The 109000-nt window shown below is 37.8% G+C and overlaps 10 protein-coding genes and 1 pseudogene across 12 annotated transcripts in view; 5 read left to right on the plus strand and 6 right to left on the minus strand.

Moving 5' to 3' along the window:
- The window catches only part of LOC143621197 (lysine-specific demethylase JMJ28-like), a 6248-nt gene extending 962 nt beyond the window's left edge, over positions 1-5286 (minus strand). For 2 of the 3 annotated variants that reach the window (XM_077092707.1, XM_077092708.1), the window contains exons 1-11: positions 4615-5286; positions 3989-4125; positions 3785-3887; positions 3560-3698; positions 3419-3479; positions 1545-2502; positions 812-1261; positions 664-736; positions 496-581; positions 285-404; positions 9-199 (exon numbers count right to left, since the gene is read on the minus strand). In XM_077092707.1, the coding sequence (XP_076948822.1) occupies positions 9-199; positions 285-404; positions 496-581; positions 664-736; positions 812-1261; positions 1545-2502; positions 3419-3479; positions 3560-3698; positions 3785-3887; positions 3989-4125; positions 4615-5286 (2990 nt within the window). The remainder of the gene's footprint in view (positions 1-8; positions 200-284; positions 405-495; positions 582-663; positions 737-811; positions 1262-1544; positions 2503-3418; positions 3480-3559; positions 3699-3784; positions 3888-3988; positions 4126-4614) is intronic. The other variant, XM_077092709.1, reaches the window with a different exon arrangement.
- Positions 5287-18463: 13177 nt separating this feature from the next.
- On the plus strand, positions 18464-19664 carry LOC143621116 (receptor-like serine/threonine-protein kinase SD1-6). Its single transcript, XM_077092634.1, has 4 exons — positions 18464-18656; positions 18739-18976; positions 19062-19212; positions 19321-19664. The coding sequence occupies exons 1-4, from the start codon at positions 18623-18625 to the stop codon at positions 19627-19629; spliced, it is 732 nt and encodes a 243-aa protein (XP_076948749.1). The 5' UTR covers positions 18464-18622; the 3' UTR covers positions 19630-19664.
- Positions 19665-25267: 5603 nt separating this feature from the next.
- Positions 25268-26605, plus strand: LOC143621117 (U-box domain-containing protein 8 pseudogene; annotated as a pseudogene).
- Positions 26606-31719: 5114 nt separating this feature from the next.
- LOC143621118 (transcription factor bHLH123-like) lies at positions 31720-33768 on the minus strand. Its single transcript, XM_077092635.1, has 7 exons — positions 33564-33768; positions 33097-33376; positions 32903-33007; positions 32496-32561; positions 32355-32420; positions 32215-32265; positions 31720-32145 (listed from the first exon to the last, which is right to left on the minus strand). Exons 1-7 carry the CDS (start codon positions 33692-33694, stop codon positions 31993-31995), a joined length of 852 nt encoding a protein of 283 aa, XP_076948750.1. The 5' UTR covers positions 33695-33768; the 3' UTR covers positions 31720-31992.
- A 28920-nt stretch (positions 33769-62688) lies between these two features.
- Positions 62689-64102, plus strand: LOC143621199 (uncharacterized). The gene has a single exon (XM_077092711.1). It carries the CDS (start codon positions 62750-62752, stop codon positions 63860-63862), a length of 1113 nt encoding a protein of 370 aa, XP_076948826.1. The 5' UTR covers positions 62689-62749; the 3' UTR covers positions 63863-64102.
- Positions 64103-64105: 3 nt separating this feature from the next.
- Positions 64106-67989, minus strand: LOC143621198 (uncharacterized). The gene is made up of 3 exons (XM_077092710.1): positions 67876-67989; positions 66856-67024; positions 64106-66759 (listed from the first exon to the last, which is right to left on the minus strand). Exons 1-3 carry the CDS (start codon positions 67987-67989, stop codon positions 64193-64195), a joined length of 2850 nt encoding a protein of 949 aa, XP_076948825.1. The 3' UTR covers positions 64106-64192.
- A 12944-nt stretch (positions 67990-80933) lies between these two features.
- On the minus strand, positions 80934-85027 carry LOC143621200 (uncharacterized). Its single transcript, XM_077092712.1, has 6 exons — positions 84905-85027; positions 82542-83370; positions 82287-82453; positions 81919-81955; positions 81745-81809; positions 80934-81664 (listed from the first exon to the last, which is right to left on the minus strand). Exons 1-6 carry the CDS (start codon positions 84991-84993, stop codon positions 81211-81213), a joined length of 1641 nt encoding a protein of 546 aa, XP_076948827.1. The 5' UTR covers positions 84994-85027; the 3' UTR covers positions 80934-81210.
- Positions 85028-86869: 1842 nt separating this feature from the next.
- On the minus strand, positions 86870-89196 carry LOC143621119 (protein HEAT-STRESS-ASSOCIATED 32-like). Its single transcript, XM_077092636.1, has 4 exons — positions 89012-89196; positions 87480-87882; positions 87173-87396; positions 86870-87090 (listed from the first exon to the last, which is right to left on the minus strand). The coding sequence occupies exons 1-4, from the start codon at positions 89135-89137 to the stop codon at positions 86986-86988; spliced, it is 858 nt and encodes a 285-aa protein (XP_076948751.1). The 5' UTR covers positions 89138-89196; the 3' UTR covers positions 86870-86985.
- A 3966-nt stretch (positions 89197-93162) lies between these two features.
- Positions 93163-94072, plus strand: LOC143621120 (protein DESIGUAL 2-like). The gene is made up of 3 exons (XM_077092637.1): positions 93163-93423; positions 93504-93709; positions 93784-94072. Exons 1-3 carry the CDS (start codon positions 93292-93294, stop codon positions 94070-94072), a joined length of 627 nt encoding a protein of 208 aa, XP_076948752.1. The 5' UTR covers positions 93163-93291.
- A 1402-nt stretch (positions 94073-95474) lies between these two features.
- On the minus strand, positions 95475-96800 carry LOC143621122 (GLABROUS1 enhancer-binding protein-like). Its single transcript, XM_077092638.1, has one exon. It carries the CDS (start codon positions 96744-96746, stop codon positions 95724-95726), a length of 1023 nt encoding a protein of 340 aa, XP_076948753.1. The 5' UTR covers positions 96747-96800; the 3' UTR covers positions 95475-95723.
- Positions 96801-102143: 5343 nt separating this feature from the next.
- LOC143621123 (kinesin-like protein KIN-14D) lies at positions 102144-108480 on the plus strand. Its single transcript, XM_077092639.1, has 17 exons — positions 102144-102304; positions 104149-104400; positions 104474-104618; positions 104698-104807; positions 104896-105015; positions 105094-105297; positions 105721-105930; positions 106016-106090; positions 106178-106324; positions 106406-106541; positions 106621-106730; positions 106941-107102; positions 107196-107401; positions 107551-107632; positions 107714-107818; positions 107905-108009; positions 108210-108480. The coding sequence occupies exons 1-17, from the start codon at positions 102266-102268 to the stop codon at positions 108384-108386; spliced, it is 2385 nt and encodes a 794-aa protein (XP_076948754.1). The 5' UTR covers positions 102144-102265; the 3' UTR covers positions 108387-108480.
- Positions 108481-109000: the final 520 nt, after the last annotated feature.

Genomic DNA, 109000 nt, shown 5'->3' on the forward strand with positions numbered 1-109000 from the left:
ACTCTTACTCTGCTTGTGGATCTTTGTCCATTTCTTCAACCGCTTGTGTTACTTTGTCAACGTCTTCAGTTCCTTGTGAATCTTTGTCGGTTCCTTCAACTGCTTGTGTTACTTTGTCAATTTCTTCAACTCCTTGTGGTGGTACTTTGTTAAACTCTTCAACCGCAGCATTTACACTATGAATAATCATTTTCTTGACCTGAAAAATCATTCAGAAACTAATAACACACCCCGTCACGATATAAAATAATATAAAATTTAAACTAGAGTTTTGGAATATTTACATCTAGCATTTTTCCTTTTGCTTTATGATTTATAGGAAGTTGTCGAATTTCATCACTCAACTTGATGCTCGTGGATGCACTTTCGGGTGATACCGATTCAAGTACCACATTGATACATGACTGCACACATAATTATATTTGCATGTCAAGAACCACGTTATTAATATTATTATTAATTTTTTTAGTGAAAAAAAATAGGTAAAAATGATACCTTAATTTTCTTAACTTGATAAGGACATCCAGCTGGAATTATAACAGCCTCACCAATATGTTGCTCAAATGTCCATGGTTCCACATCTGATTATTAATGTCGATAAAAATAAGATAATGAAAATATAATTTTCAATAAATTTTAATACCCTTCTAGAAACTAACTTACCAAATTCTTCCTTTAGATATTTTTTATGGAAAGCATCCAAATAAAATATCTCATCAAGAATCGGATGAACAACCTGCGATACACGACATCACAACGTTAAGTAATAACTATCTCTAATTTTATATTTTTTGATTTAATGAAGTGATACCTTTTTGGGAGAACAATAAGACGAACTAAGCTCACTCGAATACTTTCTAAGAAACTCTGCAAGTTTTCCCACATCTTCTTTACGAAAAACGTCCCACCGGGCCCCACAAGTGTCAACGACTTTCCCTTCACTACCACTTGAACTTTCCAAATCTCCGTCATCTGAGTCACAATTGCTCGAATCATCAGAAAGCACACACCGGTCACCATCATTAGCTGTTGTTTGAGTGAGTTCTCCATTCGTGTTAATAATATCTGCTGATTCCGACTGCTGAGTTACTTCACTACTAAACGATGATTTCCCGCACGTGTTAACAACTTTGTCGTTACTATTATTCTTCTTCAAAGACTCGTTACGCTCTTGTGAACTGTATTTGTTCAACACAGTCTTTACTTTATTGAGCCTTTTTTCTGAAATCGGAAGCTCTGTAGCATGCACAAGAATATTAACCTGATACAAAAACAATTGAAAAAAATCAAAAAAATTAATATATAAAAAGACAAAAAAAAAATTGGAAAAAGGTGAGACATTATGTGATATATGAGTATAAAGTTGAATGCTCAGATAATCTCAAAAACATGTTTATTAAAAAGATGATTATATCAGCTTCAAGTTACAATAATCACTTTCAAAACGCAAATTTAAACATAAGTTATAAACTTGTAATGTTTATAGAACTATAGTATAAAATCAAAACAATGCAAAAACAAATTTAAAGGATTCAAATACATACCGTATCATATTCACGATAACATAACTTTGTTAAAAAATCACCCCCAATAAGATCTTCAGGTCCACCATATGAGATGTAAACAAAAGGGCCCAAGTCAACATTTTGACTTTCCGATGGCACGTTAGCCGCCAAATTCAAAACACCTGTTAACGGATTCGTATATTGTTGAAGTGGAAGAGCATTCATCACAGCAGCATAATGACTTGGAAAATGTTCTTGAAAGATTCCAGAAGACAACCAAACCTTAAACTTCAAATTCTCATTCCACACGTTCGCATGCGTTTTCCCGGCCATAAAAATCTGCTGGCGGCCCGTTTCCACCTCACACCAATCCGAGAAATTTTTCAACTTCACTTCTTTACAGTTTCTTGATTCCACACTTCTATCAAGATACATGAAGAACATGAAAAGTGGATCCCAACTCAACTCCAAATCATTCTTGATCACGTCTCGAATAATCAAAGGTTGACCTTTGACCCAATGTGTGGTGAAATGTCCAAGATTTTTATCCCCAAGATCTTCCTTAATTGAGAAATACAAACCCTTGTTGTTAATCTCGTTTTCACCCTCGTTTTTATCGCTTTCATAGCATAACCCGCAATATGAAGAATCAAATTCGAATAAAGTTGCAAACTTTGGATTGCAAACTATTTCTTTTGCATGTTTTTCAAGATCTTTAGTCCAATTAACGGGAGGATGACAAAATAAACCGAGAATACCGTCCCCACATCCACCTAAATTCTTGGGTGGACATTCTATACTTCCATCTTCATTAGTTTTCCAGTTAGAAAATATTGTGCATAAGGCTTTATGCTTATTTGTTGCGTTAAATTGAAGATCTTGAAGACCCCCGTGTAAATGTCCCTCACGAAATTCCAGACAACAAGACAAACACAAATTATAAGAGCAATTTCCACAGCTTCGGTGAACATCCACAATGCAAGCTTTACAAAAACCGCTGCAACATATAAAAAAGTAATAATGATTTGAATCAAATCAACACAACCCGTTTGACTTTTAATCAAATATTCAATAAACCCTTAAATAGTAATACTTTATAATGACAACCCACTAGTCAAAATTAGACTTGTGACCGAACAAACACGAACAGAGCATGTACTGTTCGTTCGTTTCACTTTAACCAAACAAATGCTTAAACATGAACAATCAAACTAACATGGTTTTCTTGTTTGTTTTGATTAAATCAAAAAATAAATGTGTTCATGTTCGTTCGCTAATAGCATAAACAAACAGTTAACAAAGTAAACAAACATAACTGAACATATACGAACGAAAATAAACGAACATAACCAAGAAAACATCAATTATAAGTACATGTGAACATCAATCTGTTTGGCAAAAACATTAATAAAACTAGACTAAAATGTAATGACCTAATAAGTTAAATGAATACATAAAAAATAATGAGTTTAAACAAACGTAAACTAATAAACACAAATGAATGTAAACGAATGAACATAAACGAATTTTAATGAATGTTCACCCACATAAATGAACGAACAAAACATGTGTTCATGTACGCTCATTTAACTAGATTGAACAAAGGTTTCGTTCATGCTCGTTTTTTTATTTTATAAACGAACTTCTGTTAAATGGTTCACGGACAGTTCACTGAGAGTTAGGTTCATTTGCGGGCCTAGTCAAACTGGACAAAAACAGTCAGTTAGTCAAAATGACAAACCGTTTTGACCAGCTAATCAACTTATCTGACCCGCCTATTTGGCAACCTATGAAAAATGATGTTCTAAAATTCTCAATCAAAGTCTAATGCCTTTAACATTATGCAGGGATAAAAAGGGCAAAACGGAATTTTGATTAAAATTTTATCAGGAAAGAGTAATTTGAAGACATACCAGCACTGCTGCTTTGGTGTGTCTAATGTGTCCTGTATTTGTAGCTCATTGTGATCTTTTCCTAAAGTATTCAAATAATAATTAACGTGGCTCTTCCTTTTAAACATTAGTTAAATAAATGAAAACAAGATTATCATCTACCTTCGATTTTAGCTTCAATATCCATCTCGGTATCCTTTTCTTGATTTATTTGTTCAAGCAGTGGAAGAAGCAAATGGATCATGTAAATAAGTTGTTCACTTTTGTCAAACTTTTCTTCACCGGTATAAACAACAAGATCCTAAAACAAAACATAATTAATGGATTTAGTACATGAACTTTCAAACCACTGATGTGGCATGAACGGGTCCCATCCACCATCCGTACCTTAGTTTTGAGTTCTTTAGATTTTCCCCTTAAACAAACTCTACATGTGCAAGTTTCATTGCAAATGGGACATTCTTTCTTAACTTCTGCCTTATCAAGAGACCTAATTCCATTCAAATAACCAAATTAATAAAAATCCAAAATCTCGATATACTATTTGACAAAAAAAACTATAATATATTAATATACGTATATGAAACAAACCTCTCGCGGACGCAATCTTCACAAAAGAAGTTTTTTTTACAAGTCAAACATTTGATAAGAACTCGATAACTACACATCCGACACCAATGGCACTTCTTAGTTGAGGCTTTTACATTAGCTTTTATACTTGGTAAAACCTACATTACAATAAGTCAAAAGAAACTAATAAGAAATCAAATCCAAGATAACAAAGATTAACAATAATAAACATTTAAACAATTATAAACATCCTACATTGTAACAATTCATAAAACAAACTACAAATTGGTGTTATAAACAACTTATGGATTACATTATAATAATAATAATTCAAAAGAAGATAACAAAGTTTAACAAAGATAAACATTCAAATAAATAATAATAATAATAATAATTCAAAAGAAATTAGTAAGAAAGCATCCTACATTGTAACAATTCATAAATATATATACACACACACAATTATACCAGATAAACTTCAACTTTAAAGTATGAATATATACATACATATATATATACATATATATAATATAACCATTTGATTTGAAGCATCCTACATTGTAACAATTCATAAAAATATATGCATACCGCATACATATATACACACACACAATTATAACAATGCAAATTAAGTTATGAAACACAACCTGCATTGTGGCAATAGGGACCCTATCGATATTTTTCGACCTGAAAAACCTCGTGGGCGCTGAACTAGACGCCACAGGCACCCCAACTTTAACCTTACTAACCGCCACGGGCGTAGTAACAGACACCGACTGCTGCGAAATTTCCAATCTCCCATACTTCAACTCCTTAACAATATCCTCTTTCGCCGGCTGCTTCCCTTTCTTCTTCTTCTCAATCTGCCGGTTCAAACACCCCCGAATCAAATCCAACTGCAAGTCACCCTTCTTCAAATTCATCTTCTTCAACGCATCATCAAGATCCTCCGATATATCCACCGACGACTTCGTTTTCTTCATTTTACCCCTTTTCACGTTCCGTTTTCGCCGTTTTCTCGAACTGTTCTCGCCCTGCATCCCACTTCTCTTCCTAAAATTCCCATCTCCCATAATTTGATTCCCACTCGAGTTTTCAACATGTTCTTGATTTTCTTGTTTTTCGGGTTTTCGAGTTTTCGATCTTTCGAGTTTTAGATTCTCGGGGACGGGTTCTTTATGTTGCCGGAGACGGCCTTGAAGGAAATGAGCTTCACACAAAGTTCTACCTTCAACCACCGGACGGCGGCACCGCCATTGCCGGCCGTCGTTGCGTTTGCAGCGTTGTTCGTCGGGTAAATCGGCACCGTTTCCCGCCATTCCAGTTGGGTTTTCGTGAAATTAAGACGAATTTAAGAAGACCCAAGAAGAAAAATTGAAGCTTTATCGGTTGATTATGGAAAATTTGAAGGTGAATGAAATTAGGGTTTTTGATGAATGAATGAATGAATGAATGAAACATAAAAGAGGAACGAAGAAAGAGGGTGGTAGTTGTTGGTGGTGATTTTGTAGTTAAATTAAACTTTAACTAGAAACCATAAAGTATTAAACACACAATACTGATTCCGATTAAATTCGTGTTGGTTCATCCTTATAATACGTGGGTCTGTTTATTTTAAATATGTTATTTGTTGTATTTGGATGTTCACGAATTAATTTATGGTTTAGTTCTTGAGCAGTAACCTGCTACTGATTGAATTCGCGTTAACTCGTAACCGCATCGCACGGGGTTAATCAACCAACCACGTGTTGTTTTAAATATGTTTTTTTTGTCATAAGTTACATGAGTGTCAACATTATTTTGTGCATCTATAATTTTTGGGTTTATTGTTTTTACCGTTACGAATCGATACTGATCGAATTCGCGTCGATGAATCACTGCAGCACGACATGTTTTGTTTCCTAGTTTTTGTATTAAGTAAATAAGATAAAATTGGAAAAAATGAAAGTAAAACCGATGACTATTAATGGTTGGCTTGTTTTGTTGTAAAGTCGGGTTTTCGGATTGAACCAAATGTTGTTTAAGACCTTGAGTAATTACTTCAATGTTTATAAAGGGACATTGTAACTTAGGCGTGTGTCTTACAACTAAAATGTTAGAAGTTGGAATTATGATGATTTGAGTTGAAATGATTGGTTAAATTTATAAGTCATTTTGGTTGCAGGTGGTTTGATTTTAAAAACGTAACAACATTTTGATTCTAGTATATTTATCTAAAAGTGATTTGTATCATGACATTTGTTTTATAAGAAAAGTAAGCTGGTTAAATTTGGTTTAAAAAAATATAATATGGTCAAATGTTGGTTGTGTGTTTGTTTTAGTAGTCAGTTATATATATGCATACTCAATTGTACAATGTCCTATATTTTTTGTGCACGTGTTTTTTGATTTCATTATACGTGTAGAGAGAAGAAGAATTTACATTTCATTTCTTATTCGATGATTTCTTAGATGAAAACAACGGCAATGGTTGACGGAATCTTCGACGTCATCATGGACCTCGATTTCTATCTCTTTGTTTCTTCCACCGATGATCGTTGCTATTGTCTACTGTTGATGGGTTCGATTTCGAACATAATCTAAGAGCTTAACTTTATTGTTTTGTGACTTGGAAATTTTTTATGTAGTTTATATAAAATATTAAAATGTAAAAAAGTTAAGTTTGGTGAATTAGCATTGGCCTACGTCAAATGTTGCTTCTATTTCCGGTCGTCCAAGTCCAATCGAAAGCATCTCCAAAAAAAATGTTCCACATAAAAGAAACAACACCAACAATTTTTCCTTAATGTGTTCCCTTCGTCCTGGAACCCCATTCATAATCCAATCCAACGTTTTATAAATTTTCACTAATAATATTAAATATATTATATTATGTATGATTTATGAAGTAATAACCTTTAGGTATTAAGGTCATGATCACATATCTCAGTTGGTTAAGGGGACGTAAGACTTGGAACAATAACCACACATAGTGATATAGTGGTAACACTGTGACATCTGCCCGACCCAGGTACCCGATCTCTCTTTTATTATTTAATATTTATACTTATATTTTACTTTTAATAATAATATATATTTTCCTTCCCGCCTCTTTCTCTCTCTTTCTTTCCGCCGTCCCGTCCCTCTTCCTTCTCTCTTTCCGCCTCCTTTTCCCTCTTGTCGCCGTCCCACCCTTACGCCTTGTTTCCCTCCTCTTTGCTTGTCCTTTGGTTCTTCCCGCCTAAGGATGTCTGCAGCTCCACGCGCCAGACTCCTTACATGGAAGCCTGCGTGAAGACATCTTGTTCCTGCGATGCGTGAAGAGAACTCTTCTCGCAGCGCGCTAAGAATGCATGTTCTTCCCGCAATGCGCTAAGAATGTATGTTCTTCCCGCGATGCGCTTAGAATTCTTGTTCTTCACACAGCACGCTAAGGATTTGTGATTCTTCCCGCAGTGCGCTAAGGATTGTTGTGCCAGCCTTCGCGCTCGCGCACTCAGCCTTCCCGCGCTTAACCCTTGTATCTTCTGTTTATTCCAGCCTGTATGCTGTGTTGTCTTATCTTTTGAGCTGTTGACCCAACCCATCTAATGTCTGAATAGTTACTTTCGGCGCAGCATGCGTACCAACCCCCATTGGTTGGTAGAAAAAGTGACTGACATTATCTTTTGAGATCTGCTTTTGCCATGCTTGACCAGTACCTTTATCTGAACCGCCCATGCCTGTTACTGTTCCCTGTCAGCTTTTCCTTTGCCCCCTGCAGCTGCCATATCTTTCCATATCTTTTGCTTTTGGATTCTTATGCTTTTTGATATCTTTTACTTTTTGAGATCTTTTCCCCTTTTTCTAGGGATTGTGTCTCCTAGGGTTTCTCTATAAATAATAGCATTATTTTTCCTAACACTACACACACAAAACACTTAATCTCTCCTGTTCTCTTGCTCCTTGCTCTCTCTGCCGTCTTCCTCTCTGCCTCCGTCTTCCTCCTTGTTCTTCCTGCTTTTCCGGTAATATATATTATAATTTACTTACTAATTATGCTAACTTATAATCAAGACTTAAAACCAATCGTTAAAACAATAATCTTTAATTATAGGTTAACTTTGCTTGTTTAAGAGTTGATTCTTGCTTATCTATCACCGCATCGTTTATCAAGTGAGTAATCTCGTACCCAATCCCTTTTTGCTTTTAATGTTTTGGGATGTTCATGTGTTCATACAAACTTAGAGTCTTAAACTTGTTTATGAGTTTTAGTCGCGCAGTATCCCATGTGTTGAGGACGTTTACTTGGCTGTTTATTTGTATGTGTGTATCATTAACCGCTTTGTTCGGCCTATTCCGCAGTTCCGTTGGTACCATTAGTTGAACACGGGAGACCTATCGTTTACGGTTTTCTTTGTTTACACTTGCACAGATGTTTTCTCGTTTTTATGCTCAATTGGGAGCATGGATTGAACTATGATCTATGAACTATCTTAGGCTTGATCACAATCTGATTACACCCTTGTTAAACTCTAGACATACACGTGTTGCGCGCAGATTTACTGTGATTATCTATGATTATCTATTAAACTTGATTTCTCACCAACACGCAAGTGTTTGACGTTTATTTTAACACATGTTCAGGTTTGCAGTAGCTGTTTTGGAGCTTGTGGACACGTAGGACGTTTTTACTTTTGGACCTAGAATTAAAATGTATCAAGACAAGTTAATGTTGTTTGAATGTTATAATTTATAATATATTGATTTATGTTTGATTTATGTATTTTATTTTTCCCGCTGCGCGTGCGCGATAAAATGTGTATTAATAAATATTGACACCAATAGTGTCGCGAGTAATGAAGCAATATGTGGCGCCCCGATGTATAATCCGCCTTTGGTCGGGGTGTTACAGATTGGTATCAGAGCTCGTTGACTTTAGGATAGGTGGTTAGACGTAACGGCCTAGAATACCTAAGAGTCCCTTCTCGCGCATGAGAGAAATCTCATGTTTGCGCGCTTATTGTTAATTACTCGTTATTTATGGATATGCTCGCACTTGCGCAGTATATGATTTTATGTTCTATTTCGCGATATTTCGATTTTTGTTGAATTTCGATTTTTATTGATTTTACTTACATATTCGTTTGTTGGGATTGAAAATCCGAAAAGTCATGGTGATACATGAATAGTTGATTTTCAATTTCCATTTACGATTATGTTCTGAGGTTGGAGACTTGAAAAGTCACGGTGATACATGAATTGTCAACCTCCAATACTCATTTTCTTGTATATTTTATATTGAAGATTGGAAAGTCATGGTGATACATGAATCGTCAAATCTCCAATACCCGTTTACTAGCTATTTTAAATTGAGAACTCGGAAAGTCACGGTGATACGTGAATTGTCGATTCTTGATTCGAATTTGTTACCTTTACTAAAGTCTGCATTTAGGATCATTTATTTTACTTTAACTTTTGATAGTATTTAACTCTGCGAAACCAAGCTTTATAAAGTTAAACTTTGCGATAAAAACCAAGATATTAACTAAAATTAAAACTTTTATAGAATGCCTCCGCTATCTCGCCGATTTCAGAGAAGAGAAGCCTCGCGCGTGCGTAGACAGCAACGTTCCCAGGAAATGGCCGCCGCAATAGCCCAAGCTTTGAGCCAAAACAATGCTAATACCTCCAGTTATAACATTAAGTCCTTTAATGCGGGTAACCCTCCGAAGTTCACAGGTCTTGAAGGAGCCACCGTGATGCTCCAATGGCTTGAGAAGATTGAAAACGCTTTCCTCCATACCCAATGCCCCTCGGAAAGACGAACCCTATATGCTTCCAGTGTCCTGGAATCCAGAGCGCTTACATGGTGGAATGGAGTAGCTCATGCGCGTGGCGCAGAGGCTGCTTCTAGCATGACATGGGAGGAATTCAAGGAAATTCTTACGCGGGAATTCTGCCCTCCCAACGAAGTTAAGCGCCTGGAGGAAGAATTCTGGAACTTGAAGCAATACAGCGGTGAAGCGCGCGAGTACGCGACGCGCTTCCACGAGCTAAGCTTACTGGTCCCTCACCTTGTTACCCCTTCCCGCCGAGCAATCGAGAAATTTCTTGGGGGTCTCCCCATGGAAATTCAAGATTCTGTATGGGCCAGAAACCCAGTTACCCTCTCTGACGCCATCGAATTGGCCGCTGTGCTCAGCGACAACCATGTCAGAACAGGAACCTTGTTCCTGCGGGGAACTGAGAAGACCAAACCCACCAAGACTGTCCCTGAACCAACAGAAACCAAACCAGAACCCTCAAACCATAACCAGAAACGTAGGCGCAGACAAGCCTATGCGCTTACCAACCCGCCCATTGTCCAGCAACCAATTTATCAACCAGTTTACGCGCCTAACCCACTGTCAACCTACCCAGCACCTTCTGTAGTCCACAACTATGCCTTAACCAACCCCGCACTCCCTGCCCCGCCAACTAAGAAACCTTACACAGGAAACCAACCCTTTTGCCCAACCTGTAGACTTCATCACCCACCTCAAGTCCCGTGTCGACAATGTAACCGATGTGGCCGCGTAGGTCACTCCGTTGAGTACTGTAGAACCCCTCCCTCCAATCCGATTGCGCCAACACCACCAGCCTACCCGCAGAACCCACAGCCAACTTACCAAAACCCACGACCCAGATCGTGCTTTAACTGCGGTGATCAAAGTCATTTCCGGAACGCGTGCCCAAGGCTACAAGTTCAGATTACACAAGCGAATCCGGTGAACCAGATTTCAAACCAAGTGACGCGTGGACGAGCTTTTAACATAACCGCGCACCAAGCGCAAGCGAATAACGACGTAGTTAATGGTACATTTTTGCTTAACGGATTTTATGCATCTATGCTTTTTGATACTGGCGCCGATCGAAGTTTTATCTCTCGCGCCTTTGAGCAGAAGCTTGCGCGACCGCGCGATGACTTAAAAGAAGATTTTTCAGTTGAATTGGCTAATGGCGAAACTGTTTTAATAAACTCGGTAATTAAAGATTGCACGCTTAACCTTAACGAAAACGATTTTCTAATCGACCTCATCCCTATGCCTCTTGGAAGCTTTGATGTTATCATTGGTATGGACTGGCTCTCGAAGAATCGCGCCGAAGTTATTTGCGCCAAGAAATTGATTCGCATACCTCGAGAAAATGGTGATCTTCATATCTACGGCGAAAAACCCTCCAGTGGTCTTAAACTTATGTCTTGCGCCGAAGCCCAAAGACTCATGCGGAAGAAGTGTATTACATTTCTAGCCCATGTGGTTAAACCCGATGAAGGAAAGAAGCTTCGCGATATCCCTGTTGTGCGTGATTTTCCTGAAGTTTTTCCTGATGATCTTCCTGGTATCCCTCCCGCTCGTGAAGTCGAGTTCCGTATTGATCTTGTCCCTGGTGCTTCCCCCGTGGCTAAATCTCCTTATCGTCTTGCACCCGCTGAGATGCAAGAATTGGCCAGCCAACTTCAAGAGTTGACTGCTAAAGGATTCATTCGCCCTAGCTCTTCGCCCTGGGGTGCTCCGGTGTTGTTCGTTAAAAAGAAAGATGGATCGTTTCGCATGTGTATTGATTACCGCGAGTTGAACAAACTCACCATTAAGAACCGGTATCCCTTACCGCGTATTGACGACCTCTTTGATCAACTCCAAGGTGCCTCTTGTTTCTCGAAGATTGATCTCCGCTCTGGTTATCATCAGTTGCGTATCCGCGATGAAGATGTTCCGAAGACTGCTTTTCGAACTCGTTATGGCCATTTTGAATTCTTGGTCATGTCCTTCGGTCTAACCAACGCACCCGCCGTTTTCATGGATCTTATGAATCGGGTGTGTAGGCCTTTCTTGGATAAATTCGTGATCGTGTTTATCGATGATGTTCTGGTGTATTCTAAGACCAAGACCGAGCATGAGCAACATCTCCGATTGGTATTGCAAAAGCTTAGAGCCGAGCAACTCTATGCTAAGCTTTCCAAGTGTGAATTTTGGTCTGATGAAGTACAGTTTCTTGGTCATGTTGTAAACAAGATGGGTATTCATGTCGACCCATCCAAGATTGAAGCAATCAAGAACTGGATTACGCCATCCTCTCCTTCTGCGATCCGTTCCTTTCTGGGCTTAGCTGGTTATTACCGGCGTTTCATTTCGAACTTCTCAAAGATCGCTTTGCCTTTAACAGCTCTTACGCACAAAGGTAAACCATATATTTGGGGCTCGAAGCAAGAAGAAGCCTTTCTAACGCTCAAGCGTTTGTTGTGTGAAGCTCCTGTTCTTGCGCTACCTGAGGGTAATGATGATTTTGTCGTGTATTGCGATGCATCCAACCAAGGTCTCGGTTGTGTTCTTATGCAACGAGGCAAGGTTATCGCTTACGCATCAAGGCAACTCAAGGTTCATGAAAGGAATTATACAACTCACGACCTCGAGCTTGGTGCAGTTGTTTTTGCCTTGAAGATCTGGAGACACTACCTTTATGGTACTAAGTGTATCCTCTACACTGACCATAAAAGCCTTCAGCATATCTTTGATCAAAAGGAACTTAACATGAGGCAACGCCGATGGAACGAACTCATCAGCGATTACGATTGTGAGATCCGGTATCATCCTGGTAAGGCTAATGTGGTAGCCGATGCGCTCAGCCGAAAACCCTGCCAACTTAACTGTATCTTGCCGCGCACCCAGCTTCACTTCGCGCCGATTCAAAGCAACCTTGAATCGCGTATTCGTGACGCGCAGCGCGCATCCATCAGTAACGGTAACCTTCGCGCCGAGTTAGCGTGTGGCGCGGAAGCACTCTTTGTGCCTAATCTGAGTGGAATTCTCTGCTATCTCAATCGCATCTGGATTCCCTTTGATGAGAATCTTCGCGCTGATATCCTGAGTGAAGCGCACAAATCTCGATATTCTATTCATCCTGGCGCTGATAAGATGTACAAGGATTTGCGCATTACTTATTGGTGGCCTGGCATGAAAAAGGATATTGCTGTGTTCGTAGCTAAGTGCCTGACTTGTTCTAAAGTTAAAGCTGAACACCAACGCCCATCTGGTTTGCTCGAACAACCAGAAATTCCTACGTGGAAATGGGAATGTGTAGCGATGGACTTTATTACCAAGTTACCTTTGACAGCAAGCAAACATGATAGCATTTGGGTAATAGTGGATCGATTGACTAAGTCTGCTCACTTCCTGCCCATTCGTGAAAACTACCGTGTTGAGCATCTCGCGCAGCTTTATGTCAAGGAAATCGTCTGCCGCCATGGTACTCCTTTGAGCATCATATCCGATCGCGATGGCCGTTTTATATCTCGCTTTTGGAAATCTCTCCAATCTGCGCTAGGAACTCGCTTGGACATGAGTACGGCATATCATCCTCAGACTGACGGTCAGTCTGAGCGAACTATTCAAACTCTTGAGGATATGCTCCGATCTTGTGTTCTTGATTTTGGAGGTAATTGGGATTCACACCTACCTTTGATCGAGTTCTCTTATAATAACAGCTATCATTCCAGTATCGGTATGGCCCCATTTGAAGCACTTTACGGTCGTAAATGCCGCTCCCCAATTTGTTGGAGCGAAGTGGGTGAAACTCAAATCACAGGACCCGAACTTGTTCAAGAGACAACCGATAAAATCGCCAAGATCCGTGATCATTTGCTGACTGCCAGAAGCCGACAGAAGAGTTACGCAGATCGTAGACGGAAGCCTCTCGAATTTCAAGTTGGTGATCTTGTTCTCCTCAAAGTGTCGCCTTGGAAAGGTGTTGTCCGCTTTGGGAAGAAGGGTAAGCTTGCTCCTCGTTATGTTGGTCCATTCAAGATTCTCGCGCGTGTGGGAAAAGTTGCCTACAGACTTGACCTGCCGCTCGCGCTCAGTAATGTGCATCCAACGTTCCATGTTTCCAATCTCAAGAAGTGTTTAGCTGACGAGAACCTTCACATTCCACTTGATGAAGTTCAAGTTGATGAATCCATGCATTTCATTGAGAAGCCTGTTGAGATTATGGATCGCGAGGTAAAGCAAACCAAGCGCAGTCGTATCCCTATCGTGAAAGTTCGCTGGGAGTCCAAGCGCGGAGCCGAGTTTACATGGGAAAGGGAAGATCAAATGAAGATCAAGTACCCGCACCTGTTCTCTGCGCAACCTACTTCGAGATAAATTTCGGGACGAAATTTCTTAAAGTAGGGGAGACTGTGACATCTGCCCGACCCAGGTACCCGATCTCTCTTTTATTATTTAATATTTATACTTATATTTTACTTTTAATAATAATATATATTTTCCTTCCCGCCTCTTTCTCTCTCTTTCTTTCCGCCGTCCCGTCCCTCTTCCTTCTCTCTTTCCGCCTCCTTTTCCCTCTTGTCGCCGTCCCACCCTTACGCCTTGTTTCCCTCCTCTTTGCTTGTCCTTTGGTTCTTCCCGCCTAAGGATGTCTGCAGCTCCACGCGCCAGACTCCTTACATGGAAGCCTGCGTGAAGACATCTTGTTCCTGCGATGCGTGAAGAGAACTCTTCTCGCAGCGCGCTAAGAATGCATGTTCTTCCCGCAATGCGCTAAGAATGTATGTTCTTCCCGCGATGCGCTTAGAATTCTTGTTCTTCACACAGCACGCTAAGGATTTGTGATTCTTCCCGCAGTGCGCTAAGGATTGTTGTGCCAGCCTTCGCGCTCGCGCACTCAGCCTTCCCGCGCTTAACCCTTGTATCTTCTGTTTATTCCAGCCTGTATGCTGTGTTGTCTTATCTTTTGAGCTGTTGACCCAACCCATCTAATGTCTGAATAGTTACTTTCGGCGCAGCATGCGTACCAACCCCCATTGGTTGGTAGAAAAAGTGACTGACATTATCTTTTGAGATCTGCTTTTGCCATGCTTGACCAGTACCTTTATCTGAACCGCCCATGCCTGTTACTGTTCCCTGTCAGCTTTTCCTTTGCCCCCTGCAGCTGCCATATCTTTCCATATCTTTTGCTTTTGGATTCTTATGCTTTTTGATATCTTTTACTTTTTGAGATCTTTTCCCCTTTTTCTAGGGATTGTGTCTCCTAGGGTTTCTCTATAAATAATAGCATTATTTTTCCTAACACTACACACACAAAACACTTAATCTCTCCTGTTCTCTTGCTCCTTGCTCTCTCTGCCGTCTTCCTCTCTGCCTCCGTCTTCCTCCTTGTTCTTCCTGCTTTTCCGGTAATATATATTATAATTTACTTATTAATTATGCTAACTTATAATCAAGACTTAAAACCAATCGTTAAAACAATAATCTTTAATTATAGGTTAACTTTGCTTGTTTAAGAGTTGATTCTTGCTTATCTATCACCGCATCGTTTATCAAGTGAGTAATCTCGTACCTAATCCCTTTTTGCTTTTAATGTTTTGGGATGTTCATGTGTTCATACAAACTTAGAGTCTTAAACTTGTTTATGAGTTTTAGTCGCGCAGTATCCCATGTGTTGAGGACGTTTACTTGGCTGTTTATTTGTATGTGTGTATCATTAACCGCTTTGTTCGGCCTATTCCGCAGTTCCGTTGGTACCATTAGTTGAACACGGGAGACCTATCGTTTACGGTTTTCTTTGTTTACACTTGCACAGATGTTTTCTCGTTTTTATGCTCAATTGGGAGCATGGATTGAACTATGATCTATGAACTATCTTAGGCTTGATCACAATCTGATTACACCCTTGTTAAACTCTAGACATACACGTGTTGCGCGCAGATTTACTGTGATTATCTATGATTATCTATTAAACTTGATTTCTCACCAACACGCAAGTGTTTGACGTTTATTTTAACACATGTTCAGGTTTGCAGTAGCTGTTTTGGAGCTTGTGGACACGTAGGACGTTTTTACTTTTGGACCTAGAATTAAAATGTATCAAGACAAGTTAATGTTGTTTGAATGTTATAATTTATAATATATTGATTTATGTTTGATTTATGTATTTTATTTTTCCCGCTGCGCGTGCGCGATAAAATGTGTATTAATAAATATTGACACCAATAGTGTCGCGAGTAATGAAGCAATATGTGGCGCCCCGATGTATAATCCGCCTTTGGTCGGGGTGTTACAAACACCATCTAACCTTGGCGTCATATGATGCGGCGAAACAAATGCATTGATGAACAAATCGTGATAATGTCACAATTACGATACCTTTTTGTGATCCACTGATCCCCAATTTAAGACATTAAATTGGAGGAATGTATTGTGTTAGCAAATTCAACACAATGAGACAACGACACGTGGAAAGCAAACTGGCAACAGCTGTCGACAGGACGCGTGCCGTAAAATTCGCGCCCACGCGCCTGAAAAAGCGTCTGGAATGACCATATACTGTCACGTCGCCATAACTTCCTGCACGTCCTGAAACTGTCAGAAGAAACCGTCGGACGACGCTAACGTCCCTTCAACAGTTTGGACTGTTTTTATCCTTTCACCAACTCTTCGAATTTCAAAAAGATTCAAAAAGATTCAAAGATTCAAAAATAAGAGGGAATATACCCCCTTACCTTGGTAACCAAGAAACCGTAAGACAAGTGCGGGTACAGTGTCAAGGCGAAACCCTTCACATACATAGCACCTGCAGGGAATTGAAGCCAAGAATACCTTGGAAACCAAGAAACCGTAAGACAAGTGCGGGTACAGTGTCAAGGCGAAACCCTTCACATACCTAGCACCTGCAGGGAATGGAAGCCAAGAATACCTTGGAAACCAAGAAAACGTAAGACAAGTGCGGGTATAGTGTCAAGGCGAAACCCTTCACATACTTAGCACCTGCAGGGAATTGAAGCCAAGAATACCTTGGTAACCAAGAAACCGTAAGACAAGTGCGGGTACAGTGTCAAGGCAAAACCCTTCACATACTTAGCACCTGCAGGGAATTGAAGCCAATAATACCTTGGAAGTCAAGTAACTATAAGACGAGTGCGGGTACAGTGTCAAGGCGAAACCCTTCACATACTTAGCACTTGCAGGGAATTAAAACCAAGAAGGATCTTCTGGGCCATGCTTGTGGAAAGGGAAATAACATCCCCGCATAGCGGGAACGTTGAGAACTAGATTGTTTGAAGCTCCAAGATGGAATTGGTTGTTTAACATAATTGATCACTATGTCTAAAACTACCAAAACCTCGTGGAGAATCTACACAAGTGAAACTCAACGCTCCTGACTTGCGAGGAGGTTACATACCTACCCGCATCATACTCAAAGATCAAGCAGAAAAGTCGGGAATTTCTGCACGTGACATTAGGAAACCCGCGGGAAGAATCCCCACGGGGAACCTTAAAACTAAAATCCATTTTCAAAACCCCTTGCTTAAGTCCAAAAGTTCACCTCACTTATTAACAATTCATGAGAAGAACATTGGATTGTGGGGACTTGAAGAGGTAGGTCCCAGCAGAGCCCAGTTGGACCCGCAAGACTCACCTTGAAGAGGGACGTCTGCGCAAAGACCAACTGGATCCGCAGGACCCACCATGCTCAGAGAGATGAAGACCTTACGCGCAGTACGCCAGCTGTTCCCGCAGGAAAAGCCTCCCAATGGTGAAGTAGCCCGCCTGTTCCCGCAGCCGCGGATACAAGCCATCAGGGAAGGCTACCCGCACTAATAGTAAGGCTACACGCACAAGGCACTAACTCTTAATAATTCAGTAATGTCACCTGAAGAAGGAATGGGCAAGGCGGGAATACTCCCGCCCAAATGAGCCAGTCTGTACGCTTTTGGAGGATCTTTTGTACCATACCTGTCAAGGTATGGACAAAATAGACAAGATCTGACCAAAGCAGCCCATCACAGGGTGACAGCTCACTGACAACAGTACGACGAGGAGCACGCTCTAGTACAAAATGTCACTATCAGCCGCTGCCTACTCACCAACCCTCATCGTGGCACGTACATAGCCTGCAGTTGGTGGAAAAGGAATAGTACACAGCCGGCCATGTCACTATCAGCCGCTGCCTACCAACCAACCACCAGCACGGCACGTGCGTAGCCCACAGTTGGTAGAAAAGGAATATTATACAGCTGGCTGTATCTGCTTGGAAACCTACATTCGGCTATAAATACTCCAACACCTTGGAACGGTATGATCATCTGGTATTATCACATATCATCTTATACCATCACATATCTTATCTGCTCTAGCTATTTCTCTTAATATACATTTATATTCAGAGCAATCTAGTCTGATTCTCACGTCGGAGGGTGGTCACAAGGAGGTACCCCCCCTTCTCAGTGACGAGCTCACGGTGTCTGTTTTGCAGGTCATCAGAAGAATAACCATCTTTGCCGGACCTAACCCTCGTGGGAAACATCTACCTGACCCTAAGATTATCCGTAATCTGCCGGGGTCACTTAGTGTTTCTTCACTCGGGCAAGGTGGATTCGGTTATGTTTACAAGGTAAATGTTGTACTATGTTTATAAATATTTGTAGCATGATACAAGGTTCAAAGGTGACAATGTGACATGTCTTGTTGATGATGTCAGGGTATTTTAACTGAAGGTTAAGTCATAGCTGTTAAAAGGCTTTCAAGAACATCAGGCCAAGGAATTGAAGAACTTAAAAACGAGGTCCGATTGATTGCGAAAATTCAACATAGAAACCTCGTTCGATTACTAGGTTGTTGCATCGAGGTTGAAGAAAAGTTGTTGGTTTACGAATTCATGGAACACAAAAGTCTCAATACGTTTCTTTTTGGTAAGTTTTTTTTAAGTGTTTTGTTTTTCGTACCATAATATTTTTTGTCAAAATTCTAACATATTTATTGACATATTTATAGATAAAGCGAAAAGCGCACAACTTAATTGGCAAAAACGATTTGACATTATATCTGGGATAGCACGAGGACTTCTTTATCTTCATCAAGATTCAAGATTGAGAATTATTCATCGGGATCTTAAAGCTAGTAATGTTTTGCTAGACGCGGAAATGAACCCGAAAATTTCAGATTTTGGTATGGCAAGGATTTTTGGAGGAGATCAAACTGAAGCCGAAACAAAGAAAGTGGTCGGGACACAGTAAGCGTTGTTATGTTTTTGTACCTTCACTCGCTTACGTTTTTTTTTATTATTTCTTTCTAACATTTTTAAAATCCTTTTCTAGTGGTTACATGTCACCAGAATATGCAATGGATGGTCTTTTCTCAGTAAAATCAGACGTTTTTAGTTTTGGAGTTTTAGTGCTCGAGATAGTGAGTGGTAAAAAGAATAGAGGATTCTACTCCGCAAGTAACCAACTTAACCTCCTTGGTCATGTAAGTACCAACTTTCACAAATTACATATTCTTAGTTATTTGCTTTTAGGTCCTTATACCTTTCCGCTTATTGTCATTTCGTAACAAAATAGTATTTTGTTTTTTCAGACATGGACCTTATGGACACAAGGCAAGGCTTTAGAATTACTTGATGAATCCGTAGGTGACAAATTCTCAAAGGATGAAGTGTTGAGATGTATACAAATAGGATTATTATGCGTTCAAGAACACGCGGAAGATAGACCAAATATTTCAAAAGTCTTGTTAATGTTGAGCAGTGAGGCCATAAACCTGCCACAACCGAAGTACCCTGGATTCTGCCTCGGAAAAAGACATCCCGAAATAGAGTCTACGAGTAAACAAGATGAATCCCTTACCGTTAATAAAATAACCGTCACAATACTAGACGGCAGGTAGCAAAAGCCAAGTTAGCCACCATTGAATAGCTTAATACCGAGTGTATATCATTTATGTTCCATTTTTTAAATATATACATATTTTCTAGCATTATTTGTTTTTTTAGCCCATTGAGGCATTGAATAGAAGTGAATATAGTTTCAAGATTTGTGTAGCATTTGAAATCATCCAAAATCACTCTCAATTCTCTATAATCATTTATTCAAATCATCCTTAAGTAACCCATTAATTTTGAGACAAAACTTAGCCCTAGAGGTTAAATGTCACCACTCCAACAAAGCTCACCCTTATTCGCCTCAAGATCATGTTTGATGTCTACTCGTGCTTAAAGAGGTACAAACTTCGCATTTGTGTTTAAATTACAATTGTATATTAAGACTTAAAACATTTTGATTTGTAGGTAGTTTCTAAAAATCTTTAAAATGCAATGACATACAATAAATGCATGTTCCATACAATATTTGAGACATAATTAAACCATAAAACTTCAAAATCAAAAGCAATGCAATTTCAAAAATTAAAACTACTTTCTATATGTAGAAAAGAACAAATATTAATTCACCAAAAGGCAAAGGGGGGCCTGGTGACCTTAAAACAATATACTTGATTCCTTTTCTTTTGCAAGACCATACTTTGCTCCATCCCTAGTAAACATCTTATATATATATATATATATATATATATATATATATATATATTTTGAATGTTAAAGCTTTTTCCTCATACTATTTACATTATACCCCCATTGCCAGGAATCGAACCCTGGACCTCTCACCCAAAGGCCAAAGCCTTTACCATCCCACCAAAGTGGAGATGGCAGTAAACATCTTATATGCAATCCCTTTGTCCTAAACAAAATAATTACAAAGTGAGTGAGGGTAGACACATCTAGGCAGGCCAAAATCATTATTATTTTTCCTTTAAAAAAATGCATACATATTTTTTTAGAATAACAACTTTCTTGTGTGTTAGATACCGCACTATTTAATTTAGAGAAGTCTGTTGCCCTACTTTTGCTAGACTATGATGTCTTAACCGGGCCCGTGTTGGCTTTAGAGTTTGGCTTGGGCGTTCCCCCGAAAAACCATACCGTCGGCTGTCACTTGACATTCGTTGTGTCACTACAACAGAATAACTCTCTGGCGTAACACACGGTGAGAGAAAAACCCGGATGATATCGGATTCGAACTAACAATCTCGCAAGGGCTAGCTCAAATTTTTCGTTGTTAATATCCACCCAAAATGACACAAGTACGGATCGAATTTGGGTCTCTTTTGGAAAACTCAAACCTCCTACCGTCTACACTAGGCCACAAGTATATTGTAAATTTGAAATAAATATTATTTGTAAGTATAATATGTATAATATTATTGTAAAGGTAGGTTCAAATCAAGTAAGGTGCAAATAAAGGTGGTTTATATTAAGAATACAAAGCATATGGTTTTAAATCTTGCATTCACTAATGTTGCAAGTAGATTAGAAGCATTGTCTTCATCACCTACATTGTAACAATCCGTGTCATCACCTACATGGTTTTAAAACTTATTAAACGATTAAACGGACCCAAATCATGATTACATTTTAATACATTGAAAACGTATTAATTACAAATTAACAAACCAAATTAATCAGTTCTTAGCCTATAATGAATAACTCCTCTAGTATGTATCCAATGTTATATGTCTTTTTTTTTAATGATCAACAAAGCCCGATCACAGGGTACATCCATTGGTAAGAGGTCATATGTGTCTGCAAGCGCATACAACACTCGTGACCCAAACCAGCTTCAATTTCAGGGGAAACCCACCGCCCAAAGACTTGTTATGGTAAAACTCATGGCTCGCGCATGACATTTTTGTCATGAACGAGACTCAAGTCGACGACTTTCCCTAAAAAATCACTCGGGTATCGCTAGAGCATTACTTATTTAATCTAATTAAACTGACAAAAAGAATACATTTTTGTAATTTAAAGTATTAAATTTGGCATATATAAATACTTTCGGAAAGTAAAAACTAAAAAAAAATTCCACTCGTGGCTTAGTGATAGGAGGCTTGGGTTCTCTAGTGGAGACCCAAGTTCGATACGCCACTTGTGTCATTTTTGGTGAATGATGACAATGAATGATTTGAGACAGGCCTTGCGATGTTAACAATTGGAATCCATAGCCCCCCCCAACCGTGTTTTCGTTCCATCGTGTGTTACGCTAAAGAGTTATGCTATTTGTGGTGGCACAACAACTGCCAAGTAGTAGTTGACGGTATGGCTTTTTAGATAAACATCAAAGCCAAACTCTAAAGCTAACGTATGTCCGATTAAGATAACATAGTTTGACTAAAGTGAAACTCTCCAAATTTAAAAATTGCAATGGTCTAACACATAAAAAAATTCGTCGTTCGAAAAGAAATAAATATAAAAAAACTAAAATATAGAATATATCCATTTATCTAGTGGTCTTGGATGCCTCCGGAATGGGCCCCACACGATACCTACCAAAGTCGTATCATTCCGTGACTCCTTTCAAGTTTTAACTGATTCAACTAAACAAAAATTAATCAATTGTACGAAACATCCCATCATGATATGAGTTTACCATGTTTAGTCCCCACATCTATTTTTAGTATGATGCAAATGTAGAAATGTATTACTTCTAACAAATATAACTAAAGTGGATATATGATTTGAGGTTTTATTACATGTTGTATTGGTTTCGAAATATGTTTTAGTTGTTATTCACATATTATTATCGTTACCTATAGCATCTGTGAATGAAGAGTTGTAAAACTTTTTAAGATGACGATAAGTAAATGAACATTCAGTATTTACTATTGAATTATGAGATGACATGATAATCCCATAGTCTCGTACCTCTTAAGTAAAAAGCTCTTACTCATTACCGCTTACCCTAATTTATAGTGGTACAAGAAATATATAGTGTCGGGGAAAAATAATATTTTTGTGGGGACCTTTTTCAACGGACTGACAGTGACCTCTCTCCTTTCATTGGTGAAAATTTCCTTTCATTCTCTTTTCCCCTGCCACGTCAGTCAGGTGGTCCTGCCTTGTAATGGTTTGCTTTTGAAAGGCTTCTTAGTGGAGTTCTATAAGAGGCTACCCATGATGAACTTTCATGCGTCTTCAGTTAACAATACCATCTTTAATATGCAATATTCTACTTTATGTATTGTTTGTATATATTAGAAATGATGTGATGCTTATGTTCTTTGATTTTACATGTCCGGAAACTATAGTCGCCAATAAGCCATGTGAGTCTCAAGTTTGACTAGAGACAATGTTAAATTCAAGTAAAATTTGATTTGACAAGCAGAAAACATTATTGACACAAACTTGACCTTGATATGAAAAGAAGTAAACTTTAGTTCAAACACTTGAATCAATCAAAACAACTACCTTAAATTAAGAACCTAGACAATTCAAAACAGTTATAACTTATAAGAATATTATGTTTGATAGACATGTTTATGTTCAATTATATATCACCCAAATACACATACACATGAAGTCTAAAATTAGTAAGTTTAGTGCAAACGGTTAAACTAAAGGACTATTTTAGATCACATGTGATTTCAAGGGGGGTTAGTGAAACATTTAATGGCTTTATAACTTTATTTTAATAAACGCATGCATGACTTTGAAAAAGTAAAAAACAGTCCCTCAGTTTCCGGCAAAGCAACCGACACTATACCTAACAAAACATGGTTAAAGTTAACCCACGTGAAAAATGCCATGATCATACTTTCTGATTTTCCCGGGTTAACCCACATGATAGTCTAAGTTTTTATTTTGGGCAAATATTACATAAAAACACACATTATTTTGCTTTATTTCTCGCAAAATTCCCTTAGTAACTTTTTATCTAAAAACCAGCATACCTTTTTTATTTTTCTCGTTAAAGTTTCTCTCAATCAATCAATCATATCCAGTGAGGTCCCATCATTAGCACAACTATAAGTAGGGTCTGGGAAAAATGAGATATATGCACACCGTACCTCTATCCCAAAGGATAGAGATGTGGCTTCTAAAAAGACCCTTAGCTCTAAGAAGCATACATACAAAAACAATATTTGTACATATAAAAAAAACTTACCATTTGTTTTTATCATAAACGATTTATATGTGTTTTAAAGAAAAACATAAATTATCGAGTTCTTTATTTGCAAAATATTGTCAATAACTTTTATGAGAAAAAACACTAGTGCAAAATATTGTTAATAAACTTTTACAAGAAAGTAAGCTGGTGGTTTGGTATTTATTTTTATAGTTTATATAATAGTTGGATAATGATATCAATTTGTGTAAATGTTTTAGGCATTTTAACAACCCTTAAGTTCCATATTTTTTAATTCTCACATCCATATACATGCCTAAGAAATAAATTATTCATTCAATCGTATAAACTGTTGGTCATACTTATATAAGAAATCAAAAATTTCAGAAGGTTTAATGTTTGTTATTTCAAAAACAAATTCCTAGTATATATTGAGAAATTATTAACTATTAAAGTTCTCCCCTTTAAATAGAAGAAGGTCCAAATATATTCATATGTACCAAATATAAGATTCTTCTAAAGAAACTATGTTCTAAAGTTTATACCATAAATAACCTATTGGCTATTATACGTAAATCACAAAAACTAACATATATACTTTTAAGACATTCTTTAATCTTTATAAGTTTTCTTATTTTTATTTTTGTTTACAACACATATCTTTTAGTGTGATATAAACTTTTATGTAACAATTTTTTTATGACTATGAGATAACTCATTATCCGTTATGACAAATTAAAGTTAATATTTGGATTATTACCTAATTTGCACTCATAAGTCGAGTCCATTTTAGGTTGATTTAACTAATAACATATTCATATACATATTTCACTCATGTATAGGATTGACAATTCATGTCATAACAAGTTTAACATGTTAGAAATGATGTGTTTAACATAAATATTAAACATGAATACGACTCGTTTAACTACTTTATATGTTCAGACTATTAGACAGTTGTAAGCTTCATGTACCAATAAAGAAAAATGATGAAATCTAGTCTGCTATTTTCAATTACTAAAAAAAAATTACATACCACACTTTTTATTATTAACAAGTCTTATCGCATCTTAAACATGCACCGAATTGTAGCCCTACTCATGTTCAATAAAAAGTACTTGTTAGACCCGTTGCCCCACTCTTACCAGACTATGTTGTTTTAACATAGCCCAAGCTACTTGAACATTCATTCAGTAAACCACACAACCAGTTACCACCTGACAGTCATTGTACAACAGAATTCCCTGACATAACACACCGTAAGACAAAAACCCGAAAATTTATACCTCTTGTTTATTAAATTATTATATGGTAATGTCACTTATGTGTACTTAATAGTAAAGCTTGATTAAAAAAGACAAACTCACAAATAAAATAATATTATATTATTTTATTTTAAAACAAACAAACAAACTTATAGGTCCACCACCTCACACAAACTACTAGATGAACCTAAACCTCCAAACCTCTTTCCCCCATGGAATGGATTGACACAGACAAAATCTAACACATCATTTCTAGAGAGAGAAACAGACAAACCCACTTTAATCCAAACCCAAACCCAAACCCAAACCCAAACCCATGTCTAAACCACCCACCGCCAACAATACTTTTCCCGACGACTTCAAGTGCCCCATATCCCTCGAAATCATGACGGAACCCGTCATCCTTTCTTCCGGCCACACCTTTGACCGCTCTTCCATCCAACGCTGGCTTGACGCCGGCCACCGTACTTGCCCAATTACCAAACTACCCTTTTCCGATTCACCTTCTTTAATCCCTAATCACGCTCTTCGAAGCTTGATTTCAAGCTACACTGCTTTAATTTCCCCCAAATTAACCCCAATTCAAGAACACCCAGAAACCCTAATTTCTAAATTGACCGCTAATTCGTTCTCAACGGAGGTCAAACTTGATGCAATTGATCAGCTTTGTGGGTTATCGAAACGAGATTTTGAGCTTCGTAAACGATTGACGGAGTCTGGTGCTGTAACGGCGGTGTTGAAATGTGTAAAGATTGGTGCTTTGCAGGAAAAAGCTTTGAAATTGCTGTTGAATTTGAGTTTGGATGATGATAATAAAGTTGGGTTAGTGGCGGAAGGTGCGATTTGTAATGTTATTGATGTTTTGTGTGGTGGGCAGTCTGCGGATAGCTGGGCGACTGCGGCGACGGTTTTGACGAGTCTTGCGGTTGTGGAAGTGAATAAGGCGACGATCGGGGCGTACCCGTTTGCGATTCGGGGGTTAATTATGCTTTTGAGGGAAGGGGGGTTGAGGGAAAGGAAGGAGGCGGCGACTGCGCTTTACGCGCTTTGTTCGTTTCCAGATAACCGTAGGCGGGCGGTGGACGCGGGTGCGGTGGAGATTTTGTTGGGGTTGTTGAATTCGGGGCTGGAACGGGCGGTGGAAGTGTTGGGGTTGTTGGCGAAGTGTAAACGAGGGCGAGATGAGATGACGAGGATTGACGGGTGTGTGAGGGTTTTGGTTCGGGTTTTGAGTAATGGGAGTTCGAGAGGGGTTCAATACGCGCTTTTGTGTTTGAATTCTCTTTGTTTGAGTAGTGAAGCGGTTTGTATGGAGGCGTTGAAGGAAGGCGTGTTCGAGTTGTGTTTGAGGTTTATTGAGGATGATAATGAGAAGGTTAGGAGGAACGCGTCGAGTTTGATCAAGGTGTTCGGTGGTGCGGGTTGCAGCTGATGATGATGATCAGGAGGTCAGGTCAGGTTGGGTTTAAGTTTTATGTTTTGAGAAAAGAAAGAAAGGTTTAGGTTTTGGTTGGAATGATGTTGTCAATTGATATATCTTGTACATTTGCAATAAGTTTGGCCAAAGATAGTAAGTACCATGTTGTAACATGTCAATAGAAAGTTCAAATTTTGTTCATTTTTGCATCTTTTTAATTCATTTTTGCACATCATAAGCATTAAAATGGACTCAATAAGTAGTATTTCTATTAGTGTTTAAATAAATTTTCAATCTTGATGTAATCAAGAACTCTGAATGTAGATAAAAATGGAAACTTTTTAAGTTTCTTGATCTTTATGTAAACAAAGAATCCTAAATTGTATCTTCTGTATTGGTTTTAAAAAGTGGGAGGCGAACAAAAGCGACGAGGGCTAAAACCGAAGCGCAAGGCGCAAAAGCAAACGCCTTTCGTACACGAGGCGCAAGTTTTATATATATATATATATATATATATATATATATTTCATATATATCATAGGTTTTTAGCATCCCGGCTTTAAATTAACTATCAATAAGTATTATATTTGATTAAATATATAAATTACCTACGTATAAACCTTAAAAACATGTTGCACAATATTTTCGATGCATAAACCACCTGTGTACGAAAGGCGCTCACCACAGCTTCGGCTTATGCTTTTTCCCTAAAGCGCACCTCACTCTCGCCTTTTAAACATTGGTCGCCTTGAGTAGGCAAAGGCGATGAGGGTTTCGCCTTAGGTCGCCTCAACTCGCCTTAGGTGCGCTTTTTTAAACCAAGAATTGTTGTACTGTATTTGATTCATGGAATACAAAAATTTGATGCAGGTAAAGATGATCAACTTCTGAAAATTCAACTGTTTGACTTGTTTAGTGAGCTTTTAGTTCTGTTTGCATCTTTTAATTCATTTTTGCACATAATAAGCATTAAAACAGACTCTAAAATTAGTATTTATATTAGTGTTTAAATAAATTTGCAATCTTTATATAATCAAGAACCTTGAATGTAGTTAAAAATGCAAACTTTTTAGTTTATTGATCTTTATATAATCAAGAACCTTAAAATTGTACCTTCTGTATTGCTTGTTGTACTGTATTTGATTCATGGAGTACAAGATTTGATGCAGTAAACATGATCAACTTCTGAAAGTCAACTGTTTTGATTCTTTAAGTTTAGTTCATCTGTCTGCTTCAAATCAGTTTTAATACTCATTGCAGATAAAATCTGTTCAACAACTTTGTATTCTGTTTTGTTGGATCATGCAAAGCATGAAGATGGTCAAATGCTCTTAAAGTCAAACATTCGAGGTGTGTTTTTTTGTGTGAAGATTTTACTGCTATTAAGTCAATAGAAAGATCCTTTATTGATTTGGTGGATTTGGATGAACCAATTGAGCCTATGCCTGCTGGCTCTTAGGAAAGTGACAATTTTTACTAATATAATTACATGATTAATGTGACTTAGTTAGCATCTAATAATAGACGATTTCGTCAATGCGAATTTTTAACCTGTTTTTATATGTTAGAAGTTAAAACTATTAGATAGATTAAGTAGGTTTATTGTTGTATAACTACAATAGCTAACATATATTCTCTTCAATAGTTTATTGTTAACTCTGATATTATTGTATTATTGTTCAATTATATACGGGAGTAAAAAAAGATGTTTACAAAGGAACGTTAATCATATCGTATATTTAACAATGATAATGATAATTATATATTAAGAAAATGTTAAGTGATGTATTCTCTCTAATAAGAACCGTACCGGACTTTCAAAGACAAACAAGGCTAATCCTCGGCTATTATTAAGCGGACTATGGCTATAGATGGAAAGATGGGTAAGTTAAGCGGGTTGGTATCTGGTCAAAATGTGTTTAGGTATTTTTATGTACATGTATGGGATAAATGTATAATTTGTCTACATCTCACTTTATTCAGATCGTGTCAATAGCTTTGTTATACCTATGATTTTATTGGGTATCGTCGTTTATGATTACAATAACAATATAAAATTATAATTTTGTCACAAATCATAGTTTAGGCCCACAACTTTTGATACTAAGTGAGACTAGCCCAAATAACCAGCTTCAAGCCCATGACAAGGTTGTTATGGCCCAGTCCAATATCAGTAAAACATGGCAAATTGAGATAGCCCATTTTTGTTTTCATTAAGGTTACATTATATCATTTGTGATTTAAAATTCGACATTGTTATTAATTTAGTTGAATTCATTTCCATCATAAAATTAAGCTTTCACACAAACATGTGCTTATGACCATCTTATAGGGTGTGGTCCTGTGGAACTCACAAATTGTCTCTTAGTTGATTTGAAAGTGTAGTGGTCATTATTCGATATCAAAATTGTATTTTATTATTGGTTTTTTTTAATTTAAGTAATAATCAAATTACATTTAGTTGTCTGTATATAATAAAAGTTGAATATTATTATTTTTAGAGCATTCACATCGCGTTCTCCATCTCAATTAAATTATCTAGAGAAAAAATGTCACAAAACCCATTGTGTTCTATAGAATTTGAATGAAATTTATGAACTAACTTTTAATCTATCACAAACATATTGTTCATCTGAGATTCAGTTCCGTTTTTTCTATACTTAATGAGAAGAAAAGGTGACAATTAGGGGTGTCAAACGTGTCGGGTTGGCAGGTTGACGGGTTAACGGGTTGCGGGTTGGCAGGTTGACGGGTTGAAATGTGTAACCCTAACCCAACCCATATTATTATTCGTGTCAAATATGTCAACCCTAACCCGCACACACATAAATTCGGGTCGACCTGAACACGACCCGTTTAACCCATATTTTTTAAACAAGTTAATTTATATAATCAGACATACAAATTATAATAAAATCAAAACCATATATTGCAATATTCAAATGAAATTTAAGCATGAGTCGATTTAGATATAGATGGATTTGACGATATGTTCATGCATATTGGTGAATGGACAGAAGAAATGCATTTTGGGTAATGGAATTTTGGTTGAGAATTTAAAAGTGTCATTCACGAAAAATAGAATTTTAGAGGAGACCTAAAAAGGTAATATGGAGAATGAAAAATTATTAAATTCTTCAACAAATTTTAAAACTAAAGAGGGAATATAAAATTAATTTTAAAATATCTATAATTAAACGGGTTAACGGGTCAACCCGAACCCGACATGTTTAGAAAACAGGTCAGCCCGAACCTGGCCCATTTTTTAAACGGGTCATGTTAGCCGACCCAAAACTTGTTTTTTTCGTGTCAGGTTCGGGTTAGGTTTTGGATCGTGTCAAGAATTGACACCCCTAGTAACAATAAACAAAGAATAAAAAGGTATCATTTAATTGAATAAAGATATGAATGTAGATTAAAATACATAAGCTTTTTAAAATAAAAAAAAATCAATTAAAGATAGACGAAAATCATTTTTTTTAAATTGTAGAGCATAACTTTCATGTACACAATTAATATGTACGCATACATAAGTTGCAAAAACATGTAAATGCAAAACACATACATTTATACATATACCCGTAAATACCTACACATATATTATATCATAAATGGACTAACCGAACCCAATACAAAACCGGTTTTGTTTTATGTGTTCTCAAAAATCGATTTTCTGGTTCAGTTTCGGTTGCATATACTCATCTCGAAAAAACATATCAAAACACGTAATAAATGTTAAGGCCAAAAAACTTTAGGCTCAAGTGTGTAGTAACATCACTAACTAACAAAAAAGAAATGCAGACAAGTTTCAGGCCAAAATTTATTATTTTGAAGCACTCTTTTTCAGCCCAAATGTCAAAACAAATATCCGAAACCGAATCAAACGTATTGTGAAAATCGAAAACCAAAAAACCAAAGCCAAACAATTTTAAAACACCTAAATCTGAATTTTTGATTTTCAGTCTGGTTCGAGTCTAACCCGACTCAAACTAATTCATGCTCGCTACGGATGACCTAGATACTTAGAGAATGATATATCATATATTGAACATGTTAAAACATAGGTAAACTGTCGTTTTGTTTTTGGCTTTATTATAAACTTGTTGGAAATTTGATGGTCCCTTGTTATTACCTACGGATGTTTTCATGTTTTGTTTGTAAATCCTCGAGAGAAGACCGGTTTTTAAGTACGTACTGAAACATATAAAGACAAATTAGTATCATTATAACAAATATTATCGTTGTACTTCCAAAAGAAAATCACATGAACAATACTATTTGTATTATAACATTAATTCTTTTGTACTTTGAATTTTTGATTATTGTTTATTTCATGTACCTCCTTTTTACAAGGCTCCAACTTAATCTAGTGAGATAATTACTTATCCATTTGAGCATTAGATTTGTTGCATGTCTTCATTGACAAATACTTCCAAATGATGTCTTAAATTTTAAAGTCGTTAAAACATTTTCATTTGTGATTATAGTGTCAGATTTTATTTTGTTTATTTTTTTTTTCACATGGCGCATAACACCAAGTCTAAAAATTTAAGACACCATATATGTTGTTGTTGTTGTTGTTATTATTATTATTATTATTATTATTTTGAACTTGTAAGATAAAAACACTTTTTACATGGTAAATTCTAGGTATATTTATCCAAATGATGGTTGTTTTTATCATAATTTGTATAGGTTTTCAGTTTGTGACTCATGCATATGAAAATAGTGTCAGATTTTACTTATTTGTTAATTTTCACATTGTGTCAACATACATATGTCTAAAAATTTAAGGCACCATTTTGTTAATGTTTCTTTTACACGTATAAGACAAAAACACTTTTTACACAAATGATGGTAAATTCGAGATTTCTAGGCATGTTTATCCAAAAGATTGTTGTTTTAATCATAGTATATATAGGATTTGAGTTGTGACTCATGCATATAGATATTGCCATGAGTCATGACCATGGTTCTAAAAATCGTTCCCATGCGTTAATTACACACAACGAGTAATCTTCAAGTACTCCCCGATTAAGAACAAGCCCTCACAACTCACAGTTGACCGAGTTAACACCGTCTAGCGACTTTCACAACTATACTCATAAGCATAGAAAAATTTCACAACATTGACTGAAAATTAACATCTAAAAGTTGCAATAAGCAAAGTAACACAAACTAACTTTCTAGTAAAATACTATAGATACAAATAAACACAATATATATATATATATATATATATATATATATATTCTCTGTCTAAATAGAACATTAATGATTTGCTTGCCCTACATCAAACTGGCATTGGGTGTCCTTCCTTCAAGGGTCACTTTGTAGCTTTATTTTTTCTCATATCCTCCCTTTTCTCTTTCCTTTTCCAACTTTTCTTCATTGTACTTCTACTACACTACTCCAATATGTGGCCTATATTCCTCATTAAGTTTCTAGTTTTTTTTTTTCAATAACTTTTTTCATTATTTTGAATAATTAATCTTAATCAAAATAACAAAAAAACTTAATAAACAACTGGAGATATGATCTTTTGAGAAAAACAACCAATGGAGCCATTAGCTTATGTTAAGTTTATGAAAGTTTTGAGCCTTGAACTTTATTAATTAAAGGTGCCATGGAATCCGGATGTCCAATAATCGGGTGTGGTCTCAATAGCGACAGGGAAAGTACTAGATACCGGCACAAGGCAAAGACCTCGGCTCCTTAAGTCTTGTTTAGCTCCTTTGTTGTCGTCTTCCGCTTTGTTGTTTATCTAAAGATAGGTTGATTTATATGTTAATAATTATACGTAATGACATGAATTGAAGTATAATAATCTCACCTGTTGCACTTGCATATTAGCTTCATTTTTCATATAGGGGCTACTTAGAACCTGCAGAAAACATAAGAAAATTAAGGACTAATAAACTTGATGTATATTAAAGTATATTGTGGAAAAATGTATGAATATATTGAACATACATTGACTTGATCTTGAAGGAGCTTGATGTATTCAATGGCTTCATGGAGAACCGATGCCGTATCAGTCTGTAATTTAACTTATTTTTATGAACTTTACATAGCATAATCCAACTTTCAAGAACATAAGATCAAGAATCATACCTTTCCGAAAGGTGAAACTAATTGTTGGAGCGCGGTGACTCGATCTCCTAGTTTTTCTTTTCGAACCTGTAAAATCAATGTAACTCCATTAGGGGTTGTATTTACTCGGTTTTGTTAACGGATTATTAATATTATTATTTGATTTATCATTTCACTTAAAGCTTGTTTCTTAGTAATTATCTTCTCCCAGATTTAATACTACAATAGTTATAAATGTTTTAGTATGATTTAGTTAGTACTAATTTTTCATTATGTACTTTTACTGTAATATATAAATGATCTAAGTTTTCATTCTTAAATACAAAGAAAATATTATTCACCAATAAAAATTTTATTTTTTTAAAAAGTTATTTCATGTTTTATAGAGAAGATTGAGCAAAGAGTTTAGAAAAATAAGCAATGTATACCTTAAACGTTGGCAATGGCGATGGTGTTTCTAGACGAGGTCGCTTAAACGTAGATTCAGTGTAACTTTTCTTCGATCCCAGGTCCCGAATTTCTTCATTTCGCGACTGAATTAAATATTTAAAACAAAATTCTTAAGGAAACCCTAATCTCTATGAACATTAGCATATAAAAAAAAATTAATCATTTTTGCTACCTTAATATTATTAGGGCATTTGGGCTTCTCTCCATATGCTGATGAGTTCCATAAAAACGTTTTGTTGGTATTAAAACCTTCGTTAAACTCGTTTAAATTCGCTTGAAAATGATCATAAAGCAGTTGTTGTTGTTGTTGCTGCTGTGGTGGTGTTGACGTACCGTCGAATAAAGTTTGTAGCAAACTTGAAGGGTTATAACCATATGAAGTATCCATACCAAAATCTGATGAGTTCTGGCCGCAGTCCGGTAAGTTGTTCAAGTTTTCCGGTAGGGTTTGACTATATAAATAACACAATTTCCAAATAAGTGATCATCAGATTCTTTATTGTATGGTTCATATATTTATAAAACAAAACTAATCTTTGAACCAATATATGCTAGCTAACAAACTATAGTGGAACTAAAAGTTGTTTCAATAATTGTGAAAACAAAGTTAAAACAAATAAAGTTATTTTAAACACTTACCCTAATAAAGCTTGATACCAACTAGTGGTTGATGATGGTGATGAACTTATTATTTGACAAGTAGAATCCGGTGAGATAGCGGTGGCATAACCACCGGACGACTCGTCGGTTGACTTTGATTTCATGTTCATATAATCATTTTGCCAGCAACCTCCATAGTTGGTTCTTGGTGAATTCCACCAGCTTGATCCGCCGCCGTAGATCCCCGCCGGAAAGATTTCTTCTGCCATGGAATAAATTGATCAATATTTCTCTAGCTCTTTGATGTTTTCTTGTTGTGTACAATTAAAGACTAGGAAGAAAATGAGGTGAGTTATATATACATATATTCATGTGTTATTTACTAAGAAATTATGTGAAAGGGAGAATAATAAATTTAATTTTGGAATTTAGTTGACATTTGAAAGTTATAATTAGGTCAAAGCTAAATTGTTATTTTATGTAAAGTTTCAAAGATTGGTATCTTAGTAAGTAGTAATATTTAAGGGACCATGTGTTACAACATGACTATATAGTGTTAGAACTAAAACAGAATGAATCATGATCATATTTTTTAATTTTAAAAAAGTTATAAAAGAAGTGTAAATATAATATTTATTATTGTTTCTTGTCTTTTTTAAAATTCAAAAGAACTAAATATATAAACTTTATGTATACAACTTGCGTATGTGTAATTATATTACCTATAAATGTATAGATAGTATAATAAAAAGAACATAAAAACAAATTATAAGTTTGATAGTTGTTTATATATATATACATATATGTACACACGTACATATTTGTATGCGTAATTAACAAGGGTACTCGAGGCGTCATGATGATCGAGGTAGTAATTTCAATTTGGTCATGTAGCTTGGTAACTATAGAGGTAGGGTACCAAAAAGACCCAAATACCATCACCCGCGGGTCACAGAGGAACCTCTAATAGGTCAACCGCGGGGCATACGGATCACCTGCATATCACGGTAGAGGAAGAAGGTTCTCATACCACGCGCGGAAGCATCCTTGCACTCTCAGAAGTCGTCCGCAGGACAGGACATCAGTCCGCCCAAACGACCAGGAGGAAATGCCAGCGAGACAGCTGTCACCAATCAACTACCATCTAGAAGAATTTCCACGATTGTTACTTGAGGAATACGTGACCTACCAGCCAATGAACAAAGGACACCTGGCCAAGTTGTTATAATCGTGCACATGGCCAGGGTGCGATCCTTCCTATCATTGGGCGACACGTGTCCAGGTTGTTATACCCATGCACATGGGACGTATAGCTCAACCTATTATAAAAGGACACGCGTCCAGGTGGTTATGGAAGATCTTATAGAAGAGGACATGTGGCCCAATTACTTTCCTACATCCTTCGGCTATAAATACCTTGTCAAACGGTATGAGGTATCCATTCACTAACTTGCATTCTGACTACACTTAGTCTGTTTACTTCAGTACTTTCTCCATTTGCGAAGGTTACTGATTCTCACGCCGGAGGGTGGTTACAGGAAGATCCCCCCTCTTGTACTTCCTGTAACGAGACTCACGGTGTCTGTTTTGCAGGTTCCGGTCATTGGACTTTGGGAAGTTATACTCATAGCTTATTAGTATTACCGTATTTTACGTTGTGGACTCATTGGATCCAGGACCCATACCCGGGGATTGGACCTGTGTTTCTTCATTGGCGCCATCCGTTTTGGTGTTAGAATTGCATAATTTTTTCTCCGTTGGTTTTTTGGTTCGTTTGATATGAGTAAACTTCCTAAAGGGCCGACGGGAACTCCTGCACCTAACTCACGTGTACCTAACACGGAAGCACCTCAAGGTTTCGCTTCAAGTGTTTTTGCACATATCACAACTCCAGGACGTACTCTCGAGCATGTTACAGCTCCAGGGTCACGAAATGTTGATGTAGTACATGGAGATTTCACCCCAGAAAATATTACAGCACCGACCGGTCCCACTCCCACAGATATGGGACGTGTCTCGGCACCGGAAGGTTCCAATTTGGGTAATCTCAGACGAATTACGGAAGAGACCCGTCGAATCCGATCAATATTGGGTCCGGAAGATGATTCAGGCGATTCTGACATGGCAATGTCTCATCAACATAATTCTAGATCCAGAGGAGCGTTGACTCCAGAAGAGTGGCTCCATGCACAACAACAAAGTTTGGTAGCCGAATATGAGCGTAGAAAACGTAATGAGCGTTTTCATGCCCGCGCTCTGACTTATGAGGAATCTCCCCGGAGATCCCCTTCTCCTCCACCAACAGTGAGAAGAAGTCAGATCCGTTATAGCCAATAGGCGGAGCCAGAGTTTGGCGAAATTCCAAGGCTACGCCCTCGTCCTCGCATCGACATGCGGATACCATCTTACTTGGAAGAATTTGATAGCTATGATTCAACTTACCAACCGGGGGAATACAGTACGTATACCAGTGACAATAGGATGAGCTCATAGGCGAGAAGCAGTTATCCGCATGACATAGTCCGCCACACCGAGTATCATAGCAGTGCTGAACGAGACTTTACCAAACCATATCGCCCTGCGGCTTTCGCCGAAAAATCAAAGTTCATAGCAAGTATTGCTACAGCACCCTTTCCTGTTAATGCTAAAATACCTACATCGGTAGGTAAATACAATGGTATGACTGATCCAAGTGATCATCTCCAGAACTTTGTGGCGGTAGGTGGTGTTAGTGGTTGGACGCTTCCCTATTGGTGTCACATGTTCGCGTTGACACTAACAGGGGCAGCAAGAGAGTGGTTTGAAAAGTTACCTGACAGTGAAATTTCTAGCTGGGACGATCTGGTAAAAAAATTTTCTCAATAGTTCAGCCAGCAGAAGAAACATACGTGAGACCAATCAGAAATTTTAGATGTCGTTCGTCGCGATAATGAGTCTATAGAAGATTTTATCACCAGATTCAATGACGAGAGCCTGAACATCGGTGGAATTAGTAAAGACATGCTTCGCGGTGCCTTCCGCAAAAACGTCAAATATGATGATTTAGTCCGCACACTTACTGGCAGAGATGGAATGCCAAAAGAGTGGGACGATCTTATGACTGCAGCAAAGGTGTATACTAACACTGATAAAACATTGAGGAATGGTAACCCGAAGCAAAAATTTAAAGTCGAGTTTCAAAATCCGAGACCGAATAGACAGGCGAAAGGCCATATTTGGTCGAGACTTCAGCCAAGTACGAAAGCACCAAAACCATTTGATGCACGATCCCCCATAGGCAACAAGAACAAAGCGGGACCCTCGAACCGAGGTCCCAATAATTGGACTCCTCTTTCAAAGACTCCTGCCGAAATTCTCACCACAGAGAATGTGAATTTTAGAAAACCTCCGCCACTGACGAGAAGGTCATTCCTTGACCCGAAAAAGCGTTGTTCGTATCATGATGACATTGGTCATAATACGAATGAGTGCGGAACATTAAAAAATGAAATTGAAGCGGCTGTAAAGTCTGGAAAACTTGGACACCTGGTAAAAGGTGGGAAACCTGACAATGGTAAAGCTCCCGCACTGGACATCCAGGGTCCGAGTAAAAAGCAAGTCAGAGATTTAAACGTCCATATGATACAAGGCGGATACGATACAGGGAAAAAGAGGAAGGAGTCTGATGATGAGGAATGGAAGAATGAGCCAGTGAGCTTCCCTCGAATCAAGGGAGGCCCGAATAACAAAAACCACTTTATCATCACTGCCCTATTTGGACACTACCGTTCCCAATACGTATTCTTCAACACCGGTAGTACTTCGGACATTATGTATGAACAATACTTTGAACAGCTTGACAAAGAAGATAAAGAAAGATTGAGACCCATCCACGCTCCAGTATCTGGGTTCGGAGGGGAAATTATGCATCCGCGGGGTGTAATTTCATTCCCAGTCACCCTAAGCGATGGAATTCATTCTAGGACCGAGGAGGTCGAATTTCTGGTTCTGCCGGGAACATCAAAACATGACATTATTCTTGGACGAGAAGCGATTGGTGATTCCAATGCTCATCCGTCCACGACACACGGTGCAGTAGGAGTTCCAACTTGCACTGACATTGCAATAATTCATATTAATCGGCACTGCTTTGCAACCGAGAGCTCAAAACCTAGCAAGATTCCAAAACAAACTATGAAGATTGAACCAGAAAAATGGGTTTTGAACAAAAAATTCTTAATCAAACTGTAAAAATAGGACCTGCTATTTCCGAGATAGTACGGACCTTTTTGAAACAGTTATTATCAAAAAACATTGATGTTTTCGCGTGGCAACCCGCGTATATGACTGGTGTCCCGCGGAACATTGCGGAACACAAACTAAGGGTAAACCCGATGTTTACGCCAGTTGTTCAAAAACAACGTAAGATGGGTCCAGAACAAACAAAAGCAATGAACGAACAAGTCCAGGACCTCTTACAAGCTGAGATCATTCGTCCAATCCGCTATCAAACTTGGGTCACCAACCCAGTTATCGTCCCCAAAAGCAATGGGGCATGGCGGATGTGTATCGATTTCAAGGACCTAAATAAAGCATGTCCCAAGGATTGTTATCCTTTACCTAAAATAGATCTCAAGGTTGATGCTGTGGCACCATTCAAATTCAAGTGCTTCCTGGATGCCTACAAAGGCTACCATCAGATCAGCATGGTAGCGGGCGATGAGGACAAAACAACATTTCGTACTGATCAAGGCACCTTTTGTTACAAAATGATGCCTTTCGGACTAAAAAATGCGGAAGCCACGTATCAACGATTGATGGACATAGCGTTTAAAGGTCAAATTGGTCGAAATTTAGAGGTGTATATGGATGATCTCGTAATCAAAAGTGTTGAGGAAGACCAGATGTTGAGAGATATCGAAGAGACTTTTGAAACCTTGAAAGGTATTAACATGAATTTGAATCCGGCCAAGTGCTCATTCGGAATGGAAGAAGGCAAGTTTCTTGGAGTGATTGTCATGGATACGGGCTTCAAAGCTAATCCAGATAAAGTTCAAGCTATAGCTCGTACGCCTTCTCCTTCTTCCCTCAAGGAAGTTCAGACACTCAATGGGCGATTGGTTGCTTTGAATCGATTCTTGGCAAACCATGCAGCCAAATCTCATCCGTTTATCTCAACACTAAGAAATTGCCTTAATAAAGCACATTTCAATTGGATTGCGGAAGCAGAACAAGCTTTTGTGGAGGTTAAAAAATGTTTGACGGAGCTGCCCACGTTAACAGCACCCTGTGCGGGGGAACCTTTAACGTTATATTTATCGGCTTCAGACATTGCCATCGGGGCTGTCCTTCTGACAGATCGAAAGAACGTCCAAACGCCGATCTATTATGTCAGTAGAACGCTATCGGACCCGGAAACGAGATACTCCATGCTTGAGAAACTTGTTTTAGCACTGGTCTATGCTGCCCGACGCCTCCGTAGGTACTTTCAAGGGCACCCCATCAATGTCTTACCTGGATACAAGCTCAAAAACGTTCTCAGTAAACCAGAATTGTCTGGGAGATTGGCCAAATGGGCCATCGAGCTAGGTGAACACGCAATAGAATACAAACCTAGGCCAGCAATCAAAGGGCAGGTGTTAGCGGACTTCGTGACGGAAGTCCCGCATCACAAGGAAAAAGAATGTTTGATCGAGCAATAACCCCAAGCACCTCTGGAATCAGGACAGATTTGGTCTTTATTTACGGACGGAGCTTCAAGCAGTGAGGGATGTGGCGCTGGCCTCAGGCTAGTTAATCCTGAAGGCCATGAGTGTGAGGCAATATAAAGAAAAGGAAATAATAATAATAAATTAATAATACTAATAAAATAAAAACAATAATAATAAAATTTAATGATAAAAAAATAATAATATTATATATGTGAAGAGAAAATACCAAGTACTTCTTTCCCTCTAAAAATGTTTAACTTTAAATGATGAAAAGAACACAAGAACAAATTATTAGCAGGATAATTGTTTGTATATGTATGTAAAAGGTAATTAATCTGAAAATATAAATTATTTAACAAAAAATTATATATATGGTTTAGATTTATACATAATAACTCTTTCTCAAGATTATATTTTTGGAACTTTTATTTGTAAAAAACTAAAATCATTTTATTCCCAGAGATAGCTTTATATTAATCGAATTATAATTGAGTTGGTATTATCTGTATATAATTAAAATAAAGTAGGGGAATTTCGGATAGAATTTTGTTGTATTAGTTTAATTCATATAAACCTACTTTAACAAGTGAAGATAAAGTATTTCTTTTATTATCACCTTTTCATTTCTTTAGTAATAATAATAAAGGGCTGAAATTTTCAAGTTGCTTACAAACAAAGGTATATGATACAAGTGCCACGTCATCATAATTTTCGGATGAATAAATATTTGTTAAATCTTTTGGTTGAAATTAAAGTAGTTATGTTTAATATATTTAAATTAAATGAAAACCAGAATAAATCTCAAGTAAGTGTAAAGTCAAAACATATTTACTTTATTAAAGTTGATATTATTTTTCGTAAAAAGCTGATTTAATATGTTGTTCTCCTAAATTTGGATGCTTTAAGAAAAAGACGAATGTTAATGTTCTCACATAACTAACTATACATGGAATTGTGAATGAAAGATTAGACCTTAATTTGGATGGATACAATGTCAATAATATCCTTTGGTCTGTTTAATATATGTAGAATTATTATTATTATTAGATTGTTTTTTGAATAATTAATATTGTCTAAACCTTAGGAAAACTCTCAAGTGGGTTTGAAGTTGTGTGACCTACTAAATCACCAAGGGATGAATATAAGTATACGACACATGAGTGTGATTTGAACCAACGTCGTCAAACAAAAGAAACTCTTAAACGAACTTAAGGTAAAACTTTTGATCTTCACATCAAAGTAGTAACAACTATTATTAGATGGAAATGGGTCAACTAATAACTACTATATACTTTAGAATTATAATGTTTTTTATTTATCTCTATGTCATGCAATATTTTCTTTATAAGTAGGGTTTACTATTAATGGTAACGAATCATATATTGATTTTTTTCAGCGTTCTAGTAGAGAGGCCGTCAAACAAACAACACAAAGTATCAACTCCACTCCACGATATATACGAATAAGAATGTTAATATATCTTGATGTAGTATGTAATTAGGATACTCTCGAGCTCTAGTATCCAAACTTCAAGATTTAAGAAACTATACACATGGGGATTAAAGTTATATTGTATGCACATATTGACATGCTTTTGGTAACATATCCAACAATACCTAATATATGATATTAACTGATATTTTTTGTTTTTTTATTTATATAAGCTACAAGATTAGTTATGTAAACAAACCAATTCAAATACTATAGAAAAAGTGTTGACTTGTAGTTGGTGTCAACTTTTGGAGTTGTGAAATGGTTCCACCACTACAACAAGACTTGTACACATTTTAAAGAATGTTAAACCCCTTAATGATTGATCCCATGGACTTAGAATTAGAAATATATAATCACTAAAGTTTTCCTTCAATAGGGGTTGCCATAGAAAATTGACTTTTGTTGACTAAATTCTTTTTGAGTCATCTCACGGGCCCACATTTTATGATTATGTAAGACAAAATTCAACCATACAATATATTTACACACGCGTGCGTGTGAATGTATAGTGATCAATCATAAAGTTTTAGGAATTATGTTATTTAACATTGAATATCTAGATTTATTAATTAATAATTTATAGTTTTTAAAAAATATATATTCATAACTAATGTATATAGTACAGTAGAAGTGATCATAAACTAAATATTTCACAAATAGAGTATTCATTCACTACTATACATTTATTTGCGTTAGTTATTTAAAAATTACGTTTACTAATACATAAATATATTTGTAGATGGATCAAATCATGATACATATATTTAACCATTGCTGGTATATGCTACAAATTGGTCACACATGACACAACACCCGGTGAAGAAAACACGGGTGATGATCCTCCGTTACTTTTGTTCTTTGATTTCCGGATGCTTTTATTTTCTTTTTAAAAGGCAGGATTTCGTTAAAACAACAAATGATCTAGAAAGACGTTAGAAAAACAACTAATATAGCCGAGACCAAGCAAGGCAAACTATACAAAAACAAAGTTTTGTTTTTCCGTTGGGACTCCTTATGTCTTAACCTTCCGAACAATGCAACTAATAACCGCCTTCTTTCTATTGTAAATAACATCATTATGAACTTTTCACATAGCCAAAGATAACAAGATAACCGTCTGCATCATTCTCTTGACCGCTTTCAATCCTTTTATTTAACAAATCATCCATTGATGTTTGGATAATCTACGTGTGATCCTATGAATTAAAGAGTGAAAAAAGTATTGAACATGCCTTTAAAAAGCAGGAATCCTCTACCATCAATTCTAAACTCCTTATGTTTGGTTTTCACAATCCGTTACTTCTTGCCACATATACACATTCCTATAACATGACATCATCATTACATAAAAAAAATATGAATAAAATTAAAGAAAAGGATATAGATGTGGCATAGTTTGGTTTAGGTTTGAAGAAGGCATGATGGAGTTGAGAGATGGGTTGGACCAACTTTAACTTTTGGATTAGAGCCCTCATCATCATAAATTATTGAATGTTATATCATAATTATATTTTTAAGAAACTTTTTATATTTTTTTTTCTTAATTTCAAAAAAATCATGGTGTTGGTGGTTTTAAACATAATGCAAGCGTATATCTTTATCCGACAGGCTTTGTCTAATTCAAATTTCATTTCAAACTGTAAAAAATAATGTTAAAAGCAACACTACCGGAAAATAGACCTTTAATGACATGCAACGTGTGTCATAAAAGTTGGTAGATGACACATCAAAGCACGTCAAGAAAGACCCTATTAGGCTAAGGGTAATGGGGCTTGGTTGAGCCCCAAGTGATCCAATCAAAACCCGACACGTAGGCGATGACATGACACTGGATCAAGCCCCTCAACCAAGCCCCAGAGGGTGTAGTGGTCCAGGTGATCCGGGGCTTTATCTAGTTATTTATTTATTTATTTTAATTATTAATTTTAATATTAGTATTAATATTCTTCTTCTTCACCTTCACTGAAACATACACACAGATCACACCACCACCACCGACCACCGGACCACCACCACAGATCACGCCACCACTGATCACCGGACCACCGGACCACCACCACCACAGATCACACCACCACCGACTCCTCTCTCTCAAAAACCCAACATACACACACTCCTCTCTCTCTCACACACACAAGTTTGAATAAAAAACCCTCTCTCTCTCTTTTGCGCCTCACGGTCACAACCACGCCGGACCACCGCGCCCCCAACCACCTGAGGGGTGTAGCGGTGTTCGCGAGCCACGTAGGCGGCCGCGCCCCCCGCTCACCCCCACTACCCTCAGCCTTATAAATGAAGTTGTCGCGTATTTTTATGTCATCTATCACCCATTTATAAGTCGGTGAAAATAAGCAATCCCAAATACCTCTTTAATCATTTAATCTCGAGTAATATATGTAATAAAGCTCTATGGATTTAAATGAAAACACAAATGTTAAGGGGCAAAGACACACGTAGCAAAAGTTATAGGTAATAACATAAAAAACTATTATTGAATGTTTAAACCGTCAAATAACTAAAAGCGTAAACATTAAATAATTATAAATACTTATAAACTAGTAAAGACTTTATGGTATGAAAAACTTGTTCTATTTTGCATTAAAAAACTAATAATAACTTGTTGTAACTACTAATTATTTTATAATAGTGTGAGCCCCTACTGACCTTAATTTCGGTATATAAGACGGAATAACATATATTAGTTATAGATGTTATTCTGACTTTCAAGAAACTTATGATGTAATATCCTTATATTAACAAATAACAAACACAATAGAAGACAATGTTGCAAACTTCCAATAAACCAAATGCCAAAATCAATACCTCAAGAGAGGTTCAAACTACCATACTAATTATTATTATTATTATTATTATTATTTAGTCAAATTTTTTTAATGAAAGTAACAACAATTTATATATATATTTATATAAAAATACATGGATTAATTTAACTGCTAAACAGTAAATGCTTGAAGAGTTGAAGACTAATATAAGATTTAAATCTTTAATTATGATATGGATGAATAATTAGCTTTTACATATATATATATATATATATATATATTATAAAGTATCTGTGTAATTAAAAGTTAGCTTGTATAACCGTATCTAACATCAAATTACATATAATATTTTTACACCACAGAACGAGAAAATATCACAGTTGCATGATTTTCAGAAAAACCGAGCCTTGACATAGATATTTTTGATATATTATTTAATAAAGAGTAGTTTGCAATTTGCATGGAATTATATATTAGGTATAAGACTGTTAACCTAATTTTGTAATTACTCGCACCTAAGAAACTATATACCAAATTCTTCATCATAATACAATATAATAAAATAATTGATTTAATCTTTGGATCAATTTCTTCTTATGTTCCGGAAATATATTTTTATTTTCATATGACATGTTTTTTATAAATAATATGGTTTTAATAACTTTTATAGAGTAAACTGCTAAAATCGTCACTGAGACAGGAGGTTCGGTTACAATTGTTATTTTCATCCGAAAGACTTTTTTTGTATCTGAAACCTTTAGGTTTGACGAGTTTTGTCATTTCCATTCAATTAGCTAACCCTGTTTATTAGCGGTTTTGAAAGCATGATACCGGTTATGACTTATAATATCATGGTGTGGAGAGAGAAATATTCAAAGAAAATTTGAATTTGCTGAGACAAGGAGTCTACAACAGTCAACAGCCCAATGCCATAACTTAGTCAACTCATGAGCCCTTCTTTAAATCAAAACCCAAAATAAGGCCCAATATTTGGGCCTATATTCAAATTAGAGTTTTTAAGTAACCTTTTGTTTTTTTGAGTAGTACTTGTAAAGTTGTATCGTATCATGTATAATTTTCAAGTCACAAGTTAAAATGAATGAAGTAATAATGTAAAAGTAATACTTATATTTAAAAAGCTCAATACGATGTTTATATGTGAAAAGATCCAATACACTAATCCTTAACGTACATTAACGTACGCGAATCCCGTTTTTCACGAATCGATCCATGAAATCACATCTCAAAATCTCGGAACCGTCAATACATATTCAATTAATCATTGGTTAACCGAAAAAAACAGTTTTGGATCGTTAATCGATCAATTTTTTACTTTTTTCACGAAGACCGTTTTTTAGCGTTTTAGGTTTTTGGCTGAGCGTTTTCTGAGCGTTTTAAGTTTTTGCCTTTGTTTTTTTGCCTTTGAGCGTCTCGCATACCTCTCGTATGTTAAGGCATTAGTGTACAGTATCTCTACCATATAATATATTTTTCCATGCCCATAGTAAATCGATTATAACTTGGGTGACATTATGTATTAACAATAAGCACATTAGAGAACTAATGGTTATGGTTCATCCATGTCGATATTTATTTATTTGTTACTGTTTTTGTATTTTTATCACAGACTCAAAATTTTATTTTAACATGCATTTTAGAAGGTCTTTAAATTAACTAATAATATATACATTTACAAAAGTTATAGATAAACAGTATGTAAAACTTGTATATTCGTTTAAGAAGGTATATATTAACTATAACTATATGTTTTGGAAGGCTTGATGTTACTTTTCTTTTTAGTATGTTTGCGTGTTGTTTTTGTGGCTTTATTGTCTTGTTAGGTTGCCTTTTAATGAATGTTGTTGTTAAAAAAAAAAAAAAAAAAAAAAAACAACTAGTGTACTCTTAAAACTTAATGAATCAAGTTTTTCAACAATATTTATTCTCTCATATTATCCAAAGCTCATGACTATGACTTCCTAGGCCTTGGTACTTTGACCAAGTGTGCATTCTTAACAGCAAACTAACTTACGTTTAAACATTTATAACTGTATCATACAGAATTTGAACTCTCAACCTCTAGGATAGAGAAAAGACACCTTGCCACCACACGATGTTCTTTGTGGACAATACTAGGAATGTTCATGATCGGTTGTTCGGCTCGTGACCCGAATGTACAACAGAACAACTACAACACAAGCCATCACATATCCTCCGATTATAACATCGGCACCAGCTTTTGACTTGTTTGACTCATGATGCCATGGCATCCTTTTGATTCCTGGATAAGGTGCTACTTCATTTCTATTTGTATCCGGACTTGAATGAGGGCTCGGAAGTGATGGATCAGGCGGTTGGCTTGGCTCCACAACCGGATGAATGAACTCACGCTCTAACCGGCTCGTCGCATTGGTGTTTGTTAAGAACATAGCCATTGTAGCAATGAAAAGAAGTGTTATTCTAGCCATATCAAGTATATGGAATAATATTTGAATGTAGATTCAGATGTAAATAATGTATCATTTATATATATACCCACAAGACAAGGGTCTTTTAGGGTGTGTCCATTTATTAAGTTTGTTGGTAAGACTTGTAAAGTGTCTTTTAGTTTTGACTGTTGAAAAATGAATATGAGCTTTGAAAGCTTCCAAGGAAATATGTGTTGGACAAATTAAATTTAACATGGGGAGGTTGTATTTAGAATGGTGTTATTTGAGTGATTATTTTTGTTTTATTTATTTTTTATTTTTCGAATAACCCGACTCAAAATTGATAAACGTTCAACTAGCGCTAGAAAATAATTCAACGGATGTAACTTTTGATCCATTTGAAGTTATATAGTACTCGTAAGTATGGGCGAAAAATGACGTAATAGACTGGTCGTCATAACAAACGTCATAGGCGGTTTGCCCGACATTTGGCATAAAATTATTCTTCTAGAGCCAACGTTTTTTACTTGGTGAAAATATTCAAAGTTTAGTTATTTAGGTTGATTTTGTTCTTATTGTTAAAAATGTGAATTATAGATGCCAATAATTACCTATTTATTTAGTCATTTAATTATAATTTTAGACTGTCAAGTTTCTTTTCACAAAATTAATAATACTTGTCAAATTTAGATTTTTCAAAAAACAAATTGTTGATCAACTTTTATATATAAGTGGATGTCCACCCAATACATCTATCACAAAAGTTATTTTCTTGCAATTGTTTTAAAAATTAAGTTTTCACTTTTCACCCTCTACCAAGAGTAACTTCTTGGTTAAAAAATATGTACCCTAGACTAAGTAGGGAAAAAAGTACAAGGTTAAAAAGTTAAAACCACCCTGCCAAAAGGTTAAAAGTAAGATTTAAAAGTTATCATATATATCATCCATAAGATACTTAATAGATAACTTGATTACTAATTACTATTACATATATAACATGACTAATGTCATGTGGCCTATATCATATTAATAACATCAACTAGTACTTCTTGAACCTGCTTAGCAACAAGCATTTTACCATGAGTCCCCTGTAAAAAAACACATACTGAAGAAACACTAAGTGAACCCACAGGCAGATTATAGATAATCTGGGAGTTAAGTAATGTTTCCCACGAGGATGAGGTCTAGCAGAGAAGGTTGTTCTTCAGGAGACCTGCAAAACAGACACCGTAAGCTCGTCACTGAGAAGGGGGGGTTCCTCCTTGTGACCACCCTCCGGCGTGAGAATCAGACTAGATTGCTCTAAATATAAAGGTATATTAAGAGATTGCTAGATAAGATTGAGATATCAGATGATGTCCTTACCATTCCAAGGTGTTGGAGTATTTATAGCCGAAGGTAGGTTTCCAAGCAGGTACAGCCGGCTGAATAGTATTCCTGTTCTACCAACAGTGGACGTACGCACAGGCCATGCTGGTTTGGTGGATAGGTTACGGCCAACAGTAATAAGGTCGGCTGTATACTGTTCCTTTACTGCCGGCTACGCTCTGTTCCACCAACTGTAGGCTGCGCACGTCCCCTCGTAAGGGTTGGTGAGTAGGCAGCGGCTAATAGTGAAACAGTACTAGAGGGTGCTCCTCCTCGTATTGTTGTCGGTGAGCTGTCACCCTGTGATTAGTTCATGGGCTGCTCTGGTCAAATTGTCTGTTCCGCCCATACCTTAGTAGGTATAGTACGAAAGACCTTCCAGAAGCATACGGACTGGCTCATTTAGGCGGGAGTATTCCCGCCTTGCTCATTCCTTCATGTGACTACTGAAGTAACGAATGCCTTGTGCGTGTAGCCTTGCTGTTAGTGCGGGTAGCCTTCCCTGATGGCTTGTATCCGCAGCTGCGGGAACAGGCGGGGTACTTCACCATTGGGAGGCTTTCCCTGCGGGTACAGCTGGCGTACTGCGCGTAAGGTTCTTTGAGCATGGTGGGTCCTGCTGGAGCAGTTGGTCATTGCGCAGACGTCCCTGTTCAAGGTGAGTCTTGCGGGTCCAACTGGGCTCTGCTGGGACCTACCTCTTCAAGTCCCCCCAGTCCAATGTTCTTCTCATGAATTATTAATAAGTGAGGTGAACTTTTGGACTTAGCAAGTGGTTTTGAAAAGGGTTTAGTTTTTCGGTTTTCCGTGGTGATTCATCCCGCGGTTTTCCTGATGTCACGCAGAAATTCCCGACTTTTCTGCTTGATCTTTGGGTGTGAAGCGGGTAGGTTTGTAACCTCCTCGCACGTCAGGAGCGTTGAGTCCTACTTGTGTGGATTCTCCGTGGGGTTTTAGTAGCTTTCAACATACTGATCAATTATGCTAAAACCACCAATCCCATCATGGAGTTTCGAACAATATAGTTCTCGACGTTCCCGTCATGCGGGGATGTTATTCCCGTTCCCGCCAGCATGGCCCATTAGATCCTTCTTGGTTTGAATTCCCTGCAGAGTGCTAAGTATGTGAAGGGTTTTGCCTTGACACTGTACCCACACTTGTCTTACGGTTACTTTACTTCCAAGGTATTCCTGGCGTCAATTCCCTGCGGGTGCTAAGTATGTGAAGGGTTTTGCCTTAACACTGTACCCGCATCCGTCTTACGGTTACTTGGTTGCCGAGGAATTCTTGGCTTCAATTCCTTGTAGGTGCTAAGTTTGTGAAGGGTTTTGCCTTGACACTGTACCCGCACCTATCTTACAGTTACTTGGTTGCCAAGGTAAGGGGTATTTTCCCGCTTACTTTTGAATCTTTTTGAATTTTGAATTTTGAAATTCGAAGAGTTGGTGGAAAGAAGAACAGTCCAAAACTCTGAAACGTCGTGCGACGGTTTCTTCTGACTGTGTCAGGACGTGCAGGAAGTTATGGTGACGTGACAGTACATGGTCATTCCAGACGCTTTTTCAGGCGCGTGGGCGCGATTTTTCGGGCGCGTGGCCGCGAAATTAATGGTATGCGTCCTGTCAACAGCTGTTGCCAGCTTGCTTTTTGCCACGTGTCATAGTTTCATTGCACCTTCGTTTTCTCTCTCTTCCGCATTAATTTCATCGCATTAATTGCGATTAGTATATAAAGGGGGAGATGGTTCTTTGTAATCCACACTTTCACTCTTCTCTTCATCTTTTTGCGATTTCCGGCGAATACTCACCTTTTCAGGCAAGCATTCTCCCGAAATCTTTTTCTTCTTCTTTTACAAGATGTCTCGTGATCTCGAATCTGCAGTCGATGACAAGAGTACTGCTGGCGAGTGCCAGTGTGCTCTGCCTGGCGATCTGTATCGGTACGTCGTCAGGAAGTTCATGCTCGAGTCTCTCGAGCCTGAGTTTCCTGAACCCCACCAGACGGTGTACGATGCCCCCAGAGGCAAGATCGGGGTATATGCTGCATTCTTTGTCTATGGGAATCTTAGGTTCCCATTGACAAAGTTTGTTTACCGTGTCCTTGAGAGGCACGGTGTTCATTTGACCGAGTTGCACCCCATGGCGATCGCTAAGATTCGCCACTTTGAGTGGGTGTGCCGGATACTGGGCATTGAGCCCTATGTTGACCGCCTGATGACCTTCTACACTTGGAGGTGCATCCAGGGGTGGTACACGTTGACAACCCGGATTAAGGGTTTAAAGATCTGCGCGACCGAGCGCAGTCTTCGCTCGTGGAAGCGGGAGTTCTTTTTCATATCCGCTCGCGCCATCCCCATTGCCATGAAATTCAGGAACGGGCAAGCACTTCCCAGCCTTCACGCCTCCAGCTACCAGGAGGCGGAATGGTTTGCGAAGATATCTCGGGTCCAATCTCCGGTTTACCGGTTTGCGGAGTCCGGGATGGTGATGCTGGGGATGAGCCGGGTGTGGAAGGAGGCTGATGCGCGCAAGATTCCGATCGTCCTCGAATACGGTTCGAACTCTGTTTCTTACGGTATGCCTTTTTCCCTTTTGTTGATTTTGAATTTCTTCTAACTTCTTTCCTGTTTATTTCAGAGGGGAACGACTTGCAGTCGCTCCTGAACCCGCGGGAGGCTGACGGTCCCGCACGGATGGGTACTCGCGCTCTAGATGAGAACGAGTTGCCCATCCTAGAACAAACGGCGGATCGGTTCGTGGAGGTCTATCCGCTAGGCCATGAGATCCTTAGCGCCCGTCGGCCAGGTAAGGCGCTCTTCGACCATCGACCCCTCAATGTTGAAACCTCTGCTGGAATTCCTCTAATCGTATGTTCTGATGAGGAATCCGCAGATGGTCCTCCGTTGGTGCGGAAGAAGAAGGCTGCCGGCGGGAAGGGGAAGGAGAAGGTGGCCTCCACAGCCGATCCAGCGCCTCGGTCTGACTCGGAGACCGAGAGCGAAGAGGTGGCGGGGAATCCCGGTGGTGACAAGATCACCATTCCAGAGGCTGTGACAACTGTCACCGAAGAGCCCAGGATTACAACGGTGACCGACGTGAAGAGGCCGGCTCCATCGGGTTCATCCCCGCCCGTCCGTACTTTCAGGCTCAAGAAGACCCGTAAGTACAAATTTCCTTTAGCTTTAATCTTCATAGCTTAATATCATTTTAACACTTTTCTTTGTGCAGGCGTGGATGTTGACGCATTCCAGGGTGGAGCGGAGAGGAGTACCTCCCCGCCAATGACGGTAGGCCCGGTCAGCCTACCTGAGGCGACGACCCAGGCGGCTGCGCCTGCGCCTGCTTCCACTGGTTCAGTTGCTCACTCCGTTGAGCCGACTGTTCCAGTTGTGATGACGTCTCCGCCGGCTGTGAGTGCTATTTTTACAGCATCTTTCACCGAGCCGGCGGTAACTTTTGCTGCGGATTCCGCGGCGGCGACCGCGGCGGCTGCTACCATGCCCCCGCCATCGGCAACGACGGCCGATCCATCAGGTACGCATGGGGCTTCTCGCCAATCTCTGCCACCTTCCCATCTGCCTGACCTCTTGGATGGATTTCCGTTGGGTTCAGGTGATGGGTTCGGCGGCTATCGGCCTGTAATTGACCCTACAGGTGCGTAGGGTTCTTTTGGCCCATTTATATATATTTTTTCTTTATCATCTTTTCCTAACTGCTTTATGTTTTTTGCAGTGTCGGATTCCAATGAAGTGTATGTTCCACGATGGAACATTCGCCGAGGAACAACCCTTCGTACCCCTGTGGAGTGCGTGGAATGGGCTCGTCACGCTGCTCCCAGTGGTGCGTTGGGGGAAGCCATGGCTAGCTACCAGGAGGGTAGGCTAACCAATGAGCTTCGGGTTCTCTTGGCCCGGATGCAGCCGCGTGTCGAGCTGCTTTGTCGTGAAAACGACAAGTTAAAAGCAGCTCGCTTTAAAGAAGTGGCTCAGGCGCGGGCTGTCCGGGAGGAGAACCAAAGGCTTTCCGCCGTAGCTGCGGAAAAGGAGAAGGCCTTCAAGGCCCTCGAGGTTGAAGTTCAGGCACGACTCGAGGCCCGTTCCAAGGCTGCCCAAGCTGTTAATGAACAGCTTCGGCTGGCCAAGGAAACTGCGAGGAACGCAACCGAGAGGGCCACCAAGGCTGAAGCTGTTGCCGAGCCTCTACGCGTGGAGAATGAAGAGCTTAAAGCCAAATTAGAGGCTCTCCAGCAGGCTCATGATGCTTTGGCAATGGAGGATGCGAAGAAGCTTCAAGAGATCCTGGACCAGAGGGGCGTGCTTGACCATACTGAGCGGAAGCTAAAGGGCGTCGAAGAGGCTGCTGCAAAGGAAGTGTTGCTTGCCAACCTTAATAAAAGTGAAGCCGAACGCGCCTGTACCCAAGCACAAGCCGCCCTCAAAGAAGCTCTGGTTGCCAAGGAATGGCTTCTTCGAGAAGCGTTGTCTCGGGTAAGTCTAGCTTCATGTCTTCACGCTTTTCTTTATAAATAGAAAAGGTTCTGATACTTGTATTTTTTTTTGTGCATCGGGTCTTCTCAGAGACGTCTTATGACGATGCTATGAGCGCAGCCCTCAACGCTTCTCATGAGGATGGGGAAAAGGCCGGCTTCCTGCTTGGTCTAGGGTTCGTTGAGAAAGGCATCCCGCCTTCCAACTTCCTTTTGTACGATGTGGATACTGAAGCTATTTACGACCAAGCAGTGAACCAGTATGCCGCCTTCTCGCATCCTGTGGTGGAGAAGGTGAACGAAGTCGCTGCTGCTGATGATGGGCTAGCTATTCTTAAAGCCTTCCTTGAACCACCACGCTCTACTGATGGAGCGGGTCCAAGTGGAAGTGGTCCTGAAGCTTGATTCTGAAGATCCCTTTCCACCATTAGCATAGATTTTTGCTTTTGTATAGCTTTGTAATATTTGAATTTGATGAAATAAAGATTGTGTTTGTTCTTTGCCTTGTTTATTTTACGCATGTTTTGATCTAACTTAGTAATTTCTTTAGTACTTAGATAAGTTAACTTTTTAACGTGGTAAATTATAAGTTTGTTTCGCTTCCTCTTTCATGATTGTGCGGGTATGACCGTCACTTACACTTAGTAGGATGGCTTAACTTTACTTATCTCTGACCTGCGTGGAAGTTTTTCTCATCTTTTCTGAGGATAAGTTAACCTTTGAACGTGGTAGATAATAGGTGTGAAGTTTTGCTTCCTCTTTCGTGATTGTGCGGGTAGGACCGTCACTTGCACTTAGTAGGATGGCTAAACTTTACCCATATCTGACCTGCGTGTAGGTTTTCCTCATCCTTTTTTGAAATTTTTAAGTGTTCAGAATAAGTTAACCTTTGAACGTGGTAGATGATAGGTTGAAGTTTTGCTTCCTTGTTCGTGATTGTGCGGGTAAGACCGTCACTTGCACTTACAGGGATGGCTAAACTTTACTTACATCTGACCTGCGTGTAGGTTTTCCTTATTTTTAGCGTTGTGTTTATGCGGGTTTTGCCGCCTTCCACACGTAACGACTTACTTCTTCCCCCATTTATGCGGTGAATACCGGCACCAGTGTGGGAAGTTCATAAGTATAAAGGTAAGGCTATCAACACATTGTGAAAGGAGAATCATTTCCATTAGAAGTGGCTCTAGGCCTTTTCTTTACAAGTTTGGAATTGATCTACATATAACATTTGCGTAATTGAGCTCCGTTCCATGTTCTTGGGATGGGAGTGCCATCGAGCCTTTCGAGCCGGTATGCGCCATTTCCCAGGACTTCTTTGATAATGTATGGCCCTTCCCAGACCGGGGCCAGCTTTCCTGGGCGTTCTTGGTTCGAAGCCTCGTTGTTACGCAGTATGTAGTCTCCTACATTGAAGTTGCAGAGTTTTACCCGCGTGTTGTAGTACTTTTGCATTTGTCGCTTGTAGTTCTCTTCACGCACTGCGGCTAAGTCTCTGCGTTCCTCGGTTAGCATAAGGTCCAACCGTCTTTCCGCATCATTGTCTTCTGGCTGAATCAAGACCCTTGGTGAGGGTAAACCAATTTCGACCGGGACCATGGCTTCAGTGCCATAAGTGAGGCTGAACGGGGTTTCTCCCGTACTGGCCTTCTTCAGCGTTCTGTTTGCCCAAATGACTTGCGGAAGCTCGTCCACCCAGCCGGATCTGTGTTCCAAGAGTCTTTTCTTTATGCCTTCGACGATGCTCTTATTTGCTCTTTCCACCTCACCATTACCTTGCGGGTGTGCCACTGAGGTAAAGGTGTGGGTGATTTGAAGTTCTTTCAGCCACTGTTGTAGCTTCTTGTCAGCAAAGTTGGTGCCGTTATCGCTCACCAAATTCTGTGGAAGTCCAAAACGACAAATAATAAATTCCCAAATAAATTTTTTGATATGTTTCGCGGTTGTTTGGGCTAAAGGTTTTGCTTCTATCCACTTGGTGAAGTAGTCGATGGCTACCACTAGGAACTGAACATTTCCTGCTGCTGTAGGAAATGGGCCTGTCACATCGATGGCCCACTTCTGAAATGGCCATGAAGAAGTGACTGGAACAAGTTCATTCTTCGGGCGGTGCGTGTTGGGTGCGTAAAGCTGGCAAGACCTGCATTTTCTGATGTATGCCAGCGCATCCGTATGCATCCCCGGCCAAAAGTATCCCGCGTTGTTTAGCTTAGCTACAACAGCGCGGGGACCTGCGTGTACTCCACAGATGCCTTCGTGTACTTCCCTTAGGAGGTAGTCAGCATCTTGGTTGTCCACGCATCTTAAGAGTGGGCCAAGAAAGTTATGTCTGTAAAGGATGTCATCTATCAGTTGATAGTTCAGTGCTTTACAGCGTAGTTTTCTTGCCTGTGTTTTGGACTCCGGTAGTGTACCTGCCGCAAGGTATTTTATTATTGGTGTCATCCACGTTTCCGTGCCGGTTTGGATGACACAAATTTCCTTGTGCGGAACCGAAGGTGTCTCGAGGAGTTCAATGCGGATATCCTTTCCTAAGTGGGTGAAGGCTAATGATGCAAGCTTGCTTAACGCATCCGCAGATTTGTTTTCACTTCGCTTGACGTGTATGACTTTGCAGTCATTGAAATCGCGCATAAGGGATTTTGCTTGTGCGAGGTACAGGGCCATTGTGTCGTTCACGGCCGTGTACGCCCCGTTGATTTGATTGGCTACTAACATGGAATCCACGTGGGCTTCCAAGTTTTTCACTCCCATCTTACGCGCAATTCTCAGCCCAGCCAGGAATGCCTCATACTCGGCTTCGTTATTCGTACTTGGAAAATTCAGTCGAATAGCGTAAGTGTATTCTTGGCCCGCTGGGTTGGTTAGCTTTAGCCCTGCGCCTGAACCCTCGTTATTGGCTGCCCCATCGGTGTAGAGTCGCCAGACATCATTGATGTCTTGTGCTGGAGAGGGTTGAGCCTCTTCCTGGCACTCTTTTTCCCGCGATGCAGGCACTTCTGCAATAAAGTCGGCCAGAACCAGGCCTTTTATGGCTGGTCTTGGCTTATACTTTATCGCGTATTCTCCCAACTCAATTGCCCATTTGGCTAGGCGTCCCGATAACTCGGGTTTGCCTAGAACGTTTGCAAGTTTGAAGTTGGAGAGAATGGTGATTGGGTGACCCTGGAAATATCGTCTTAACCTGCGTGAAGCGTGTATAAGTGCTAAGACTAATTTTTCGAGGGTAGAGTACCGGGTTTCTACGTCTGTTAGGATACGGCTGACATAATAGATTGGCATCTGGATGCCTTTTCGCTCTACCAGCAGGACTGCCCCGGTTGCTCTATCAGTTGCGGAAAGGTATAGGATTAACTCCTCTCCCGCTTCTGGTGCTGTGAGTGTTGGGAGTTCGATCAAGCGTGACCGAATCTCCTGAAAAGCTGCTTCCGCTTCTGGTGTCCAGCGGAAGTGCGTTTTCTTCAAACAGTTTCTCAACGTTGACACGAAGGGAAACGACTTATCCGCGTGGTTTGCCAAAAAGCGATTAAGTGCCACTAGTCGTCCATTCAGTGTCTGAGCCTGTTTGATGGTAATAGGTGATTCCATTTTGATAATGGCTTCGACCTTTTCAGGGTTCGCTCTGAAGCCATCTTTAGTGACGATGACCCCCAAGAACTTCCCTTCTTCCATTCCAAAGGCACACTTGCTCGGGTTGAGCTTCATGTTTATCTTCCTGAGCGTGTTGAAAGTTTCTTCGATGTCTTTCAACATCGCTTCTGGGTCAGGGCTTTTGATGACCAAGTCATCCATGTAGAGTTCCAAGTTCCTCCCAATTTGGGTATGAAACTGGTTATCCATCAGGCGTTGGTATGTGGACCCGGCATTCTTAAGTCCGAATGGCATCATTTGGTAACAAAATGTGCCATCGGGCGTCCGAAAAGCGGTTTTGTCCTGATCATCAACGGCCATGTGGATCTGATGGTACCCCTTATACGCGTCCAGGAAGCATTTAAGGCGGAATGGTGCCAACGAGTCCACCTTAAGATCAATTTCGGGTAACGGATAACAATCTTTGGGGCATGCTTTGTTCAAGTCTTTGAAATCTATGCACATGCGCCATTGTTTGTTATTCTTCGGTACCATAACGGGATTTGCAACCCAAGTTTGATATTTACTAACGCGTACGATGCCTGCGTCAAGGAGTTCCTTGACTTGGGTTCTACACGCGTTAGTTTGTTCTGGCCCCATTACTCTGCGCTTTTGTACGATCGGCGTGACAGCCGGATCGCATTTGAGCTTATGCTCTGCCTTACTCCGGGGTACACCAGTCATGTCAGCTGGTGTCCACGCGAAGATGTCGGCGTTCCTTTGTAATAAGCGCTTAAGTAAGGTGCGTGTGGGATCAACAATTGTTGGGCCAATGGTGACGGCCTGGTCCGGGTACTTGCCGTTGAAGGCCCATCTTTCTGGTTCGGTGATGGTTGGTTTAGCCATCTTTGGTTTGGGTTTAGATGAGACAGATGCGATGCATACCTGGGGAATGCCGGTGATCATCGCTACACCCTCAGCTGTTGGCCATCCCATCATGCCGTGGACTGAGGATACCACGGCGTTGAATCTTGCCATCCCGTCTCTCCCGAAGAGAATGTCGTATGTGTGGTGTGGCTTCCTCATCACGACAAAGTCCACATCTTCTGTGCGGGAGTGTTTCCCATCTGTAAGAGTGACGGGGAAAGATAGGATACCCAGGGGGGTGTTTGTGCTGCCATCAAACCCTTCCATCGAGGCGCAGATCGTTTCCAGGCGTTCCCTGTCTTCGTCATCTAGCTTGTCGAAGAACTGCCTGTACATCACCGTTGACGAGGCGCCGTTGTCAGCAAAAGTGCGAGAAGTGATGTAGTGCCCCAGCTGGCTTTTTATGACGATAGGGCCTTCTTTGCTGGGTCCTCCTGGCACTCGCGGGAAGCGCACCTCAGCTTCCTTCCACGCACATGGTTCCGGCGTTCGCCTTTTTCTTCCTCTGATGTTACCATGAACCATGTTGATGCTGATGTCAACGGGCTTTCGTCCGTTGCCTCTGTACCGGTTGTCGTTCCGTCCTCCCTTCTTGATTGATGCCACCAGGTGTGCCAGTCTTCCATCCTTGACGAATGCTTCAACAATATCCTTCAAGGATGTACACTCTTCCGTACCATGACCTTTTGTCCCGTGGAAGTCACAGGATTTGCTCTGATCCGCATTAGGTCGGTGCCGGATCACTGGAGCTTTTGGCCATGGTAGCTTTTCAGTGGCAAATATCTCCGTGACGCTTTTGGTGAGTGGCGTCCACCGGTGCTTTTGGCTTGAAGGGTGTGTGTGATTTCTTCCGCCAACAAGAGGGTGAGAGCTGGATGAGGTGTCAAAGTTTACCCTTGACTGCCAGATACCTAGCTTCCTCTTTTTGTTCTGCCTGGCGATCCGGACATTGTTCTCTCTTGTCCTCTGCGTGTAGAGGTGTGTACTCTGGGGAAGGTCCCTTCCCAGTTGCTTCTCCGTCTCGGCAAAGCGCTTGGCCGCCGTCATGATGGCATCCCATGTCGATGGCATGCCATCCTTACCCGTCAATGTGCGGATAAGCTCCGGGTATTCGGCGCCTTGGATGAAAGCGGCGCGAACAAGATCTTCACTTACGTTGCCGAGACTTAGCTTTTTGGAGTTGAAGCGGGTGATGAAGTCTATTAAAGATTCATCCTCCTCTCTAACGCAGTTGAGGATCGTCCACTGTTCTTCCGTATATTTCCTCTGTTGGCTGAAGTGCTGGCTGAACTTGTTCTGAAAGTCCGCCCAGTCATATATGTGGTGGACCGGTAAACGATCGAACCATGCCCTGGCCGCTCCAACCAGAGTCATCTGGAACATATAACACCACGTGGGTTCCGTCCAGTTACTGACGGTTGCCCCCGCAATGAATCTGTTCAAGTGGTCGTCTGGGTCGGATAGACCATCATAAGTGCCAATGTTGGACATTTGCTTGGCACTTCTCGGGGCGATTGCTTCCGCAATGTCCCTTGCGAACTTTGACTTTTCTGCATTTGTAGCAGTTGGCCTAAAGGTTTTTGAGAAGTCGCGCGGGTTTCTCTCCGCATTTGTTGGTTTAAAAGCTTCCCCAAAATTCCTTTTTGGCTGGAAGTCCGTTTCCTTACGCTTCCCTTTCGCCTTATGGCGAGGGTTTGCGTCGGTATCGGATTCTTCTCTCTCCTCGTCTGAGTACTCGCACTCGCTGTTCATATTCAGCTGTTGGCGAGTACTGCCGAATTCGTCAGCCTGTTGAACTGAACGCAAGCGTTCATCCAATTCAGCTTGGAACTCTCTTTGGCGTGCTTCGGCCCACGCCTTCACTTGATCTAGTGTTTGGCGAGGGGCCCTCGTTCGTTTTTCCAACTGGGCATCAGTGAACCCCAGTGGAATATTTACTGCACTTGCCCCGGCTTGGGTAGTCGGGGTAGTGTTCGTAACATTTGTATAACCGCCGGTGTTCCCCCCAGTTGCTGGGGTTGTGGTTACCGGGGTTTCTTGGTCGGTTACTGGCCTTGGGACCGGAGTAACGTTAACCATTTCTTCAGAAATTTTGAAAAAACTAAATTAGTTCTAGCTTTTATGCACGGATGGCGCCAATGAAGAAACACTAAGTGAACCCACAGGCAGATTATAGATAATCTGGGGGTTAAGTAATGTTTCCCATGAGGATGAGGTCTAGCAGAGAAGGTTGTTCTTCAGGAGACCTGCAAAACAGACACCGTAAGCTCGTCACTGAGAAGGGGGGGGGTTCCTCCTTGTGACCACCGTCCGGCGTGAGAATCAGACTAGATTGCTCTAAATATAAAGGTATATTAAGAGATTGCTAGATAAGATTGAGATATCAGATGATGTCCTTACCATTCCAAGGTGTTGGAGTATTTATAGCCGAAGGTAGGTTTCCAAGCAGGTACAGCCGGCTGAATAGTATTCCTGTTCTACCAACAGTGGACGTACGCACAGGCCATGCTGGTTTGGTGGATAGGTTACGGCCAACAGTAATAAGGTCGGCTGTATACTGTTCCTTTACTGCCGGCTACGCACTGTTCCACCAACTGTAGGCTGCGCACGTCCCCTCGTAAGGGTTGGTGAGTAGGCAGCGGCTAATAGTGAAACAGTACTAGAGGGTGCTCCTCCTCGTATTGTTGTCGGTGAGCTGTCACCCTGTGATTAGTTCATGGGCTGCTCTGGTCAAATTGTCTGTTCCGCCCATACCTTAGTAGGTATAGTACGAAAGACCTTCCAGAAGCATACGGACTGGCTCATTTAGGCGGGAGTATTCCCGCCTTGCTCATTCCTTCATGTGACTACTGAAGTAACGAATGCCTTGTGCGTGTAGCCTTGCTGTTAGTGCGGGTAGCCTTCCCTGATGGCTTGTATCCGCAGCTGCGGGAACAGGCGGGGTACTTCACCATTGGGAGGCTTTCCCTGCGGGTACAGCTGGCGTACTGCGCGTAAGGTTCTTTGAGCATGGTGGGTCCTGCTGGAGCAGTTGGTCATTGCGCAGACGTCCCTGTTCAAGGTGAGTCTTGCGGGTCCAACTGGGCTCTGCTGGGACCTACCTCTTCACATACATAAATATATATACTATATCAGTAACTAATCTTAATAATTTGTAAAAGTATTCGACAAAAGATGTACCTCGATGCATGAAGTAACAAGAACGGCCCCTTTTGTGGTGATAAACATTTGTATCAATAAGTTCAATCCCGAGAAAATTCAATGCCTCGATTAGTTTTGTAAACCCTCCAGTTTTCTTCTCGAAAACTATCTTCATCCACAACTTATTCTCATCAATACGAGTCACAGTTACTTCCGACTACATAAAAAAAAACTTTAGTCATATATTATACTTAGAAAACACAAACACATTGACGAGTAGAATGTTTCCATCAACAGTGGTACATTATTTTGCAATATACCACTGATGACGGAAAAATTACAAACCGTGACTTATTATTTTAATTTGAAGTCTTACCTCTATGCCCCATTTTTTCATGTTTTCTACAGGATGAATTTGGATAGTATCAAAAGATGGTTCCTTTGCCATTTGTGCTTCCATTTCAAGAAGCTCATTACTTAGATTTGTGACCGAAACTTTAAGCTCGTCGATGTAATCGATCACATCGGTTATGATTGTTTCTTTGTTCATCTGAAATTAAAAAAAAAACCTTTTAAAACGAACTCAAAAAAACATATGCAATAATATTTACACAAGCAAAAGTAAAGATTAATGTTCTAAATCATTACATTTGTTATCTTGGGAACCACGGATCGTAATTCGAGCATCCTGGATTTGAGCTTTTCGCGCCTCTTCCTTTCGGCTTTGAGGTTCTTGGACTTGAATTTTCCATCATGACCATTGTCATCATCATTTTCATCATAAGTATGCCTCCTGTGTCTACAAACACTCTCGAGACCGCTGTCGGTTTCTTCCACCACTGATGATAAATCATCAAAAAGATTAAAAAACTCCATGGTAGAATTTGTGAAGAAATTTTTTTTTTTAAGTTTGAGAAATGAAGAGTGTTCAAGGTTTCAATTTTATAAGGAGGTTATGCAAGAATTTGATGAAAAATTTGTTAAAGTAACAGAAACTCACAAGAGTAACATTGGCATGGGGAATCTTCTTGTTATTGGTCAAAATATTGTGGGATGTTGGGGAGCTCAAATCTTGCGATCATAACTAACAAGTGAGTGGTAAAAATTAATAAGAAAAAAAAATATAGTAAGAGTGAAAATTATTAAAAAAAATTTATGCCAGATATATTCGAGATCGGCTATCTAAAAGTTTGAACTGAGAAAAGTATAAATGAGTTTGACCCTGAAAACATATTTGCTTAATAAATGAGCCTGAGTCGTAGCTACAATATTTTTTTATAAAATAATAAATATATAGTACGAAATAAAAATAACTATGTGTATGCAAAATTGTGAGAAAGTAACGAACTAATATTTTATAAAAAAAATTCCTCTGTGTGTGTAATTACAACTATATATAACATATATATAAATTGATAACTATATATTTACAATGAAATGATTAGTATTTAAATAAAAAAGAAATCGATATCAAATTTTAAAAATACTTATAAGTTAATCTCAAAGTTTTAAATATAGAGATCAAAACAAACTGTGTTCGAGCAATGTTAAACTTAGCGAGACAAACTCGAGTTTAAACGACCTCAAACTCCACTTGGCTAGCTTGTTTATGCATCTAACACTAGTGAAAGTTGGATTAGAAATTGAGAACTCTATTCACAAATAGTTATATGCCCATACAATTAATTTTAATTATACATGTTTTTAATATTTAAATAATAAAAATACTAATATGGCCGGGAAATATGTTCTGTTGTATTCGTATATTTTTTATGGATATCAAACAAATCAGTTTTGTGTCTTCTTTCTTATTGGTTGTTAGATTGGTGTGTACTACCATTTCACAAAGGCATTTTGTTTGATTGCTCAAGTACACTTAAGACCAAGAAACTGTCGATAGAAAAAGAAATATATATATATGGATCAAATACAAATGAAATTAACGTGTTAAACGTGAGAATCAAATAGTGTAATTATATATATAAGTAGAGTAATTTTCATAGAGTAATTATATAATTACTCTATGATAATTACTCTACTTGTATATGTCTCTAATTGATTCTCATGTTTTGCATGTTAATTTCATTTGTAGGTTAACATTTCCCTATATGTATATTCTACATTTAAATTGATGTATGATTTGTTATTTTTTTAGAAAAAAAATGTATTATGTATTCATAGAGAAAGCAAGATGTGGTCAAAATAAATGGATTAAGATAGGTTACATGTCATGTAATACTCATATTATTTGCTAAGCCGACATGTTTAAGTTTTCTTTCCTTTATTTTAGTGATTAAATATAAACTTGGCTCGTGTGTAGTTTTTTAAGTTTGATTCGTCTCTTATTTATAAATTACTTAATTGTTTATTGTTTTTATTATACTTATGGTTTTTGTATTTAACTATTTTATTTTATTCTTGTATAAAGTAATTAGGTAAATATATTTAATATATTAAACATATTAAAAATAATAGCCTCGTTTATACTTATTAGTATAGTCAAATTATATATGTAAAACTTAGACTTGAGCTTGTTAAATAGTTTTAACTTTGATAAAGGCTAGATCAAAAAATACTCAGAAAACACTCGTTCAATTTTGACTCAGTTTGTAAGCGTGTCAAGCACGAGCAAGCCCAAGCCTAGCGAACAACCTTGTCTTAGATTCGTCCATGGTTTATTTCATCATCACTACATAAAACAAAAAAAAACAAAAGAGATTAAACCAAGAATATAGAAATTAGGGTTTTAAGTTTTAACTCAAAAAATATAGAAACAATAAATATTAATAAACGAACATGGCATGGACAAAAAAAATCTGTTCGGTAAACTTAATAGACAAACACGTACAGAGGATGCGTTCGTTCAATAGTGTTCGTGAACGTTCAGTAACATCCGTTCGGTAACGTCCGTTTTATAAACGAACCGGATATGTTTTGGTCACTATGCTAAGTCTTACGTATTTTTTGATATCATGTAGTGTAATTCCGACCTTGTGGGTGAGCATGCTTGTTTTTTCACTAGTGTCGTTTATGTTTGTTTGACCATTAATGTTCATTAGTATCGTTTAGTTTTCGTTTGTCCATTAGATTCCAAAGGTTCGTTTGTCCACTAGTATATGTTTCCGTTTACAATACTAACGAATGGACACAAATAAACACGAACAAACTCAATTCCTTATCAACAGACACGGGCACAAATTTTCATTCAGCATAGTATTCGTAAACCGTCTATTTATCCGACAAAAGCCTACGTCTAAGTGTCAATTGACTACTTAAAAAGACAGCTTATTATCACACCTCACTTCTAATTAACTAAAACCCTGAAAATTAAACCCTGCAAAATGTCCACCATTACTCGCATCATCCGCAGCTTCTCAACCTCAGTCTCCAAATCCATCTACGATGATCTCTACCAAGAACGTAATCTCAAACGCATGGTCCACAAATTCAAACACTTTTCAAGCTCACACTTATTCCGTAAACAAACCAACGTTTACACCGACACAGTCCGCCGTCTAGCTTCCGCCAAGAAATACAAATGGGTTGAAGAGATTCTAGAGGACCAGAAGCAATACCCAGACATTACCCATGAAGGGTTTGCCGCAAGATTGATTACTTTGTACGGTAAAGCCGCCATGTTTGATCATGCATACAAGGTGTTCGACGAAATGCCTGAGAGAAAGTGTCAGCAAACTGTTATGTCGTTTAACGCGGTTCTGGGAGCGTGTGTCAATGCCAAGAAGTTTGATAAGGTGGATGGAATTTTTAAAGAGGTGTCTAAGAGGATTAATGTGGTGCCGGATGTGGTGTCGTATAATACGGTGATTAAGGCGTTGTGTGAGACAGGTGCGTTTGAGGATGCGGGTTTGGTGTTTGAGGAGATTGGGAAGAAGGGGTTGCGGGCGGATTTGATTACGTTTAATACTTTGCTTAATGGGTTTTATGGTAATGGGAGGTTTGTTGATGGGGAGAAGTTTTGGGAGAAGATGACGGATGCTGGTGTTTCGCCGGATGTTAGAAGTTATAATGCGAGGCTCGTCGGATTGGTTTCGGAGAAGAAAGTGGATGAAGCGGTTGAGCTGTTTAACGAGTTATGTTCAAAGAACATCAAACCAGATGTGTTTAGTTACAATGCGATAATTAGTGGTTTCTGCAACGATGGGGATTTACAGGAAGCGAAGAAGTGGTATGCTAAATTGGTGGAGAGTGATGCTGCTCCTAACAAAACAACATTTGCGACGTTGATTTCCTTTGCGTGTGAAGTGTCTGATTTTGATTGGGCGGTTGAGCTTTTCAAACAAGCGTTTGAACGGAAGTGTCTTCTGGATGTTAATGTTTTGCAGCTTGTGGTTGATGGGTTGGTTAAGGAGTCGAGGACCGAAGAAGCTAAGGAACTTGTGGAGATTGGAAGCTCGAATAAGTTTAGACGCTACAATCTTACCATCAACGAGTAATGTTTTCGAGATTATGGTGATCACAGATTAAAAGAATGCCATAAAGGCAAGTGATTTGGTTTTTTACTGTTTGAGTTTGGTTTATTGTTAGGGTTTCTTATCAGTGATGTTTTTGTTGTTACTGTTTTCATAAAAATTGAACTGTATTTTGGTTTTGCCAAAAGAATGCTATATCTTTGAGCTTATTTACTTCTTTTTGATTCTGTTGTGATGTAAATATTGAGTGCAAACCCGAAAGACGAAGAACAATAAGTCCATTTTTTATATAAAAATGGCGTATCAGTACACGAATATATTGTTTTCGAGAATAAAATACAGACAATATCAATTTTAAGCTAAAGAATTTAGCTTCTTTTCAAGCAGTTTAGCCCGTCTAAGAGTATCCAAAGCCTCACCTTGCTTTCCTGCGCGTTTCAACTGTACAGCCTTAACCTTCTCCGCCTTGATTTGTTCTTCCAGCTCTGCGGTCTCACTCTTGTTGACTGTGGGTTTAGCTTTGACCGGCTCAGTTTGTACCTTGTTGACCACAGGTCTAGTCTTAACCGGCTCGATCTTCTCAGGTGAAGACTGAGCAACACCGCCTTCTATTCCTATTTCCCTAAGAGCAGACAGAAGTTGAGGATCGAGAAGAGCCTCAACACTGACATCATCAACGGGTTCTGTCGGTTTGGTCAACTCATTAGCGGCTTCTAGTTGACTTTCAAGATTCTTGGCCAGTTCAAACTCTGCATCCGCTTCATCATGTCGGCCTTCCCTTCTCAACTTCAGTGATTGCCTCTTGTGGCTTAAAGATTCTTGCTGCAACTTAAAGCGTTCACGAGATGACAGTTTAGGTGGAGGAGGAGGAGAATCATCGGTTTCTTCCTTTTTCGTTACTTTACTAGTGCTCGGACCTGGGGTTTTTTCCTCTGTGTGTAAGTCGGATTTATCATGCGCATCCGTACTCTCTTTTTCTAGAAGCTTAGCCTGCTTTAATTCCTCCTTGGCTTCTGCTAACTTCCCTTCCCTTTTCAAGGCGAGAGCTCTTCTTTTGTGTGCCAAGATTTGATGTTGGACAGAGTTTAATTCGGTTACCACAACCGTACTCTTTGACACAATGGATTCTTCCTTGATTCCCATTTGAGGCTTCTCATGTACAAAAACATCACCAACATTATTCTTTGATCCAAAAGAATCTTCCTTTATTCCCGATCGAGGTTTTTCATGAACTAAAACCTCACTAACAACTGTTTTTTCAGGTAAAATGCTGGTCAAATTTGTTTCTAGACTTGGTGTTTCAAATTCTGCCAACTGGGCTTCTAAATCTTTTGTAGCTTTTAAAACTTCTTCAGCTTCATCAATATTCCCTTGGCGTCTTAAAGCAAGGGACTTTCTTTTAAGGGCTAAAAGTTCCCGTTGAATCTCGGCTTTACTTTTCTTTGGTGCCACCTTTTGTTGTTTTGGAGGTTCAGTCACTGCTGCCACGTCATCTTGCCAACCTAAATTCTCTAAAAGTGCAAGATACGATGGATCATTCATATCTGTGTCTGTTACATCGTCTCCTTGATCTTCAACAACATCCATTATTGGTGCAGATAAGTCAACCTGCTTCATGCTTGTAGGCTTTACTTTAGTCGTGTTGACTTTCGGACCATTTTCCAATTCCTCAAGCCGCTGCTCAAGAGCTTTCCCTTTTGCCAATTCTTGATCCGCCTCGTCCACTTTACCTTCCCGCCGTAAAGCAAGTGCTTTCTTCTTCAAAGCAAGAAGCTCTCTTTGAATTTCTAACTTGCTTTTTGATGCCAATTTAGGGTCCAAATCAAGTTTTGGTTTTGAAAATGGCACGTCATCGTTTTCACGAGTGTCGTGGGTCCCACCAGCATCAGCTTCAAGCAGTTTCGCCTTCCTTAGCAAGGCGAGTGCCTCAGTGGTATTACCAGCTCGTTTTTTATCGAGTGCTTCTCGTTTTAAAGACTGTATTTCACTTAGACGTGACTCTTTATCAACAACATCATGATCTTCAGTCCACCCCAAAGACTGCAAAGCAGCCGACATTTCAGGGTTGTCCAAATCTTCTTCAGTCACATCAAAGTTATCATCAAGGTGGGGCCCATCATCCATGCGAAGAAGATGGCCAAAGTCAAAGTTAGGATTCCGATCATTTCCGTGTGATAAAATATCTTGTTTATCAATATCCATGCTACGAATCAATGATGTGAATTCGTCATCTGAATCTTCATCATCACCTAATAATTCTCGTTCTTCAATTTGTTTTTCAAGTATTTTAGCTCTCTTTAATTCTTCTTTAGCCTCGGTTAGCTTCCCTTCACGTTTGAGAGCAAGTGCATTTTTCTTAATAGCAATGACTTCAGACCGGTCAATATCAACAATACCCTTTTCAGGTTTATTAGCCTTTTGAGAAACTTCTTTAAGTAGAGTTGATAATTCGCCCTCTATAGTCATACTCACCGGCTTTTTATCAGCATCATTAAGATCAAGATCCGACCATCCAAGCTCTCTGAGTTCACTAGCAAGGTCATCTTTGTCTTTTGGTTTTTTCACATCTGCAACTTTTGAGTTCTCATTTGAACTGGTGGATGAAAGAGCTTTCTTGCGGTTTTTTCTCAATTCGATCTCTAAAGCTGCAGCTTGTCTTTCAAGTTCTTTTCCTCTTTTGAAAGCTTTCAAGGCTTCCTCGGGTTTTTTTTCAGCTTTTAAAACTTTATACTTATTCTTTTCCTCTATGCCCCGTTGCCTCAGTTCTTCGGGAGTAGTTGACTCGAGGTCAACCTCCATGTCACTGTTGGAAGCTGATGCGCTTGTAGCCCGCTGCATACCTGGAACTGGCTCCATATCTGATGAAACCGATCCATTAACACTGACAACATCCTCATTATCAGATGTAAGTTTTGAAGTCCCTGCAAATGAAGCAACACATACTATTTTTCAAGAAGTCATAAAGTTTATACTGTTTTAAGAACGCAAACATAATCTATGTAAACAATAAACTTTACCTTTTCTAGATTTATTCTTGTGACCATACCGCATTTCAAAGCGAGCTGCTTCTTCCAAAGTTTTACATGGTTCACAAATACGAACGGGTGATTCACCTTGTCCTCTTAAGTACATTCTTTGCTGAGTACAGCTTCCACAGAACAAGCCCCCACATCTTCTGCAATGATGCTGCAAAGCCACACACACGTATATACAAATTATCAGAACAAAAAACAAGCAATACGACACGATACATACACATTACTCTTATAAATTAATATAGGATTTTTAGCAGATAATAAAGTAAACAAAGAAGTGAATAAAGAATTAAAGACTCTGCAGTTACTCTTGTCTACTGCTACGTATTTTGTTTGACTTTGTAAGGAGAGTCTACAATTACCAAATTAATCTAGAGAACTAAGTGGCTTTCATAGATCTTAAGACCTAAACAACACAGCGAATCAGATCCTTCAGCAAGTTAAAGCCAATTTTCCACTAAAAACCGGTTAGAATACGGTTCCTAAACGGTTTTCGAGTTGAACATCCCTAACGTATGTAATCAGTTCGGTTATTAAAAACTGGTAATAACCTATTGAAACCTAAGCTGTTAATGCGGAAAAATATCGGTAGTCCAATATTATGTAAAATTCATATATATAGCAGCTTAACACTAATAATTCAGTATACTCTCCTACGATTATCAAAATAACCTTTTACAACTTGCAAAAAACACTAACAATCGTATCAAGTAGGAACTAATTCAGACTTAAAAAACTAACATTAAACATTAAAAATTGATAATTAAGACTTAAACGGGAAAACCGGTGATATAATATATCAGTCATCCATATCGCCGATATGATTGGTACAAATATTCTAACCGATTGAAATTCCTAGCCGGTTTCTATGTGAAAATTTACAGAGGTAAACAGCAGAGTGGATGAGATCCTTGAGCAAATCAAATAGCAATACAATTGTTGTAACTTACAAAGTTGGATGGTAATAGTAATATAAAATGATTAGGTTAAAGTATGTTCAACCTTGCGATTAATGAAGGTGAACTGAGAGGAGCATCCTTGGCAATGAGTGGCATCAATCACCCAATTGTTTCCTCTCAACGATGGCTTCGCTGGCAATCCGATCTTCTCCAACATCCCGATTCAAACTCTGAAATTCAATTCCCTAATCAATCGGTCAGGCAGGGAAGAAAGTCGTCGGTGATGAATTTGGTGTTATTAATTGATGGATGGATGGATCAATTCAATTGGGGATAAAGCCCATTTTCTTAACAGGAAACAATTCAATCGGTCATGAATATAGAATGACTTTTGTTAAGGGGATTGCACTTTTTTTTGGGTAATTTCGGGTATTTGAAAAATCCGGTTTCGAGTATGAAACCGGTATTGGTTTTCGGGCATTACCGAGTACAAATCTGGTTCGGTTCCGGGTACGAGTTTTGGTACTAAAATGCATACTCTATTCGTACTCCGTGGATATGGTCGGATATTAAAAACCCATGTATAAAAAAAACCCGGTTCTGGGTTCGGGTTTTTTGGCACCTCTAATTGTAACAATAAGAATCACACTGGTTAGTCTCGTCAACCGAGAAGGAATGTTTTATTTGTTAATACTTTCGGGTGTGGGGATAAGTATTTGTACAATCTGATGGACGTCCAGATTTATTTAAGTCTATTAGAATAAGGTTTGAAAAGTAGATTACGAAGGAGTTAATGCTCTTGTTTTCTCAATCTGGTGCAAATACTGTCGGGCGTGGGGATAAGTATTTGCCTATAATCGTCCGACTCGCCTAGTTGCTCTTCTACGGATTGCATTCGTTCCAGGTTACGTGTTTTCTTCCTTAAAGTCTCGGTGTTCATCATATAAGGTTATCCGAACTCGTCCATCTCAGATTAGCATTTTGTCAATAAACATGAAATTTTCGGTTTGGTAAGATATGATTTTTTTTTCTTTAGTTTCACTTTATCAAAGACAAAAAGGTTTAGTTATAATAATAATATATTACTATTGCTATTATACTTATAGCTACTAATAACAGAAAACAACAAGATAATAATATAGATGAAACAATCTAGATTTTTTTTACCATGCAAATATAATTTACTATAAAACGATTACAATAAAGTGGCAGGCAAACGGGCAACAAGCTGCGCCGCAACCCCCTTTTGAACAGCAAAGCCAATCCTGCTAAAAACGAAGCTTTGAGACCTAGAAGCTGAAGAGGTTCCGTGTATGACGCGCTGAACCCTACTCAAAAATTTCACAGCCTCTGGAGCCAGAAAACCAAATGTATCAAAGGCAAATGGTAGAAAGACATGTTGATTATCTAAACAAGCTTTCTCGTGTTTAACAACTTTGCCCGATTCAGCCTTCAACGCAGCCTGACCCACAACAAACCCACGGTCCCTGAGCCCAACAAGAGGAGACACTCCTGTAAGATCCACACAGGCGTGTTTCCCCCCTGCCCACCCGAACACAAGAATATCAGCTGGTCGTAAAGTAGACCTCCCTTCAATAGGATCCGTGAGAAAGTTAACAGGGGCCTCCTTTTTAGCAGAAATCCCTGCCCGTTTAAGAACATCACACAGAACATCCCTAACCAGATCATGTCTGTATTTAAAGCCAGGCAATTCTTTGCAATGCACCGCATGGTCACCAAAAGAATCCAAACAGACCTTGCGACAAATTGGGCAAGGTTCATCCGTCGGGAACATAGGGATCATTAACCGGTACTTAAGGATAGCCCGATACTCCAAACCCGACATACGTTGGCCTAATCCTTCAATGGGGATAGCCGTTAGAAAATCCTGAGCCCGAGGAGCCCGAAGGCATTCAAACACCGCCTTTTGGCGAGGGGATAGATCAAACTTCACTTCTAAACTCTTGACGATTCCACTAAATAAGGCACTCGCCACAACATGTTGGGCTTTATGGGGGGCGGTGTCCTTATTAGAGAACCCGCTAAGATCAAAATCTGGAAGTGAAGTACGTAAACGATCCATCGCACACCCATAATCAGAGTCCAACCTATGAATATCACAACCCCGAAGAATATGGTCTTGCAAACACCATGACTGTGCTCTCGAAGCCACAAAAGCATATGTAGATACATCCTCAGCCGAACAGAGACCCAACCCCCCATAACGGATCGGAAGTGACGCCAACCTCCATTGGAGATCCCCAAAGAACGGACCTCCACAAACCACGATGTCCTCAATCGCCCTTCGAAGACCATTGTCAAATATAGAAACAGCTTCCCCCACATACATAGGTTGGCATGTTCTCAAACCGAACAAAAGCTTGGCGACTCCCATACATGAGCGAAGCAAAAGAAGCTCGCATTGAGGATCCCGAAGTCTTGGGAGACAGCTCATCAGTTCCACAGCGCTAGATGCCCTTTTCATAGCCAAACTGCTGATAAACCCCGCATCCTGGCTTACAGCACCACCAAGGAGTTTCACGCCAAGCACCGGCCTTCCAATCCCGCAAGGGAACAACCCCTCCTGTGCCTTCACCCCATTGCATGTTGGCCAAAATAACTCTGTTTTCTTAACGTTTAATTCAAGACCCAAACGAGGCCCCTCAGACCTGATAATATCTAATGCTTTGGCTACCTCTCTAGTATCCCCGATAATCGTGCCATCATCCAAGTACCAAGCATGAAAGAGAAGCTTGCACCGATCTCTGATTTGGTGAACAAGTGGGTGCAAAGCTAAGGCAAAAAGGAGAGGCCCAAGAGGGTCCCCCTGTTGAACCCCAGTGGTGGATTTAATGAAAGTATCACCCACATATAACCTAGCCGACTGCCCATATAAAAAATCCACCCAAAGAGAAATGGAAGGACATCGACTCCGAAACTCATGTAGAAGGATCGTCCTATCTACTAAGTTGAAGGCATTGGAGAAATCAACAGTAAGCATAGCCAATGACCCATCCGAATGAAACTGATTTAGAAACCTGTTCGCGCTATGAAGCACGGCCTCTGCCCCACTGGGGACTCCCACCCCAAATTGAAAGTCACCGAGGTATTTAACCATCTCCTTCCCGACACCCCTCATAGCCACCTTAGAGACCAACCGCCTCCAAATGGCCCCAACGGCAATAGGTCTAATCCCATTGTCCGGTTTAAGCAACGGCGTAAGTGGGGCAGACGCAACAAACTCTGCCAACACCTTAGGACACCTTCCCCCCAAAAATAAATTAACCACCGCAGAGATAGCCTTGAGCAAACCATCCGCAATCGGAGACCCCTCTCCGCACAACGCATCTAAAATGTGTTGGGCTCGCAAACCGTCCCGCCCACACGAAGTCCCTTTAGGGAAAGACTTAATGCACCCAAGCACACTATCAACGTCCACGACAAGGGGAGACTCAGAAAGCAAGGAAGCAGGCATAATCGGAGGTGCCATGATGGGATGCTTAGACAACAAAGCGTTCAAAGTATCCTTACCGAAAGGTGCAACCCCTGAAGAGCATAATACCTTGACCGCAGCAGTGAAATGCCCGTCCGCAACTTTTCGCAAACATTGTTTAACATTGGCGCCCAACCCGGCGTTGTCAGACTCGGGTACAAACGCATCACCACCCGGGGCATCTCCTAGGGGTTGGTTAAAAAGCGATATAAGGAGCTCAAAGAAACCGTCACGGTCACCCCAAGCGGACAGCGACCGTTGAATAATTCGGCATTGCTCAGACTTTCTATTGCCAGACCTGCGTTGCTGACGATTAGAAGGTCTGAAAACTCGTAAGGTGCAACGTGGTAACAACAACAGTTCCACCCACGCCTCAACAGACTCTGGCATAGCCGCCACCTTACCCAGAGCACCCACTAAGGCTTGGGAAAAAGCCATACGACAACTATGAGGAATGTTTTTAACAGTCGTAATAGGAAGAGTGAAGACACGCTCAAGGAGAGCTACATCCACCTCCACCCTTCCCACCGCGACAACTTCCCTCCCAACATGTGGCTTCGCAATCCCCACTATATATTCCTCCACATCTCCCGTGACACACTTGTACCAGACCGACCCGTCATCATGATGGCACCCCCGACGGAGAGCATGTGACTCCATACACGCTCCACACATCCACCTACGCGAGACCTTTAAAGCCTCACCAACCGAAATAAACAAATCCAAATTTGTCGAGATCACCTCCCGTAAGGTCTCTTTCTTGTCATCCGATGACAAATGAAGCCGCTTAATATGTGCGGCCAATCGAACCCCCTTGGACCCCGGTAATCCATCCGGGCAACAGTGGAAGCCTCTAAACGGACACGGCCAAACAACCTCCTCAATAGCCCCGGTCATACCACCCCCGACCCACAAAACACCCCGGTAGCCAAGTACCACACCAAGAAAAATAATAATAAAACAAAACTCGAGTTGAGTTTGAGGAATGAACACCCGAACCAAAGAGGAAGGAGGAGAGCAACCACCCGTTGCCCTCCCCTCCTCAAAACACCAAAAACAAAGATTATTTCATTGAGGCGTTTTGTCAAACACCTGGCGGGCAAACTATTTTCTTCAAAATTTTAGTTGATGATGATTCCTTTTTAAATGTACAAAGTGAAAATGGGATTTGATGAAGTATGGATGAACTAATAAAGTGAATATTCTTTGCCGATGACGTGGGTGATCAGCAAAACCAAGTGAATAATGAAGTGGAAAGTTCGGGTTGTAATGGGTTGTAATGGGTTAAAAGTGATTAATGTTTACACTAGAATATAGAATATGTATATACCATCAGCAACCCTTTGTAGATTACACTAACTTGACTAAGTGGATGTAGCCTTGGATATCATATAGACTCCATGATGGGGGGAGCAAGCAGCAAGTCGTTCATTCGAGCAATCTGTGACTCAACAATCTAGATGTTAATAATAGTAGTGTCTATTAATAATGTGACTCAATAATTGTATATGCATACTTCAAAGTTGACAAGTAGAACAAGTCTTGTTCAAGATGCGTGAGTGAATAAACTAAGTGCAAAGTAGGACACTCACTATAACTAGATAAGGTTGATCAACAAACTCCATAAAACAAAAATATTATATACACTACACTACACTACACTACACTACACTACACATACACGTGTGTGCATCTATAGAATGACAATGATAAAATAGTATTGTGTTATGTATCTTATAACTTTAGCTCTTTAGTTTTATACATTGACAATCTTTTTTTATTCGATCACTATTTCATATATGAAAATGTGATTTAAAGTTACAAATTGTAATTTCAGTTCACAAATTTATAAATTTACTAAATATATAAACTATGAATCCAAGTTAAAGTTGTTATGAACCACTGTCTAATTCTTAGATGGTGTTTTGCAAAGATCTTAATCATAGGATTAAGTTTTAATTTTAAAATAAATTATAATTATATTTAGAAGCTATATTGGTTTTTATTAATCCCAATTATTGTCTTTTGGATCTTGGTCATTGCTGGTCCCAACTAACGAATTGGCTGCTGACGGTCTCAACTTTTAATGTATTTTTTTCTAACTGTTTGCGACTAACAGAATCCTAACTTCGTTAGTTACAGGTCGCCGAAAAATCGTTTTTGACCAAAAAAGTCGTATTTTTACCGGAAAACACCACCACCACCACCCATTGACTCACCGCCAATCAACCACCATCACTTGAGCACCATCATCCGATTCCGATGATGGTTCTATGCTTCCGACAACCTCAATATTTGGGGCTTTTACTAGAAAAAAAATTCCTAAAGGTCCGATACAAAATTACCAAGATGTTTTGGACGAAAATGTTGAGTTTTCGGAAAAAAATGTGTGTTTTCCGGCCAAAAACGTTTTTCCTGCGACCTGCAACTAACGGTGTTAAGATATCGTTAGTCGCGGACTGTTCGAAACAAATACGTTAAAAGTCGGGACCGTCAGCATTGATTATGAACAGAGATCGTTTACAAACCCAACTTTTTTAGTCGATATTCGTAATCGCATTGATTGATTAATGATGGATGTATTTAGAACTTTAGGATTTTGGAGACGGCAATGGATATATCACCCGCTTCGTGTCTCTCACCTCGAATTTGAGATCCCACGCAGATGATAATATTGATTACAGTCTGAAGGTACTCTATTTGTGTAGTTTGATTTCATCGACGGTAAATTGAACTTCTCCGACCAGTTGTCCCTCGACTCAAGGTACAACTATGCTTTGCTTATTAGTTATTTCCACTAACACTGGATTTCAACATTATAAATATTCTGTTTTGTTTTGTTTTGGCAGGCCAGCATTCGATAGGTAAAGTACGATTTTGGTAAGAAATGTGTATAAATGAAACTACAACTTTAAAATGAATACATGTATTGTTGATTCTTTTTTCGGCTATTTCCTCACCACAGTTCTATGAAGAATTTAGTGTTATCGGATTATTTCTTTTGTTTGTGTTAAATTGTAACAGTTTGAACATATAAAGTGACTTTTTTGTACATATTTATAAACACATAATAAAGTTGAGGGGTTGGGGCTGACAAGCCTTGTAGATGTGGCGTTAAAGTTCTTCGTTATATAAAATTACATTTTTAAACTCAGCGTTGGGGAATACTGCTGCTACAGGTAACAATGGCGTATTCTTCAGGGTTGTATTAGTTCGCAAGGGAAAGGTACTATTTAGAATATGAATTTGCTCGGTTATATATAACTATTTGCGTGGATATCCGTCACCTTCTTTCCTTATTTCTCACTGTATTATGAAGCACGTGAATATCTGAAAAGTACAAGGAAATGCTTAGCGATTGACCTTGCTACATTGGTTACTTTAACTTTGGCTTTGTATCTTTATATTTTTATGGTATGTCTGTTACATTTATAAGTATAAGTTCTTATGTGGTTTTCTTAATAACATAAAAAGTAATTTAGAATGGTGTTTATGTTCATGTTTTGATGTATTTATAATGTAAAGGTCCTTGAAAGCTATGAACGAGCGTATAGTAGTATGGTCCATGTTCAAAAGTTGCCAGAGTTAGAGGAGGTTTCTTTTGAGCATTTTCTAAATTTCTGTTATGCGGCTTCTTTAGCTAAATTTCTATAATTGAAGTATCCTTTTATTTTGCTTGTGACAGGTCATGAATACCATACACTTCCAGTTGGCAGTTTTGTTCCTGATCATGGGCGAAGAACACTCTGCGTTACATAATATTTGTACCTAATTATACCGATCTTGATAACATTTGGGTATCAGCTTAAATTTTTTATTTATGGGTTTGGCAAGCTCTTTAGGCAGTCAGGTCACTGCTTAGTGACATTTATTGGCACTCTTTTTTTTTTGTTTAGTAAAATTTTCCGAGGCTCTACCCTCTTTCAAGAAAAAAAAAACAAAAAGAAACAAGTCTACTACATAAATCAGAGCAGCAGCCAATCCCAATGAGTTTGTAGAGGCCAAAGCAATATAAAGAGTATATCAGAGTCATGTTTATTAATATGATGTTAAGTGTTGTGCTATGTTTGTTAACTTTCAATCATTTAGTAAGGTCTTAGTGCGAACACATTGTTATATATAAATTGTATACATCCATTATAAAGTATTGTTAATTTCAAACACCCAATCCCGTGTAATACACGGGTTATAACCTAGTTTAAAATATTAGAGCACCCGCCTTTTGCTACTGACACGTGTGATAAACTCTTCCATTGTCCTTTTACCTTTCCTATGAATATTAAGTATTTCGTAAGACGTCTTTACTGGCTAAAAATTTAAAGAAAGATGCAACAAAGCTCCTGGAATCGCTTATATTTCACTTTCCAATCCGAACCTACATCACACCTTTTGATCCTCAATTTGTTTTTGAAGCTATTAACATGACAAATTAAATGAATGAAAGCATATGAGTGCATGACCTCTCAAATGCATGCATGACTAGCACAAAACGTTTAACATAAACTCTTATTCTATAAAAGATTAAAGTGACGATACCAAAAATGAAATAAAGAGGTGTGAGGTCCACCCATGAGTCATCAAGATCATACATATAATGCACATGCATATTAAATCAAAGCCAAATGCATGTTGATTGGTGAGAAGTTATTGGTGTCACTTTGCACTCATTTCGGAACTTAAAAGAAAAAAAAACTGATTTCAGTAAGGGGTTGCGGCCCCTGAAGTTTTCTGGCCACAGATGTTGTGAAATTTTTTAGTAGGGTTCAGCGCGTCGTACACGGAACCTCTTCAGTTTCTAGGTCCCAAAGCTTCGTTTTTAGCAGGATTGGCTTTGCTATTCAAAAGGGGGTTGCGCCGCAGCTTGTTGCCCGTTTGTCTACTACTTTATTGTAATCGTTTTGTAGTAAATTATATAATAAAAACGAATTACAATTAATAATTAAATTTCAGTAACAAAGATCTTAGTTTTAATATAGGATTTTTCTTCTTTTTGTTTTTTCCAATTTAGCTTTTTGATATCTTTTTTGAATGGCAATGATGTGTCGGGTTGTGCACGGTGGTGTTAAACGGAAATGATGGTTGGCAAGGAGTTAAGAGTAGGTTCGGTTAGACACGTTTAGATTGATGATGTACCTTTTGTAAAAATATATGGAAACATAATTAAGTGATTATTAATATAACATAACAATTAATCTCAAAGTTAACATGTAATGTGTTAGGGCATTTTTGCATTTTAATTAAGTTTAAAAACTTATGTTACTTATCAATTCATAAGAAATAAATATAAATCCAATCAAACAATTTGATAATATTAATAAGTGAAAATTATCATCTCTTTAACAATTTCACTGATTAAGACCATTTTATATTAGTCAAAAGTATCATATCTTTAAAATTTTCATTGAATAAGACCATTCTATATATTGTTACAATAATGTCATAAAGCAAAAAGATGGCCGCGACACTAAAAATACAGTGATAAAAAGTAAGGTTTTGAACTCCTTTATTTTATAAACTAATAATATACTAAATGAAATGCTTAAAAGGTGAGTAATTGCATATGTTGTTAAAGTTGAATCTTAAATTAATTCATATCAATATGCTAATGTGTTTTATGATAACTAATTTTATAATGAAAAACACAAATGCATGTTCTTTTTTGGGCTTGTTTATGCACACTTTAATCAACACATGCACACGTTAATTTGCGTCGGTTTGGTCTACGGTAACTTGCCCATATGGTGCGGGATGCATATTAAAGACCGTTATTCACATCTTCGACTGTTATAATCATCAAAAAATACAATATATAGTACAAATTCCAAGTGATGATGAGGAATTCAGATCAGATCGTATATCATTTATTACACACTTACTCTTACACCGGATGATGGTCTTATAAAGAAATCTCATCTCATAAAATTTTATAAGTAATCAATCCTGGACCATTTATTATATCATTTTTCTTTATAAACCATTTAAAATTAAAATATGCATCATCTTTAAGCATATATATCATGTGCGGTGCTTAGTGCTTTTGATATTTATCACTTTTGGTGTTCTTTCCTTTCATATTTTGTAACACCCTTGGTAAACACAACATTGTCCCACTCTTAGACTATCCCACATCGGCCATGGACAAGAGAGATCACTGGTTCATAAGTAATGTCCTGTCTCTTCAATCACCAACGCGTTTTGGGCAACCAAAAACAAATCCGTGAGCTCTTCGTGGGCAGAGCGGACAATATTGGTGGTGCGAGGGGCCGGAGTGTTACAGTTGGTATCTAAGCCACTCTTGTGCCGTTCGGGATGTTGGGACACGCCTCATCGAGGACGATGAGTCCAAAGGGGGGTTGTCTGTAACACCCTTGATGTTGGGACACGCCTCATCGAGGACGATGAGTCCAAAGGGGGGTTGTCTGTAACACCCTTGGCAAACACAACATTGTCCCACTCTTAGACTATCCCACATCGGCCGTGGACAAGAGAGATCACTGGTTCATAAGTAATGTCCTGTCTCTTCAATCACCAACGCGTTTTGGGCAACCAAAAACAAATCCGTGAGCTCTTTGTGGGCAGAGCGGACAATATTGATGGTGCGAGGGACCGGGTTGTTACATATTTAATAGCTATAAAATATAAAATAAAAACTATTTGGTGATCTGAGGTTAACCTTTAAGTCAAAATATAAAATTCACACTGGATTTCTATTTAGATATCTTCATGTGAATTTTATTATTAAATTACTTAAAGCCTATATATTTAAAATATATCCTTAAAAATTTACCTTTATTATGTGGCTGCAAGCTAGTTTGCATGAAAATGATTTGAATTGTAGTACACAAATCATTAAAGTACAAAGACAAATAAGGGAGTGAGTATAAGCATCTAAAGATGTTTTCTACTAAAGTTTAGTAAATAAATAAATAAATAATGAATTAAATAAAATCATCTCCATATAATTCATGTTATCAAGTCCTTGTTACTGTATAAAGCTAAAAGGCAAAAGCTCATGATCCATTAATTCAAATATAGTTTAGATTAAAAATTAACATAAATAAACACATATTGATTCGAACTACACTTTGATCAACTTAATGTCATTTACCAACTATTTGATGATTGTTTTTGTTATGCTTGAGTTTGTTGGTTAGTCCCGAACTTCATGGGGCATAGCCTTAGCGGGATAAGAAGGTGAACTGCCTAGTTATGGTTTCACAATGAAAGTATGGCGCTCGTATGATGAGTCCAACGTATGACGAAACCAACAGACCATAAGACCATGATATTAAGTTGCATGGGTTGACTCGCTCTGGAGCAACTTTGGGCGTCACCTGGTACATTATTGAAAGATAACCATGTATCTAGATAGTTCATTACCCCCCCCCCCTCCACCCACCCACTCCTCCTACTTGTCGCCGACACCATCACGACCCACCACCACCGTTGGCGTTTCCACCACCACCTCAGTCGTCTACGCCTTCACCTTCACTCGTCATCACTACCACCATAAAGAAAATACAGTAGATGAATCAATTTTAACTCTTTTTCTAAAATGATTTATTTTCAACCGAGTTTATTTAAGTCAAAAAAACTCATTTTGACCCAGACTAAATTGATGCTTTTAAATGTATCCGTTTTAAGATATAAAGCAAGTTACAAAATGTAATCAAGTTTCTTTAAACCCGGGATGAATAACCATAAAAAAATATAGTAGATGAACAATTTGAACCTTTATTTTAAAATGACTTATTTTCAACCGAATTTATTTAAGTTAAAAAACTCATTTTAACACAAACCAAATTGATATTTTTAAATGTAATTTAATCAGGTTTCTTTAAACCCTGGATGAATAAGACAGTTTACTTACTAACTAAATCAAATTAGATTTTTAATTAAATATTATATCATTTAATCATTTTCAAATCATATCATAAATCCACGCTATCTTTTTAATAAAAAAAAAAGTTCAAATGATTTAATTGCGGGAACATGTCACAATCAAACCCGTTGGCTTTATATATTAAAAATGAAATATATTTAAAAAAATGACTTATAATATATATATAACACCTACTGGCTATTTCTTTCTTAACAACACAAAGTGAAAAAGAACAAGGCAAACCAAATATGAGTTTATTGTCAACTCTTGTTGCTTGTTGGGGCTCTAATCATGGTGGCTCAACGGCATCGGTATCATTGGAGAACGATTCTAAGCGTCTAAATGTCGGTTTGGTTCGTGAAAATAGAGTCTGTGGTGGTGGGAGAAGCGGGAAGCAAGTGGTTCAATGGCGGCCGACGTTATGCACAATCGCGGAGGAGGATGTTATTAAGATGGACATGATACAATTGTATGTGACACCATGTAGTAATCATAAAGGTAAGAAGGATACAAGAATAGTGACAAGTTATGACTTCAAACCATATGAATACAAGAAGGAATTTGTGTAAGAATTTACATTTTTTTTTTGGTTTATGTGTATTTAATTTACTGATATTGGTTTTTTATAAGGGAAATGATCGAAATGTATATTTGATTTGTTAACGTCAACAAAATGTCTATTTGACCAACCAATTCTCATAAATCATAACGTCCACCATGTAGGCCTGGTCAATTTTTACTTTTTAGGCATTACTTTACGGGATTTTTAACCAGCCAGATTGCCACTTGTCCAAAAAAATCTCTTTGGGAGATAAAAAATCTCGTTGGCCATGGCAATGTTTTTTAACTAGCGGTCATGACGGAATCTGGTTGGTTAAAAATCTCATCGACTAATGATTAAAAAGTGATCAGGTAAATGAGTTTTAGGGTGGACATTTTGAGAATTAATTGGTTAAATAGACATTTGTCAACTTTAACCGGTCAAATGAACATTTTGATCATTATCTTTTTCTTTTTTAATTTGAGCCAGAATTTAATTCTTTTTTGTTTCTTGTTTTCTGGCTACGAGATTCATGGAATATGGTTTCACCTGTCCCATCTTCATTTTTATTTTAAAAATGAAATAAAAGTATATAACATGCAAATCTCGCATTGTGGTCTTTTACTTATTTTCTTGTGTACGGATGGTCTTGTATTATGGCAAATAGCCGTATGTATATGTAAAAGCATTTTATTTGACCACATAGAGATTCCGTGAGCTAATTAAGATTGGCTTGTTAAAAGCTTAAATTAGTCTAAGCTTAAACAAGTTCGAATGGGAGATGTAGCATAAATGAAAGCTAATTAAAAAAATGAGCCCGAGTCCAAGTTTCACATACCAAGATCGACTAGGTTGCGATCATGAGCGATTATATTATTTATACAGGCATAAAAACTTTTATTAAATCGCTTTTAACACACTTGTCACAACTCACAAGTCATTCGTGGCCCAAGCAGCACCACCGGTAGCTGGGCGCTCCACATTTGACGCACAACTGATTGAGAGTCGTCACCGCAATTCATGATAAGTCCATAACAAGAAAATGCCATTGACGATTATCACAAGAGAGATGAAACTGCGAATGACACCAATGACTATTTGAAATGCCGAATGACACCAATGGCACATAGCCTAAATGGACTTAGTAATAAGTAAAATGGTTAAATCTTGTTTTAACTTTTGAAAAAGAAAATTGATATCTAAAGAATACCTAAACACCAAAGAAGGAATTTAAAAAAAAAAACATTTAAAACCGAAAACAAGAAGAGTAAGAACTAAAAATCATGGATGAATTCGTCTGAACATGTAAATTTAAAACAAATGACATGAACCAAATAAGCTTTTACCCTTCAGTAACATCAATTTCGACAGTCGAGAGAGGTTTTCTCCCACGCGTCTTTCCTACTTTTCATGGGATTTCATGTTCCCATCCGAGTTTTCTAGTTTTCACGAGAGTCAAAACTCGTGTGTGAGCGAGCTTCAATGGAGTAGATTCAACAATCAAACATTGTATAACAACCAATCAGTGTCCATTGATCTGAGGTCTAGTAGCGGGTTGACTGGTTAGCCGAGAAAATGGAATCTGGGCCTGCCCAGGAAACCCCCTCTGGCTAGTGAACCGATCAGTGGCGGCTGCCTTTGGATCAGAGACTGACTTTGAGAAAGCTTGAGCTAGCTCAACTGCAGAAGCTTCTTTTCCATAACGTGGTCCCACCGCAGGCTCCGGCTCCACAGGCTTGCGCCAGGTTTCAGGTGAAGGTGGTCTTTCCTGTTGCTGCTCAAGGTCCCTGCTGCTCTTGCGGTTGTCGTTTCTCCAGTTGCTTCTTCTCTGTGCATCTGATTTTTCTGCTTCTCGCCTGTCAATGGTCTTTCCAGTTCTATGATGGTCGAATGGTTCAGGTTTACCGTTTTGGCGGGAAGTAACTGTTTGGTGCACGGGTAGAGTCTCAGCCCTAGTACCGATGTCCTTTTTCACCCTACAAAAATTAAACAAAATCAATGTTATTAACTGATTTAGCGATGATAACAGAAGGGCAATTTACAGGAATATGTGTACCTATTAGGAGATTGAACAAGGCCATGACTAACAGCAACATCATCGACTCCACGCTCTTTCAGAACCTGATAGTATAATAAGCAACAACATCACAAATATATTATGCACATGTCAAAGCTGATACTAATATAAAAAAATATGAGGGTTTAAAAAAATGACAGCTGCAGTCCTTACCAATTCACGAGGGCGAGCACCACCAAATAAGGAGTTTCTGTATAGAACATAACTGTTAGTTGTACGAATGCAACACAACATATTCTCAAAAGAATCTAGATACTAAATTAGATATCTAAGATTTAATTATGATAACTTCTCATTATAAGAGATTAAAGTTGATTTTGAAGGGTGCATAAAATATAGCCTAAAGAACTGAGGCTAATAGTGACGAAATGATAAACCAATCTGTTAAAACAGTTTCTTTTAACAGTTAATAATGCAAAAGGTAAAGACGAAGAGATTAAAAAAGTAAAGATTGAAAACCATTTATGTCACTCACTCTAGTTTATAACATTAGCTATCTTATTCAAAAGAACAAATAGTACCTTTCTCTTTCAGTGTTCCTTTCCATTTGTTCAACGGGCTGTGACCGTGGCTTTAAGTTCAATCTCGGTTGCTCAGATGCCTGATGGGCATCCCCTGATCCAGTTAAACCATAAGCCGATGAGTTCACATTTCCATAAAACTCATTTCCAGTAACCGATTCCCCCGACTGTGAGACAGTCCACAAACAGAAAACCATTACAACAAATATATATTAACAAATAACATCAATACATCAAATCAGAAGTTCATTATACCTGCTTATAAACTACAAGTGGTTCAATATTGTCAACTGGTTTAGACCTGGGAAGCAACTTCAACTTGGGCCTCTCAGTAACCTCTGACCCCCCAACTGGCTGAGCCTGAACACCATCAGAATGTGTTGAACCATATGAAAATGTGGTGTACGGATTTCCTTTAGATTGTACTTTAGCTTCAGGCTCAGGATGTCTAATAACCTCTACATCTATTTGCTTATTTTGGTTAGAAAGCCAACGACCCGAAGATACCTTCTCAAGTGCACTTGCGTGAGCTAACTTGGTTGCAGCATCAGGGGCAGACCAAGATGAAGCAACCGGTTCTGAAATCCCAACAGCCACTTTCTTAGGGCCCCACGGATTTGATGATGGCACAATAACTTTACTTTCACCACCCAAAGATCTACCCTCACTTTTAACATAAGACCTACCACTACTAACATTAACTGCTTCACTAAACCTGGCTGCATAAGAGCCGCCTGCGCTGCCACTTGGAAACTGAGAAACAGGGGTAGTTGCTGGTCGAGTGGGTGCATTCACCGCCAATGAGTAATCAGGTTTTGGCTCCTGGCGAACCGTAACACCACCACCACGAATGTTTTCATCGCTTACAGTTCGTCGAGGGATTGACCCTCCATCTAATGGCTTTCGTTCATCTTCATCAAAATTACGCCCAATTTGCACATTTTGAGTGAGAAATGGAGTTTTGTCATCATAAGTTCTTACAGCACCAGCTGAACCTGGTCTCAATCTGTGATCTTGTCTTCCCATAGGATTTGTCCATGAAGTGTGACGATCCAATCCAGTATGATTCATAGGCCTCACAGTTCTATAAAAAAGCCACAAAATAAACAAACACATATAAGGAAAAATTAGAACCTTGCTATGATATTACTTGGCACAAAAGTAAAACAAACATAAATCCATCAATTCTTCAAGAGTACATATAGGTGAGCAATAACCAAACCCTTAACCAAAAAGAACGAAATCGCACCAAAATTAACAATCAGTTATCGCCTTTTTTCCTACCCTCAAATAACCAATATTAACCGAACCATTCATATTTATATATAATGCGCTTTTATACCTCCATTTCATGTATTTCTAAGAAGAAAACTTTAATTCTTAACTAAATTAACCGAACTGCACCAAAAACCGACAAATTAACCTAATAAACTGAACCAACTAACCAAAAACCCATTAGTTAATATAAAACATGAACGGATGACTTCTAGATGACTTCGGGTTCAGTTACGGTTTAGGCTAAGTAAACCTATGCTGATTTTCAATCCATTATTCATGTATTCAATTGTTGTCACTGCTATGAAGTTTCGAATCAAATAGTATTCATCAATTTTACATTTAATAATGAATCACTGAGCATAGACGCGCATCATTACAAACAATCGCAACGTCCGTCTAAGGTTTCAAGTTTTCACTAACAAACTACATGCTGATATTCAATCCATCATTCAGTTATCAAACAGCAGCCCCTGCTATAAAGTCTAGAAAAACTTATTCTTCATCAATTTTACAGTTGACAATAAATCATCAAGCATAAAACCATGTCGTTACAAACAATCGCAACATCCGCCTAGGGTTTCAAGTTCTCACTAACAGATCTTTCACAAACAGAAAAAACATAAATCTAGCAATTCCTCTAGAGTGAACCTATATGCTGATATTCAGTCTATCATATCATATATCCTATTGTACTCACTGCTATGAACTCCAAAACAGAACACTACTCATCAATTTTACAGCTGATAACAAATCAAAAGCATAAACTCACTATCAATCGCAACGTTCGCCTAGAGTTTCGGTTTCGATTTTTCACTGGCAAATATTTCACAAACAGAAATCAAAATAGTTAAAAACTATATGCTGAATTTCAATCTATCATTCATTCATTAAACTGTACTCATTGATATAACCTCCAATACAGAAAACTACTCATCAATTTTACAGCTGATAACATATCATCAAAAGCATAAAATCACGTCATCACTCACAATCAATCGCACCATCCGCCTATGTATTCGAGTTATCACTAACAGATCTTCCACAAACATTAAAACATCAATTTCTCAGCTATATGCTGATATTGAATCGATCATTCATTTATTAAGCTAGAGTCACAACTATTATTCATCAAGCATATGCTCATATCGTCACAATCAATCACAACGTCCGCCTAGGGTTTCGAGTATTCGTTATTCACTAACAGATCTTCCACATACTCGAATCATATCAAATCAAATCAATAAACACAGAGCTTATGAATCGTAAACACCAGATCTAATCTAAATCAGTAAATAAACAAAAACGAAGAGATTCGATTAAACGGAATCGAATATACTTACACGCCAGGAGCAGAAGGAAGAGGAAGATCGGAGGGGATAGAACCGCCGTGGAAGTCCTTCAGAGTCATCGTAGCTTTCTTCTTCGCCATTATTATTATTATGTTGATTAGTGATATGTGTGTGAATGAATGTATTGATAATAATAATTTGTCTGCAACACACACAACACGATTGATTGTATTGTATTGTATTGTATTCTCTCTATATGGTTGCGTTGGAGTCACGGTTAAATAGTTAGGAAGGAAGGAAGGAAGGAAGGAAGGAAGCTACTTGAAGTTATCAGGTCACTGATGAGTTAGTCGGCAGGCAGCATATGGTTTTGGTTCTACACTTTTACTCTAGTTATTATTATTATTATTTTTATTTTTTTTTAAATTAAAAGAAAGTATAGTAGTCACGGATACGAGGGTAAATGAGTTTGAGCTGCTTGCGAGTTACTCGAGCCTGGATTAATAAAAAGTTTGAATGAAAAGAGACGTGTTACCCTTTTTGAACGTCTATGTATTAGTTTGACATTGCACGGTTGAGCTTCAGGATTGATAAAATGTTTGAAACGGACTAATCCTTTTGCGAGTTACTCGAGCCTGGATTAATTAATAATAAGCTTGAAACGAGACGTGTTTTTTCGAGCTTGAGTTCGAGGCTTGTGTATTTTTAAGTCTTACCCCTTTTAAATGTCTGCGTATTGGTTTGACATTGCACGGTTGAGCTTCGGGATTGATAAAAAGCTTGAAATGGACCGTTCCTTTTTCGAGCTCGAGACTCAAATAAAGCTCGTTTAGTTATCAAGGGTGAGCTTGAGTTTTGTGTAATTTTAAGTTTTACCTTTTTTACCTGCTTTGTATTCATAATGTAAAACCGAGCTCATGCCAAGATTAGGCTTATTTAAGGAATATTCTTAAAGTATATAAAGATAAATAAAAAAAATTATATAATTTAGTTAGTAAATAAGAAAGAAGCTGTGCCCGAGCTTGAAAAAACAATCGAGGAGCCGAGCTCAAACTCAAGCTCTTGTAAATCAAAACAAGCTCAACTCGGTCCCCCTGTTACACCATCTTATCTACTTACTAATCTTTTGGAATTAATCGTTTAGTTCACATGTGGGTTTGAAATACAAAAGGCAATTTCGTGGTTACTACCTTTTATTTAATTTGGGATCTTATGGGTCAAGGGATACATGTTATGTTTATCTTTTCGTGCTTAAAATAATGCTAGTTGAGGTAGATTAGACCTACCCACAAACTCATTTTAACCCATTCTTTTTAATTCTATAGCAAATGTAATATGTACAAAACTATGTGATTACAGATTTACAGAAATAATCTTTTATAACATATTTTAGCAAAGCAATTGAAGGTGTTTATGTATTTGAACACACCAGACTACCAGAGAACCTTCAACACACACTGTCCGGTCGTATCATGTTGAGTCGTTTCATGTATAGTTAAATCTTCTAACATAACACACTTGACCCGTTATAGATAGCAATTGAACATATACATCAGATAACCTTCAACACCGTCCGATCCATATCCCGGTGACTCATTTCGTGTATAGTTAAATCTTCTAACTGACCCATTATATCTATAATATATATAAACGAAAACATAAAAATCCTAGGAGTCGCGATGTGGTCGCTCCCCCTTTTTTTGGAGTCACCAGATTTGTTTGATTTTTAAATGGAGGTTTCTCATGCATTTGACCCGAATTCACGGGTATGAGTCTTATCAAACCCAAATATTTCTTAAACGGGTTATAAAATCTCATTAAATTAAAAACTAATCTCACCAAATATTTGATACAAAAATTTCATAAAGTATGAATATACTAAAAAATTAATATATAATTTATTTAAAAAAATTATATATTATTTATAATTAAAAAACCAATTTTATAGTAAAAAAATAAACAAGTCTTGAATCTCATCAAACTCATATAGCTTTTAAACCGGATTATAACATCAATCCGTTTTTTGCTTCTGTTATTAATTGTCCTTAGTACAACACACATGATACCACAAGCAGAATTACAAAACAACAGTTTCACATACATAACGATAACACGTTTGACAAACTTTTAAACTACAAAAACCAAGAATCGAGAACCGATTTATGGTTCTTTCCCAGGTTACGTCCTCGGATGCACTCCAAGTCCAGCACTTGCGAATGATCCACAAAAAGATTAACCTGTAAACAAATTTTTAAAAAATTATCAGAACCATACATTTAAAAGGCAAAAATAATGAAAGAAAGAAAATTAAGGAAGTACATTGGGACCATATTGCTTAATGAACCATTCGGACGTTTTGGCATTTGATGCTTCAAACATGGTCTTTTCGATTCCTAAACGCCCGATCACCTTCGCTATAATATCAGCCCGAACAGAATCAGCATATTTACAGACGTCTTCAGCATCGATTAATATCATATCCGCTCCAGCTTCCAAGCATCGTTCAGCTTTACGGATCAAGTAATCAACGTCCTCCACTCGTTCTGCATTTAAAGTACATTATATCAGCATCAACATTATCATTAACGTTAACATTAAAACATGAGAAAGAATTATTAACGCATACCAGACGTTCGAGGCGTTGGAACAACATAAGAACCAAATGCTCTTGCATGGGTCGGAGGAATATCAGCCTTGTTGAACTTAACAGCAAATTGAGGCTTGGCTTTTAGGCCTTGGCTTTTAATAATCCGTATGTATCTCAACAGGGTTTCTTCAGGAAGCTCGAGTGAACCCGTGTTTAGCTCAACTGTATCGAATCCCAGTTGCTTGCATTCCTCTATGTATTCTTTGAAAGAAGATGAACCTTTTTGCAGCAAATGTTCAGCCCAGTCACCAGTGCTAACATATATATCATGTTCATGGGCCAATTTTGTTGCTTCTTTGATGAATGATTTTGGCATTAAACTTTCAGCGCCTCCTGTAAACTTTAGACCATCAACAAATTGACCCATTGACTCCATCATATCCTGTTCCAAGCAGAGAAACGAGTGCAGCTTAGAAAAACAGTAAACAAATATAGTTTCCACATGAATTAATCTATTGGATATCCACAATAATTTTGACTTGAAGTACACGTTGAATAATTCAAGTTGACGATGACATATGATGTATTTCACTGAAGGAACAGCATAGTAAAATCATATTTTTTTCTGTGTAAATAATTAGGGAAATACGACTTGCTTCAAGCAAGGCACAATATTTACAGTTAGGTAAAAAGCTCGAAACAAGCCGAGCCACTAACGAGCTACTCGAGATCACATCGATAAAAAGCTCTAAACGAGCCAAACCCTGGCTTCAAATAAAGCTTGTTTAGTTATCAAGCCCGAGCTCAAGCCTTGTATGGGAAGCTTGTTTTGGCTCGTCAAGCCTTGAGGATATTTAAGTTTTACCTCTTTGTACTTCTATGTATTAAAGTCACACTGCATGGCTGAGCTCGACTCGAGCTCGAGCCAAGCTTTGGCTCGTGTAGTTGTTTTATGGTACTACACAAGCTCGAGCCGAGCTAAGGCTCGTTTAAGGTTTTCCACACAATATATAAGAGTAACTAAAAGCGTATATAAACTAGCAATAGATAATAAATAAGCCAAGCCCGAGCTGTAAAAACGACTCACGAACCCAGCTCAAACTCTAGAAAAAGTGCTCGAAACAAGCCGAGCTCAACTCGGTTCTTTTACACCCTGAAATTCGATTCTCATTACAGATTGCATAATACAAGAAGACGAAGAATTAATCTCGAAATCAACATAAAAATGCAGTTATCCGTGGTCTAATCAGAAACCAACACAAGCTGATTATGCACCCAAAATTCTCCTACGTGTTATATTCAGTTGGAATAACAATTGATCACGAAACCGACACCGAATGCAGTTAATCCTGATCTGATCATCAGAAACTAACACGGACTAAATTCGAAGGAAGAATTAATCCCGAAATCACGTGACCTAATTATCACAAGCTGATCACGGACGAAATTCAAAAGTCTCCTAAGTTTATAAATTATAATCAGACGTAACAACTAATAATAATAATAATAATAATTAAATGAGCGTTGAAATGTAAGTATGTGATTAGTAGCGAAAGGCGAATTACGGATACCTGAAGCAAATTGTGAGAGAATAGAGATGAGTGATTAGGACCACGGATCTCAGTAACACCGTAGCTTCGAGGCTTTTCGGGGCGGTCTAAGTCCTCGGTGAAGGTCTTCCATCGGTAAACAGCCATGGTTGATCACAATTGGTTTAGATTATTATTATTATTATTATTATGGAGCTGAATGTGTGTGATGATGGAGAGAATGAAAATGAAAATGGTGAAATGTAGAAGGTGGTAGATAAAGCTGGAAAGAGCGGGTTCTAGAAAATTTTAGAACAACCCGTGAGCCCATCATCATAAATTAAAAACCGGTATTTTAGTCGTATCGGATTAGTTTAAAAATGGTATGATAGTTGAACTGAAATTTACATAAAGGTTTAATCGAGTTAAATAATTTATCTTGTAATTCTATGTAAATACAATCTCAACTCAAATAATAATCTAAAAGTTTATTAATAAACATCACACGTGAACCAGATATCACTCATAAACAACGATCGAGTAAGATAAAAAGTTTGTATTTTGTATACAAAATTAGCCAATTACAAAAGATGTAAATAAAAAAACCATTGGATTTACTTGATATAAAATTGGTTGATTAACGAATCGTCGTTTATCATGTTTACTCGTTTCAGTTTTATCCACTATGTTAAAAGTCATTTCTGAAAAAATATCAAAAATCTCGTGGATTTAAAACCGTTTTGCCGGTAAACCGGTATTTAAAAAAAAACCGGCGGTACAGTTTTTTTGCAAGCTGCCCAAAAATACCAGGGTTTGAATATCAGTTACATTACGAAAATCCGGTATAATCAGTTCAACCGGCCGGTAGTTACCGGTTTTCAAAACATTGGTTGTGACGGACAGTTATGACTTAGTATTTAGTTTTGACGATACTAGGGTGATGATGATAGAATAAGCGAGTAAATTGCATTTACTAGTTGGAGATTTTTGAACTGAACGAGTTTTATCTCACCGCACTGACGTGCATTTAGGGGAGTGTTCATGTGTGTTGGCATTGGGTGAGAGTTTTCCATAGATCGAAAGGCGAGTATATTCCAATGTGATGAATTTAGCTAGTAGCCTGTTTAAAAGATTCGTTGACCATTCTATTAAAAAAAGAAACATTATGTAGTGGAGTAAAATTGTTAACGGACGCAGACTACTATATATTATGTTAAAAACAAAACTTGGGTTATTGTGTAATAAAATAGTAAGGTTGTTTTATGTAACTTAATGAAATTTGGAGTTGATTGTGTAAGTTAATGAGAGTTAGAGTTTGGCTTATGAAAAAGGTGGTTACGATGTTATTTTGTAACTTGATGAAACTTTGGGTTAATTGTATATCTTTGAATCAGTCGGTATTAAATGTGTTTGGTTCACAAGAAGAACACATCTAATTGATTAACACATTTCTAACTCATTAAGTTTTAAAAAAGGTTGAATGAAAAGTTTTATCCCATTATACCTTCACATGTGTTCATAATCCTTAATCTGCCACTCACGCATCACGTTCTCGACCCACCACCAAATCCTCTAGGACTCATCACCACCACATTGGTGTACTCAACACATATTGACGTAAAGGTTGTTAATAAAAGTTAAGAGTTGGCATATGAAAAAGGGTGTTACTTTTTTTTTTACTTTCTTACCATTTATCGGGTTTAATTCTTATTCATTAAAATAAACAAAATCTTATCTAACTCATTAATGAATTCAATTGCGCATAATAACTAAAAAAGGGCCTTTGTAATAAAAATTAAATTTTGAAATTAGTCTCACGTTACTATAGGATTAAAATCTTGCATAATATAGATTTTTCTTTTTTGTGTTTATTAACTTGCCAAGTCATGATTCTTGCACCTTTATTGTTGCCACGTCCTAATTCTTTTACGTTCAAATAGAAAATAGATCGATCAACCTTTTGTTTTGCATTTTCAAGATTAAACGTTGGATTGATATTCATATAAACAGAATAATCTTTTAATTCATTTTTGACTTTTATGAAGAAAAAAAAAAGAAGTAGAACAATCATAATTGAGATGTAATAATGCCTTTGAAAAATATTTGATCGATGTTTTAAACTACCCATTTTTTGTTATTGTGATACATATCCAAAAGGGTTGATGAACAGAGCCTGTTCGTGTGGCTGGTTCAATCCGTCTAGCCTAATACGTACGTGAAAATTTGACACAAGCCCAAACATAAACGTCGTCGCATAGATATGAACTTCAACACGAGACAACATTAATGGGTTGACACGAAAACAACTTGTTTAACTCGGATATATAATATTTTTTAACTACAATTTAATACCAACATTGCAAACGTATAGAACAATTGCATTTCAATATAACATCGTGTGTAGATTTATATTTTAATTTTTTTAATTTTTGATAATATACCTAATTAATTTAGTTTTAAACAGAAAACATTTTTTAATTATAAGTTGAGTCAATCGTTAAATCAAGAATTTGGATGAGCTTAAACGAAGTTGAGCCTCTATCAGGGCTTACTTAGTAAAGAAGATTGATCTAAGCTAAATAGTAAAGAAGATTAATCTAAGCTCAAAATTGATAAACTATTCACGCACCAAGCTAAAACGTTAGAAATTTAGCCCAAAACAAGCCTAGTTCGAGCTTTGCTTGGCTTGCTACGCCCCTAGAGTGGACTAATGTCGCATTCTCTCCTATTGACCACGTTGGCTTCACTCATTCATCTTCTCACGGGCACGGCTCTCTCTCTTCCCTCCCTCCCTCTTAGCCTATGTACCCTCTATCCCTCTCTCTTCTATGTCGGCCCACGCCCATGTACCTAATGTTGAAGATGCTCCAAGTATTAGAGCATTTGTATCACACAAGACCTTCTCTCATGACAAGTGCCTTAAAAATAATCGTATATTACAAAGATGAACTATGATCGTTTTACAATGGATATATTATCCATAAAAGATAAATAAGAACAAAAACTTACTTTGGAAGTAGCTGCTTTTATTTCCATATATTTGTAGAATTTAGGTGGTATTTGTTTTAGAACAAAAACCGTAATATAAATTAAGTAATTAACTATGAGCATTGCTATGCCCAAAACTTATTACTTGTCTTAGATAATCTATTTGGAAGTAAACAAATACTATCTAGACGATATAGTTATAAAATATGTCACCATAATACCTATGAACAATACCAATACCAATCCCTATATCTAATATACAAATTCACAATTCTTAACAATCTATACACTCCAAATTTTCAAATCCAGTAACCTAAATCCTTAGATAAGATTATAGTATATAACTAGTAAATAACCCGCGCATTGTGGCGGAAACGTTGATACACATTAACCAGTGTGGCGCAATGAGATGTTGACAACATAAAGTTACTAAAGTTTGTATGCGTTTTATGGCATATTTGGATTTAATATAATTCAAACGTAGATAGAAATAAAGATGTATCTATACAAAATTAAGTTATCGTAAAAAAACATAATATATATATATATATATATATATTATTTAACCATCCGTTTTGGTCGCATATTACGTGAGCCGGGTAATCCGGTATTGAATTAAATGTATATTGAGACTTAATGTAAAAACATTGGCGTTTGTATTCGAAATTTAGAGTAACAAGAAAAAGATATATATTATGTTTGACCCGGATCAGGTTCGAACAAAATTTATACGTAAATATAAATGGTCACGTCGCGATGGTAGATTGGAAATTTAAGAAAAATACTATTTTTAAAAATAAAATATATCTAATATTAATTATAGAAATAATAAAGTATGCCAAAATGGTTAATAATCTTTGTAAGAAAAATAGAATATGACAACATATAATATTATTAAAATTCAAACTTCAAATATAAATTAAATTGTACCTACCTCAAGATGCTTTGCATACTTGTAGAAAAATAATTGGGTTATTTCATAAATAGTAAATTTTATGAGATAACTACCTAATATATGAAACTGGGTATGTTAATACTCACTAGTCACTATGGCATTTTTCAAGTTTTAAGAGAAAATATGAAATTTATTAATATTATCACAAAATATAAAAGTATAAAGATGCAAGTAATAACTTTCTTATGCTAGGTGAAAAGATACCCTTCTTTTCTTTTGAGCCATGGAAAGAATCCCAACAGCTAATCTTACAACATGTTCTATCATATGCACATCAACCTCATACACTGTTTCACTTTATTCATTATTCCTCTTTCACTCCATGTTTATAAAACCCACAATCTACTTGTCTCTCCTCCATCTTCTCTAACCAACAAAAATGGCCATCAACAGTCAAATGTACGGTCAAAATGCCGGTCAATACCTCATGCCATTTGTCTGTTTATTGATCATAGTCATGGATCTCACAGCCGGCATTCTTGGTATCGAAGCTGAGGTTGCTCAAAACAAGGTATGTTTGATGTTTCAAGTTTCAACACACGATAACCAACCTTAATACCGCGTATGTGTTAATGATTGTGTCTTTTTAAGGTACAAAATCTAAAAGTATGGATCTTGGAGTGTCGGGACCCGAGTTATAAAGCGTTTAAGCTCGGGTTTGTTGCTTTAGTGTTCTTGACATTTGCACATGCCATTGCAAACTTGTTTGGCGGCTGCCATGTTGTATGGTCGAAACCAGAGCTCGAGCGAGCCACTTCTAACAAGCAATTAGCCATGGTTTCACTCTTCCTCTCATGGTATGGATTTTCACATGTTATTATTATTATTTGCTTTAACCAAATTTACCTAATGTGTTAAAGTGTTGTGCCAGGATAACGCTAATTATCGGATTCTGGATGCTAATTGCTGGCGTCTTGGCTAACACAGAATCAAGAAAATCATGTGGCGTTTCAAACCATCGTTACTTGTCAATTGGAGGCATCGCGTGCATCATGCATGGCATGTTTGCGGTTTCTTATTACATCTCTGCCATGGCAGTTGAGAAAGAAGAAAAGAAGATGAACCCACATGGCCCGCCAATGCACCCGCAAGGACCCATGCACCCACATGGCCCGCCAATGCACCCGCACGGACCCATACACCAGCCCGCACCTGTTTGAATCCAAAATGTGACCTAACCTAACCTAATCCAGATATCTTCAGTTTTCTATCTCTATTTATTTCCTATGTTTTTTTGTGTGTTTTACAGCAAAAAGCATTAATTTGTTCAAAATCTTTCATTTTTAATGAAATTCAAAAGCTTTATAGCAAGAATGCTAATAATGACTCGACGCACACAAAACGTTGAACCAAATACTTTTTTTCTGTCACTCGCAGCTATTATTGTCACGAGTATCGATCCTAACACCAAAACGAAGCCATGGATCAAAATATTTATCTTCTATGGCAATTTGCAGAAGCACTAATAATGACTCAATCTACGCACAATGTCGAACCACATACTTGATTTTCTGTCACTTGCAGCTATTATTGTGCAACAATCATCGATCCTAACACCAAAACGAAGCCCTAGCATAAAATATCTATCTTTTATGGCAATTTGCAGAAGCACCCTTGTGAATAAAATCCCTAAAGTAACTGGAAGAGATCCATTGATTCGTTCACAGTCAGCATACATGCTCATTAACAGAAACATGCACGACACGTTTATTATCTCACTTTACCAAACGTCCAAACTAGCTCATAAACACAGTAACATGCCAAACAAGCATATTACACACAAACAAAATCTAACCTCTTAGCACTTCATAACTCATTACCTCCTAAACACATATATCCATAATCAGAATATACCGTATTTAGCAACCGTTTTTGTAATTGCATTAAATACAATCTCTGCTAGCTCTTTCAAAACTTATTCATATTTAGCAACCTTATTCATAAAATGCTCGGCTCTAGAATCTTAAGATCCATCCGCTTCTCTTCCATCTCAACCATCTTCGCTCCCGACACCAACTCTGACCCCTTAATTCATTATCACCACATCTGTAACCAACTAACCGGTAACCCTAACGAACCTAGATTGTCCGACCCACAGCTCACCGACTAGTTATGGTTATATGTGTAACCTAACCTAATAACTCTAACCCCTTATTCATTATAACTGCATCTGTAACCGACTAACCGGTAACCCTAATGAACCCAAACGGTCCGACCCACGAGTCCACGACTCACCGACTGATTATGGCTATATGTGTAACCTAACCTAATCCAGATATCTTCAGTTTTCTATCCCTATTTTCCCTTTTTTAACTTTTTTGTGTTTTATAGCAAAAAGCTTGATTTGTTAAAAATCTTTCATTTTTAATGAAATTCGAAAACTTTATATCAATAATGCTAATAACGACTCGATGTACGCTAAACATTGAACTACATACTAGATTTTGTGCCACTTGCAGCTATGATCGAGTAACGATTATCGATCCTAACACCGAAATGTAAGCCCTGTATCAAAATATCTAACTTATATGGCAATCTGCAGATTGCAGAAGAACCCTTGTGAATAAAAACCCTAAAGTAACTAAAAAAGATCAACTTCACATCAAACATACATACTCATTTAACAGAAACATACACAGCGACACGGTTAACAATTCACTTTACCAAACCATCTCATAATAACCACAGTAAAATACCAAACAAACATATTGCACAAACACAAACACAAAATCTAACCTTTTTAAACTTCACAACTCATCAACTCCTAAACACATATAACCAACCACGAAAACACAATGTACCTTATGTCCTTTATTTCGCCACCGACTTTGCAATCGCATTAAACACAATCTCCGCTTGCTCCTTCAACACATCCACCTTCTTCATAAAATGCTGCAGCTCTTGCATCTTCAAATCCTTCCACTTTTCCTCCATCTCAACCTTCTTCGCACCCGACACCAATTCCAACCCTTTTCTCATTATCACCTCGTCCGTAAACGGCAACCCCAACGATCCCAACACACCCAAACCGTCCGACCCGCTCTGCACCGCTTTCGCCTGCGCCTGCGCCTGCGCCTGCGCCTGCACCTGCACCTGCGCCTGCACAGATTTCATTTCAACATCGTTCCCGTTCTCGGGCACCACAAATTTACGACTCTTCGGAGTCACATTAACCTTAACTTTCACTTTCTTGGAACAAGAACTCAAACCCACATTCCTAATATTATTATTGCCACCACCACTACTACCATCACTCCCCCACAAATGTTTCGACAACTCGTACATTTTCTTCTCATGCGGGTTCGAAAAGGAGCGGACTTTGCCTTTCGTTTCGACACGGGCGACATTGTTTTCGAATTTCTTCTTCAACCGTCTCGCTTTAGCCAACATCTGTCTATCGTTAACATCAACGTGCAACGATTTCTTAACAAATTCATGGAAATCGTTGACGTCTGCAGCCGGGTCTTTACCTTTCGTCTTTACGTAATCGATCATACCTTGAATTAACTCCACCTCGTTCTCTTCACTCCACAGCCTCTGAAACAATAGCTTCTTTTCACCACCATTATTATTATTATTATTAATAACAGTATCCGGGTGGGTTTTGACCCGTTTGGTTGGATCAAAGGTGTCGATGTCGGAGGTGATTATGGGGCGTTTGCTGGTGGATTGAATTGGGATTTTCGATCTGGGTTTGGTGGGAGTCGGGTCGGGTTGATCGGAAGGTGGTGGTGGAGGTGGTGGTGGGTCGGATTCGGATCCGTCGGATGAATGTCCAGCTTCGTCGCCGGAGGATGAATTGGCGGGTTGGATCTCGGATTCGGATCCGGCCATTGGTGATGGTGAGATTAGGGTTTGTGAGAATTTGGGGGAAATGGTAGACGGTGGTGATGGGAGTGTATATATATATATATATATATGTATGTATGTATATGTATATATGTATATGTATATGTGTGTGTTGAAGGCTAAACACGATATACACAAGACATCGGACAACTAAGAGTGGAGTGTATGTCACTTAACGAGTTAACAGGCCTTGTGAGTTGTGGCTAAGTGAGTAAGTATTATCCAGGTTGATTTTATTTTAGGAGAGGTTGTCGGTATAAGCTTTGATGTTTGGGTTGAGGGGGCGGTTTTATCTGTTTATTGGGGTTTTGTTGACGGGAGGTTTTACCTGTTTGAGGGGACGGTTTTACCCAGATGGTTTTTTAAGGAGAGGTCGTCAGTATAAGATTTGGCGTTTCCATTGAGGGGGTGGTTTTACGTGTTAGTTGGAGTTTTTGTTGAGTTTGACGTTTCCGTTGAGATGGTGGTTTCACGTGTTAGTTGGAGTTTTTGTTGAGCTTTGACGTTTCCGTTGAGAGGGTGGTTTTACGTGTTAGTTGGAGTTTTTGTTGATGGGAGGTTTTTAAATCGGACCGGAAGCGTTAAATAGCTGGAGATGGTTGAAATTCCGGCGCACTTAGATTTGGGAAAATTGTAGCTGAAAAACATTAGAGTGGAGATTGCTCCAGTTTTGAGATTAATACGCGACGGAACAAGAACATCCAAAGTAAAAATTGAGAAAACTGAGGTTTTTTAATTTCTATTAACAATAAGGGAGAATTCAAGAGATCAAGCCTTTAGAGGGGTGGGTATTGAATCATAAATGGGAAGGGGAAGGATGACGCGGTACCCTTTTCCCAATCGTGAACATTGATTCGCGACGTTGGGGATGGGAATGGAAGGTGGAATGTGGTTGTCTTCATCGTTGAAGCTGATGGTTTGTGAGTAGAGGGCAAGGAAAGGGAGGGGATAATGAAAGTTTGGAGGTGTGGCAAAGAATGGAGAGTTGCTTGGTTCGGATGACTCCCGCCATTCTTACAACAACAACAATGGAGGAGATCTATGATCGAAGATTTCACAACAATGTTAGATGAGCACGAGAAAACATAAAGTAGCAGTTAAGGTTATTTAGAGTTTACAAGTTATACATATTGTGCTGGATTATTTAAACTTTTCTTTACAATTTAGAGGATTATTGAATTTATTTAAATGAAGGGTTGGAAAAAATAGCTGGAAACGGTTGTAATCACGTCAACTATAGGCTTGAAAAAAACGTAGCTTAAAAACATTTGGAGTAGAGATTAATCTAGGTTTGAGCTAAATACACAACGGAATAAGAATATACAAAGTATATATTGAGAAAATTGAACCTTTCTAGCAACAACAATGGGGGAGAATGATGAGGGATAAGTCAAAAGATCAAACCTTTATAGGGGTGTACATGGAATCGGAAATGGGGAAAGGGAAGGGTGATGTGGTACCTTTTTTTCTTGACGGTGAACAACGCTCCATCTCGTCGGGGAAGGGGAATGGAAGGTGTAATGCGGGTTGGCTTCATCGTTGAAGCATATGGTTTGTGAGTAAAGGAACGAGAAAGGGGAGGAAAAGAGTGGGAAGTTTGATCATGTGGTTAGGCAAGGAATGCGACTTGGTCGGGACGACTCCCGCCAGCCTTACAACAACGATGGAGGAGATCTCTTAGGTAGAGCAAACGATGAAGATATCATGACAACGATAGATGAGAATGAGGAAACATAAAGTAGCGGGTATGGTTATTTATAGTTCATAAGTTATCTATATCGTGGCGGATTTTTTAAACTTTCCTTTGGGATATGGAGGATTATTGAATTTCATTAAATGATTTATTTGACTGGAATTAATCTCAATTTCAATTCATTTTACCCGAACTTGCCAAAGAATGAAATTCTATTTCTATTTCCATTTAAATCTTATAACGTTCCCAAACACGCCAAATAATGGAATTCTACTTTTATTTCCATTGAAATCTAGTAACTTTTGAGAGCCAAACAACAAGCCAGCTGTTTCATGCTCTTTTACATGTAAAGTTATTTATGATATAAAATTCAAACATCGTACACCTTGATAAGTTGTGAAATGTTGAGCATTTTAATATTAGTTATTTGCTGAATCCTTTTATAGATAAATGCATTCAAGCTCACATATGGACCATTAAATAGCGTATATTTACACTTGACAAATATTATAAACATCGCTTAACTGCTCTTCCATATAGGTTGTGCAAGATGTATTTTTATGTTATTATTTGATGTTTGGAACCTATGCTAACTAAGACTCTTTGCCTCTTTGTTCTACATAGTCTAATTCGAATAACTCTATGTAAATATTTGTTATAATAAATTAAAATATTCTAACAATTATATAACTATGGACCTAAAGTTTATAAAAGTTAAAACATAGTGCAAGACCTAAACCGATTTGCATTTATAATCACCTGTTAGTTGATCTTCAAATATAACGTACATTTTAAAATGTGGGGTGCATATCGTGACCAAAACATGATTTGAAAAGAAAGCCGATAACGAATAAAATGAAATTAGCGAGCTATAATATTTTTTGTCGTTTCTTGAGGCTCCGTTACTCGTATTTTTATAGTCCTAAGTGCTTTATCTAAAAATATAAAATGCACACGCTTAGAAGCCAAGTAGATACATAGAGAGTTTAGACAAACCATCATCCTGAAAACATATTTTCATAAATTTTATTATACGTAATGAGATAATCATATGATGCAATTTTACAGTGTATTTATGGAATAGTAAGATAAACCCATCATAGGGTTTTGAAACATTTTCAATAAACTAATGCTTATAACACAATTTATTATAAACTATAACTAGGTTATAACCCGTGTACTACACGGGACTGTATATCAAACATTTTGAAATTAAGAAAATAGGCTTCAATGTGTGATAATATTTAAATTGATCTATAAAAGAAAATCCCTAAATTACGTATGATTAAATATCTAATTTGGTTATTTGACAAATCCCGTATAATACGCGGGTTTAAAGCTAGTACAAGTTATATTTAACAATGTTTCACTTACAATTACATGTTACTTAATTTCACTTGAGTAGACGTACTTGTCTTATCTAGTTCTAAACACTAATCCAAGACCTTAATTTCACCTGAGTAGACATGCTTGTCTTTTCTACTTCTAAACACTTATTCAAGACCTACAAGTAGTAGTCAATTATAACTTCGTAAAAACAAAGTCAAAACAAAAAATTGAATATTTGCAGCAGTTAATAATAGTAGTAGTTAATAATAACTCCATGTTTGTTAAAAAAATGTGTACATTAATAATGCTTAATTTTTAGTTCATTTATAAGATATGACAAATCCTTTTTATTATATGGGTATCAGTTAGCCTTACTCTTTAACACTTAAAAGTTAGCCTAACTAAAAATAGATATGGATTTTAGTGCACTCTTATACTAATATTAAAGAAAGTTGAGTACAATTAACAATCTAAGAATCGTCGTGAAGAAAAGGTATTTTGATGAAATCAAAATCTATAGCATATCAATATCATGATTTTAGTATCTATTAATTGATCTGAAAGTTATTACTAAAAACTGCAAGGTTACAGTCAACTATCTAAAAATCATCAATGATGAGATTAGGTATATGGTTTCAGCGAAAATCATCTGACAATCAAATATAAATTAACGTCATTTGTTAAAAAATTGTATGAATATCAAGTAACAACTAATAAGTGATATTGCTCATGTTTATACAGAAAGAATCATGAAGCACCTAAAATAGAAGTACAAATGTAATGCTTGGCATAAACAATTTAAGATTTTAGTTAAAGAACCATAGTTGAATTTGTAACCTTCTACATTTTTGTCCTTTGGAGCATCAACTAATAATTTTGGGCCTGCAGTCATGGGCGGAGTTTCTGGTTGAATCATCCCACGTCATATAAGCACATTTTTTGACCCGTAATAGGGTAAATGACAAGAGTTTGTAGTATGCTTTTATCTTGCAGCACTCTTCTGCATCATCACACACCTAAATGCACCACCCAAAATAAAAGAAAAGAAAATGACAAGCAATAAAAATAACTCAAATATTAATAATCGGTTGTTAATACAATCCAACAGCTTTTAAATAAGAAGCTAATTGATTTGGAAGGCATCAAGGCTCTGGGCTTTCTTTGGTTTAGCAATAGATTATAAAAAAATCGGCTTCGTGGTTAAATTGGTGTAATTTCTCATTTGTGTAATAATTGGCTTTGTGATGTTTTGTCTCTTCTAAGGTGTGTTTATAAAAGTTAACTTTCAAAAAAAAAAACCACCCGTTCCATAACCCTTGTTTTCCATTTTCAATTTTGACTTTCCATGTTAATTTGACTTCAAACAAATTCAATCTTACAAGTCCTCCAAATCCACAACAGTAGGCTCATATAACTCCACAGTTTTTACTTTAATTTTGACCTGCAATTAAACAATGCATCATATTTTCATAAATTCTCAAATTGCCCCTCATGCCCAACCATTTCTACAGCAAACTACGCAGCCTTTTTGTTGGCATATTAGTGAGCTCTATAATGATATTTGTTAGTCTAGAAATTTGTTAAAAAAATTGTTAAAGCATAAAAAAAACAAATTTGAATATTGCATTTTAAACAACTATATAATATCCATTTTCAAGAATTTAACGGTCTCAAGTTAAACAGAAAAAACCTTAATTCCAGCTTTATTGTGGACATCATATGTAGAAAACTACATTATCATTAAACGAACTCCGGAGATACATTTTCTTGTATCCGGGTTTTTTATACCCGAACTCGTACCCGACCCTTAGGATACAAATATGGTAAGCATTTCAGTACCAAAGGCCGTAATCAAACCGAACCCAATTTGTACCCGGTAATACCCGAAAACCGGAACCGCTTCCAAACCCCGATCTATATACTGAAAAATATCTGAAAAAAAACCCCTAAGAAGTGCAACCCCTTGAAAAATTCAATATATTCCGAGAAAATACCCGGAAAAAAACTCGAAAACCCCAAAAAGGGCTTTTTCGATACCCGTAATTCCGGAAATAGGGTATTAAATTACCCGGTTTTAGAATACCCGTTTCTATATCCGACCCGGACCCAATACATAAGGTATGGTTTTTAGAGGTAATACCTAGACCCGAGCCCGATCCGGGTATACTCCCGGAACCGGGTATTTGAAAAACCCGATTAGTGCACAAAAGTACAGCCCATTAAGTTGCTCTAAGCCTTCAATCAGTAGCATGAGTCACGACCCGGCCCAACAAAATCAACTTAAAGCCAATAATATTGGAAGAGCGGTTAAAGATACATTTCAAAATTTGAAAAATATCTGGAGCCTCTCTTCTCTCTTTCTAACCCTAACGTTCCAATTTTTCCCCCAAAACTATTTCATTTCAATCCATTCATAATCTCAACTTCACTTCACTAAACCTTCAATCGGATTCGATTATCGGTGCAATCCATCATCGAATCGATGGCTACTCGCAACCAAAACAAGCCTCCAGTAAACAACGTAAGCTTATAGTTAAAGTGCTTCTAATCGTATATTATTTAGATTAATAGCTCTTGTATTGCATTCATATTGTTATCGTTTAATATCGATGTGAATTCAGTCTAGCGATAAACCTTTGGATACTTGTAATGCCATTTCTTATAGTTAAGGTGCTTTTGTTTGTCGATACTGAAAACCATACTATGCCGTCAGTATATAATGATTCTAATTATGTGTTATTTGGATTTATAGCTCATGTATTGCTTATTCATACTTCTGATTGTGGTTTAAGTGTCTAGTGCAATTGTTTCGGTTGTTTGGTTATGCTTTACGCTCAATTTGTGCCGCGTGTTTAGTTTCACATTATTAATTGTATATTATTTACATTAATAGCTCCTGTATTGCCTTCGTATTGTTATTGTTTAATATCGATGTGAATTCAGTCTAGGGATAAACTGTTGGCCGTTGGATATGTGTAATGTCATTTTTTATAGTTAAAGTGCGCTTTTGTTTGCCGATACTGAAAACCGTACTATGCCGTCAGTATATAATGATTCTCTTCACACTTCTGATTGTGGTTAAGTGTCTAGTGCACTTGTTTCGGCTGTTTAGTTATGCTTTACGCTCAATTTGTGTTGCGTGTTTAGTTTCTCATTATGGTGTTTGTGATTTTAAAGTTGAATCGAGTTCATTTCTGTTAATGTTTTCAATGTTACTAATCTTATTTGAATGCTAAACCATTGGCTGTGTGTTTGCCAATTTGTTTGAATGCAGGTATATAGCTCATGTATTGCCTTCATATTATACTGTACAAATATTATTGATGTGAATTTAGTCTCGAGATGAACTGTTTCGAGTATACATATGTGCTTAAATGTTATCTAAATGTTTACGGAAGTAAACTTTGTCTTTCGAGTATACTAATAATATATTCAAACAAAGTTAACTCTTTGCTTGGTGGTTGTTTTATCTGTTTTTATATGTTCGAGTAGAGTTCAAGATTTTTGATAATACTGTCTCACGTATATACCTTTTATAATAAATATTCATAATTCCTAAAAAAGTACGTAAAAAGCATGTTGATTATATCTGTGTGATGTCATTTTCTATAGTGAAAGTGCTTTTGTTTGTCGATACTGAAAATCGTACTATGCCTTCAGTATATAATGATTCTGTTCATGTGTTATTTGGATTTATAGTTCATGTATTGTCTGTTCATACTTCTGATTGTGGTTAAGTGTCTAGTGCAATTGTTTCGGTTGTTTGGTTATACTTTACGCTCAATTTGTGCTGCATGTTTAGTTTCACATTATAGGGTGTGTTTGGGATTGCTTATTTAAGTGAAAAAGGACTTTTTGTTAAAAGGACTTATTAACTTATGATTTTTTTAAAAAAAAAGTGTTTGGATTAGCTTATGTGTTGGGGAAAACCAAAATGACTAAAAAGGACACTTTTTTCTAAAAGGAGTGTAATGGGTTTTGAAGGTTAGAGGGGTGTAATAGGTAAATCAAACTCATTAAGTTAATAAGTTACATATTCCTAACTTTTCAAAACCCCTTTATTTTGCCTTCTCCATAAGTTAAAATCCATAACGCCTTATGGTTTGCCAAACACCTTATACACCTTATTAACTTTTCAAAAAGTTTATAAGTTATTAGTTGATGAAAATAAGGAATTCCAAACGCCCCCCTAGTGTACTAATCTTATTTGTGATTTTAAAGTTGAATCGAGTTCATTTCTGTTAATGTTTTTAATGTTACCAATCTTATTTGAATGTTAATCTGTTGGTTTTGTGTTTAAAAATATGACATGTAATGTTTAGGATTTTTTATGGTTACTGATGTGAGTTTGATTTAATTTTGCAGAAAAACCGAGTGGGTGATGATGCACCGTTAGATAAGCGTAGGAAAATTGTAGAAAAAACGGGCGGGCTTATGTCCTCTACATTATCAAGTAGAGGTAGGCAAGCATTAACTCCAATGAATAATCACAAGGAGGTTTCTGTAGCACCACTTTCTGAAGCAGAAGCGCCAGAGAATGAAGTTATTGAATTCACAAAGGAAGAGGTGGATGCACTATTAAATGAGAGGTTTAAAGGAAAAAAGTTTGATTCAAAGGTATATAATCTATTATTGTTTGAAGAGTCTATGCTATCGTCATGTGTTTTAACTATTTGCCGGTCATTTTTAGGGTAAACAAGATTGGATGACAGAGTACTTAAAGAAGTTGAAAGTGTGTATAAAATGGTTTCAAAAGGGTTTACAAGACCTTAACGCGGAGAAGGATAACTTGCGTGAGACGCTTGCGTCATCAGAAAGAAAATGTGTAGAAACAGGTTTGTGTTGTTTTACTAGATTCCAAAGAATGCTGTTTTAATATGCTTTAAGTTGTTGATCACCTGTATATGTTTACAGAGGCTGTGATGAAAAGTAAAGAAGAAGAACTGAATGATATTATTTCAAAATTGGAAGCCAAGGTTTCTTCTTTGAAAGAAAGTTTGGCGAAGGAGGAATTTGAGAAACAAGTAAGTTGTTTAATCAATACCAACTCCTTAGTATCCAATTAATTTTGTTTGTTTGTTACATTGTATCTATTTTTGTATGCATTCTTAGCATGCCCTTGATTCTCACAAGAGAGAACAAGAAGCTAGGATGGCTTCAGAAAAGACTCAAGATTCTTTAAGGGAAGAACTTGCAAGGGCTGTGCAAAATGCATTGAATGCAAATGAGAAGGTACTATAAAGTCAACAGTTTTTATTTCTTATGTAGAAGATATATTTAGTTCTATGTTTTTCTTCATAATGTTTTCAGCTAAAAGCTCAAGAAGACAATTATAAGAGGTTGCAAGAGTACAACACTAGCCTGCAACAGTACAACAGTAAACTTCAAAATGAACTTAAAGCAGAAACCGATGCAAACAAACGAGTATTAAATGAGAAAGCTGCAATACTTGATAATCAATCCACCTTGAAGGGTCATTATAAAATGTTACAAAATGAGTTTACTTCCACCAAAGTAAGACTTTTGCCTTCCACATTTGTCTTTTAAAATCATATATTTTTTGTTATCAAAATACTTGTATTGTTTTTATAATTTATATGCCACTTTGATGTCTTTTGCTTCATTACTACAATAGCAAATTAGCAATTATATGTTGACATATAATGATCAAGTTTGTTGGCATTGGAGATAATATTTTCTTGATATTGTTTATGGCTAGAGAAATCTAGGTTTCCAAGTTATAAAAGTTTTATGTTCAAAGTTGAAACTCTCTAGTCTTTATATATAATAACTGAACCCTTTTATCTTAACTATAATTTGAAAAGACACCATTATTTGCTGTGGTTTTTTAATTATGATTTCATCTTTAGTTCTTCACATTTGTTCTATTTTAATTAGTTCCAATTTAAATCTTTTTGTGAACTTTTGTTGCGATAGGAATCCCGAGATGAAGCAGTTAAACAAAAAGAAGCTGCAAAGAGAGAAGTTGATGTCCTTAGAGCAGAACTACAACAAGTCAGAGAAGATCGCGATAGACAGTTATTACAGGTTCAGGAGTTAACTTCTGATCTTAACAAAACTAAAGAAAATGCCGGGCGCACTTTTGAAGAGGTTAATAACTTGATTATAAAATCAGCTGCTTTGGAGGTTTGTTTCATCTTTTCTTTTGGATTCATTATATTTTATCTGGCAAGTTGTTTCAAAACTTAACATTTTTTAACCCATTTTGTAGGATACATGCTCTTCCCAAAGAGAAGAAATATCTATATTGCAAAATAAACTGGCTGCAGCAGACCAAAAACTTAAAGTACTGTGCTTCAGTTTCTATTGTTTTCATCCTTTTAACTATGTTACTATTTCTAAAAACATGAGCTGATTAATAAATTTCAATTAGATGGCTGATATGACCTCGTCAGAAATAAGGACTGAATTTGAGAACCAAAAACAAGTTATATCAGACCTACAAGATCGTTTAAGGGATGCGGAGACTAAACTTTTAGAAGGGGAGAATTTGAGGAAGAAGCTCCATAATACCATTTTGGTACACCTTCTTGTTTATTAAGAATGTTATTGTAAATAACATGTTATTCCATGCTAATGGTTTACAGTATTTTTTTGGCAGGAGCTGAAAGGTAATATCAGAGTGTTTTGTAGGGTTCGACCTTTGTTGCCTGATGATGGTCCTGCGGCAGAAGCCACTGTCTCTTTTCCTAGTTCTCTCGAATTAGCTGGCCGAGGGATCGATCTTTATCAAAGTGGTACGAGTTTTTATGTAATTGACTTGGGAATTGGAAAGTAAATATTGGATTAATATAATTTGATGTTTCAATTATGTAGGCCAAAGGTATCCTTTCACGTTTGACAAAGTGTTTGACCACAATGCAACTCAACAAGAGGTCTTCATGGAGATATCACAGTTAGTGCAGAGTGCACTCGATGGCTACAAGGTTATCATTGATTTTTTCACATTAAATATACAAAACTGTCTTGATTTGATGTGTAATTTTCCACTTTTATTCACAAATACCAAAACTATTCCTCTTTCTCTTGAGTTTTATTCTCAAACGTCCTACTTTTTCATTATTGGCTAGTATGTGAAAGAAATTATAATTATCAAATAAACTCAAATACATGTCTGTCTATGTTGTCTTTGACAGGTGTGCATATTTGCGTACGGACAAACGGGCTCCGGAAAAACTTACACGATGATGGGCCGTCCTGATGCACCATTGCAAAAGGGTTTAATCCCTCGTTCTTTGGAACAGGTGTTCCAAACCAGTCAAGCTTTAGCTTCTCAAGGTTGGAAGTACAAAATGCAGGTAAATCATTATTCTTTTCCAACTCTATATTAACTTTTTGTCTCATTAGATATAGCCTTTAGATGCTAATTTTTTCTTTCTAAACCTTATTAGGCTTCAATGCTTGAAATATACAACGAAACAATTCGTGATTTGTTGGCACCACGACCAGTTAGTGGAACCGAGGTGGGTGGGGCCGGGAAGCAATATGCAATTAGACACGATGCTGATGGCAACACATTTGTGTCTGATCTTACTATTGCTGATGTTTTTAGCATTAAGGATGTTTCCACTCTTCTTCAGCAGGCTGCACACAACAGGTATGTTTTCAACTATTTATAAATATAAAAAGCTTGACAACTATTTTCACATGGGTCAATTTTCTTTGTGCTTACAAATAGTTTTTTTACAACTGTTCTAGAATTATTACAAGTTTATTAACATTACCTTGTGCTGTTTTTTCTTTCAGGTCAGTTGGTAAAACTGACATGAATGAACACTCTTCAAGAAGTCACCTGGTGTTCACATTAAGGATATACGGGGTTAATGAGGTATTTATTATAAATCCAACTACTTAAAGCTATTATATTAAGTTAACCTGTCTTGACACATTGTTTTTTTTGTTTTGATAGAGCACTGAACAACAAGTTCAAGGGGTATTAAATTTAATTGATTTGGCTGGTAGCGAACGGTTGTCGAGAAGCGGGGCCACTGGAGAACGTTTGAAGGAAACTCAGGTTCAACCGTGCTCTAAGAGTATAAATATAGCTAGCGTTTAAAGAAAAACATAATTCTTATTTTTATTTTGTTTTTGCATATTCAGGCAATTAACAAGAGTCTTTCCTCATTGAGTGATGTTATTTTTGCGTTGGCAAAAAAAGATGACCATGTTCCGTTTAGAAACTCTAAACTTACGTATCTTCTCCAGGTACTCTCTTTCTTATTGTTGTAGTCTTTATATCTAGGCCTGATAATGGGTCGGGTTTTGGCATTCCCGAGCCCATACTTGGTTAGTAAAGCCCATCCCAAACCCGTCCCCCAAACCCGTCGTAAATAAGATTTATTTGTTTAAAAGTTTAAAACAGTACACTATGATATTATATTTATCTTTTTTTTATTTAATTATAGCCTTGTTTGGGAGGCGACTCAAAGACACTGATGTTTGTAAATGTGTCACCCGACCCATCATCTGTTGGTGAATCCTTGTGCTCGTTACGGTTTGCTGCAAGGGTGAATTCATGCGAGATTGGAATCCCGCGTCGTCAGGCAATTAAACCATTGGATTCTCGTTTGAGTTGTGGATAAAAATACATAAGTGTCTTGACAGAATCAAAGAAAAACGGGCGATTTATTGTTGTTTGTCATATGCCCAATGACAGTATCACTAGTGTATTTGTTTTTCAATGAGTGCAGAGGAAACATGTTTGATGAATTTAACTTGTAATTGTGTGGGATTTTGGTTTCTGGATTTGTTGTAACTCAGTAGATTATTAATATATGGTTCAGTTATGTTTTCATAATTTATATTTGTTTGCATATGAATTATATCGGAATGTTTTCATATAGTCTTGTTTTGCTGGTTTGAACCAAGTTGTAAGATATCTAGTTACTAACTATTTTGTCTTATCATAATTCATAAATATAGATTTTTTTATATAAACTACGTATACTCGTGCACTGTATAGAATTGATGGGTAACATTAAATGGGAAAACAAGTTATGTTTGAAAACGTGTCATAGACCCGAATACGGGCATAAGACTATTGAAGTTAAATGAGCCGTATATATACTTGTTAAAGGGTTAGATAGAAGTTTAATGGCTTGTATAATATGCTAAACAAGTATATTATGATCCATGATTAGAACTCAAAGTATGATCAATTCTCCCATTAACTCTAATACGAATGTCAAATTCTTTG

Source organism: Bidens hawaiensis, unplaced genomic scaffold (assembly GCF_021521415.1).
Source record: "Bidens hawaiensis isolate Kalapana, Puna unplaced genomic scaffold, B.hawaiensis_p1.1 tig00002772_1, whole genome shotgun sequence".
NCBI lineage: Eukaryota > Viridiplantae > Streptophyta > Magnoliopsida > Asterales > Asteraceae > Bidens > Bidens hawaiensis.

Bases quoted from the DNA above. Each gene is read 5' to 3' on its own strand.
- LOC143621123 (XM_077092639.1), top strand. From the start codon at position 102,266: ATGGCTACTCGCAACCAAAACAAGCCTCCAGTAAACAAC. The intron at 104,619-104,697 runs GTTTGTGTTGTT...ATATGTTTACAG, and splicing joins AAGAAAATGTGTAGAAACAG to AGGCTGTGATGAAAAGTAAA. The intron at 104,808-104,895 runs GTAAGTTGTTTA...ATGCATTCTTAG, and splicing joins AGGAGGAATTTGAGAAACAA to CATGCCCTTGATTCTCACAA.
- LOC143621120 (XM_077092637.1), top strand. From the start codon at position 93,292: ATGGCCATCAACAGTCAAATGTACGGTCAAAATGCCGGTCAATACCTC. The intron at 93,424-93,503 runs GTATGTTTGATG...TGTCTTTTTAAG, and splicing joins CTGAGGTTGCTCAAAACAAG to GTACAAAATCTAAAAGTATG. The intron at 93,710-93,783 runs GTATGGATTTTC...GTGTTGTGCCAG, and splicing joins GTTTCACTCTTCCTCTCATG to GATAACGCTAATTATCGGAT.
- LOC143621122 (XM_077092638.1), bottom strand. From the start codon at position 96,746: ATGGCCGGATCCGAATCCGAGATCCAACCCGCCAATTCATCCTCCGGC.
- LOC143621199 (XM_077092711.1), top strand. From the start codon at position 62,750: ATGTCCACCATTACTCGCATCATCCGCAGCTTCTCAACCTCAGTCTCC.
- LOC143621118 (XM_077092635.1), bottom strand. From the start codon at position 33,694: ATGAACATGAAATCAAAGTCAACCGACGAGTCGTCCGGTGGTTATGCC. The intron at 32,266-32,354 runs GTATGTTCAATA...TGTTTTCTGCAG, and splicing joins TCCTTCAAGATCAAGTCAAT to GTTCTAAGTAGCCCCTATAT. The intron at 32,146-32,214 runs GTGAGATTATTA...ACCTATCTTTAG, and splicing joins CTAATATGCAAGTGCAACAG to ATAAACAACAAAGCGGAAGA.
- LOC143621198 (XM_077092710.1), bottom strand. From the start codon at position 67,989: ATGTTGGAGAAGATCGGATTGCCAGCGAAGCCATCGTTGAGAGGAAAC. The intron at 67,025-67,875 runs GTTGAACATACT...GTGGCTTTGCAG, and splicing joins TCACCTTCATTAATCGCAAG to CATCATTGCAGAAGATGTGG. The intron at 66,760-66,855 runs GTAAAGTTTATT...CTTCATTTGCAG, and splicing joins CAAGAATAAATCTAGAAAAG to GGACTTCAAAACTTACATCT.
- LOC143621200 (XM_077092712.1), bottom strand. From the start codon at position 84,993: ATGGCGAAGAAGAAAGCTACGATGACTCTGAAGGACTTCCACGGCGGT. The intron at 83,371-84,904 runs GTAAGTATATTC...GCTTTTTTATAG, and splicing joins CTTCCTTCTGCTCCTGGCGT to AACTGTGAGGCCTATGAATC. The intron at 81,810-81,918 runs GTAAGGACTGCA...TTATACTATCAG, and splicing joins GTGCTCGCCCTCGTGAATTG to GTTCTGAAAGAGCGTGGAGT.
- LOC143621119 (XM_077092636.1), bottom strand. From the start codon at position 89,137: ATGGCTGTTTACCGATGGAAGACCTTCACCGAGGACTTAGACCGCCCC. The intron at 87,397-87,479 runs GTATGCGTTAAT...CTTTAAATGCAG, and splicing joins TCCAACGCCTCGAACGTCTG to AACGAGTGGAGGACGTTGAT. The intron at 87,091-87,172 runs GTACTTCCTTAA...ATTTGTTTACAG, and splicing joins TTAAGCAATATGGTCCCAAT to GTTAATCTTTTTGTGGATCA.
- LOC143621116 (XM_077092634.1), top strand. From the start codon at position 18,623: ATGGAACACAAAAGTCTCAATACGTTTCTTTTTG. The intron at 18,977-19,061 runs GTAAGCGTTGTT...ATCCTTTTCTAG, and splicing joins AAGAAAGTGGTCGGGACACA to TGGTTACATGTCACCAGAAT. The intron at 19,213-19,320 runs GTAAGTACCAAC...TTGTTTTTTCAG, and splicing joins AACTTAACCTCCTTGGTCAT to ACATGGACCTTATGGACACA.